This window comes from Blastomyces gilchristii, assembly GCF_000003855.2.
Source record: "Blastomyces gilchristii SLH14081 genomic scaffold supercont1.3, whole genome shotgun sequence".
Taxonomy (NCBI): Eukaryota; Fungi; Ascomycota; class Eurotiomycetes; order Onygenales; family Ajellomycetaceae; genus Blastomyces; species Blastomyces gilchristii.
The window spans coordinates 6,199,488-6,330,369 of NW_003101680.1; the positions used below are offsets into that span (position 1 = coordinate 6,199,488).

The following is a 130,882-nucleotide window of genomic DNA, read 5'->3' on the forward strand; positions in this document are numbered from 1 at the left end:
TTCTCAAGTTCAGTTAAAACTGCTGCAGAGCCTGATTCAATTAATCACTTGATTATTCAAAATATATACTTCTACTTAAAGAATGAATATTTTGAGCTCTTTTTCAATCTCTTGAAAAATAGATATTATTCTGAATGCTGAAGAGAAGCTACTGAAGTGATTCTTATAAAATCTAATAGAAAAACTTCAATTCTCAAGTTATATAGAGTAATATCTCTATTGAACTGTCTAGAAAAGGTTTTAGAAAAGATAATAGCTACTCAACTATCTTTTATAAGCTCTATCAGTAATTCTCTGTTATTCAGTGAATAAATGAGAGATAGAAAACAGTGTTCTGCAATTGACACTGTTCTCTCAGTTGTTCATAATATTCAGATAACAAAGCATGAAGATCTGATTTCAACTGCAGTTTTTATTAATATAAAAGAAGTATTTGATTATGTTTCAAAGTCAAAGTTAATTCAGACTTTGAAGATGTTAAAACTGTCACTTTCTCTAATAAAATGAATTAACTGTTTTATATCTAAAAGAATTATACAACTTTTCTTTGATGAAATGAAATAAGACAAGACTGAGATAAAAATAGAAGTACTGTAAGAATCTTCAATCTCACTCATTTTATTTACAATATACAGTGTATATCTATTCAAAAATAGAAATATGAGAATAGTGCAATCTCTGAGTTATGTGAATGATATTGATCTAGTCTACAGCTTAAAAACTATTAAAGAGAATTTGAAAGTGATTAAAGAAGCTGTAAAGAAAATCTTTGTTAAAGCAGATATTAATTAAATTTAATTTGATATAAATAAAACTGAGTTAATTCATTTCTTTTCTAGATTCAATGAGACAGAACTATCTCTAACTCTTTTAAATAGAGAGATTAAACCCAGTGTTAATATCAAATAATTAGAAGTATGATTAAACTCTAAGTTGAATTTTAAATATCACATTCAACAAAGAACTGTTAAGACAGAAAGACTATTGAATAACATAATCAGACTATCAAATACAGAGAGAGGTCTATTCTTCCAGGCTGTGAGACAGTTATATATAGCCTGTATTACATCAGTAGCTGATTATGAAGTTTAAGTTTAATAAAATAATCAAGGGAATTTCACTGAACTCTTTCAAAGTCTGTAAAACAGAGTCTTGAGAAGAATTCTGAGAGTATTCAAATTATCTTCTATTAAAGCAATGAAAATTGAAGCTTCAATTCCTTCTTCTACTATTAGACTTGAAAAGGCCTGTATGAACTATGCTCTGAGAGTTATAAAGATGAGCTTAAATTATATAATCAGAGAAAGAGTCTCTTCTTCATTTTCATTAATTAACTCTGAAAATGAACTGAATTGAAATAGATTTCTTGATTGAAATGAAAATAATTCTTTAAAGAAGATGTCTTCTCAACTATACAGATTATACTCTCTGATTAAAAATCAATTTTCTTCTTTAAATGTTGAAAAAGTTAATTATGAGAAGTTATCTCTCTGAAGAGAAAAGCTTGAATCTCTTATAGACTTACAAATAAGTGAACTATCTAAAGAGAAAGAATATGAACAGCATTTGAAGAGAATTTTTACAATTAATATAAAAGACTCTATTCTGATTTATTCAGATGACTCAAAAAATGAGAATTTAAATAGATTAGATGCAGATGTTGCTTATACTGAAGATAATATCAATTTTATCTCAGATTTCTGAAATTTAGGCTGTGAATCTGAAGTCTTTGATACTGAACTATTTGTAATAGTGAAAGCTTTCAAACTTATTGAAATAAAATCTTATAAAAGAGGAAATAGTTTGAAAGAGATATAAATATTCTCTGATAGTCAAGCTGCTTTAAAAAGACTTAGAAATAGTCAGATTTATAATAATCAAATGAATCTTGAACTGATCTTAAACTCTGTTTTGAAAATTCAAAAGAGAAGAATATTAAAGCTGATAATTCATCTGCACTGAGTTTCTGCTCATATGAATATTCATAGCAATGAATTGACTGATTTAGCTGTAAAAAAGAGTGCAGAATTAAGCAGATCTATTCAAAAAATTATGTTCTGATCTTTTATAAAGAGAAAAATAAAAGAATCTTGTTTAGACAAGTGAAATGAAAGCTGGTAGAAACAAAAGAAGAGTATACATTATTCAAGATTTGAAACAAAACCCAAGTGAAAATCTTGTTCAATTAAATGTAAAAAGAAAATATTCTCATCTATAATACAGCTGAAACTAGGATATGACTATTTTAAATCTTATATACAAAGATTTGATGATAGATTTGACTCAATAGAATGCTTATTCTGCAATACAAATGAGAATTCTGAGTATATTGTAATACACTGTGCATTATACAATAGTCTCAGAGTCAGATTGAAAGAGAAGTATGATTTAAATCAATTAAATATGAGATTCTTATTCTCAACTGAGACAGGAATTAAATACTTAATAGACTTTCTATCAGAAACTCAAGCAGCTACAAGAAAATGGCTATATTCAGAAATATCTGAATATGAAGAGAAGGAAATCAATCAGATATAGTCTGTTAAAACAGCTATATACTATCTTTTAATAATTTGTTTTGTTACAGTCTCTCTTTACTTTATCTTTTTCTTTCAATTCCTTTCTATCTATCTATTTAATATGTCTATCTTTAAGACTGTGTTCTCTTTTCCTTTGTCATGAGATTGTCAAATGATTTCAAAGTATCAGAAGATGTTAAAACACTGCAATTTGTAAACAGTTTTTGTATTCTGAGCTGGAATTTTCTGATTTTGCATATCTGAAATTGATGAATGTATAATAGTTAACTTTACAGATATAGGAAAAACCCTGAGAACTAAAAGTTCTCAGGTAGATGTCATAGTCTCTGACTGCATACATCTATAATTGAAGAATAATAATAATAATAATAAGAGATTAGAAAGTGTTCATATCTTTAACAGTTTGAACACTGTGTTTAAGCTTTGAGATTCATTCTTGAGTCTTTATATTCATGAACTCTCATTTTCAAATCTGCTACTCTTACTTCAGAGATCTTTGACTATTTAAGTATTTTTATATATACTAGAACAGTGACATTTCTTCTACTTTGTATAAACTCAATTGAATTTAGTTATATAGACTCTTTTCTCAGTTGAATAGAGTTATATTCTTCTAATTCATTTTTGAGAAGTAGCATTTCTTCTTCACAGTCAAAAATTTCAACTGAAATATTATAAAGAATGAATTTGTCTCACTTTTTATCTCTTTTAGATAGAATTATTGTATTTAACAAAGATTCTACTGCTAATTTTCAGAGATTCTCATTCTGAATAAGGAATTTCTCACTGAATTCAGACATTGTAGTCAGAATAATAAAGTTTTTAAAGAAGAATGACTCAATTAAAGCTATAACTGATTTTTAAACTTTAAAATCAGTTATTAACTGAGAAAAGAACTGCTGATTAATTTCATTTCTAATTCTGAAAATGAGATTTAAGTTTAGCTTGTTTCTTTGTAAGATATTCTGATTTAAGACTTTAAGAATAAGTCTTCTATTTCTGAAGATTTAGAAGTTTTTCTCTTTTTACATTTTTTTCTTTACTTTTCTATGAATAGAAGTATGAGCAGTATTCTTCTCAGTTTTCTCAGGATTTTGAGTAGATTTTGAGATAGCAGATTTAGAGATAACAGATTCAGCTACTTAAGCATATATTTTCTTCTGATTCAAAGAAGAAGAAGAAGTAGAAAAAAAAGATAAAGAGTAAGATAAAGAGTCAGTGATTATACTAGAAATTTTCAATATTTTTTGAACTGTGTTTGAAATTCCAAGTTTAAACTTGATCATCTTCTGTAGTTATCTAGTCTGAGTATAAAGAATTAACAGAACTTCTTCATTCATCTCACTCAGATACTACTTTTCAAGAATCTTGCTTACTTTTTCAAGTTTCTGTATTTTAAGAACTTGTTATTTCTCTACTTCTTCTTTCTTTCTTCTCTTCAGAATTTCAATCTTAGAAATAGCATTTGAGAAAGCATCTTTTTTCATATTAACTGAGTATATTTTTAAACTCATTATTCTCACTTAATGAAAAGTTGATCAGACTATTTCAATTGAGATATTTATTAAACTCTTTTAAAAAGTTGAGCAGACTGTTTCAATTGAGATATTTCTAAGTCTATTTTCAATTGAAAAGTTGATCAGACTGTTTCAAAAGAAGAATAAAAGACTTTTATGTATAAAATATCTGATTTTTTTCACATCAGTTCAGTAACTAGTTTAGATTTTTGAAGAGAATCTAATAAACTAAAATTAATTTTTAAGATAAATAAATAAAATCTTTATAATCTCTTTCTTGAGATACAGTGAGAAAAAGTATGATATCAATTAATAATAAATCAGATAATATAACAGCTTTTGAGAGAAAAACTGACAAAAAATAAATTATTTTTTTCAGAGAAATTGATTAAAATTATTCAATTTTATTCTAAATTATTCAATTCTTCTCATACAACAAGTGTGCAACTCAAATCAGTTAATAAAGAGTGTAAAAAAGAATTAAGTATTAATAAAAGCTCTTCAGTTACTGAAAAAGTAATTCTTACTTAAAAGAATATAAAATTATAATAGAAAACAGCTCTGTTTTTAATTCTTTATAAGAATATTATATAAAACTCAGAGAAAAACATCTTACTTTTTCAAGAGAAGTAAAAAACTATTTCTAAGATTTTTTTTTTTTTGCATTAACTGCTACAGAAGAATGAGATAGAAACTGCTAAGATATACACTACTGTATATCTTCTATCAAGACTTTTTCTCTTCAGAGTCTTGATATTATAGAGAATATAAGTCTGTTTCTATATAATAATATAAATATTATCAGCAGAATGTAGAGAAACTGGTTATTTATATCTTAAAATAGAAGACTTTATCAATGATTATATCAATATAGAGTTAATTCTCAAATTCAATAGAAATCTAGTATTGCTGTTCTTACTTCCTTGCAGAATCTATTGAATATTGAGATATTAATACTAGATTTAATATATCTCACTGTGCAGAGATCAAAGACTCAGTCAGACCTTGAGATATACTGATTTTATAGTTGTTATATCTGCTAATTATGTATTGAATACAGTTGTCAAGGTATCTTTTTATATTTTTCTGCTGAATGTGAGCCAGATTGAAAAGAGCAGTATGTAAGTGAGACTTAGTGTTGATGTTTTGAAACATCAAAGATAGACAGAGTTTTCATAGAAGTTGCTTCTCAGATATCTTCATAATTACAGATTGAGAATCTTTCAAAATCAAGAAGATTGATGTATATGACTAGGTCTCTTCACCTTACAATTTGTATGACAATTTGACCTGGGGTTGTGGTGTGATAGGGGTGAACAGAGGATAATCCCACACAGAAGTTTTGAACAATGTCTGGTTCATGTTTGGCTGAATAACTTCACCATCACACTGGGTATGCAGTTGGCGATGGGGTCAAAATGCTTGTATGATCGAGGGCTTTTCAATGAATCTATCAGCGGGTTTTTATTTGAAAAATTAAGCGAGTTCGTGGTGAAGCGCTGAGATTGTTTTTATAACTCATAAGATTGATTATCTGCTTCTAAGATCTGAGTGTCAAAGTCAGAAATGAATGTTATAAGAGAAGTGTTTCTCTGTCAGACACTCTATAATTAATCTAACACTTTCTGTTATATAGCAGTGTCTTGAAACAGAATATCAAGATATTTAATGATATTGTCAGATATTCACAATACTGATTTATATACTTTTATTCATGAATGAAACTTCTGTTTCATATAATTCTTCAATTATTCATTAATATATTAATCTTGATTAATTAATGAACTGATGATATCTTCATCTACACTTAGTTTTATAAGCATTTTCATTCTTCATGATGAGTAGAGAGTGAGATTAAAAGTATTGAAATATATAAGAGTATCTAAGTATTCTTTCAGTGCTTTTATATTCAATTCTGTAGATGCTGAAGTTGCATGAGTTCTCTATTAAGTTAATTATTGAATTTTCTCATATTAAAGTTATTAAGTTATATATATATCAGCTATCTGTTACTGTTATAATTTTAACATTACTTAGAGTCACTGTGATATTACTTCTATATTTATATTTAAGAGTTCTCTTATATTATTGTTAGACATGATTATATCATTTATTAGATATATAATATCTATGAAATCTGAAGAAGTATAATTATATAAATATCTCATATGTCTGAGATGTTAGAACTCTCAGATCTTTTACTAATATTCTCTTATAAGATCTTATTACATAGTCAGAGTGACTAATAAGCAAGCTTCTATCTGAGAACTCAGTGTCTGCTTTAACTGATTGTTTCTCTTTTTTACATATTATTACATGTTTGAATATCTTTCTGATAAATAATCATTTCTAATAAGAAGATAATGAATGTTTTTCAAGTGTAAGAGACCTACACTGAATAGATCAGTATAATATATAGGTCTTATATAACAAAGTAAAAAATGTTAAAGAAGAAAAAGAAAGAGAAGATGTGAGAATCAGCAATTGAGATGAATATTTATATGTGTACACAGTGTGTACGCGGTGAAGCTTTGAAGCGGAAGAATAGGAATTCTGTGAGTTTTTCAGCTGAGAATCAGTGATTGAGAATGACCGAGAATCGGAGCTTTCGGCGGAATCTATGGAGTGTAAAGGAATAGTCTATATGATGATCGGGCGCAGCCCGTCACAGTGAGTAATCATTTCTAATAAGAAGATGATGAATATTTTCCAAGTATAAGAGGTCTACACTGAATAGATCAGTATAATATATAGATCTTATATAACAAAAGTGAAAAACATTAGAGAAGAAAAAAAAAAAGAGAAAGTGCAGGCATCAGTGATCAGTGTGAATATTTATATGTGTATACAGTGAAGCTTCGGGGCGGAAGAATAGGAATTCCGTGGGTTCTTCAGCCGAGGATCGGCGACCGAGAATCGGAGCTTTCGGCAGGAATCTATGGAGTGTAAATAGTCTATATGATTTATCGGGCGCAGCCCGCCACAAGAAGAAAGTATGGAGTAAAGAAATGAGAAAATGAAAACTCTCATTTCTCTCAAATATTTCTAAAGCTTGTCTTAGAAAGCATGCAGGCAGACTCAGCAACATGAGAAGAATAATACTCACTCTGAATCAACTGAGATGAGACATAGATTTCCTACATGCATCATCTCAGTGGTCACAGCCTTGTATGAGTTGTACTATGTTGCTAATACTGTCAAGCGTAAATATGCGCTTCTATTTGCAATAACATATAAATATGAGAGTAGACAGTATTCCAAATGGTTCTCTCTACCCACTCTTTTCCGCGACTGATATATGAATATTCCTTGGAATCGCCATATCACTCCCCTATGAGATGAGATAGATTGCTGTCAAGCGCATACATGCATACAGTGTGGTTACATCCTTCCATACATGTCACTCTTATTATGAAATACCGTACACGATACAGATACATACACACCATACGTACGATACATACTGCTAGATATTCCAGAAGCTCTTCCCATCTAGCTTCTGTGCTAGTTCATTAAACTACCGTTCAATGTTTCCCTTCTCCCAGTTCTCAATCTGTTGAGATAAAAATGTAACTTGCAACTCTAACCACGCAATGTATTCCAGAACCCAGTCAAAATGAAAACAAAAAATAAAATTATAAAGAAAATATGATACAACAATAAGTCATCACCAACCAACGCTTTCTTCCAGAACACAAATAATTACACACTCCCCAAGGCTGATGTAACTTCCACCAAGGTTCCCCTGTTGTGAGACTTTCCACTCACGCCCCGTGTTTCTAGAACCCTTCTAGAAGGATCGTGACACGCTTGGAGTTGAAGTCTCCGAAGAAATACGTGCTAGAATGAATGGAGATCAAACATGCGAAGATTATTAGAACAAGTCTGTAAACACCCGTCTGTCAGGCTCTTTCTAAATCATATCAATTGCCGTTCACTGTATTTCAATATTTTAACTTTGTATTTTGCTTTTTTTTTTCTGTTTTTCCCAGGTGGCACATTTCCTTGTCACTGATATCAGCTATGGCGAGAATGAATAAGTTGATGATTTGAGCAGAAGAGGAATGGGGAAAATATGGAAAGAAAAAAAGAAAAAAAAGTCTCTTCTTTTCTTTCCTGTTTCCTTCAAGGTTTTTATGGTTATTTTGATTTTTATTTTTATTATTATTTTTTTTTTCTTTTTGTCGAAAAGTTTGCCCTCATCCCCGTTCACCCACTCTGTGCAAATTCTACTATCTCGCTCTTCTTCCGGGCCCAGTTGATATTGATTAGACATGCATAACTAATACAAAGGAATCCCGCCCCCCAAGAACAGTTCAGGAGGAGTAAAAAACAGCCGACTCAAAAATGAAAAAACTTTCACAAAACTTTGATGCCAGCTTCATATCTTCATCCAGCTGCAAATACAGAACAGCACAGCACAGGCTTCTTCATGACTCATGTCATCAGAGGGGAATAAAATGAGCCGGTTCAACCCTGAAAGGTGGAAGTTGTCCTTTGCCCAGATTACTATGGGAAAAGCCTATGTGCAAGAGACAGTGCTTTGATTGAGTTCTCTCACAGTACAGAGTACAGTTCTCTGTAAGATGAACAACTAAGCAGGGAGGGGAGGCAAATTGGCACAGCTTTTTTTGTGCCTCTAGTGCAATGGCTGCAGAGCCGCGATGTTGATAAGGTCGAAGAATGAATTAATTTCATCTTGTTGAAATCAAAAGGTTCACATGGTCTTGGTGGATTTCTGTCAGGCACGCGGGGCGATGGAAGTGTTGAGGTGAAGGTACATGTACATACATGTACATTTATATGCGTGTCCGGACAAACGGGGTTCTCGGTCTATGTACATACATGTCCATCTACGGAGGCACTTTTGCTTGCCGCGATCCTTTCCCGCCCTTGGATTGTGGCTTTGTTGCCTTTGGGGAAGGGTGGATGGGGAAATAGGCGCACCGATACCGGGAACCTTTTGTTCATTATTTCCCTATTTGTCAGGGATTCTGCTGGCGTTGAACTTACAAATTCAAAGGGAGGGGGCATTTTCCCTTTCAATTTGGTTTTCATTCATGTCTCCTCATCACTGACATGAGAATCAAAAACATGGAACCGGGAACAAGAATCGGGATATTTGATTATATCTCTTACTAAAAGAGGTGGCGGCAAATTTTATTGAGAGAGACAGAAAGAGAGAGAGAGAGAGAGAGAGAGAGAGAGAGAGAGAGATGCCATGAATGCTGCTTGAGTTATATACAGGCCTGTGCAGGTATGATCATGGTACTCTTGAGTGATGTGATGTATGTGAATCTATATGTCTATCTATCTTTGTTAGCAAGCTATTTGCTTGCTCTGCAAGGAAAAACTTTGCACAGAGTCAGCTTAGAGCACTAACAGGCACAGGTTTGACTTTTGATCCATGAAGACATGAGCATGAGTATAAGATTATATTGTCTCCTCATCAGGGTAGCAGGCACTGTTAGAAGACATCCCTGATGTTGAAGGCATGCAAGTCATTGTTTCACTCAGAGAAGAAATTGAAGTGCTAATGAAATATAGTCATATTTTTGAAATCAATCATTTTGCACTCATGTCATTGAGAGCAACCACTTCTGCCTTTGTCACTGTCATGTTAACAGGAAGCTAACTGATGTATATATCCATCATATAAATGTATTCTTTCAATATTCACTTAACTAATAAATACCATTCTAGTTTATAGCTCACAGAGAATGTGCATGAGAATTATCACATTATGCATTACCATTTATATTAGCTTATTAAAGCAGAGTAACCTCAAAGGTTGATGAACTCATAGCAGAAGTCATATCTTAATCCCTTCATATCTCCTGGAACAATGTTACCCATTGAAGTTTCCATCACAATGATAACCACCTTCTGCCGTATCCTGGATAGGCGTCCGATGCATCCGAGGGAACCTGAAATCCTAATATGAGGCATATATAGAACCTCCGATACCTGGCAGAATCCCAATGACACATTATATCGTGAGAATATAGGCAGTATAAACTTCAATGGCTCTTGGAAAACATGTATTGAGTGCAGAATAGTTCGATGAAGTTCTTCAGTATGAGGAACTGACTGGTGTCTCATCATGTACATGTCCATGTACATGTACAATCAAGCTCATCAAACCCTTTTCAGGAAGAAATGGCAGAGGCCTTCCTACGTTCACAGCAAACATTTCTTTCCCCCATCCATTGATTTGGGATGCTTCGTTATGTCTGTCCCCAATGTGTGCTCTACTACCCTAATTCCATTATCCTGTAGGATGCCTATAGGATAAGTACATTGTCGTACCTCTGTCAAATACCCAACATTAGACCCATCATCGGGAGAAGACGCAAAAGCAGCCGAAAGATGGATCTTGTGAATCTTGCACCTACTAGCAACAAACATTGTTTCATATGAGGCTTCATCAGCAATCAATCAGAACGCACCAAGCAGCGTAAATTAGTGGCGCGAAAGGTCTTGGATAGTCTTTCACAATATCTGTCAGTTCAACTTCAGGCCGAAATGAAGTCAATATATGATAAGCCTGTGTGCTAGGGCAGGCGAAAGCTCTCTCCGATTTAGTAATAACTATCACACTCGACTCAATTTATAAAAACTGCGAGTTCGTCTCTAACTTGAGGTGATTCCTGTTCATTGCTTTTTTCCAGCCTATGCCCTGAACACTTTGAGTGGTTAAAATATGCTTAAACGTCAGGTGGAGACGCCCCGCGCTGATAGGTTGGATAAACTTACCATCCGTGGGGACTAATTATAATTAGTGATGAGACGAAGGATGAGATATTTAATCTAACAATACAGCTTGGCCAGCATGAGTTGTTTCCTACTTTTGAAGTCCTCGCTGCAGTCCACGAGCCAAGAGAGGTTGCCACAGCTCTCCTAAAAACTCCTCAGCTGCTGGAAAAGCCCGTTTGGCTTCGAAGAGCAACGATGCAACCTCAAAGTTCGTCTCCAACATAACAACTTTCCTGTGGACCACCTGGATATCAGATTGATAGTCGCCCTGACACTTCACGCACAGGTATATATATATATAGTATTGACAACGACTCCGCCCGTTGTGGGAGAGTAGTTGATGCCCAAGTGCGTGGTCTACCCTTTCCTACCCCCTATTCGGGCACGCCTTTTGCTCAGTCTTTCGACGGGCTGTGTATGCTTAAACACCTGTGATGAAGCTAACAGTTGTAAAGCATTTGAATTGACATACGCCACCAAAGGAACGGGATATTAGGAGAATATTCAATCCTCATCAGTGTGCCAGGAGGCGAGTACATGACGCTTGATAGCAAGACACAGAGGCCCTCATCCCTTCCTTGAGGCGGAACCCCCATCCGCTTGCTACTATCCTTTAGAGGCCGGAAGGATAGGCATGAAGCCCAACGGCTATAGCTCAGTGTTCCCATCAATCGCAAAACCACAGCCACAGCTGCGGAAACTCTTTGCGCATCAGGGAGCGTTGGGAGAGGATGTTCTAGTGCTCTAGACCGTAACTACAGGAGACAGATAGGAACAGGAATTTGCTCCATCAAACATAACGATGGGTCGGTGGACCTCCGCGGAATATATAAGGCAGAAATAAAACCTTATAAACATCGAACTTTGGCCGCTACGGTGGGATTTTTGTGTGTACTGCAGAGTTGCAATCCTGCTCCTGCAATTGCGTGCTGCTCGCTCAGCTGATATCTGATAGCACTTCCTGTGGTTTTGGTCAGTCGATGGTTTGAACCCGCCTGGAGCTCATGTTGCCTATTTCTAGCTAATATAAGAAAGAATGCATGCAACATATACCTAGGAAGCTCAGTAATATGCAAGAGTGCGAGGTTTGTTCCAGCAAGTCACTCTGGCTTCGTTTCTGTTGTCCTTTGAGACGTTCAGATTAGATCCTGCATAGTACCTTCAGTTCAGCAAGCTTACTGATTGCAAAACGTCCCTCGCAGAAAACCTTTTTTTGATAAGCCGTGTGATGCGGGCTTGAACCCGTCTGTTATTCCTCCAAATCGTTTTGCGTGGAATGAATGAATGGAATCATTAAGATTTTAAACTTTGGAATTCCATATTTCGCCATTGCCGAAGTTGGCTATCTTTTTTCTGACTACTATATATAGGTTTCGGCGCCCCTCCGCATCTATTCCACACCCGTTGTTCGATTGACTATCGCCTCATGGCCGAACGGGCATTCAAGCTTTTGTTCGAATGGTCTGGATACCTGGGTAGGTATCTACCTGTTTAGGTTTATCTAGCCAAGCTACATTAGGTAGTTATTCCACGGATTGTTGCGGAAACTCAGAAGCTATCTACTCCCTTTATGCTGAAAGCTTGATGAAATTTCAAAGTAATAATGATGTTTCTTATTTGGCTTCTTTTTGAGGATCAGTAAGGACAAGGCCAATATTCCATTACAACAGCTTCGACATCAAGCACTCCGGCAGGCTTTTGCACGAGTCTCCTCATTCATAACTACACCCAGACACTGTATCTAATAGGAAAAAACACACTTAATTTCATTCATATATTTCAAAACTCCTCGCCACAATGGGGTATGCCAACTGGATTAACTTGCATTTAACAAACGGTCTTGAAGGGCCACTCGCAGTTCAGAATTCTCAGCTGTTGCAGTATGTAATATCCTACATTTCCTTGCAGCACAATACAATCGCTTGAAGGGAAAAGCCGTATATATATATAGAACCCCCTCCCCAGAGGAAGCTAGAGGGAGCAAGATATGCGTCGAACCGAGCTAACTCAATGGCTCTTCCCCATTTCCCCCTTCTCGCACCATACAGCGGGAAATTCTACACCAACGACAACAAGGACGAAGAAATCACGCCCGACCAAGTCGACGAGATCGTGATCCCCGAGTCCGGCTCGGGCGATATATACAGCTGCGGCAGACAAGGTGCGCCAGCCGGCACGCAGGGTTCCGTCGACCTGATCGATAAAGACACCCTGCAGAAAATCTGCACCATCAATTGGTCCAGCCCCTTTGGCGGCGGTAGCAATTATATCAGTGCCTCGGACGTCGATAGGCACTATATGGTCGGGGTCCCTGCCGTCAGCGCGAATCGGCCTGTTGGCTTTGTTGATATCAGCGTCGCGGAGTTGTAGAGGTAGGTGATTGTGGGTCTGATTGGGTTGGATGTAGTTATTCCGAAAGGAAGAAAGGGGTGCTTGACCTTCGCTCTTTGAAAAAGAAAGAAATGAATGTATTAATATTCGGGGAAAGGAATGTGGTCGAAGAAAGTATTCATAGCACTCTTCTTGGGCGCATCGTCGCGGGAAGTTTTGGACGGTTATCAGTGAATAATCCCTGTACGTATGTAAATCAGCCAAGCGAGAGCTAAAAGTAAATTAATTTCGTCACTTTATGAAGTTATCCTTGCATTATCTTCTCTACTTCCACCGTCGAGTTATGAGCGCAGTAGCTGTCATTCCGAGCAGCGAAGCTGTATATTACAAGAGACAAAAGAGGTGCGAACATCTTGAATCCACAAAAAGAATAATTAATATTTTATTTCGTCGAATTAGTTACATTAAATCATCCCATTCCCATAACATAAAAATAAGCATCACATGTATAACTTGCTCCTATCCGCCACGTTTCTCCTCGTAACCAGCCCAATATGTCCCACCTGCTCGCCGGGGAGCGAATCACCAATCAGCCCAGGGATTTCCTTCAACCCCTCACTTTCATCCAAGTCTTTATTACAACCGACGAGGTCAGGGCGTCCACGAATATCCTCCACGCGGTCCGCGCCAAACCGGAAGAAACTGTATCCATCCAGTGTCTCTGCCCAGCGCCGCCTAAACCCATATGTGACACCAAGCACCAGACAACCCAAAGCCCAAATGCAGAAAAGGACAATGGGGATGAGAGCTGGGACAGTACTAGGACCAAGAATCTTGCCCGGTTTCGAAGCCTTCAGGGTTTCATGCTCGTATGCCCCGTCAAGATTCTGCAGGCCATCGTACATCAGCTGCAAGGCTTCAACACTAAATGCACGAATGACAGCCTCCAGTATCTTCTGCGCTTGGAGGAAGTATGTATAGCGAGAGTCGTTGGAGTATGATTCCGGTGGAGGTGAGTTCGTGGATTTAAATAGCTGGTCGTATATCTCGCCATCGGGGACAAGGGTAACTAGCAGGTTCGACACTTCGGTACCGAAGGGATTGGAACTGTAAAGACTTGCTGTGCCATTGTTGGGTACGGCGGGAACGGGGACGAAGGAGTGGAAGGAAGAATAAGCCGGATCGAGGACGGCAGTGCCCGCTTCGGAGAAAAAACTGCATCGGACGCCGACTGGGGGGGCTTGTTCGATGACATCGCTAATATTGTTACCATGTATGTCGAAATGTTCTATTGGGTTCTTTGATCCGCGTGGTCTCGCGTCAAAGAAAGCATTGTTACACTGATAGGTCCCGTTCTCTGCTTTAACCAACGGGCTGCCCAATCCCGAAACTGGTGAAGTGATCGTGTTATTGAAATTGATTGGAGCACTTTCCTCGTAGGTAGCTTTGTACCGTACCTGCCACATGGCATATTCGAAAATATTAGTATTCTGGGGATCTTCGTGGTGCTCCCTGGTTGTGTTCCACGCTGTGGCAGTCTCCAGGTATGATAACAGATTGAAAGTATCTGAACTATACGCCAACACTCTACTAGAATTCCTGCCCACAAGGGCAAAATCAGACGCAGACTCTACCACAGAGCAATTGTACCCTAATCGGAGCCCCCACGCACTTCCACGAACTGGATACTGTCCTTGAGGGGCAAGGAAAAGCTCCGGAGCAAATTCGTTGACTGGGAGGGTGTTAGGCAAAGTCTCCAGATAAGAGTATTCGCTGCGATCCAGGTATCGTGGGGTGTAGATCACTCCAGCCCCTGGCAGGGTTGGAGGAGCGCTGGCTTGTAGGAGGGGACGACCACGCCGGTATACCTGGCCTGGGCCCCGGATGTCAAAGTTCTCCATTGTGTACCCAATTACCTTCGCAGGATTGTCTGTCCGAACAAATCCATCAAACAGTTCCATGCTCAGACCCGAAATTGGCAGTGCGATTGTCACCATGAGGCTTATGAAACTCAGCAGGTACCATAACCGTTGCACGACACTTCTCCTCTGGCGAATTGACATCTGTAAGCATTCCATCCATCCCGAAAAGCCGGACCAGGACTGCCCACTATGCACGAGAAGGACCATGGCATCCTTGACCTGCCAATGCCGGTCCTGAAGCATGGTAGCCTCAACGCCAGCCAGTCCGTACTTGGAGATACCCAGGCCAAAGACACCGAGAATAAACCACGAATAGTAGACCCAGAGAGCATTGCGGTGACCATATCGATTGGATGCCGCATTTTTTGATATTAAAAACCACTCTATCAAGCAGAAGTAGGCCGTGATTCCTAGTGGCACAATCACTAGCAGGAGAGACCTTCGCCAGTATCTTTGGAGAGGGTACCCAGACGGAGACTCTTTAGATTCTCCCACCCCATCGCTGCTATCGTTCTTGTGTTCGGTACTCGCGTCAAGGAGTATGTCCGTCTCCGAAACAACGGGGCCGTCTTTCCACCCTGGCCCACGTTGATTGTGAACGGGCTCGGAAGTTTCGCCAGGGGAACTAGATCCTGGCGTGATGGTTGTAGCCATCGAGATTGGTCGAGGCCAGTAAACGGAGGCTCAGCACGGAGTACGGAGAAGGCAGGACTAGACTTGACAGACACATAGGTAGAGATAAGAATGGCTTTTTGGTTAGCGGAACGCATTCACCTCCCATCCCGACGCTGGGAGTGAGGGAGAGACCCGTATATAAAAATTAAAATTTAAAAAAAAAAAAAAAAGAAAAGAAAGAAACTTAGAAACAACCCCTTCCAGCAGCTCGATGCAGCCCCCACCCCCCCATCTCCTTTTTCATGGACGTGTTGGTCATCTTCCCAAGCTACTGCAGCCCAGACCTGAAGGAGGGGGAAACGAAGCGCCGCTATCTAGCGTATTTCTTTTCTGGCCCCCAGCTCTGAGCAAGCACACCTCTGCTGGACAAGATTCCTCGTGCAGCAATTGGCCAAGCCAAGGGTGTAAGGCGGAGACACCGAGAGCGCTCTGTGGTGCTTCGCTGAGAAAGTTGAGGCCAGCCTTGCCGAACTGGTTGCAGGAGAGGAGCTCCCTCAGCCTCAAGCGTCAGGACCGTCCCGCCCGGCCAAACTTTAACCTTAGGGTTATTTTTGGAGAACCTCCGTGTTTGTTTTTCATTTTTTCCCCCGCCAGGATGGAAGTCATCGAGGGCAGAGAGGGGGGGTTGTTCATGGCTGGCAGGTTTCCATCCAAGTGCTCATCTCCCCCTGAGAGCCGCAAAATCCCTCGAAAAAGGAGACAAAGGAGAGGATCAGACTTTTAGCGCGACGTGGCTTTTGGAGCCAAAACAGGCCCAAGCACCATACCTTCTCCATCTTGGCAAAAACATATCGGGATTCGTGGGCCAACGGGGGGGAAAGGGGGAAAAAAAAGGTAAAGGAAAATGTAAATGACCAAAAATAGAAGACAGTTAATGTAGTTCCTCTCTCCCCTCCTAGAGGTCGGTCGACTGGTTGGGATACCAAGATGGCAAGTAGTAGAATAATAAATAGCACATTGAAATCCATGGGGCGGATGAACATAATAAAAAATAGAAATAGAAGAAATAAAAAAACTAAACCAACAAGAAGTGATTATGATATGTGTAGATATTTTTTATTTCTTATTTACTCAAGTCACTAAAAGAAAATATTAATATGATAATTAGATTTCTTTACCCTATTATACTTTATACTATACTTCTTCAAGAGTTCTTCTCCTCCCATCTTTCAATTCTTCTTTGCTGCACAGCAAATCTTTTTTTAGATGTGTGTGAATGTGTGAATGTGTACTCCTCATGTCAGCTGTAGCTCTCTCTCTCTTCTCTATCAAAAAAAAAAAAAAAAAAAAAAAAAAAAAAAAAAAACCGACACTAGGAATGGAAATGGAAACTCGACCATAGCACCTAAACTAAAAGCAAATAATATAATAACGGAGAAATGGGGGAAAAATGCAAACGAAGAACGGCAGGTAAAGAAACAGCGAGACGGGAGGGAATTGGAGACAAGAAGACTCGGAAGATGAAACAAGGGGGAAAAATATAATTGAATAACAGCATAGGAGATAAAGGAGACAATGGGGAAAAAAACCAAAAAGAAAAACTTCCGACGAGGAAAGGAAAGGGAAAGGAAAGTGATAATATTTCCACTTCCACACAACAGTTATTCCCATCAACGGCACTTCACGATGATGGTGATGTTAAATGAAACCCATTAAGTTAGCTAGCCAGTCCAGAGCTTTGGCCCCCTCCCTATTGTTCACGTTCATATATATATACAAAGGAAAACGTGTTCTCGTGTTTAAGCAAAAATCGACGACCGGGAAGGATGTTTGTTTGGTTGTGGTGGTAATTGGTGAGCTTCTCCAAATGAACTAACTATTCTTCGTTCGAGATAAGCTGGCAGTAAGGGGAGGGGGGATTTGGATTCGGCTTGGTCTAACTGACAATTACCCATGGTCCCTATAATCGACACATAGGTATAGATGGTAGAGGTAGCAGCAAAATGCCTGCATCCTATAAACCCGACAGAGTTCGTTGATGCTGGCGCGTTGCAGAGCATGAAACATAACGCCTCCAGTAGAAGAGCAGAGCGAATTGCCGCGGCCAAAGACCGGTGGGAAAACAGGATTGTGGTATGGAAATGGGAGAAAGAACACAGATCTATTATTAAGCAGGAAAAAAAAGTAAAAATATGGTTGCAAAAAAGTCGGTTTTGGGGGATTTCACAAAAGGAGACATTTCGCGTTCGCTTAGTGAGGACGGAATTGTGTACGTGGTTAGGACAAGGGAGGGCCGTAAACACGCAGGAACAGGAGAGGGTAGACATTTTGAGAGAGCCGAAGGAGGGTCAGATAGCTAGGAGAGCAAAAGCGGACAAAAATTATATTAAGAACCAAAAAAGAGAAAGAAAAAATGATATTTGATACGAAACTCCGGAAATCAATCGATCAAAGAGCTTAACGTGGAAAATATAAGAGTGTGGTTGTAGCAGAGTTTAAAAGGGAAAAAGAGGAAAAAGGAAAAATGAGGATTGAAAAATTAGTACAAACGAAATGAAAAAACTCCATCGTGGCCCATTGTCGTAAGTGGGCGTAGCTATGCAATTAATCAATCCAGCAGGAGCCGAGAAAAGCTGTAGATACAGACAGGTGGAATACCAATGGCATTTAAAATGACTCCATCGGCTAGAAATGGAAGGGGTGAGATTAATTAAATGAGACCGCGGGCAAGGTTGAGGTAGAGGAGCCCGAGGGCAGCGGATGTCGATGTTATGTGGTGTGTGCATTTCAACCTATGAACGAGTTAATAATAAACACAAAAGGAAGTAGGGTAGACGGTTTAAACATACCACAGCATAAAGCTTTCATGACCTTCTGTACAAAGGTTGGTTCCGGGTCTTGCGCGGGTCGCATTTGTGTCGAGTGCTGAGTATTCATGCCATGGGTACCGGGAGTGGGAATGCGGCCCGGGAGATGGGCATTGGAGTGTTGAAATTGAGCCTGAGTCGACGCAGCCGGTGTTGTCTCAAGACCCCCCGCCACTCCGTTTTGACGTTTGACTTGCGGCCCGCCGGAGGCGCTTTGCCGCTCGCGCGCTTTCCCCACTCCCTGTTTCGCGGGAGATGGGGGCGGGGGTTGCGCGGCGTTTAAACGGTCAGCTGTTACACCTGGTCTATGTGGGCCCCTAGGCGCTGGTACTCCATGAAGGTCACGGGCTGATGTGTTTGGAGCGTTGGTCGCATGGAGGTGATGTTGGGGAGGATACTGCTTGGCTGCTTCCCAGCCCCTTCCGCCATTTAATTTCATCCAGTCATACTCGCCGTCTTCTACCTCTCCGGTGTTCTTCAATGCCTGGGTGAAGAGGTCGCGCAGGTAATCATAATCAGGGGTATCTTCGAATCCCAGATTTCGGACGTAGGTCAAATATTTATTAAATTCCTCTGTTGAAGCTGTTGTCAGCATTGGCCACTTCCCACCAAAGAACACAATGTTAAGATGGTATATATATATTACGTACCAGGGTATCCATCACACAGATCTTTCACTGCGGTAGTCTGTTTCTTCTCGCCAATCTTTTCGTATTTTTGTTTGTTGGTAGCGGCTTTTAGGCCCTGCCACGGCAAACCACCCCTTAGGAAGTACATGAAAACATGGCCTAGGGCTTCAAGATCATCACGTCGTGACTGCTCTCGGCCGAGATGGGTGTTGATACTCATGTATCTTGCAGTACCCGAGAGTGACTTGCGTTCCCGGTAAGGAATATGTTGCTTGGTCTTGGGGTCTCTATATTGCTTCGCCATTCCGAAATCAACAACGTGGATGACGTTTGCCGCTTTGGAATTTGGTCTACCAATGAGGAAGTTGTCTGGTTTTATGTCTCTATAGATCAAGTTCTTTTCGTGTATCGTCTGCACCCTTGAAAGCTAAACGAGACGGGAAGAGTCAGTAGACGCCTCAGTGGTAAAGTAATGCAGTACGTACCATTTGTTTGGCCACCATAACCACTGTCTTTATCGAAAACCTTCGATTGCAGTGATCGAAGAGATCCTCTAAGCTCGGTCCTAGGAGGTCGATAACAAGGATATTGTGAAGGCCCTCCTGGCCAAAGTAGTAGACATTAGGTATGCCAGCTATTCAGGTGATAGATAGAATCAGTAAAAGACGGCCATTTCCGAAACTGTGTATTCAATTTTGATCCACTTACGGCACCCAACAAGGACTTTGTACGTTCTATACTCATCTCGAAGCTGTGGAGCATCGCTTTTCCGAGGTTCCTGCAACCAAAATTCATTAGCACATGCTTCGGTTGAATATTGCATCCCACAAAACAATGGCGAGTATAATGATAATAGTTCAATCAAAAAAAAAAAAAAAAAAAAAAAAAAAAAAAAAATCTCACATACAAACTTGATAGCAACCTGTTGGCTGTTCAGCAGGTTGGTGCCTTCGAAGATCACACCGAACGAGCCCTCGCCGATTTTTTTGCCCACACGGTAGTGGACACCGACGACATTTGACGAAGAGGTCATCACGACTTGCTGTGACGACCGACAGGGCCTTGGGGCACAAATCGAGAAGGGGTTGTGTGTGAAGACAATATGGCGGTGGGAAAGGTTGGGTTGGGGATTGTTGAAAGGGCGGCTGCGGAGAGGTGGACGTTAATGGGCGCTAGACCGTGACGGGCTTGGCATGGGTGCTGAGGGTCAGTAGCAGGCGTTAGTCTACTAGGCCAAAAAATGAAATTGGACAGAAAATTTCGGAAACCACACGCCCAGAATAAGAAGAATTATAATTATTCAAGGGGACATATATTGCTTACACAGTCTCGTCAATAATAGGTCTTCGTAGGAGCAGTGATAGTTGTAGCAGTAGTAGTGGTAGTAGCAGTACGCTGTAGTAGCTGTAAGCAGCAGCGGAGGGCTCTCCCGAGGCTGGGTAACAGGACCAACACGCCCCTAAAGCGGATGGCGCCTCGACTCGATCAAACTCAACACCCTTCTAGTAGGACGGAATAAAAGAGAGCACAGAAGCTTAAATCGGATAAGCCCCTTGTTTGGTGATATATGCCCGCTTGTTGTGTGGTTGGCGGCGGGAGGGAAAGAAGGAGGTAGGAGGTAGAGCCGAAGGATCTGGGTCGAACAAGGACGACAGCAGGATTATGGGAAGGGCGAATTAAGGAGAGAGACAAAGGAGAGGCAAGGTGCACAGGAAGGGCGATAGAACGCACTTCTGCTGAGAATCGAAGTTGAATCTCGAAAACGAGGGAGGGAAGAGAGGGAGGTAGGAAAACGGGGAGAGGGAGACAAGAAAAGAGATGAAGAAGAGCGCTGGGGGAGGGAGTCGGGAGCGGGTTGCAGCGGCCAGAACGGGTCTAGCGGTAAATACTCGTACCGCGGACGAAAGCCGGTATCAATACCACCCTGTTGACCCGTGTGGTTGGCTGGCGCTGCTCTTGGCGTGTGGCTCAGTGACCACCCAGGACGCCTGATTACACAGCGTGACCGTCCAGCGCTGTCTCGGCCATTTCATGCCTATTATTATTTTACGGAGTATAAGCATAGTACGGATTAGCAGCTTATATTTTCCTACTCCGTAAATGATAACCACAATACCACAGGGATGGGATTTCCTCTCTCTGTCTCTCTCTAGGTTGAACGGGCGTCATGATGGGACTAGACGCGGTGCCAGTGCAGGGGAGACAACACCTCATATGCACTCTGCTCTCCTCAGCACCAGCTCAGCGCCCACCCAAGTGCATTGGAACTGATTGCCAGTGATTGGGGAGAACTCCTCCTACCTAGGTATTCTATCCTATCCTATCCCGGTCATGCCATGTCTTGAAGCAGCATCCGGGACTTTTTAAGATTGCTGTTTAATTCCTGCCCTGAAAACAGCCTGCCTAGGTGCGAACTACGAACTATGGATCCCACAATCAATCCATCACGTCACCACTCTCAGATCCCTTAGTTCTTGACTGACTGTATCTAACAACTCAGCGATTGGATATGAGTGACCCCAGAGAGCAGAGTAGCAAACTCTGAAATGTCAAGAAATCTCCATATGGAGTATATCATAGATCCATCCATACCCACGATCATCTCTCCACCCACACAGATCTCCATGACGTTCCCGGTTTTTCCTCTTTACCTTATCATTATTATTATGTTTATTACTATTTACCCCCATCTCCATTCTCCCCTCTTGGCAGCTTCTGATTGGCAGCGACCTCATCGAATCACGGGGACTTGCTACTACTGTGCTATCTAAATCGATGAACTGTGTTCTGCACTACTTGTGATAGGCAGCCCCAACCTGCTTTTGCTGTGACGGACTAGACAAGTTTGAATGTGTGTAAAGAACATGTGCATTATACACGGAGCCACATCAGCTCAACGACTCAACTGGAATGAAGTCAAGAGATATGCGATCGGGGTTTCGTCATGAAACTCCAGCCATTGCTCTTTTTTCCTGTCAATGTATCTATAAATCCACCCGTACCTGGATTTGGAGGTTGGTTTGACAATGGGGTGTGAAAACAAACTATCAAATATTCTGACCATTCACCATCAGTGGACGGAGTACTCCGTACAGTATTTCCATTTCCTCTCTTAACCAGAGTTTTTTAAGAGGCTAATGCCTGTTGCATCTGAACAAACCAGCTACAGTTTATAAAGCTAGAGCCTACTGCGTAAGTCTCAGGCTGCTCTGGAATCAAAGATCCTTGAATGGTAACAGTATTACAGCTCAAACATGATACATAGAGTTATTACAACGGGAACCTAACCACTCCCCGCTGTCAATGCCTTTGGTCCTTCAGACTCGGGTACGGTACGGGAGGACATAATAGGGACCATCACACATACCTCCGCCCCCCACCAAAAAAAAAAAAAAAAAAAAAACACCAACTACCATTTCCCTCTCCGAATTGTGATGGTTGGTTTAAACTTTCGTGCTTCCTGTGCCTGGTTCCTAGAACACAGATAAGTATGTAATCTGGTAATTTGGCTTTTGGGGAAAATTCTTTGGAAGTGGGCTTTGTTTTGGAACATTCACATATTAGAGAGGCTTGTCATTTTGACTCTTCAGTATGGAGAGTGTGTTGGGGGGGAGTTATGTTGATTTTAGGGGCTAGTACTATATAGCTCCTTTGTTATTTACTATGAGGATATGCATATAGGGTGGTGATGAAGAGGTCAGAAAATAAATCAGCGTCATCGAGTAGATGTAAATAGCTATATGAAGTTGGAGATTTAGATGTACAGAGCGATTACGATCAGGGCAACAACAGTGGTCTAGCAGAAGTAGGGACTAATCTGAGAAGCAAATAGAATGAGGGTATATATATCTGCACACACACAACACACACAGGTTGTCATGTGATATTTGTAAAGGTAAATGGTGTGAGAAAGCCAGATATATATATCTATATCCATGGATAGGTGATAGAGATGAATGAAGGGGTGAATGAATCAGAAACTCAGGATATCGTACAGCGTCTGCGTCTCAAGAAAGACAACCACATCATAATCATGATCGTAAGGAAGGAAATCCGTCGTCCGCCATTACCCTAAATAGCACAAGTCACGTTGGACATGAAGACCAGCTCAAAGTGCATCAAGAGTGGAATATGGCTAGCCTGTACTCTGTAGAATGCATGAACTTAAAATTGACAAGGGATGATGAACCCCTCAAAAAATAGCATACTTGACAAGAGAAGACCAAAAGAAAAAAAAAATTCTACACACCCCCTCCCTTCCCAACACCGCCAAAGTTCCTGAATAGTCCTCACTCAAATCTCCTCAGCTTCACTCCCTAACTCCTCCCTGACAAGATCTCTACCCTCCTCAGGATCATAAGCACCCTGCCCGTCAGCATCCTCATCCTCCTCGTCACTACTAGACCCGCTCCCCTCACTTTCACCCTCGCTACCAGGATCATAGTCCTCCTCCTCCTCCTCTTCTCGATCCTCCATCTCCCTCTGCGCCTTCATCAATTCAGACTCCTCCTCCTCCTCGCCCTGCCCAGCATAATTACCAGCTCCAGCACCCACAGCACCATCAGCGCCGTCATCCCCGCTCTTCACGCCGTTGATGTTAAGTCTCTTAGCCCGACGCGCCTCAGCCAAGCTGGCATCTTGCAGCCCGTGCTTTTTGATATAGGCGTCAATGCCCGGGTGGTTCGACTGGTCGATCATGGAGAGCTCGAACTCCTGCACCTCGTCTGGATTTAAGGGGGAGCGGGCGGCGATGTTGAGGTTGAAGGTCCGCTGGAGCACAGAGGTGTAGGATATGGAGTCAATGTTTTCGAGGGAGAAGAAGATGAGGGGCTTTTTGAAGCCGAAGAAGATGCCCGTCGAGAGGAAGAAGAGGAATCCTGTTGGGAGTGAAAACACAGTTGTTAGTATAATATTAGCATTCGTAAAGGCGCCCCCTTTATTCAAGGTTTACATTGTGTATATAGGCATATCGCAGTGAGGGAGTGAGTAGGTTGAACAAATGAAGCATATATTTGACTCACCTTCCTTGCTCCCCCGGAACGCTTTGACATGATACGCCTTATCCCCTTTCCGATGGGCTTCAGGGGTCGGGCTCACAAATTCTTTCTCACTCGGGCAAATCACTTTCGTATGCCGTAGATTATCATCAAGCATTCGCTTCAGATAGCTTTCATATGTCTCCGCAAGATTTGCGCTCTCCATGGCTGGTGTGCCTGAGCCTAGGAATGCGGTTCGTGGCGGGCCATCCGGAATGGTCCAGACAATTGGCTCGAATGCAATTTGGTCATCGGGGACAGTCGTGATGCCATCCCCGTACTCGGGAAGTATACAGAAATTAAACTGCCGTTGAGTTTTCTCTGGGACAGGTAGGCAGAGGATATGCTCTATGCAAGGAGTTGTTCCGACGGCGTTAGTCAAAGGACCTTGGAGTTGTACGAAAGGGAGAAAAAAGAAATTAAAGATAGAACAAATAAAACAAGCCAAACTCACGAATCTTCGACATCGGAATCCCAAACTCCACCTCATTCGACGCCTGATTCCGCGCCCTCAGATATCCATCCTTCCCACCAGCAACAGAGGGCGCCAACCGCGTCAATTCCAACCGCAACTTCTTGCGCTGCGGAATAGCAAACGATAGGTCCTGTAAATAGAACTGTAGCTCAGTATCAGCCGTTAGGCCCGCTAACAGCGCTGCATCGTTCGTAGAACCAGCTCCCGCTCCCGCCCCTACTCCTACACCTCCATCGATGAGTTTGCGTTTCTTTGCCGCCGGGCCTTCTCCCGCTGCAACTCGTAGTTGGGAAGATGCGGATGACCCGCCACCTAGTCCGCTGCGGAGCGTGGAGGTATATTTTGCGATGTCTTCGAAGAGGCTGGTGTATTCGGGGGTGGAGGCTGGAGGTTTAATTTTATAGTGTTAGTTTATTGTATAGCCAAAAGAAAAAGGCAATTGAAGTGACTGGTAAGGAAGGGATTTGATCAATTTTTCCCCTATTTTTTCTTTCTTTTTCTGGTTTTTGACTGATGTGCAATTTTTTTGAAATGTTTAGATGGATCGGAGGTGTGACTTTACCAATCGCGGAATAGACGCGTTTGCGGAGCGGTGCGTTATCCTCGAAGGCCTTGTCGATGACAGCGTTATTGATGGTACTCGAGGACATGTCTATGTTGTGGTAAGTAAGTATTTCGAGAAATTAAGCGGGTGGGTGGTTGTTGTTTGACCTCCAGGGCTTATTGAGCGTGGAGGATGGCAGAGGGGCGGTTAAAAAGTCCGAGTGGGAAGGTGACGGGAAATCGTAAGCCAGGATGGGGAACAATAGAGGGAAAGGCTGGGCAGTTTCTTCTCCACGGTGTTAATACCCCGTGTTACTAAGAACAATGTATATATTCGTAAGGACTTCTATTTCTTAAACGGCTCACCAAGAGATACAATTAACAGATAAAGTGAACTAGATTTATCCTAATAATATCATACAACAGAGAGTCTTGTATTTTACAGGCGGGTTAAAACAGGTGCATCCAGAACAATGACAAGTGTGACCCTTCCTTTAGAAAACGCCCTTTCAACCTCCCCACAAGCTACGGAACTAAGAAAATTATAAAACCCGGCCCTCTCCGCGCCCCTAAGCGGGCACCTTTGACGCAGGCTTGCCCTGGCTCTGCTTCTTGGCAAGGAACTGCTCGATATATGAAGCGGTATCCTGAGGAACAACATAGTTTCCATTCTCATCTTTCTGCTGCTCCCGTTCCATTGCTCTCTTCTGGGCCTTCTGGGCCATAAATGCCGTCTTCGGCGTGACCCAGGGCGTGTTCCGCCGCTTCTCCATTTTCCTATCCTCCTCCTCCTTCGCCGCAACCCACTCGGGATCGTGCCGAGTGCGGAACTTCGAGAACTTATTCCTCAGCTCATCGATGATGGTGGCAGGGAATGGGTAGGCGTTGAGGGAAGGTATATGTGTGCGATCCTCGACCTCGATTCGCAGGGTATCGGCCGGTTCGTCGACGTGGGTTGGGGCGGCTGGCTGGGGCCAGGGGATTTCTACATCAAGGTCCGAGATGTATCGAGTGTGCTTGGGTGTATCTACGCCGTAAGGATGGTCCATGTAAGGTTCTCCGCCATACATGTGTTTAACCACGACGTCTTCCACCTTGCCCGTTTCCGAGTTGTGGAGGGGAACTACGAGCCGGACGTCTTCGAAGGGAACAGGTAGAGGGATTGGCCGGTATGGACGTTTGTCGGGCTCATTTGCTAAGATAAAATCGGGATAGCGTACGTCAACCTGATTTTATATTTTCGGTCAATGAGCATGTGCGTCCCTTTTCGTTTTCTCACGCCCGCAACCTGCACTGCACACACGCCGTCCGGGTTAGGATTTAACTCACGCTGTTGACACCGCTGACGCTGAGTGTTCCAGATTCAGCATCCACACTGAAGACCTTGCCAATCTTCCCCCGATCCGGCCCCTTTAACACGACCACCCGATCTCCCGCCGCGAAATTGACAAGCTTCGTCCTATCCTCCCGGGGAAGCGCCGGGGGCCGAGTGCGCTCTGGTGTTAAGGTACCATATGCCCCCTCAAGATCCGCCGCATCTCGCTTCGGCGCCAACGGGCCCTTTAGCCAGTCTTCCCGTCGGGTTTTTCGCTCTGCTTTGATCTGGTCGATAATGATCCGCTCGTACCGTTGTCGCTCTTGGAAATATTTTCTGATTTCGTCGCGCCTGTCTCGCTCTGCTTGGATCCTGGCCCTTCGTTTAGCCTGGTTGGCGGCAAGGGCTGCCCGCCTGATGACTTTCTGCATAGCTGTTAAAAAACAATGGCAATCAATGAAGGATCTAGGGCGGGTGCTGTTCGAGAGCGCACGACGACTGGTAGGTTCCCTCACGTTGGTTTCGAGGCGTTACTTGATAGGAATTTTAAATATATTACATAAGCACCAAATGTCTTGGCGATAGGATAGTTATCTCTGCATCGAAGATTTTCGGCGCCATGAATAAGTATGTATTCAACAATCATAAATATTCACACTGATGAAGAAGCGCTCCACTTATGCTCAGGCAGTAACCTTGAATAAATCATTATATGTGCATTGTGTGTGTGTGTGTTTTATTAACCTTCCCAGCATCTACAGGCCTTTTAACTTGCTTGTCAATAGCACACAAGCTACAGAACTCATTAGAAGCAGCTGCAAGGTAAGTCATTCATAAGAATGAGCAATAAATGAATTCAACCGTAATTGTACGGAGTAGGTATGGATGTATCTTTAAATTATATTGAAGATGCTTTCTTGAGCTCAGCACTGTTTCCGTACTTAGAAGACAGCATGAAAGAAATCTTTAGGTGATATCTATGTCAGCAATTCACGAGTGTCAAAATCTAAACGTTCTGGTTCTCGTCCCCGGTGGCCTTGGTGGCATTGTTTATTGGCATTGGTAGGTGGAGCATTATATCTTTGCAAAGATCAAGGGAGTCATCTTCGCGTTCTTAGGCTTGATTTCGCCGTCTTTGGCTGGTTATAGGGGTTTCTTCACGGTTGGTATTTGATTCTTTTGCTGACGGGAATCTGGTTCTTTTCTGGAGGATATCAGGTTTTGAGGTATTTGAATGAATGATGAAAAGAAGAGGTCTTTAATGAAAGATTATTACATGATATAACCCTTTTCAGATATGCAAGGGCTTCCTAACCTGTAAGAGAGGTTGTAGGGGTTCGTTGTTATGATCGAACTAACTAGCTAGCGGTAGCTAATGTAATGTACGTGTACATAGCCTGGCGGGTTGATTCACTGAACCACAGGTACTCCGAACAGTGCTAATAACTACGGAGTAGAGGAAATAACAACAGACATATCTCCCAACGGGCCTGGAGCGCGATATGAAAGAATAAGTTCTCAGAGCTGGAGAATTAAAAGTGGATAGCAAGCCGGCTCTCGTTCCAAGGTTCAGCCGGGCAGCACCCTTTTAATAATATGGAAAGTTCAAGTTTGAATATGACTGGGTGAAGAACAGAGCAAGATCTGAGACAGCGGATGGCTACAGCAGGGTGATGGCAGCTGGCCCAGGGGTGCACGGCTGTATCAGGAGAAAAATGCCAGATTCTTCCCCCCCAATCCTCATGTTGTACAGAGTAAATAGCCCGTCTTTCCTCTGAATAGACAGAGCTTGATCATCCCTGCAAAATGTCATCCATGGAAGGATGGTAGTTAATTCGAGCTTCACTTGTGAGGTACCTTGCATGCTCAGTAGTGGCCACTGGCCAGTGACCAGGGAGACGACGAAGGCGAGGGAAGGATACTGAGGATTGAATGAAGACCAAAGTTCGGCGGGAGAAAAAAGCTTTGGGGTGGTGTGGAGTAACTAGAGCAGGTCCACCGTAGCTGTTTCAAATGCAACATCTTGGAAATCATCGTGGGAAAAACTGCCTTGTCAACGACGGTTGTGACTCAAAGGGGAATGGCGGCGGAATTTCGCTTGTCAAGCCCCGCCTGATCTGTCGTGGTGTGGCGCGTGGACGTGTGGCTGTGCCGACACGGAGTTATTCAAGTCTGCCTTGATGCTGTAAAGTAAATTCTTGTACTCCGTAGAGTAAAGATACCGAGGTCCTGTACATGTACTGTACATGATATTGATGTATTTTTGATTTTTGATAGATTATATGTCTGAACGAACATCATGGGGTCCCGGGAGAGAGCTCCGTAGCCAACAGAGTTTGGACAGAATAATGAACTGCCTTTTGGTCACTGGGCCTAGGTCCTCGGGCAGCCCCAACCCTTTTTTAGGTGCTGTATGTACTGTACGTGGAAGAAAGAGGCCTTCCGCGGACATGGATATATTTGAAACGCACCGCCACAGATGGCCATCCGGTTTGAACGAGACACACTCTCTCTGGATATTTTATGCGACGGGGACGGTTTACCTGAATGGGTAGAAGTTTGGACCTGCCATACGTTGTCAATGAAATATTAATAAGAAAACCATCGACGTGAAGAATCAGATATCTGGCTCTTGGGCAGGAAGATAAAAGTGAAGGTCAAATGCAGATAAGCAAAGCTCAAAACCAAGCAAATGGTTTGGTAGGAATCAACGGAGCTAGGTAATAGCAAAATATGCGCTTCCACCGGCGAGCTGCAGATCTTGATGCAAGAACTCGCCAACTTGATAGTCGTGGTTGGGCCATGATAGGATTGAGCTACCAGTGGCGGATGCGCACAAGGACGGGGCACGTCGAAACAGCTCACTTAGACATCACAGGACAGCAACTAAGGAGCAGCAAATGCAAGCATTTCTCCTCATTTTCCCCCCCTCTTTCTGTATTTTCATTTTATTTTATTTTTCTTGCTGCTGGGCTTTTGCCTAGGCAAATGCTCGTTCCATGTCAATCACCAACATTTAGACAAGGCAGCGAATTCGAAGATGCACGTTTCTATACTGCATTTAGGACTGGTGGACTGTCGGGGGTGGAATGAGGGCTTTGCGTGTGAACAATAGTCAAAACTAATGTGCTTTAGATTTATTATACATCTTTTCTGCTTTGCTGGAGGCTCCATATTTTGGGTTTTGTTCTGACAACCTTGGATTGGGCCCGAGAGGGAAGGAGTTAATTCTCCGAGGTAGCGGCATTCACGCGCTGACTTGCAACAAAGCGCTGACTGGAGCAGTCTGATGGCATTTTATGTACATGTACATACACAGCACAGTGCAATAATAAAGGTAGCTATTGTGATGCTTGATGATGAGTATTATTTATCAAAACATGAGTGTGTATGTAGTAAGCATGCCAGCGATTATCTGTATCGAACGAGACCTGTGTATATATTACGGGTATGGTAACCTATTGTATGTTACTACGCCCAAGGGTGGTCCGGCGGTGACACCCGCTGAGTCAGCGGGGTCTTGGCAGTGCCAAGCCCCAGCCCAAGCCGCCAGCGCCGCCAAACGAGATAAACCGCTTGTGCTTCCGCCTGCTGCTCGTCTCCAACCTCCAACCTCATCCCCATCCTCGTCTTCATCCCCCCATCCCATCCCCCATCATCCACACCCTTTCTCCACGCATCTTGCTTTCCCTCTGCCCATCGTCCATCTTTCTTTATTCATCTCTCCATCCCTTAAGCGGCTATCTCGTTTGCTGCTAGGCTTGTCTCTGGCTTCTTGTCTGCTACTCTCACTTCTTCCTCCTTTTGTTTGAGGCTCCCTGCTCGCCTCTCCGACTCTCATCTTGTTAGGTATGGTCTTTCGTTCTTTTCTCCAACCTCCAAACAACATCATGAACTCCAGAAACTGCAATGACGACGGCAGCAACACTAGGAGCAAGAGCAGTAGCAGCAGTAACTCCCCTTCTAGCAGCCACTACCAGTCTGCCACCTCTACAAACCTTTTCATATATTCCTTGCTTTCTTACGCTGCTGGTGGTATTGCTGTCGCCAAATTATTGCTACTCTGGCTGTCTGTTACTTTTTCTTGAGTTTGATGACTGATCTATCCCTAGTGTGCTACCAAAATGGCTGAGATCCGCCGCAAACTTGTCATCGTTGGTGATGGTGCATGTGGAAAGACATGTCTACTGATGTAAGGCTCTTCTTTAACTGGTCTATGGGACTGATTCTGTTTGTCTTTCTATCTGAAAAGTACTAATATATGACTTGATTTTTTACAGTGTTTTCTCCAAGGGCACCTTCCCTGAGGTACATACTTGCAATGCACAGCATTTTATGCTAGACTCGGAGTAATCCCTGGCCGTGTGATGAAATTTATATATTTATAGATATTCACAGATCAAAGACATGAATAGTCAAGCTGATGTTTCTCTCACTCAAGGTCTATGTCCCAACTGTTTTCGAGAACTACGTGGCCGATGTTGAGGTCGACGGAAAACATGTCGAGTTGGCACTTTGGGATACGGCTGGCCAGGAAGATTATGACCGCCTCAGACCCCTCTCGTACCCTGATTCCCACGTTATCCTGATTTGCTTCGCTATTGATTCCCCTGATTCGCTTGACAACGTCCAAGAAAAGGTAGAGGACCTAAAAACGTGTTGACTTCGATTTTCGAACGTATGTTAACCATGTCTACAGTGGATTTCTGAGGTTCTGCACTTCTGCCAAGGCCACCCAATTATCCTCGTTGGCTGCAAGAAGGATCTGCGTCACGACCCCAGAACCATTGCGGAGCTGACCAAGACGTCCCAGAAACCCGTCACCCCAGAACAGGTATGGCACAACGACCGCCTCCTTCGTTAGCTGAAGTTGTTGAAATCACTGGTGCTAATATCTTACAGGGTGAGGAGGTCCGCAAGAAAATTGGCGCTTACAAGTACCTGGAATGCTCTGCCCGGACAAACGATGGTGTTCGTGAGGTGTTCGAGTCCGCTACCCGTGCAGCACTTTTGGCAAAGAAGGAGAAAAGATCGAAATGCAGAATCTTGTAAATTTCTTTCTTATGTTTCCAGCCCAGCCATATCGATCTGGGGTCTCAACGGCTAAGCCTTCTGGTAACTGGGACAACGATATCTGGACAGATTCTTTCCATGGCTCGCGGTGTCTGTCGTTGTGTTGAGATGGTGTGGATTGTCTGAACCATCTGCATGGGTACTCTTAATATGGATCATCTGGCTATGCAATTGGTCGGCTTGATATTTTCATTTCCGGAGTCTATCTAGGGAGCCCTTTTTAATAGCCTCAAAGAGGCTAGTCCCAACTCTCGAATTTGGCCAATCGATGCATATATCGCTTGTTCACCTATTTCCTGTGAGATTTTGAGCAACCTCCTTTCAGAAGAAAATCCGAGAAAGGTCGACAACAATAAACAAGAAAAAAAAAAAGACAAAATTTCCTTCAACTCTATTTCTACTTCTTTCTCCGGCCATCCACGAGTGCCTTATCCCATGTCCCACTCTGTTTTATATCGATCGAAACCAACCGAGAGAATGAAGCACTGGGGGAATCTAATATCTAGTGTACCAGATCATATTCCCCTTTTTGGCTGTGGGCTATGCGTTGTTTTCAGCTTGACTCTTTCGTTTTAAATTTTCCTTGACTAAGATCTTATTTTACTTTACTGGCTTACCTGATTTTTTATCTTTATTTTTTTTATTTTTTATTTTTATTTTTTTTGCGTTTGCGTTTTTTTTCGTCAAAATAAGAGCGTTGTGATCGTTACCAAATATTCTGGGCCTCTGTATTCCTCTCCTTGCTCGGCTAACTATTCACACAAATATACCGCACCGCCCAAGAGCTAACGTCCCCCTTCGAACCATATACAATACTTAGTTTTAGAGAGGAAACGGTAGTCCCCAGCCCCCGTGCTCCGCTTGAACGACCCCAACATTTCCATATATTTTTGTTTTCCGTTTCCCCCATTTATTTTTATCCCCTGAATTCGGTTTATTTCTTACACCCTTTCCTAAATCCCCGGATTTTTGCTTGCCTACTATATCTTTATTGCTCTAGCCCCCTTTTTATATTATTTGATTTGACTAAACTTCCCTTGGTGCCTATTTTTTGCTCTATGGGTTTTCCCTGTTGTCCTTTCTCCCCTCAAGTTTTGTTTCGATTGCTTGTTCTCTGTTGTCAGTCACTCTTGCTTCAAGTCTCAAATCTCGGAGAAGCCCTTATCCTGCCTGTCCCAGTGCCAACCCTCGTTGCGGTGCCCATGCCTCCTCCACCCCGTCGTCTCCATGTCTAGCCTGGCGGTATAATAATCTCTTGAAATTCAGGCGTATACAATCAGAAATATTTCGTTTTGCTCAATTAGAGAACCTTTTCCTGCTTCTTCTTAATCTCTCTCTCCATGTCTTGTCGGGATGCAGCTTCCCCCTATTTCTTCGGGCTATCGCGTTTGCATGCATCGGATCCATATAACTACATGGTGTAGAGTAGATGGCGTAGCAAGCAGGTCGAATACCTCCTGTTCGTAATATACATACAAACATGCGAGCTCGTCGGTTATTGTAGTGTAATTTCTTTCAAATATTTTAGTTTCCCTTTCCCTTCACCCTAAATCTGATGTGGACCTGAAAGACGCCGCGAGACATTCGGTTTATTTTGAATGAAGGATGAAGCTTTGCGATTATTTGTTGTTTACCCTGCTATGGTGTCCATCCTTGTCCGGGACAGTGGTCGGGCTTGTCGGGGTTATCGGGGTTCATCTGTGCTAATAATCGCTAGTAAGGAGGCGTGGGTGGAATCTATGTTTGTTTGTTTGTTTGGAGTTTATTTTTTGTTTCCATTTTTATTTTTACTTATTTTTACTTATTCCCCTTTGCTTTTTATTCTCTGGTGCTTATTTAGCCCACCCATTTCCAGTTTGCTGTTGAATCAGGGGGGAGAAGAAATATCTATTCAGTACCTAGTACATGAACATACATCACAGGCATGCGCAGTAACGCAGCACCAAATAATAATAATAAAAAGCCAGAATAAAAAGCCAGCCGATATTCATCAGCGTCGTCGTCACCCGTCTATCGACGGTACGCCCCTAGAACATGCCGCAGTAACTAATAAGTAGTTACCGTTGGTGTTGATGTATCTATGTGTACGTAGGATTTACACAGCAGCTTACTATAACTAACTACATACTAACAACTCTTTTCTTCAGTTTTTCCTGCGTTAAGTAAGACATTGCATGCATGCAGAAGAATGGTTGGGCTGGACTGGTGGAGACGGAACGACCTGACTTACGAATGCGCCCTATTCGACGCGGCGTACGTACTCCCCTGAAATCCTCCGATGGTTAGACACTATTCTTCGTAAGGGTGGATCTGGATGTTGCTGTTTACACAGTAGGCTTGGAAGTGGAAGCGGATCGGGAGAGGAATGCGACCTGATGAGTACCTGTTATTCATCATTGGCGGATTACGTACAGTCTAACTCCCTACACCGCTGTACTCAAGGTACCTGACGTACTACTACTGTACGAACGTGGACATACGGCTGAATGTCTAGATCTACGCGTAGCGTGCGTCTTTTTAAATTCGTGGGACAGGCTGCCCGGCCGATGCGTGCTATGTAGATACCTACCTATAGTAGGTTGATAGACATGGGGGAACAGTGCGAACGGTATTGTTAAACTAGAATGATGCTTTCACGCCAATGATTCAACTACATATTTTGATTTCATGAGCCTCTCGACTACCTAAGGGCCCCTGGCAGAAGCTCTCAGACGCAATACACTCAGCAGTCGCTTTCCCCCCTCCCCTTTCGCGATGCAAAACTGATTCAGCCTTGGGCTCTTCGCCATATGTTGCACTTGCCTTCCTCTACTAGTCCGCTACCGGTTCAAATTCAACAAGGCCTGGATATACCTCCGCGCATCCAGCCCCACGCCTTCAGCCAGTTTTCCGGGGCCCAACCAGCTTCCTCGTCCATTCCCGGTACTGGACTGCGAGGCGGCTGAGGCACCGCTAATGTCGCGGAAGAATCTCGCTCCGCTGGAATGGCGGGTATGTCCTGACACAGCGCAATCGCTGGCTTTCCGGACAAGAAACGCTTCTTTTGGCGCCTTCGGAGCGGGGGTTTGCTGAAGGGTTGACGGAGTTCGTGACTGCTGTTCCCCTTCGTCTGCTTCACCTTCACCTTCTTCTCCTTCTACTTGTTTGCTAGAATGAGAGCCTACACTGGTGTCCTTAAGCCGCATCCACAATACCCACCAGCCCCGGCTTGTCCTGCACGTCCGCTCAATTTCAGACGCGCGATTACGGGTTTCGATATATGTATTTATGATTTGAGTATGGACATTGATCGTATCCTGGCGGGTCCATGGTGGTTCCGAAGATCCCGGGGATGATAACTTTATCGTTTGCACTGGCATTCCTGGCTCTGGAATGTCGGGAAGTGAAGTGTGAATAAATCGCGCTTCAGGGTCATAGATAAAATCGTAGAGAGGAGACTGTCCACTGGGCTTTTCCTTCGAATTTCGATACTGATCCCAGAGGGGAGCTCGCTGGGGTATTTTGTCCAATGACGTTGACAGTAATAGAGGCTTTTGGAGAGGGCCAATCTGGTGATGGATACTCCGGTAAAACGATGGAGATGAGAGTGAGGATGTTTTAGATTCGAAGAGGAATGTGAACATGAATGGTTGGTTCTGGATTTCCTAATTAGCTCTCGCTGATATGGGGCAAGTTTTTAGTACGAGGTTCTTACGAGATATACTACCACTTGCAGATCCTGGTATTTATCGATGGACGCCGTATCTGTGTATTTTTTTGAGTGGTTAATGTTTGAGGTTAGGCCGCCTGCAACCAAATAGTAACATACCCTCAAAATCCCCATTCGATGCGGACTCCTCCATCATTAGGGTCAATGTTCGTAAGACGGTTCTCTCTTTCTGAGATCCTTTTGCTTGCGGATTCCGTAGTTCGGTAGCCTGCGGGTCATCTTCCTCATCACTATCCTCTATCTCTGGGTCATCACGAAGTCCTATTATAAACCTCCCATTATTGTCTGTCCGTGGGAGCGGCGTGCTTTCTGGTTCAGTAGAGCTTGCCACTGACAAAGAATCGGCCTCTCCTGCAGCTGGTTGAGGGCTGCCACCGAATCTCAAAAAGTTCACTCTAGGATGAGATAGAGAAAAATTGGATGGATCAGCCCAAGACGTCCCGTATCCTAGAGTCAATAATTTCATGAATTTCTCCGTACCAAATCCGGACGGATCGGCGGAGTTTTCTGTAGAGGATTTCGTGCTATCTTGTGCATTAAGGTTACTTTCTCTAGATTTCGACATTTCAGTGGCTTGTTTGATTGTTGAGTTTGGCCCTGCTAGTATGGGAGGAGGAATTCCAGGAGACAAGCTGCGTTTTGGAGTACGGCTCGGGGACTTTGGATTGGGGGCTTTGCTTTCGCCGTTTGAGGTTCCGCCCTCTGGACCTTTTCGTCGCTTGCGTCGATGGATAGATTTCGGATCACGTCTGACCCCAAATGTATCTTCACCATATCGGTATATCCACTCCATCCAGTGAGAGACTCGAGTAAGAGACTGCTTCGAAATAGCCCCGACACCTGAGAATACCACGCCATCGAATGAATGCGGAGGTGTATTACACCCTATCCACGGGTGACTTTCTGCAGCGGACCCTGCGTTTGTTGACTGCTGGCCGGGGGAATTATCTCTCTGGCCGTTGGGAGATGTGTCCCCAAAACGTGATACTACCAGGTCGACTAGGCCGTCTGTTCTTGAAACAAAATCTTCCAAAACTTCGCGTTCTCCGCTTCCCCATTCCTCTTCCCCAACACCAATTCCAAGTTCCCCTGTCGCTGCGAGTTTGATGCCATTGTAGATCTCAACCGCCGGGTTTCCATTCAAAAGAGGATTCCAATTCCATACGAATCTTAACCAAAAATATTCCAGTGCACTGCAAAATGCTGTTCTCTGCAGGCGACTGTAGAGAACACCGAGAGACGGCCCATGATGGAGGAGAAAGATGGAGTGCGCTCTCAGCAATTGCTGAAGGATGAGACGTGCAGGGGCAACTTCGCGGGACGAATATTCAACTAGCGGTTCTGGCGCATTATCTGGTCGTGATTCAGGCGATGTCAGGGGCTCTGAGGATATACGAGTATAGTCGATAGACTGCAAATTTATTAGCGACGAACAACGTCTGGGGGCGAAGGTGTACCATACCGCTAGAATCCACCAACCGGTTTCCAGCTCATGCAACACGATCCTGGACTTTTCAGTTTCGACTGTATCTACCGCTTCACCATTGGAGAAGTTCCTAGAGCGAGCTCAGTTGGTGCTGTACATTTGAATACGGGCGAGATTCGGAGGCGATACCTACTTGGCGAAGCTCACCATGCCTTGCGCCAGACCTATCTGGCGCAACTTCTCATTGTTATCGATTTTAGCACAATCGGTAGCGCCCCTCTGCGCAGCTCTCTGTTGCGTGCTTCTAGCTAGCTTTTCGTTTTCCTTTCTCGAATAGTAGAAAACAATTTGATCTCTGAGAGTTTCATCTGTAGATCCTAGGGATGGGTTGTATATCGCAAGGAAAGAGAGTTGTGCGGGGACAACCGAACTTGGCTGCTTCGGGGGCATTGACCTTCTCATCACACGCCCTCTAGCAATAACATGGCTGTATTGGCCTAGCAGTATACGCCCCGTGTTTAAAACAACGAAGCTGCTTGAATGCTGTCCTGGAGGTTAGAGGTTGCTTCTCAGGCAGATAAGGCTGGGCAACGAGTTATCATCACGTGACATGGATAGGGCTCTCCGCCGAACTAGTTAACCTCAATCTTTACATTCAGTTTCCAAACACCAGATCAACTTCCTTCATGGCCTAATGAATTATATGGTGACCTCGGGGCTATTTATTCTGCGTCGGCCATTTCTGGTTCGTACGACTCATGTTAAAGTTCGATATGCCTCCACCAAGTCATGCGACCCTCTGAGGATCCTCTTCTGCGGGTCAGATAGCTTCAGCATAGCTTCGTTGAAGGCGCTGTGCAAGGAACGCGGAAATAATCCGGAATCGATCGCCTCAATTGATGTTGTCTGCAGGCCTGGGAAGAGGGTTGGACGGGGGCTGAAAAACATTCAGGAAGGTGCTCATATGTTCCTCTCCAATAAATAGAGGAATGTTTCATTTAGCTAACTTTATATATAAAGTCCCAATTAAAGCTTCTGCGACGCACCTGTCTCTCCCTATCCACGAAATTGATACATTTACCGGCTGGAAAGTGAGGATTCCTTACTGTCTCAAAATCTATGATATTCCGATTCCCTAACCACCTTACCCGAGTAGCCTCCGCAACCACAGGGGCATCCCATAAATCTCATCGTTGCTGTATCGTTTGGTCTTTTTATACCTCCTCGAATCTTGAGCTCCGCAAAATATGGAGGTCTTAACGTCCATCCTTCTCTACTCCCAGAGTAAGTCTTAACTTTTCCATTGGCTGAGAAGATAATCTAACGGGATAAATTAGCTTTCGAGGACCGGCACCCTTACACCACACATTGTTAGCCGGAGAAACGAAAACGGGAGTTACACTGCAAACACTTGATCCAAGGGAATTCGACCATGGAGTAATTCTTGATCAAACCCCACCTCCAGGTTTTAGCATACCAGATCCAGATACATGCGATGTTCCGCGGCTGCTGGATTTGGTCTCGGACAAAGGCGCCCAAATGCTTGTAGCAGGTATTCGAAACCGAGTCTTTGTTCCCCCATTGAAAAGTGTGGGATGGTACAAACCAGATAATGAAGCTGCTCTGCGACATGCTGGGAAGATCAAGCCGGAAGATCGACATATAAATTGGAGTTCCTGGACCGCGCAAGAGATAAGTCGACGCCAACGAGTGCTCGGCCCTCTGTGGAATAATGCCGTCACTGAGGCTGGCTCTCCAGGTTCTGGAATCTACGAGACAAAGAGAATAATATTTACCAAGATGGCACTTGATGAGTCTATTGCGGGTGTTCTCGATTCCGTCAAACTGGACCCTGGCGTGATATTCGCATCGGATTCTCGGACGAATGCCAGTGAGCTGGACCGTCCCCTATACGTAACAACGTGCGACCGGAAGATTTTCCGGATAGACGAAATTAAAGTCCAAGGCCAACAATCCGCACCGGCTTATCGAGCCGCTAAGAAGGGAAAATTGTTGGATATTCAGCCTATGTCTTCTCCGTTGCCCGCTAAATTCTTTGCGGGCCTTGTATGATACTGACCTCTGTTAAGGGGTATGGAAAGGCACACAACACAACTAGGAATCATTTATTCGTTGGAATCTATGCATTGAATTCCTTCGAGTTACGCAGGGGTTGGGTGTACAATAGGTGTATGTATACTTTATATTATTGTACTACGATCTGTCTATCTGTTTGCCTACCATAAACATGGCGGCTTACGCAGTTATATTTAAACCATCTCCCATTTCATTTGCCCTCCTTTTAGTGCAATCGACATGGATCACCCAGGTATTTCTTCCCAGCAGCACATGAATTACCGGAAATAGTACCCGGAATCTATATCACAGTCAGTGGCTTTAATAAGCCAAAGACTTCGAAGATGTGGTTTAACTTACCAACTTGAATCTGTTGCCCAGTCATAGAGGTGTTTTTGGCAATTGTGATGAATATATCAGCGCAGTCATCAAGCTCAGGCTATGATATGTGGTTAGCATGTCTCCCATTAACAACTATGAAAGGTCGGCTTGTTACTTACAACGTGCTTTAAAGCAACCTTATCTATATAGTCCTGGATGGCTTCCTTGGGGAATCTCTCGCCCTGTGTCCACATTGTTAATCGAAATAGCCTAGAACTGGCATATCTCATCTAGGTTACACTCACCATTCGGTGAGGAGAAGCCCTGGGAGGACAGCATTAGTTCGGATCTTGGGCCCCTGAGATGAAGCGAGCGCTTTCATCAAATGCAACCCTATAGTCGAGATGGTTAGAACACTGGCAGCCATGTTTGGAGTGTCCATATCCGCTCACCTGCTGCCTTGGAGACGGAGTATGCCATGCTACTCCCTCCTGGAGTAATGCCCTATAACACATATCTTCAGCAGAAGTTTTTCCCTCAAACGGAAATCAACAATAATATCTAACCGCTGTGGAAGAAGTTATGATAAACACCCCGCCTTCGGGGTTAGCGCTAAACGTCGGTTCCGCCTCTCGGAAGATGTGAAGATTTGCTTTGACATTAGTTGCCCAGCACTGCCAATATCAACAAGAGTGAACAGTGAACATGGAAGATTAGCTCTTGCGTCTTTCTAACTTTCTCTCTCTCTCTCTCTCTCGTGCTTAATGTGGATAGTATGTTAGGGCCTTCAAACCATACCTTGTCCCATTCATCTTCATTCAATGCATTCAGATCGTCGAATTGGGACATTTTCGTCCACCCCTAAAAATGTCATTATTGAAGGAAAATGTTTTTACATATGGTGACGAGGAAAAGTATGTGAGAGGACGGGGGAGCCATACAGCGTTAGAGATCACGATATCTAGGCCTCCCAACTGCTCAATCGTTTGCTTGACGAGCTTGATGCAATCTGCCTGTATACCAACATCCTATATTTGGTTAGATATTTCATTCTCTGAAGTTAACACCGCTCTCATTTTCTCTCATCTTTGCAATACCTGTAAGCCCAATATAAAAAGAAAAGAAAAGAGACTTGTACATACTGCTTGGACGAGAATGACTTTGGCATTGAATTCTTTCTCCAGCTTCTCAGCAGTTTCCTTCGCGCGAGCTTCGTTTGATACATAATTCAGGGCGATATTGGAGCCTTCCGCTGCGAATTTCTCTGCCACCAGAGCTCCCAGGCCTCTATATAAAATGGAGAAAAGACAGAAAGTTAGATTTCAGTTCAATTGTTCTTTTCCCTTTCTACCATTCTTTTGGATTTCCCACCCCCTTCCCTGCAGAGTCCTGAGGAGGGGTGGGGGTGGGGGTGGGTTTGATAGCATATCACAAAACAACACTTCAAGGAGGGTAAATATATCGGACCTTGAGCCTCCAGTAATAAGGACATTTCTTCCCTTGAGAGAATATGGCATGGTTGTGTTGGATTGCATTGGATTGGATTATATAGTTGTGGTTTGATTCAAGAGGAAAAATCTTGGGAGTGCTGGGCCGCAGGGGTTAAAGACATCCAGAGCATATATATATAGTACTCTATCTTATTATTTCAGCCAAGAGAAACATCCATGTGCCCCCTCTTGGTGGTTCATAGCAAGCATCTGCTACATGTAGCAAGCAAGTATCAGGAGCCTTCATAGCATACTGAGGGGAAGCATCCTATGGAGTGGAAATTGCCCCTTGTTACTTGTCAATAGCCTCGGCCTAGCGGGAGTTTCGGAGAATGTCAGCCACCGAAAGTATACTGCAGAACTCTGAACTCCTACGTTACCTGATTTCATTTAATATTTTTGCAGGTTTTGCGCCTATACAGGTACACTATTTAGTATGGACATCTGATACACTGTTATCAGCTCACTCCTTTTCTTTGTTTTCTTTGCTTTTCTTTTTTTTTTTCAGAGATTGGCCCCTCCGGCAATATCATACTCACCCTCCGTTTCATTTCATTATTCATCCGCTACTACACCTGGGGATCATGGCTCTGAAGTCATATATCTCCTGCAGTAAATGAGCACTGTTGTTTCCATTGTCACTCCTTTTGATCCTTCGAGGTTTCCTTTCGACGCTGATGGTGGCGGCGCCATCACGAAGTAATTTCCTTACTCATTGCTGCTAGATAGAGGGCATATAGAATGAGATATCTCTTATACTGCTAAAGAGAAGAAGAACCAATCTGCCTCCCTTTTATCCACTGCTGGACCTGCGTAAAGGGCACGTTAGGCCGTAAGGAGCCATGTCCAGGAGACGAGAATATCAGATCAGGGGCTTGCATTGCATTTACTCTGGCCCGCTCTTATTCGAACTTGGTTCTGCTCTTAGTCTGAATATCTTCTTGCTGGGCGCCCGAAGCTGTAAAGCCTGTGTCTGAGTAGGCTGCGTTAGAATTAAATATAATGGAGATGTCATTTTGAAGTAGCTTGTCTGATGCTACTTGCAGTCAGTCAATCAAGAACCGCATGAGAAGCTGTGGCCATTTGTGAAATGAGCGTCCATGTCAGATTTGCTTGCTCCTGTTTACATCTCAACTTCTCAGCCCCTCAAGACTTGCTGTCATTGTTAAAAGGTGTTCATTTCACAACAAAGCTCTGAGACATCACTCACTACTTATCAATCCTTTGAACTGCACCTTAGCTGCCTTCTGGTGTCTTCTTTGACACAAAACACCAGGCGGGAGGTGGGAGGCGATGGGTTCACCTCTGCCTGAGAATAACAATGAAAGTACCCAAACTTCTCACACTGAAAGGGTCAATGCAGGAGACGAAGGTAATAATAAAAAAGATAGCTCCCAAGCTACTATCCCGTTTCAACAGCTCTTTAAGTGGAGTTGCAGATAGCTAACTTGGATCGGCAATCAAACAGCAGCAGATGAAGTACCTGGCAGTAGTAGGGATGCGAACGCTCGTCGTCGACTTCCGTTCGGGCTGCTTGGTAGACTTTTTGGCCGTCGGGAGAGACATCAGGGAAACGGTAAGCCAGGTTTGAGAGAAGTGGTACTTTGGAGGCCATATGTCGATCTTTGTTTGTTGCCCGTAATAAGAGTAAGCTAATATATGATTATCAAGGCGTCCCATCTGCTGAGCGACGCGCTGCAGAACAACTCAACCTCCAGCTGACAAAGGTTGCGAGCTTGACAGGGGTTGCTTCTTTCCAGCGCCCTATCGCAGATAGCGATGCCAACATACCTAGACGTTTTCAAGCACCCCAAGCTTCGAGAGACTACACTCGTTGCATTCGGCATTTGTCTTTATGTACCGACTCTGAAAGCGAGTACCAGGACGCCCCGCCAGAAGTAGTTGACACTGCCAACGATGAGCCAGATATTCACCCCCTGCGCATGCATCCTGTGGACAACAATGGGCAACAGAGCAGACCAGCCAGTGTTAACGACGTCGTAACCGTCGCTGAAGTGGTAGAAGAGTCTCCTGGAGAACCAGAAACTGCCTCTGTAGCCGAAGCCTCGTCGGAGCCGACCACGGACGACAACAACAACACTGGCGTTGCTGAAGGCAGCGCAAGTAATAACGGAGATACCCCACCACCCCCTGACCAAGAAGATGTAGCTGCTGATGTCTCGTCGTACTCTCACTCTGATACGTGCTCTGTTTCTGTCTATGCAGAGGACTGGTTCCCATTCCGCGAGCTGGCGCAGATATCCTGGCGCTTGGCTGACCAAACACCTGAAGATGAATCGCTGCCACCAACTCCAAAGTCCCCCTATCGCATGGGACGAGCACGCCGTTATGGATGGGTTGAGGGCCAGCCATTCTGAATGGGAGAAGGAAACTCCATTGTCTTCGATTTGTAAACCCCGAGACAGCTAGGGAGTGTTTCGAGCTATCTGAGGCCATTGCCGGGGTTGCCTGAATATGTATTTTCCCTCCTTTCTTTGTGACATTATTGTTTCTGTTCTTCCTTTTCTTCCATCCTTCCTTTCTTTCTTTTTGCCCCTCTCTTCATGTTTGCCCCTTGGCTCGAAGGATTTCGCAATGGAGGATCTCAATTCGAGAATTTCTCTCTTCACCAGTACCTCGAATTGTTAACTGGTTCCCCATAGCTTGGTCCAAGTTCGGTTCCTGAGCTTGTTCTCTGTATTCACTTACCTTTATTCCTTGTTCGTGGACAACGTAATGGCGCTTTCGGATGCAAATTTGTTAGGTAGCCGGACGCACGTTTCTTCTTTAAGGTCTGTTGGCGGATAAATTTGTGTCGTCTCTGTTTCTTTCTGCGGATTTCAGCTATCGGGTTAAATATGAATGTATCTACCTAGGTAGTCAAGTGCTTTGTAGTTGAGGGGGGATGGTTCTAAGTTGGACTGTATGTACCGCGGCAGCTATTAGGTACCCTTAGCACACGTATCAGTTCAGAACGAAATGTAATGTACTTTCTCTTTGAATTCTTATACGTATCTGGCTTCGAGGAAGGCGGGCGATGTACTTACATGGCCAGAGCTGATCCAAGTCTTAAAATTAAAATGGGAGTAAAATTATGTTGACTTGGAAGGGGTGAGGAAGAGAATTTCGAGAAAAAAACATATAGATTATGGTAAATCGCCAGAAATAATATTCACGCAGATTTTACCTTTAAACATCACAGGGGGTGATAAATTGACATAGTCATGAATAAGCCCATAATATACCCATACACATTTCAATTCACAAAAGGAAAGAAACTCTTAAAAGGAAAAAGTCGAAGCGCTCAACGATGCGTACCTCACCCCATCAATTCAGGACTGTACGAGTTTCCGAACGAACAACTCCTGTCTAATCCCATAGGGTCCTCACGCGCCTCATTGGCAGGCTAAAAAAACAAAAAAGCAATGAAGTCTCCCTCCGAATAGGATTTCAAAGACCCGTGGGCATCAGGAGATCGTATTAAAAAAGAAATACTCCAAATTATGTAAGCTTCTGCTTAATGAAGAACGATCGGAGGTGGGAAAGCTGCCAAGCGCAAGTTAATGAGAGGAGGACAAGTTGGATTAAAGTCCAGCGGACGACACGCGCGTTGGTGGCTTCGGATTGGTCGCGGAATAGGGCCTCTCGTTCCTAAGACGAGATTCAAGTCAGTATATATTGGCATCATACAGCGAATGATATAGTAGCTAGGTCACCTACCCGTTGGAAAACCTGTTCTCGGCGGATGTCCTGTAGTCTGCTATTCAGACTCTTGACTCTGTGAGCCATATCCTCCATCTTGGATTTATCTTCGCTTTCGATTTTGCTCGTTTCTCCAATGGCGATGTCAAGGGCCAATTTTACTGCAGCGGAGCCTGAGAGCCATCCTCCATTAGCGGTCTCTGGGGTGAAACAGAGCTTGTGTTGACCGGCGTCTGCGGCGGAGAAAGTGAAGCGTCCAGCATCCTTTCCGCGCTGGGATACGACGCGGTGATCATTGTCGAATGTTTCGTCGACTGTGATGGTAAGGGTGAGGCTAGGATCCGAGACGTAGGAGCCGGTTTCTGGCTGGTAGACTTCCGCTTTGTAGGTACCTGGTGAGAGAGAACGGTTAGTACACAAAGGTCCAATGACGTCCACCATCGCATCTGATGGGATACGGTATAGTTGCCACAGGGTGGAAATAAGAAAAAAACCTACCAACTACTAGAGTTCCTTGCGGCATGTCCTCGTAGAAGCATTTTTGCTGGCGTGGCTGGACAAAGAAGTAAAGCGAGTGGACGGGTGTTGATAGGGTGAGGATCGTTACAATTGCGAAAAATGACGACAACCAGGACTGCGAGCGGGAGGACGCCATGATGGAGAGTTAAGCCAAACCACAGCTAGGATTGAAGAGTCTCCCTGAGCTTTATGCGTGCGGGTTGACTTGGGTATGGCTAAGGGGGCTCTTGTTGCTTGAGGAGAACAGTTGAAGTGTCCACTTCAAGATGTCACAAGAGATGCAAACACTACAAACACAATTCCTTCATACTTCCGCTGCTAGATTCCATACATCAAGTCATCGCGCAAACCATCATCAACAACTACTACACTTCCATCGCGAATCCTCATTTTACTGCAGTGCTTCTACATAGAAGGACTTTAAGGATTTATTAGTCTCGCTTCTAAATTGCCCCTGCGCGCGACAGTTCCCTCTAGGTCGCCACCATGGCCGCCGCAGACATCCGTGATATGCTGGATCTGCCTGCAGACGGCGGCCAACCCAGACCTCATAAGAAACAGAAAGTCGTCGAAAAACGACCGGGTACGTGAGCCTTTAGCCCAGATTTGGAATGCGCTGCTAATGTCTCTCTATAGAGGGTATTACTCGAGAGCTCTTTGCTCTTTTAGGCGAACGTGCTCCTCCTATTGCCTTAAACGAGAATAAATATAAGGGACGGCGGAAATGGGTGAGCAAGCTGAAAGTGAGGCCATGGTAAGGCATATCATGATCCGGAAGTGTTTGAATAACACCGTTGCTAACGTGCGTACGTCGTATAGGGAGATGGCCCCTTTTGAAAACTCCGCTCGATCAGATGGTCTTGTTCTCCGACACTGGCAGAGAAAACGAGCCGTCGTTAATGAAGCGACTCCTGTTGAAACAGCAGGAGCGGGAGATGGGGAAGTTAAAAACGAAACTGAAGCTGCGGAAAATAAACTGGAGGATGTCTATGCATTTGCGAAGTATAATGTGAAAGCTCAAGTCCCGAAAAGATATACAGATGATCAGTACAATCGGTACCTGAAAAGCCATATCTGGAGTCGTGAGGAGACGGACTATCTTATGGATCTCGTCGAGGAATACGATTTGCGATGGATCGTCATTGCCGACAGATACGAATACCCCCCAAGCCCACCCTCGACAAACGGCGAATCCACGGCTCTTGTTAAAACAACCCGACGTCGAACGATGGAAGAGATGAAATCGCGTTACTACACTATTGCTGCAAATATGTTGGCACTTGAACATCCTCCATCTGAGATGTCTGAGGCGGAGTTCAACCTCCATGAGAAAATGATGAAGTATGACCCTGAACAAGAAAAGGCCCGTAAAGATCTGGCCACATTACAATTGAACCGATCAAAGGACGAAGTTAATGAAGAGACTTTGCTCCTTGAGGAACTCAAACGGATCGTGGCCAACGAGAAGAATTTTATCGAAGAGCGAAGAGAGCTCTACGCCAGACTTGAGGCACCTATCAGCACGAGCAATACTACGATGTACCAGTCGAGCCAAGGCCTATCGCAACTTCTCCATACGCTCCTACAAGCCGATAAGTCCAAGAAACGTCGTTCACTTATGGCGCTGGAAACTGGCACATCCAGCCCAGCAAGCCAGCCGAGTACCCAACAGAATCCCCCACAGAGTGCTCGCGAGAGTCGACCTCAGACGCCTGCTGCTCCGGCGCCAACACCGGCAACTACCAAGAAAGCAGCCAGCGCAGCAGCTCAGCAGCCAAACGTCAAATCACTCACTCCTGCCGAAGAAGCCAAATATGGCGTTACACGTCACGAGCGTCTTACGTCAGGCGTCCAGTTCCGAAACGATAGGGCACAGAAGCTCACACAGGCGAAATCTAACATCCAGTCTCAGAAACTTGCTGCAGCGCTTACTGAGCTTTCTATCCCACCCCGACTCGTCATGCCGACGGAGAAGGTGTGCAAGGAGTTTGAAAAGCTGATACATTCGGTCAATCTTCTGCTCGACGTGCGCAAGTTCGCAGAAAAAGTCGAGGGCGAGATCCGTGTGCTAGAGGCGGCCAAACAGGAACGGGAAAGGAAGGAGAAGGAGAGGCTGGAAGCGGAAGAAGCTAGCAAGACTGGTGGAGACACTGCGGGAGCAGGGCAGGGGAATGAAGGAGACAAGGAGGCCGACAAGGAGAAGCAAGGAGCAGCGGGAGGCGATGAGGGTGTCGGAGAAGATAAGAAGGCTGTTGCTGCCGCTGCCGATACTGCTGCTATCAATGGCGCCGATGCGCCAGCAACGAAAAGACACGATGAAGCTAGCGCGATCAAGAGTGAAGCAGATGACGAGTCGAAAGAAGCTGGAGCTGAGGGAGCGGCGACAGCTGGCTCGGGAAGGACACATAAACGAAGCGCGAGCGTTTTAAGCGCAGTTAGCGACAAGAGCACGAAGAGGCAAAAGAAGTAGCCTGGCGGGGAGCTATATTTTGTGTTTAACTTGGTTTTCGCGGAGTGTTTTAGGGAATTTGAAGGGGTTAGGATTACCATTAGCTAGGTGCTGTGCTATCTGGGTTTAGGTTTATATTAATTTTAGCCCTTATATTCTTCTTTAACTACATTACTTAGCTATGCTTTTCGGTGTATATTTGTCGTGAATTGACATATTCGGCACAATTAGTATAAGATTCATGCTCCATTGTCAGTGTGTTCTTCACAATGGGCGTGAAGTGGAATTGAAAAATAGTATACGCCAAGAATAAAAGTTAGGTACAAACACGCTAATCAGATTTCTCCTTAAACAAAATCTATCGATGGATGAATGGATGAAAGGTGCGATATAGGAGGGGCCAAAAATAGGGGCATACATTCCAACTCGTGTATTTATAGAAGGGCTGATATAAAAAGGAACGATACTAGAGAGGACTGAGTGTTTCTAAACCCGACATCGAACTAAAGACGCTTCCAAACACCCTAGCAAACCTCCATACCCGAATCGAATCACGAAAACTCTCGGATGTTTAGGTCTTACACAGAATAGTCATCGATGATAACTATTTCCCTCCCCATGCCTGCTCAACTAGCTTTAATAGACCATCCTTCGAGCCAACTTCATTCAAAAGTTGCTCCTCTTTGAACTCCGCAGTTGAGCTGCGGAGATCTATGCTAGTTGACGCCTGATCGTGCCTTTGTTTATCAATCGGGGCCTTCTCAGGACTTTTCTCCGATCCAGGCTCAAACGTAACCTCGCCGTCATCGGAGAATGCCCCTATACAATCCTCGTACAAACGTGACCAGATGTCTGCAGACCATGGCTCCATCGACGCGTCCATACCGCTCCCATCGAAAGTAGAGAAACCCAGCTGACCTGGTGGATGAGATCCCAGAGGGGAGGGATGCTCGACCTTGCTCCAGGGAGTCTGTTGTTCACTTACTCTCTCACTCGATTCCCGAGCGTTTAGACGCAGCTTTTGCCGCTTAGTTTCGTCTCTGAAGTCTCCAATTTGCTCAAGAACAAGTCGACCAGTTGGTCCTCCAGGGATAATTTCCAGATCTGGGTCCTTCAAATCGTCGCTTCTAGAGGTTTCTTTCCTATGTCCTGCTCGGTATCGTCTGCGGTCAAGGCTATCGGAACGATGTAACCAGTGGAACAACCCTGTACCTCTTTTAATGGCAGGCAGTGAATCAGTTTTATCGTGTGCAATCTTCGGTAACGGGAAGGGGTTTATGTTTTGGCTTGCCTTGGGCGTATCCGTGGGTACAAAGTCACGAGCCACAACATTATCGGAACGCCCAGCAGATTCGTTTCTTGCAGCCTTAGAGTGGCTTGGAAACCTAGCCCACTGAGAGAAAAGCCCTTTGTTACTCCCATTGCAATCTGATGGGATCTTTTGAGACTCTTTTGAGTTCATTTGGGATTCAAATTTCTCACAACCGAGAATGCCCCGGGCTCCCTTATCGTCCGACTTCTCGCCTCCATGTTGTCTGCCGACGGCGGTTGATTCACTGGAAGCTCGTGAAGAACATTCTAGATTTCTTTCGCTCCTTGAGAGCTTGACTAGATCACGCAGATCAGAATTGAGGGTGGGTTCTTGTTTAGTTTCCGATGATGGATTGTTTGTTTCTGAACTTGGAGATTTGCCATCATCCTCCGCGACAAAATGGAAGCCATAACCCTGGCGCTTGCCATCAGAAATCCATCCATCACTAACACTTCTCGTTCTCATGTATTGTTGGCCAGAATTGCAGTTCTGAATGACAGGATCACTAGCACTACTAGAACGTATACCATCGAAACTCTCGATGAATCTGCTCTGAGCGCGATATTTGTTGTTAGCCTGCCAACCAGAGGAGCTTTGTCTGTCAGCGCTTGACGTTCTTTGTGGGCTCGTTTTGTGAAGCAGAGGAAAGGACCCACTATGAGCTGATGCCATTCTACTAGGCACATCAGCTTCGTAGTGGGCTTTCAGTTGGGATAGCTCGACCTGGAGCACGGGTATGGGACTAAGGTCGTTTGTGCGAGCTGGATCGGACTCCCATGAGAATCTGGACAAGGATGATTCAAAAAGAGGTGCACTATCGATATTTTTACCGCTTACAGGTTTCCCTATATCTGCTGGAAAGTTTGACGAACCAGGAATAAACGGCCGTGTTAGCCTCCGGGATACGGCTTGGAGATGTGACTTGAAACCGCTCTCGAATGTGTCGAATTTACCAAATCCTGCACTATCTGCCAGTTCAAGATCTAAATTGCTGGCGGGAACATTTTTTCCAAAGCCGGGCGCGTCATCCGAAGTTGTGGACGTGGTTCCATCAAAACCTTTTGGAAGTATATCATGGCTGAGTTCTAAGGAACCTTCGGCGCTGTCAACACTTGATAAGACTCTCATAGGACTGCTGGCTACACCGGTTATACCACATGTGACACGCTCGGTAATTTGAGGGGTTTGAATGCAGTGCGCATCGCTGTCATACTCAGCATCGCTGGTAGCCGCGATATCGATGCCAGCAGCGGGATTTACATTTTGGTCACCATTTTGGAGCGTATGTCCACGTTCCTTGAATTTTGTGGAAGATTTTTTCGGCATCGTCGATTCCCTAGAGAGTTTCCTTCGAATCTTATGAGATAGCTGAATTAAACTAATCCGGCTGGCCTTGGGGTAGACTTGTTTCGTTCGATTGGCCGCGGTCCGTGGATGGTGATGGGCTTCAGGAATAATATCTGCCTCAGCGTTCCCCGCTTGGGGTGTGGAAGAACGGAAAATTGCCTCAAGGGCAAGTCTTTCCTCACTTAGATTACCCATAGCGGTGGAACTTGGTCGGGTGGGAAGATCTTGGGCTCGATCATCAGGAGGCGAGGTGCCTTGAGCAGTAGATGCTGGCCCCTTCGATCGCTGACTGCGAGGACATGGACTGAAAACCATTGTAACACGCAATATAGAGAAACTATAGCTCTTTCAAATCTAAATAGTAGTCTAAGTCAAATAAGGAGAAAGAAATGTGAGAGCCTGTCTGACTCGGACCAAACTAGGGGAGCAAAGAGTGAGCTGGGTCTGTTCAAACACTTCAGTACGAAATAAATAGCATTCCCCTTGAGTTGACACAAGGAGACTTAAAATGGCAGATAGAACAAAATAACCGCGTAAATAGCATCTGTTTAGCAGAGCATGACAGGGGAAGGAACCCAAGCATCCTCGCATATAATGGTAGGGCAGTTTCTCTTTCCAAAATAAGGAAAACTTTTGCAATAAACATTGCAAAGGAAATCAGCCGAGAAAGAACATATCGTTCTTGTCATGCTTGTCCTGATAGTGGCCAGTCCAGACTGGCACTTTCTATATCACAACTGTATATAGGTTGAGACGTGGTTAAATGTAGGAAGAGGCATTCAGCGCTGCGTGACGTCTACATGTCATCTGTCATGTATATCACCCATAGTCAACTCGATACTTGATGATATCAGGAGAGGCCTGTAATAGGTGCAAGCAAGTAGCAGTAGTATATAGTATTGATAGGATGGATGACCAGGCAAAACAAGCAGCTCGAGCTCCTTCGAAGCATGATTGTGCATGCGTTCAGGCGAAAATCTCTAGATCCGCAGGTGATTAAAGTTTGGATATATATTCAAGAGCCAAAACAATGCCTTCTGTTGCACTGTTTCCCTTGCATTAGGGGGTGTTGTTGAGATTGATGCTGGACAGGATAGATACGATACTGGAGGGTATGAATATCACATGACAGAATGCCCCGCCATGCCCGATTTCGCTCATCACGTGAGCCTACTCGATGGCGTGACCAGCTACGGATCTCAGCCAATCAGAATGCCGCGATGCCTCCACCGCCCGCCAATTGAGTTTGACTAAGCAGCGTCACCCCTCCTTTTTCGCTGCTCTTAACTGCTTTTTTTTTTCCCTTAGTTTTTCTCCCCTCCATCCTCAACCTCCCATCTCTTCACCTTCACAAACCTCTCTCCTTTTCTATCTATCTTCTCCCATCAATCCACTCTACAATTACCCTACTGTGCGTCAGGGTAACATAGACAATACTCTGTTCTGTTTCATATCCACCTCATATCTTTTTTAGGAACCAATTGCTAGAGAAACATAGTGAAAATGGTTCAATCGTAAGCACACTTTACCCTCGTCAATTGCTCACTGTATACACTTAAGTACTAACCAGAGTCTCAGCTCTGTTCTCGGTTTCCCCCGTATGGGACGTCTTCGAGACCTGAAAAAGGCCACTGAAGCATACTGGGGAGGCAAGCTCTCGCGCGAGGATCTCCTCAACGAGGGCAAGAGACTCCGTCTTGAGCACTGGCAAATCCAGAAGGCTGCCGGTGTTGATCTCATCCCCAGCAATGACTTTGCTCTCTACGACCAAGTTCTCGACCACATCCAACTCTTTGGTGTATGTTTACTTCGTCAATTCCCTTGACTTCCAGTTCCTTGAGATCGCTGACACAGAATATTCAAACAGGTAATTCCTGAGAGATACTCTAAATATGGCCTCCACCCTGTTGACGAATACTTCGCCATGGGACGAGGCTTGCAGAGACCTGCCAAGGATGGCGAACCTGCTGTCGACGTTCCCAGTTTGGTAAGACTCCATTACCCGAGCATCTCCTTCTATTCCTGGTTACTGACAAAATTCATTCCAGGAAATGGTGAAATGGTTCGACTCGAACTACCACTATGTTAAGCCTACTCTACAGGACACCCAGACTTTCACTCTTTCAAGCAATCCCAAACCGGTTGTTGAATTCCAAGAAGCTAAGGAGGCTGGGATTACGACCCGTCCAGTTCTTCTGGGTCCTGTTTCGTTCCTTGCTCTCGCCAAGGCCGACCGTGACCAGACCATCGACCCCATCTCCGTCATTGATAAACTCGTCCCTCTCTACGTTGAACTGCTGGCCCAGCTTAAGGCTGCTGGAGCTGAGGATGTTCAGATTGATGAACCTGTATTGGTGTTTGATTTGCCAGAGAAGACCAAGGCCGCTTTCAAAACCAGTTATGAGAAGTTGGGCTCCCTTGGTGACAAGGCACCTCGCTTGGTCCTTGCCACGTACTTTGGTGACATCGTCCACAACATTGACGTCCTCCCATCCCTCCAAAGCCTCCATGGAATTCATATCGACCTAGTCCGCAACCCAGAGCAACTCGACACCGTGATCAGTGCCCTCGGACCCAAGCAGATTCTATCTGCTGGTGTTGTCGATGGACGCAACATCTGGAAGACCAACTTCAAGCGAGCAATTGAGATCGTTGAGACTGCTATCCAAAAGCTTGGCAAGGAGAGAGTTCTTGTTGCCACTTCGAGCTCGCTTCTGCACACCCCCCATACCCTCGAAAGCGAGAAGAACCTTGATCCAGAGGTTCGGGATTGGTTCAGCTTCGCTGTTGAGAAGGCTACCGAGGTTGTTATTATTGCCAAGGCTGTCACTGAAGGCCCTGCTGCTGTGCGCGAGCAGCTTGAGGCTAACGCCAAATCCATCCAAGCCCGTGCTTCGTCCAAGCGGACCAATGACTCCAAGGTCAAGGAGAGACAGGATGCTGTTACTCCCGAGATGCACGACCGCAAGTCCCCATTCCCAACAAGAATTAGCCAACAACAGACAAAGCTCAACTTGCCCCTGTTCCCCACCACGACCATCGGATCTTTCCCTCAGACCAAGGACATCCGGATCCAGCGGAACAAATTCACCAAGGGCGAGATTACGGCTGCGGATTACGAAAAGTTCATCGAGCAGGAAATCCAGGACGTCGTTAAGATCCAGGAGGAGCTTGATCTGGATGTCTTTGTCCATGGAGAGCCGGAACGTAATGATATGGTCCAATACTTCGGTGAGAGGTTGACTGGATATGTCTTTACCACCCATGCCTGGGTCCAGAGCTACGGTTCCCGCTGTGTCCGCCCTCCCATCATTGTTGGAGATATCTCGCGCCCTGCGCCTATGACCGTCAAGGAGTCTAAGTATGCTGCTTCTATCTCCAAGAAGCCAATGAAGGGCATGCTCACTGGTCCGATCACCTGTCTGCGGTGGTCTTTCCCCCGCGATGATGTTCACCAGTCTGTGCAAGCTCAGCAGCTCGCCCTTGCTCTCCGTGATGAGGTCATTGACTTGGAAGCTGCTGGTATCTTTGTAATCCAAGTCGATGAGCCCGCTCTTCGTGAAGGTCTCCCACTCCGATCCGGAAAGGAGCGTGAAGCCTACCTCGACTGGGCTGTCAAGGCTTTCCGCCTTGCCACATCCGGAGTCGAGGACAGCACCCAGATTCACTCTCACTTCTGCTATTCCGAGTTCCAAGACTTCTTCCATGCCATTGCTGCCCTTGATGCCGATGTTCTCAGTATCGAGAATAGCAAGAGCGATGCCAAGCTTCTCAAGGTCTTCGTCGACGAGGCTTACCCACGACACATTGGCCCTGGAGTGTATGATATCCACTCCCCTCGTGTCCCAAGCGAGCAGGAAATCAAGGATCGTATCGAGGAGGAGCTTCAGTATCTCCGACCAGATCAACTCTGGATCGACCCCGACTGTGGTTTGAAGACAAGACAATGGCCAGAAACCAAGGCAGCCCTCACCAACATGGTCAATGCTGCCAAGTACTTCCGCCAAAAGTATGCTAAATAAAGGCAACAGCCAGGCAGGATTTAACCGTCGCAATTACGCTCAACACGTGCGACTAGGATATGACGGAGATTAATGATTATGAGTTATAGAGACGACTTATTTCACCAAACAATGAGGAATGTTTTAACATGCATGCATTCATTCGGTGTTCCAGGCGAGCTGGGACTCAACCCTAGGGGGACAATGTGGTAGGAGAGCTAGAAAAGTTCACAAACATACCCACGATCTCAACATCGGCGTTTTTGTAATCTTTATTGTGTTTTTATTAGCCTTTCTTAATTTAACTGTGGATTCTTTCTCTTTCTCTAGTGAATTCGCTGACACGAGCAATCTTATCCTCCCCTCAATTCTTTTTTGATAATTTCACAGTTATGCGGGATTTATGATCAAAAGGGATATATGTCTGCTTGATAAATATAACAAAAGCAAGTTTACATATTCTAGATACAGCGTAAAGGTTTCATTCGACAGCACCAGTGAAATCCCGTAGGTATTCCACAGCAATTTCCCTAACTCTTCTTCATTAGACCTACTTCAGTCTAGAAGAAACTAAAGCGGCTGGATTATTTTCATATGGTTTCGTGAATCATCCTTTGTTTATTTTTTCTTAATACAGATGAAAATTTTAACTGAAAAAAAAAAAAAAAAAAAAAAAAAAAAAATCAATAATTATTTCTCAGTCTTTATAATAGATATATTTCTTATTTCTTACAGTGAGAGTAACACAGCTATGATGAGCTTATTATTATTTTAACATTATCTATGAATACTTAAAAAATATATCATCAATTATTCTTATTTTGAGACTGAGCTTTACTTTCATTTTAATTATTATTTATTCAATTGTCACTGTTCATTTCATTATCTGCTTGCCTGTTTATAAGAAACCAGATGAGTCTCTGCTCTTAATATTCTTTTCCTTTTCTTCCTTATCTGTGTTTTTGTCTATTTCAGTGTAACTTAGTCTATAGAATTAATATATTGTTTCTCTCATCAGCCCAATGAGTATTCCTTCCGCCGAACCTACTCCATAACATCTTCCTGCCAGAATATTATGCAGTAATGTAAATAAAACATAGACAAAGTACTTTCCGTCCCATTAGCTCAAAATACATGTAAATATAATTAAATGAATAAATAGATAATTAAGGTGTCATCACAGCCACTTAAAATAAGGCACAAACGCACCGCGTCTCCCCACCGCCTCCGCCCCAAAGCGGTCTACATACCACTTCCGGCCCCAGCTCGCGCGCACCGACGTCGTCGCTACTGTGTTTACGAGGAATGCGATTGCGGGGAGGGGGAATGGCAGGCCCAATTTATCTAGCAGGAGGTTTGCGAGAGGTGCATAGTAAGGCGCCAGGACGAGGGCGGGGGTGGCGGCAGTTGCTTCGGAGGCGGGAGCTGGAGTAATGGAGACGCCTATCAGGAGAAAACCGAGCCATTCAATCCATTCGAAGACGTAGTGGGGGAAGAGAATTGTGCGGAACAAGCCGGTGGCAGGGGGGAGGACGTAGACTTTGTCGTATTTGTTTTTGGGGGTTTGGGCGGTTTTGGGGTTGTTGCTGTTATTGTTACTGTTCTTATCGGCTTCCTCTCTCCGTAGGCGGAATAAGGTTCCCTCCGCTTTGATGTTGCCGTACATTCCTATTAGGAATAGGCATAGTCCAATATAGGGTATGTATTCCGCTGGGAAGTATGTGGTGGAGAAACTTGAGGTCCGTGAGAGGTGTGCTTGCTGTGGTCGCGGCGCAGTTGACCCCAGGACTGGAGTCCCGTAACCCAACAACCAGCCTGCTATACAGCTCGAGTTGAGGTAATTAAATGCCATAGCCGAAAGGATAATGATCAGGTGAATTGGCGACATGCTGGGCGCGAGGAAAAGGGGTGTTATTACGGCCCGGTTTAGGTAATGGAGGACATAGATGCATGCGACGAGTTTATGCCAGCTGGGGAACTGGCCGTCGGGGAACATGGAAATACCCGTGTAGAGGGTGTAAAGGAGATTAAGGGCACCGACGCTCTCCATGCAGAGCCATGCGTATCGGCCGGGGAAGTTTAGGCGTGAGGAAGGGAGGGACGTTTTCCCCTGCGGATAAAAAGGAGTTGCGAGTTGGATAAGGGCGACCTTTTGAAGGGGAAGGTTAGCACTTCTTTTTGATTTGACACAGAAGAGCTACGTCGAGCTTGGGAGTCCGGATGAGGCGTTGTGTAGCAGTCTTACCATAGGGAAGTATTGGAATATTGAGAGGAGGACGATGTACGCTTCTGGAGACACAGGAGGGAGGAACTCCTGGAGCGGTGGGAGGGAAGTACTCCAGTTTATAAGAGTGTCCATAGCTTGGGTGACAGGTAATGAGTGCAATTTACCTGGAGTGGAATGTTGTTAGTGTAGGAGGAGATATAAATACAGCAATTAAATAATCTGGAACGAGCGGAGGAGGTTTTGAACTGGCGAAAGTGATATCATGGCCAAGCCGCAATGCTTCAATAGCTTGCATAAATAACTAGCTCAATATTAATATAAAAAATTCCGGGATTGCAACGGGCATTGAATAGTTACATGATAAGGAACTTAAATAACTAATTTTTGCTCTTTATTTTTTTGGTTTGGTTACCTATATATATATATATATCAACAACGAATATCTCCACCTAATTAGTCACTCAACCGTGAGCACTTAGATCTAAACGTTATTGCTTTATTCCGTTCACTTCAGAGCTACGGACCAAGTGCAGGGATGATTCATATAAACTATACAGCGTAAACATAAAACGACTGAATTAAAATAAAATTAAAAGGAAACCCTCTGTCCCAGACCTAACTGGAGTAGACTAAGCAGGGACATCTAATGTCAAAATCATCAAGGCTGGATGGAGTATTCATGCAGACTCCCATTCCCGATGGAAAGCAAAGACAAAAGATAATATTCCCCACGCAATATATGCCTAGTAAACTTAAGCAACTCGCATAAAAAGCCAAATTAGACGTTCTCGGCGTGCCTCAGAAACAGCAAGAGAAGAAGGGGAAAAAATAATATTGGGGGAATAATTATATGGCACGCAAATTTCTAATCATGAAGTCATGGCATTGAAGACTTGTGCATAACAGGGAGTTCTAGAACCGCTGTATAAAATAACGGAGGCAGCTTCGGGTGAGGTAAAAGAAGTAAATCAACAGACAAAAAACCAAAAACTTGAAGTTAGGGTAAGGCCTCCCGATTAACCATCAGTCGTATCCATGCGCTCCAAAGAGGAAGAAGTCACTGCTGCCACTTTCGCAGCCTTTCTCTCGGCTTTAAAGGCTTCTATTTTAGCCTTCATTTCCGTATCTAAAATTCGCAGAAAGAAGCTGGTGTGTCAGCCCCAGCATTACAGAATATGCAAGAGTGTTCTAGAGATTAGAAATTGGCAATCTGTAAAATACTCACCTGGAATAACATCCTCAATGCTCAACGGAGATCGGTTGAATGGATCGTTCGGGTCACTGAGCAGGTGGGATCGAATGGTGGAACGATCAATGGAAACTTTGGAGCTGGGCAAAATAACAGGATCCTCCATGAGAGTATACACCAAGGGGTCTGTTTTCAAAGGGTATTTTATGTCAGTCAGCTGTGGCAGCAAAGGAAAATGGTTAACGTTAAACAAACCTAGGAATTCATCAGGAATTTCTCCAAGATCCTCCTCAGCCTGCTCATCCGCCTCCTTGGCAATCCTGAACTTGGTCTGTAACCGTTCCCACTTGGCGAGGTCTTCCTGTGGCTTCAAAGCCCATTTACGCAGAATTTCACCTGCTTTCTCAAAGTTTGATGGTTTATAGGACCGGCCATCACGGGCAACGGCTATGATGAAGTTTTCCTTGTCCATAAGATTCAGGTACACATCGACAATTTCGCTTAGAAGCACGCGTGGATTGAAGCCGTACTCTGCCAGGTTGGCTACTCGAAGGTTTGCACTCTTAGGGCCAACCATAGCGTCCAAATTGTAATCCAACATGTCAGCCAGGCGCTGTACGATCTCAGGCATTGTGAAAGACTCTGCCAATGCCTCTGTGAAAAGTTTAAGCATGGCTACCGTTTCATTTGTGAGCTGCATGTAAGATTTTGCTCGGCCTTGTGCCGCAGAAAGTTGCTCTTCTTTTTGTTGCCGAACGTTCTGCTCCATACTTGATCCTTCACGGGCAAGCTCGACTTGAAGATCATGAATCGTCAAGAACGCCGAAAACGATTCATCGAGTACAAACGTAACATCATTCAAGAGGAGGTTAACAAAGCGAACGAAGAAATCTAGGTTTCGATTGGCTTCATTATGAAGCTTGTCTCGGTAGGCCGTGTTCGGCCAGATACATTGGATAATCTGGAATATCTCGTACCGAATATTAAACTTATCAAAGAATTGCGTGTGTGTCCCCGTGAATTCTGCTTCTATGTAAAATTTCATCAGAGCGTGAAGAAGATGCTCTGTGGCGAAAGGTAAGGAGTTGAGAAGGTCAACAAGAACGCCCCTGGAACCATTACGCCGTGGCCAGGTCCCTCTGAAAAGTATTGTAACCAATCCAGCTTTAAGATATGGGTTTTTGATATACTCTGAACACTGTAGAAACGTGATGCATAGCATAATCAACTCATCCCCCTGTGTGGAGGTTACCACATGGGGCATACTCCACATGATAAATTTGAAACTGCTGACAACATCGTCCACGAAGTATTCAGGGAGGCATTTGAAATTCTCCGGTTGGTTTTCGGGAAGCGGTAGCTTCAGAGTTTCGGTCGGGAGATTACGTCCTGATGCAATTCGCAATAGCCAAACAATAACGTATCGCATAAATTGCATGGACCGGGCTTGCCATGTCTCATCCAGTAAGATGCCCTGCAGGGTGTACTTGAACGAAAGACCAAGATCAAGTCTGTCTTTGTACTTCTTCAGCGCATCTTCGAACATTCTGAGTTGCACTGGATTAGACCTCCATTTATGTCTCTCGAGTTCAAATTTATCGATTTGGGCCTCCATATGGCGAAGGTCCTTCTCGAGTTGTTCCAGCTTGGTCGTTAAAGATTCGCTTCCATAGTGGTGTGCAGCAGCAGTTAAGAAAAATATTTCGGTAATAAAATTTGATGTTCCTTCCTCGACTTGGTCATAAAATGCATCTGAGGCGTGCTGATCAGCATTAATCTTAGTTTCGTCTCTCATGTGAACTCGCGGATTCCGTTTCAGATAGCCGATATCAATGCGATCAATCTACCAAGGTCAGCAAAACGTGCATTATAACCAACTAGTGATAGCATGAAGGGTGGGGGGATGGGCACCTTGGTGAACGCTGCATCCATAAAAGGTTCACAGAGTTGGTCAAGGCATGTGGTGATATTGAACATAAAACCATCCGAAGAGATAGTCTTAGGGTCAACTTGAAGCGCCCTTCTCTTGTGGTTGAGATTAACTGACGCGGCAAACCAGTCGAGGACACGTTCCCTTGCGGGCTTCGAAGCTCGGACAAGCTGGTTGATGATATCCAACAGATCTGAATTAAGTAATTGTTGCATCATGCGCACGGCTCTTTGCGAATTGAGAATAGACCCCTGATCCAGAGTTTTAGGGCTTGCAAAATAATTCAATGGAACATCACGGTGTAGAGGAGACAGTCGAAACCAGGGGCCCAGAAGTGTTGCAGTTTCGAACTTTTCAACATCGACAGGAGCGTTAAACAACTCTGACTCAGTTATGGCGATAGCCAAAGGAGGGAACCGAACAAGGTTTCGCAGTGCCTATCATCATACTGAGCATAAAAATTGAGTTACAAAGCAATTGTTCAACATACCATCACATAGGGCTTGTAGTCCATATTTATGTTTAACTTGGAAAGGTCGTGGCTCATTTCCTCGACAGCGCCAACAAAAGCTGGAAGAACTGTTTCATCTTCATTCGATCTCTTAATAGCTTCTGTAATAAAGTCATGACATAACCCCAAGTCATCCTCTGGATCTTTAAGGAGGTGAGACTTTAGCGCAGAAGAGGGAGCAGTATCAAGACTAACAATTTCATTAGAAATTTGCGAGTTTATCGAAATACTTCTGAAAGGCACATACCCAAACATTTCTGGCATGGTCACCGCAAAAATACAGTAGCTCATACACAGCCGCCTTGCCTCCGAAACTATGACATACTTGCGGTCATCCGCATTCTGCTTTCGGAACCCTTTATATAGCCTCGTTACCCTCTTCCAACACGGGAGCAAGTATCCCATTGGATTTCCATTGTGGGTATTAGATGCGGCTTCTAGAAGTGCCTGGTCTAGAACGTCAATACTGATACGGAGCGCCTGACCTTGCTCCTGCAGCTCTTGGCTCAGCCCAGCAAGATAACTAAGTGTCTGCCCGTGAACATCGACACGTCGACCTTCATCCAGCGTAACTCGAAATACAGCTCTTAAAGTTTTGTCCTCGAAGTCTTCGATTGTCTCACTAGGTCGTGGCGGTATCCGAGATGTGCTGGTGCTCGGAGCGCCAGAAGACTCTGTCTTGCTTTGTGACGGTGGAGGTCTGATTCGTATTCGGGGTGCCCCCTCGTTGGGCTGTTGCATATCTGGCTGCGGTGGTGTTGGGGGATGTGATGATGACGGAGCTAGCCCGCTCGAAATATTAATCTGTGGGCTTTGAGGTTCCGGTTCCTGCAAAGTAGGAGATGAGGTTCCGGTTTCTGAATCTTTGTCACCCGACTGCTGAGAGTTTGATTGAGCTGTACTTGACGCTTGAGATCCAAGCTTGGCTAGTCGTTTGTTGCGGATCTGGTAGTCATAGTGGTCAGTGGCGAATGCTAAATGAAGTGGGAATATTGAGAGAAACGACGAGCGCGATATCGATATTATGGGTACGGGGATGTATGGGGAGTACTACCTTGTCCGCATCAACAGAGTCCGCCATGATTAGATTCCGGGTTCGCTTGCGTAAGTTATATCTAATAAATCTAGCTTATGTCGAATGTTTCAGCACATTCGCAGCTGCAACAAACAGGAGACTAAGGATATTTGTTACTCCCTTCGTGGAGCATACCATCGCTGCGGCGGCCGAATAATGCTTTGAAGCCTGATGATACTTGACTAAGCTGCGATTATCTCATTGCCCCGCGGGTAAAGTTTATCCGGTAGTCTAGCCTAAAGTAGAAGGTTCCGCCGACGCCTACGTTCGCTTTTTTGATGATCGATACGGCTTTGATTATCAGAGTAGCAATTAGATATAAAAAAAGTCTCAATATAATACTATAATGTTAGAAAATCAAGTAGGAAGTATGTTCAAATGATTTACGCAATTCAAAAGGCTTATCAAATAATGCCATGAGATACAAGGCAAAACGAATTAGCAAAAAAGTAAGAGAAAAATGAGACAAGAAATGAGAAGAGCAAAAATTAGTATATATCCCTGGGTAATGATGCTAGTCGCGGAACGCCCAACCCCGATCATACACAAAATAAAACAGAATGTTATTGTCTATTCATATCATCAGTGCAACAACGAGCGTGAATGGGGAAATGCTCGCTTATCAAATCCCCATTCAAAGCTTTAGGGAATTCAACTTCTTGCAACTCCGAAGCTCCAACGAGCGTGCCTCCTTGAGTTTCTCAACGTCCGGGAAGAACCAACCTTGGGCATCTTGTATCATCTGGTCGCGCGCTTGAACTTCTCTTTCGCAGTCATAGCGTAGGTTTGATACATAATCCACTTCAACTTTCTGGTCAAGTTGGTAGAACTTGCGCGCACTGTAATCTTCCACCTCAGCGGGATTTACGAAATAGTCGAGTTTGAGTTTGGGTGTTGTTCGGTGCATCGTGTGGGGTGGTACAGCCCTGTCGAATCGGAGAGAAGGTCCAGACGATGTCGCACCGGAGAAGAGAGAGGTTAGGAGTGGGAGGAGGAATATGAGAAGGATTGGAATAAACTGTGCAAATGATGCCATGCTGGCAGGGGGATCCTGGCCACCAGAATGATTATCCGCCTCACGCGGTCTTCGTCGAGGTCGTGAGCCGCCAAATTGATGCACTCGGATGTTGGGGCCTCCACCCATATTAAAAACAAATTGCGGGCCGCTGTTAAACATTCCTCCGCCTATTTACTTTAATTAGCAGTTGCATACAACCACAACGATGTTGATATAGGATAAGGCTTATTTACCGAAAGGCCCGAAACCGCCGCCTCCAAAAAATCTGTTAAATAGCTCCTCTGGTGATATTTCCTCGTCAAACATAGGCCCTCTACCTCCCCCTTGCGGGAACCCGCTGAACCCGCTGAACGGTGAAGATGACGAGGAAGCTCCTGGTGAAAATCTGTTATCTGGATCTCCGCCAAACTTGTCGTATTTTGATTTTTTCTCCGAGTCAGATAGTATTTGAAACGCTCGGGATACCACTAAAATAGACCGTAAGAACATATTAGTGGGGCTCACCGAATTGTTAAGAAAATGTGCCTCCATATTTAATACATAGGCCAACCTATAAGATAGAATATTTGCGGAGATCGAGATATGAATATAAACTAAACATACTCTTAAACGCCTCATCTGCTCCGTCGTAACCATTCTTGTCGGGGTGTGTTAGTAAACTGAGTCTCCGATAGGCCTTCTTAATCTCTCCATCAGTCGCAGTTTTCTCTAGACCTAGAATCTCATAGAACGCTGTTGGTGGACATTTCCGAACACGTAGTACGGCCGCTTTCTGTTCGGGTGTGAATTTCCGGTCTTGGTTACCCTGGTTATGCTCTCTGGATTTCGCTGAGCCGTTGGGCTTTGCATCCGCACCGGATGCCGTCGCAGATGACATCTTATTTCTAGGATCGTGGTTGAGGCCCGCCGTGGAATATATGGGGTGTAAACGTCTGAAGCTGAATGAAGGGGACGGTGGAGACCTCAAAGCCCAGGAGAGAGGACGTAAAAAGATCGAAAGGGCAGGATCGCGCTAGATCTCCGCCACAGCGAGTGGGAGAGGCGGTTGCTACCGTATCCTATGTAGCGAGGGAGGATTCTGCGGGGGGTATATATTCGAGACCCGGAGATGTTGTTGCGTTACAAATCTCCCGCAAGATATTTAAAGAGTTCATGGTTGATGTCTGATGTCGCTCACAACGGATTTGGGACCATCGTGGCTTGAGATCACGTGATTTAACTATTCGTTTTGTAACATGTTTTCAAAGCAAGCTTGAGTCCATGGTTAAAAAGGAAAAATCGATGGGTTGCTCAAAAGTCAAGGGTTTGGATTTTAGATAGCTATGAATATTGCTAAATTGGTTATGTTGCTTAGCCGGGCCGTTGTGTGCATGCTCAGCTGTTTATCGAATATATATGCTTTCCAGTTTGCAATCTTCACTCTTACCTGGCAATAACATTGACACAATCATCAACTACGGCAATCCTTGTACACCATTGCTGTTGATGGTCTATAGTTACAAATTGCGTCGTTGTCTGGGTTTGTCTGGAAACGATGTATCAAGTCGCGGCTAACATTCATCGCGGCTGTTAAGCGCGGGCCGCTTTCATTAATTTTAAGCTTTTGGTTGTCGATTGGCAGCCTCAAGCTCCTATTTATCGATGAAAGTTGTTGTTCCACCTCCTGCTAAAATACCCCAGATCAGAGAGTCCTAAATTTAAATACCCTTACCCCTCCGACGATATTTTAAGCAGAGAAATTTTTCCCGCAAAATACCTGCTTTTGACGACGCAGAACATAACTTGAAGCCTACCCATATTTCCTGAAGTGTTGACTGGCCACAATGACGCAAGAAGGGAGTAACCCACCCCCAAAAAATCAATCGCTCATGCAATATGCACGCGCATGGGGAGGTAAGCGAAACGACCCTCAATAATACCGTCCACACTCATTGATGAGGTCCCTTGTTGAAAATCCGCTGGTAAATCTTCAGCGCTAACTGAGCATCATGTTTTAGAAAACTCTTTCCCACCCACTCTCCTCGCGACGCTCATCGCGGCCCAACATATGCGTCCCTTCCAGCCTCTACCAATGATCTTCCCACCAGCTCTCCTATTCACCACATACCTCAATCTACTTGACTACAAGGTCGATGCGGCGGGCGTGAGTGCCGCATGGTCGGGTTTATATTTGCTCCTGGCCGCGAAGAGGAAGCAACCATTCATGAAAAAGTGGAACGCTAGAGGGATTGTGAGGGGTGCTGCTATGGGGTTGGGGTTTACCAATATGGTTAGTGGTGGGTTGGTTTATATGCTTGGGAAGAGGAGGGATGAAGATGGAGAGGGGTTAAGTGTTTGAGCAACCAGAAGTCAGAAGCATTTGTGGAGGCATTTTGGACCCCCTTTTTTTAAGTATGGATTAACTTCATAGCTATGGCATTGATGGTGTTATGGGCATGTTTTCGGGCTGGGTTCTGGTTTTCTGCAACGTGTGGTTCATGTATATATTGGATGGCTTTAAGCTGGTATTCACATCGGTTGTAGAATCCACGAGCTTTTAATACCTTGGCCGACCAGTGTGTCATTGTGCAGGCTCGACCAGTGTTTGTTATCGGGATTGCATGAGCAGTCTTACGGGTCATTGAACCATTATCGTAACGTCAATGTCTAGATATCACCGTTATTCCTCCTTCATCCAGAAGAGGGATGCAACCGCCCGTTACTCTTAATGCCCTGCGGAAAAGAGCCGGCCTAAAGGAAGTACGTAGACGAGTAGACGAGAGGATGCGTAGATAGAGTAAATCGCGTCATTCAAAACCATCACATTCATGAACTAACATACAAGCGCTGGGATATTACCCAGTCGCAAACATCGGGCGTGACAAATCTTTCTAGGGCATCGACATCGTTATTCATCGCCGCATTTCTAGCTTTCGTTGAGCTCACAGCTTCTTCCCCAGGTTTCGCCCCCTCAACCAGTTCGATACGCTCAGCCCATTCTCGCTTACCTCCATCGTGTTCCCGGGCCCCTTGGGCTAGAGTTTGTAAAAATAATTCCTGATCCTCTCGCCGGCCCCACTCCGAATCTTCCCGGAACGTCACTCTTAATCTATGCTGGCCGAAGAACTTGCCTAGGGGCTGAAGAGTATGTTCGGGGGGATAGTATTTGGTATCAAGGATTCGAACTAGTGTATCGTATCCCGTAAGGAGAATCTGTTCAGGCGAACCTGGATAGAAATCCGATGTGGAAATAGCCGCCGCTTTGTCTATAAAGTATGGTAACTTGGTTACTCCGATATCGACAGTTGGTGCGCTCTGTTGGCCTCCCTGAGCATTATCACGGCTGACGATGGCTTGGGTGACGGCGGCCTGAATGTTTTCGGCAAATATCCGCATCATGACGAGTCGATCCTCAAATGAAGCCGGCTTGGAAGGCTTGTCGGCATTCTGTGTAGCAAGAAGAAGCAGGAGTCTGACAGCTGGTATGTACTCATGCTGGCGCAGGGCTGATTTGGCGATGCTGAGGTGGGCTTTTGTTGGAGGGTTGAAAGATGAGTCCAACACATAGAGCTTGGTTGGCCGTCCTGCCTGGAGTTTGTTTGCGGGCACTGTATCCAGGACCCGGAAACCATCTGAAGATGAAATGAAATCATGGAGAGAGGTATGATATGTCTGCCGCAGGTGATGTAGAGATCGAACTTCAAGCTTAGGCGCCATGGGTAAGAAGTGGGTGTTCAAGGCTGTGCCAATAACAATAGGAAAGCCGTGGGAATTGTTCAGGACGGGAAATTATTATTATTCTGGAATATTCTACTACCAGAGTTATTTTCGTTTTGCCAGGCGTTGTTATTTCTATCCAGGAAAGCTAAATATTCGAGTGGGTTTAACTGATCTGAATAGATACATACATTCTGTGCTAGCGAGGTTCCTTGGCTGATATACACGCCAAAAGCTTAAATAGTGATATAAAAATAACTTCACCCACTGTACATATTTTAGCTGAAAATAATGAAATATGTTAGTATCATATAGCGTCCTCAGAATAATTCAAAAAAAAAAAAAAGAGCACATTTTTTGAGCCTTTCCAAAGCTTAACGATAGAGCCAAGCGCGGTCGTCAATGCTTACGCCGCCGTGCTTCCTTTTTTTCTAGCAGCATCCCTCATTCATTCCGTTCAAACTAGTTTCAATTTAATTTAATTTTAATTTAATTTTTTTTGAATGTTCTATTCATACATTGAAGTGGCTCTTGGATGAACTCATTCACTCGGAAATGCACTCTGTATTGTCGTCTTGTTTCTGCTTCGCAGTGCAGTCACGCATAAACCAATCAAAAAATTATAGACAGCTACGATCAGGATATCTCCAGCTCTATACTAGGAATTCCCGCGCAATCCGTTTGGATGAACATCGAGTAGTGGAGGAAGGATGTAATGTTCTCGAACGTGATATTATGAACTTCATTGCTGTCAACGCAATCACTCCTGTGTCAAAGACCTACAAGATCAAGCTTGTCGAGGTGCGGAAAACCTTCTATATTGTCATAGACTATATGCACGGCGAGCCGCTGGACAAAGCTTGGATGTATTTAACCCAGGGCCGTCGAGCGTACACCTGCCGCCAGATTGCTGGCTACCTTGAGGAGCTTCGGCAATTAACAGGCAAATAAATTGAGGCAATTAATTATTCCCGCTGGAGTGGGCCGTTTGAGAGCGAGAATGATTTCAACCGCTTTATGGCGTCAGATGCTTAGGAATATCCCTGCCACAATCATACTATCCATTTTGCTCACGACGACTTCAGTCCCAGGAATATGCTGGTCGATGAGGCCGGTCAAGTGACAGCGGTTTTTGGCTGGGAGTGGGCAGGACGGTTTCCGGAGTACTGGGATGCTGTGCGGATATTCATAGACATGCTATCTACGAAGCAGATGCCCGAATATGCGAATCTCCTCCTTTCCGTTCTCCCGAACCAATGTGAGGAGTATCTTGCAATGGTATACATTGTAAGGCTTGAAGCGCCTGACCAAGTTGGCAGACCATTCATCCACCAGCTTTGTCTGAATGAGGGCTTTGCTTCTTCCTCCCGTTTTTTGCGCAGCTATCTAGGCAGTTTGTACTTCATCGTTAGAGAACTTTTTTGAGTTTGCTGGTACCATATATTTGCTTGAGCCTGTGCATTTGATAATTGATATCAAGTGTGTTTCTTGCGTGAAATTGATACCTCGGGACATAGGCTGCGCTCCTGGACGCCGTTGCAATAAGCCTCAGTATGGGCCAAATAATTTAAACTGGACCCTCACATCGTAGATCCAACATCCCGCTTGATGCTTCACAGCATGCTAGCATCATGCCACCTGCTATCCATGAATGGCTTCATTATCATTTCCCGAGCCGTAGATCTTGGCATCTCAAGTCTTGGCGAGGTAAAGTGATTCTGCAAGTACGGAACAGAGTTGCAGTGTTTCTGTGTATGATCTCATCACCTTCGCCGTTGCCTTGAATCGTCACCCTGGAACAACGATTAGAGTAGACTGGCCCATGATGCATCACCAATTGATACGTTTGGTATTGCAACTTGGAGGTGAGAATGGCATCTAACAACACGCGCAACTGGATGCTATAGTTTGGTTGCAGGTCCGGATTCCCGGCCTGTCCGCTGCAGCTCCTCGTCACTTGTATTGTCCAAGGCTTGCTGCTCATTGGGACTGCTCTACCTGGGACATTTCTTGAATTGCAGTTGAATTCGAATGTCGGCTTGGAGCGAATTTGGCCTATCCGGCATCCATACTATCTGCATCGTTGTGGCCTCCCAAGCCATTAAATGTAGCTCCTTCCCCCGCCGAAGATAACCCCCTTCTGCGTTGCTTGTCCATATCATCTGGTCTATTCTTCACTGTTGAGTGATTGAATACTTTGCGTATGTGTTCACGCTTACCTTCATTACGCCGATTGGCCCGATCCCGGGCTAGCCTTGCCAGCGATGGATGAGACTTATATCCGCATCCTGGTCTGGAGCAGGCGGGTCTTGGAGGACACCATACCTAACTGCCACGCTGCCGTCTTCTTCAGCCTACCAGGCGACACAAATGGTAATATTCTTCACGCCTTAGCCGCCCCCCAAAAATCTCTCCATTCACCAGCTGCAAGGCTATGACCCTTTGAATAGCGATAACATGACCGGTTCTGTGCACATTGCCATAATAAACCGAAGTATCGACGTGGCTGGTGCTATCGCCGCCCGAGTCCCAGCCAACACGACTCGAATAGATGGAATGGATAGAATTGCCAGAACTGGATTGGGGACGTCCTGCAGAAACTAGGAGATGAGGGCCTGATGACCCAACATGAGAGACTCGATGGTATTGGCGGAATGGCCGACATTCTCATTCAAGGTGCGGGAGATAACTAGGCGGCAGTTAGCACTCCAGCAATCAAGCTGTATGCGAATTGTCGGTGAAAGAACTTCAGTAGTGGTTTTCAACAGTAGGAGATTGTTCGAGAAAAAGGCGGATTAAATAGCGGAATACTAGTTATTTTCATCGGCCAACATTTGGTTTCGTTTTGCTCATGGATGAGCTAGGATGCAATGTGGTAGTAGAATCGGTGGTTTCGACCTGCTCATGGATGTGTACAATGTTTTTGACTGGTCAAATGTCCCTTCACCCCATTTTGCACTCGAAAAATGTTGACTGCACCCATTGAAAGCAGGCAATAATAAGCAGGAAGTAAGAATATTTAGTGTTGAAGTTAAGTTAAACTTCCGGAGCCTTAGGAGCATTTTCCCGGACACCACCTGTAGTGGATAACTACTCGTAGTTAGTTATGAGGGAAATTGAAAGTACGCAGAGTAAAACGATAACAATCTTAAAGAGAGCACACTGCTCAACATGTGAGGTATGGACATACAAATTGTTCGTCGTTCCGTGATAACCCACTGAATAACCACAAGCTTAAATGCCTGGCAGCGTGCATCTGAATCGGAAGAGTTCCATTATTCCACGGATTTCGGTTTCGGTAGCAGCATTAAATAAATGCCCGAAATTCGGTTGAAACAATTAACGGACCCATTTCCCGCGCCGTGACGCCTGCCGATGCAACGGGTGGGCGAGGTTGGTTCATCACAAACAAACATTGATGTCGCTGAGTGGTGACACGCTAATTGATGAATGTGGTAAAATGGGGATACCAAGCAGCCGCCGCTCATCTGAACTCCGTACTTCCCGCGTCTGACATGGATAGCTTGATTTGACGAGCATTGGCTTGGAGTGACTAACATTATGCGATAATAACATCCCCTGCCCCACGCGAAACGCCGGAGTTCCAGCCCGCGCATTTTGTGTTTTCCGTCCAAACATCAGCAACGAAACATTCCATGTTGAAGTGGCGACCCCCCAATAAATCATACCTCACAGATGCATGTGCCGCTTGGTCATTATTACCAGTAATAAATCTACATCCTAGAAGTATGAAGGAAAACAAACTCTTCTCCCGAACGCCTGATGGGAATGCTGGACTTGACGGCAATTGCAATGATGTCAGAGACGCGTTGAGCCACTGTGATTTGCTCGAGCAAGCCTCGATATTTGATTGGCGACGTTAGCTACTGGCCAGGGGTATGGTATGTACGCAGCAGTTATACGGAGTATATGCTTGGCCATTATCCCACGACGTCGAGCCAACCCTCTGTGGATTGTTTCATCGATCGCGCCAATCGTCATGCACATTAACTGGTCTGGTGAGACCTTCTCAGCTCTGTCATCATACCATTCGTGCGGTTTTCAAGTTTGCGTTTTAGATATTCGGACTCTTCGGACTCTGGGAGGCTGCCCTGCCTTGGTTGGATATGATGCTGGCCAAGATATAAAGATCTACCCTGCCAATTTGATTGAGAGCGCTTCTCCCCGGTTATTCAGCACAATTCTCTGCGAGCTCCATTCCAGAACATGGAATTTTGAGTTGTGAGATCCGAGTTCTTCGCTATGGCAGCTTCGTTGTCAAACAAAGCCACTCCAAAAGCCCAGGTCCAACGGGACTCACTTGGCGCTGGTCCCTGCAATCAAAGTTAACGCTGAGAGACGACGCTAATTGGAGGTTCACTCAACCCCTTGCTAGCGCATATATTCTCCGTGTGTCAGGTCAGGTCCCCGCCTATACTGCCCGATACCATACCGACCACTTCAACCCCGAGGTTGAGGTGGTTGGGCAAGTCTCTATCATCACACTTCTGTTGGAATTCATGCAAATGAGCATTCAGAATTAGTTTCACAACCCTGCTATTAATTCTCTGCAACAAATCATAGGCCTTTGTCAACTACGGCTATTCGTTTGGAACTAGGAAAACAGCTATGTATCCCGATTGTACGGAGTATCTCGCCTAAACCGGCCAGGAAATGAGCTTATGTCTCATCCGCCATGGACTTCAGTTGGGGTTTGGCCCCTGGGCGAATAACGTCGATGAGAACGAATTGCAGGGACTATGGGGCTTGCTGGGAATGCTCCACTTGTTAGCATGATGGTCTGCCAAAGCGGCAGAAAGAGTGTCCCACTCTCAGAAACGGGACGAAATCCGAATGCCCTTTTGTATCTCACCTCTCCTCTGAGTTTCTATATTTTCTTCTCTCTCTCTTTTTGTCCTTTTTCACCTTCTCAGTGTTTTGTTTTCACACTCTTTTGTTCGTTCAGATTTTTCTGTTCTACATTCCTTTAGAACTCTAGCGACAGGGTCGTTATTTCTCCCCAATTCAGTCGTTCTTTACGGACTACCCTTCGCGAATTGATTTCGCAGTCATTACTTGACGACATTTGCGGTACTGATTTTGTTCTTTTATTGATAAAAAGAACATCAAACAAATTCTTCTGTTTTACGATTGCTTCTTTGAGTTTATTTTAAGTGGCATTGATTGCCATTTCGTCTCCACAATGCATTTCATCAGCAAGCTATCCATTGCTGCCACCGTAACGGCGGCAGCTCTTACCCAGGCTCAACCTCTCAAGAGATTTGGCTACCGTGATGATTCGATTCGATCCAACGACGGAAACGCAAACGCTGCCGGTCAATATCCATCAGGCCCACCACCAGCCATGTCGATTCTGCCCGTTTCAAGCGACGTTGATCCCATTGATACCCCCTACAGCTCACCCACCAGCACCAGTGAAGTGACTCCAAGTTACGGCCCTCCTACAGTCTCAGTTGGATACTCAGCCAGCCTTCCATCCGATTACTCGATTCCCACCAGCCTTGCTACTCCAACGTACGGACCACCCTCGGTCACAGATGCATTCCCAACTGGTAATCCAACTGACGACTCGGTTCCCACCGACGTGACTCCAACCTACGGACCACCCTCGGTCACAGGAGCATTCCCAACTGGTAACCCGACTGACGACTCGGTTCCCACCGACGTGACTCCAACCTACGGACCGCCCTCGGTCACAGCTGAATTCCCAACCAGCATTCCAGCTGACTATTCGCCCCCGGCCAGCTCAGACTCCGGCCCAATCACCGTGACGGTTCGACCTCTGCCTGTGTCCTCAGCCTCTGGTGTTAATCCCATCCAGACCAGCTCCACCAGTGATAGCCAAGCAACCCCAACTTACGGACCTCCTTCGGTTACCAGTGGATTCCCAACCATTCCAGCTGATAACCCAGGCCCCATCAGCTCGAAAACAGCAACTGTGACTTACACACTCGGAACTGGAACCGAGACAGTCGTGGTCACTCGAACTGTCACCATTGGCGTTCCTCCTCAACACCAGAAGCCCACCCCAGTATGTCCATGAATCTCAAAGAGAAAGAAATCACTCTTGCTGACTTGGATGTTCTAGCCCCCTGACGCTGGTGTAGATCCTATCTCTGATTCCACCACTACGTTGTCAACAACCTCGACGACAACTACTACTATTACCCTAGAACCGTCACCCACTCCTGGCAACAGTAAACCCAGCAAGCCTAATCGGCCGGGCAGACCTGGTGGCTCCCCATGCAAACCTGTTGTTATTGTAACTGTTACTGAGGAAGCAGTCACAGTGGTATGATTTGTCATAGACCTCTGCTGCTGCACTTTTTCTGACAATAGTTAAATAGACCGCTACTCCAACGGCTGTTGATCCAACGTTTGACAACCCAAAACCGACAGAGGTGGTCACACCACACCCATATCCGACTACACCAAGTGATGACGACGACGACGTGACTTCTGCACTGCCATCAACTTCTTCAGTTAGTGTTCCCGTCAAAGTCCCGCTGCCTCCTTACCCTACCGGGACCACTGTTCGCGCCAAACCTACGACTTCCTCAGGGTTCCTCACCAGAGTGCATCCGATCCCCACCGGAGGCTATTACTATTAAGAAATGCACTATAGCATCGTGGTTCCTGGAGGGTACCTCAAAAAGTTACCCGTAATGCCTTGCTCAAATTTTTACAACAGTCCTTAAAGCCTCCAACCCTAGGTAGGGCTACCAGTATGACTATGGACTGTTTTAGTGCTACGGGGGATTAAAAAGCGATTCATTCACTAGTGCACCATTCCGAAGCGTCGAATAGTTCGAGACGGGGATATGACTTGCTTTTCAACCTCGATTTTTCTTCTCTATTCTTCTTGCGCAAGATATCTGGTTTTCCGGAGGTATGGGACTTGAGGGAGTTTGGATATAGGGGTACGGGCCAAGGAAAACTACCTAGACGTTCAGTTTTCAGTTCTCGGAATATTATTCCTCGCCCAATCAACTTTTCCGAAATCCCCTGAATTCCATTTTCGGCCATTTCTTGTCTCAGTCTCTTGGCTGCCTTATTCTGCCTTTATTTATCTTTCTCTTCTTTTCTTTGATAGATTACTTTAGCCAACAAGGTTTATATATTGATGGTGCCATTATATGTACTGTACATTTGTTTATTGTTTATCTTTTTTATTTATTTTTTTATTTATTTTTTATTTATTTATTTTAAATCGTCCCAGTCTGATGAGCGCAGCTGGGGGTTTGAATATCGTAGAGAGTTGTATTCCACATATGCAAATTTGGAGCCTGCCAACCCCGGCTCTGAGTTGAATGGTTTAGTTTTTTGTCCTGTTATGCCCTCAGGCCGGCGTATTTGTCTTCCCTTATTTACTATTTCGTTGGCCCATGCATAAATTATGCAAGGCATATCAAGGTTAGAGGCGCAATAATTGACTGTACGTTGGTAAACTTATCATCCATTTAGCCCTTTAAAATGTCTGTTCTTCTTGTTGCCCCATAATGATTTCCGTTTGTAAAACATTTTTCCAGAATTGGTCGGATACGACATGGTTTATATTTATTAGTATTATCCAATGGCCCGCCCAGGGGTTCTTCGCACTAAGTATTAAATATGTGACATTTGCTGCACACTGGCGCTCAGTCCTCGGGACTGGTTTGTTTCTATTTGAACTTCTAGCTGAATTTTTCTCCACCAGGCTTGTTTCACGTTTCAGATTTCCCGTTTGGCCTTTGGTCCTTGGATGGTCGAGACCCTGGCAACGGTTTTCCTCAAACAATGATTTGTCGATAGCTGTCGCGCGGCCACATGCCTGGACAACAACCTCGAAAGGAAAGTACGGTAATGGGGCATGCTCGTTAAAATCTAATCATGTTGAAAGATTAAATAAAAACAGAAGGTGGGTATTATTCAAACAGGGGTATATAAGAAACATAATGTCTACCGTTCAAATCCATTTAAATTTAAATTTTTTGTTTTTTTTTTTGGATCCTGCCAATTATTCAGATTGTCGTAGGAGGTTAACGACACTTCAATACGTGGGTGATATGTTAATTGCAAATCATTATCAGGAAAGTGTTGTATTCAGTTGCCGTCGTTGTCAAATCAAAGCGAATCAATTGCCTATCTTCGATGAAACCGCCTCAAGTCCACAACGAGCGATTTTTTGCCGCGTATTCTGCCATTCTAACCATGTCATAGCTTGTAACAGGCAATCAGCGAGGTCATCAAGTTTCTCGATTTCCAGTGCTTGTAAATCATCCATTGCGAAATGAGAAACCTTATTCGAAGAAGTGGTTGAAGAAGCGGTGGGCTTGGTAGAGCCTCCTTTTGTCTTTGCGTTGGTTCTTTTCAGCTTCTTTTCCCATTTCTTTAAGTAGGCTTTAACTACCTCATGCATCCGACGGTCGTCGCCGAACTGTATGCCGATATGACCACCTAAGTCTGCTGGTCCTATGCCACCAGCGTCTGATCCAGTACATGACGAGAGGAGTTTGCCAATTCGATCTATTTTGATTTGCTTGCGTCTATTCGGAGTCATTGATTGGGATATCTTCTTCGTTGACGAGACCTCTGTCTTCTTGCCTTTCGGATGCAGATCGAGTTCTTCTTCATCCATCCAGTATTTCATTACTCGTTGAGGCTCCACACCTTCGACGACAATGTTGGCTAAGTCGCCTTTCCGCTCCAGTTGTATGGAACGAAGAACCGCGTAGAGCATTCCTTCAAAGACGCCGACGCGAATGGTCCATTCCTGGACAGAGCTACCTCCGCCAGATCGAAATCGTTGCCTTTCAATAAGAATGTGTGTCGGTTTATATGTTGCGAGGAGAGATGACATGAGGGTGTATGCGTGTGTAGCATATAGTTTGGGCGCAAAGGACTCCTTTTCCTTTTCCTTTTCCTTCTCCTTCTCCTTCTCCTTCTCCTTCACCTTTCCATCACACTGACTAGCCTCAAGTGTGTCGAGAGCATTCGATCTGCTCGCCTTCGATGTCTTATTTTGCGGCTTCATTTCCTCACCCAAGTGCAAATCCAAAACTTGCTTGTCTGACGCCAAATTGGCCACAAAAGTAGGAACAGATAAGCGATACCACGCACTCAAAAAAGGAGGTTTTAACTCGCCGGCTTGGCCCGGCGGAACCACCAGGTGGGCAAATGCCAAGTTTCGGATGCCCATGTCAATACTTAGAATGCTTGCCGGTTTTTTGTGGTTTATTAATGATTCTTCTTGGCTAGCATTTTGGGCTGCACATCGTGGTTCACCGTTGAGTACTTGGCCCAAACGTTCTATGAGAACCGGTTTGGTACCCGAAGACAATATTCCCGTCAGAGAAGCAAGGCGTTGAAGCTGGCGTACTTTAAGAGCAGGTAGCCATTTCGCCATTTCGTAGGGCATGTAGGAGGGGTCATATGCCCTCAGATCCTCTGTGCACACAAGGCGCGGAGGAAGTAACAAATACTAATATTTTCGGAATCTTTTGCGAGTGTACTTATTTGTTGGATGAATGGGAAAAATATATGAAGTCCGGGTTTGTGGCTAAAAGTGTGAGAATCAGATGGGTTAAGCTCTTCAGCTAAATAGAGTAGCTACTGCCTTGGGTCAGCAATTGTCACCTAGTTAAGGGTCATTATTTTACTAACCATTTAATTTCTTCACTTTCAATTATTATAAAGGTCACACGCTTCTATCTCCGTGTTAGACACGACACGGCATGCAATTTCGCTAAAATAAACGGTGTTTAAGTTCGACTAAGCGCGTCTCCCGCGCGGCTAAATAGCTAGTTCCTCCACCACTAACTACTCTGTATGGTTATGTCAACATGAACTTGCGGACTTTAGCACGATTCTTACCTGGTTGTAACAAGGCTGGAGGTTCATTAAGGCCCCTGAGATTTCCCCTAGCGGCATCAGGACAGCTTCTGCGATTTCTCATCCAGTACAGCTTGTTTCGGGTTTAAGGTGTTTCAATCTCGAGATTTTATGATTTACAACATGAGTCTCGGTTTGACTGGTTGCTAATGTCGTGATAGATACGAAGTAGGACTGATCCAGTACACCTCCGTCTCCTATGGTTCCTTACCCTTCTATACCATACCACTCCTCCTGGATGCTGAAGGGGCTAGCTGGGGGGCTAGTTAGGCCGATTGTAAAGTTATCTAACCATCTCTGCAGCCTGGCGCGGCTATGGAGAGATCTTTGGGTCTAACCCCAGTTTTCACGCATACCCCCTCTACATATGGACACACAAGCCTCCTTGAATTAATTTCATCTTCACGATTATTGCAAATTTGCTAACGCTACATCCATAGGGAGGGCTTCGCCTGAGTGATTGCGCTTCATGCTTTGTACGAAGAGATAAAGGTAAAAAAGAAAGAAAAAATCTTCGGCCAAAACCGCTTGATTCACACGAAAGGTTCGTGTGCTGCCCTGCACACTTGGGACACCTATATGAGCTGCGTCGACAGCACGTAAAGCAGACATTATCGAGATGGCAGTTACGCTCAAAAAGGTCATCCTCTGAAGCGGAAGGCTTCCTGAATTGTGCGCCGTTAATACAAAACAAGTTCCAGTCAGCTTTTGACTAGGTGCCTTCGGGGAGCAATATAACATCTCTTAATTCAAAACGTTGGCTTTAGCAGATTCGCTTTCCGTCAAGCACACCTTTCGTTTGATTCGACCATCAAATCGACCCCGTGCATAGTTTCTCAATTACCAATAGCTTGGGCGGGTCAAAATTACATGCGAGGAGATTGGCCGGCTCCTGGAATCGAGAGTTCAGCTGCTTGCCCTAATTCCCGCGCCATTTATTGTGCGCTTTTCACGGACAAGATCCAGAGCCCAACAGAGGTTCCGCCCGCAAAAAGGCAAGTGCAGAGAGCAGCATGAGCCGCCTTTGTTAATAATATATAGTTAACGTCGAATTTAACGGTATTTAAGTTGTGAGCAAGAAATGGTCATGGTAATTTCGAAGAAGCACAGGCTGAAACCCTCACAAACTGCAATGCTTCATTCATGCCTGGAGGACGAAGTTTGGGCCCTTTGTCTGTAGTGACTTGCCGCGCTAGGAAATCCTTCATACGAAATACCCCGCGGCGCACAGCCCCAGCATTGACAGTTATTCTGCCCTCAAACTGCTAGATTTATGTGATATTATTTCACCCATTCCTGAGAAACTAACATCACCCATTCCTTGTTGCATGTTTCTTTTTCAGTTTTATTTATTTTATTTTTCTTCGTCGTGAATCTCCACACCCAAGAGTTTCGCTCGGTTGGAGTGGCCGAAAGCTTGTTCCGTAAGCCGAACCAGAGCTATTGAATCAAGCAAAATGAATGAGGGCACGCCGTTGATTGTTCCCCGTGGTTTCAGCCATGCAGTCCACGAACTGAGAAAGTCCTCATCCATTGTAAGTAACAACACTTCCGGCGCGGCGGCGTTGGGGAAAAGGAAAAGGAGGGGTAGAGGGGCTTTTTTTCGATCCCTCGAGATATTCAAAGACAGATCGACGGGACTCATTTTGTCCATTGAGAGTTCAAAGTTATGGTTCTAAATACCCTTAATAGATATCATGCCTTAGTCTTTGATCTTTATTTTCTTTTCTTTTAGAACTGTAGTGGCTAATACTCCGAGCAGCCAGCACTCCCAAAGAAAATCCTGGTGCCGCGAACACGTCGAGGAAGCCACGGTATTTAGTTTGCTGTTGTCACCGTACTCCTTTCCTCTGCAGCATAATCTAACTGATACCATAGATGAAGGTTCGCTGCCTCCCGTTTTCAAGGTGTGGATTGATGATGCTATGAAGAGCCTGCTTGACCAAGAAGATACGGACAAGAATTTGCAGATTACCATCCTTGATAATGGGCCAAAGGTAGGAGAGATGACTATATACCTGGCACATATCTTTAAGGAAATGAAATTTTTTGTTGAAGGTCAATCTTAGGTGATTTCGTTGGGAACCTTGCTCTCTGACGGCGGTCGGACGCGGGAAATCCGAGGCACATATCTGCTTGCAAATCTACTCGAGGAACTACATTTGACGAAGGGGAAGCATGCATCAAAGCTGATCCACTTCAGCGATGTCTCCGAAGACCCGGTTAGCCGTATCAACCGAAAAATTAAGGACGAGTACTGGAACAACTTGACTAGACGGCTAGACGAGTCTATGATCGAGGCTGCTGCGCCGGACCCCAAGGACTGGAACGAGAACCCGCGCCCACGGATTTTTGTTCCATATGGCGAGGGGCGACTGTACGATTATTACTGCCAAGTTTCAAAGAACAAACCCGAATTAAAACTGGAGGTGCAGTACCTCCCCCAGGGTGAGGTTACCGCTGAATTCGTTCATGGCCTTCGAGATCGACCTGGTTTGCTCGCGCTCGAAATGGATTATTCGAACCCAGATAAATTGCGGGGACTGCAGTTTATTGTACCTGGTGGTCGATTCAATGAATGCTACTATTGGGATAGCTATTTTGCCTGTCTTGGTCTCCTGGAAATCGGAAGGATTGATCTTGTGAGGGACATTCTTAATAATTTCATATTCCAAGTGAAACATTATGGCAAGATTCCGAATGCAAATCGGTCATATTATCTCTGCAGGTCGCAACCGCCGTTTCTCTCGGATCTCGCCGTGCGAACTTTCCAAGGCATGAACAACAAGGAAGAGGCAGCTGAAGTTTTGCGATCCGGGATTCTGGCAGCAATCAAAGAGTACTTCACCGTTTGGATGTCGGAACCGCGATATGATCCGACAACTGGACTCTCGCGGTTTAAGCCGCCTGGTAAGGGTATCCCCTTGGAAGTCGAAGAAGGTCATTTCGACGCGGTTCTCTACAGCTACGCAGAAAAGTACACTTGTACAATTCCCGAGTTTATTAACCAGTATAACTCTGGGAATGTAAATGAACCTGAACTAGATGAATATTTCATGCATGATAGGGGAGTGCGGGAATCGGGACATGACACGTCGTAAGTCTGCTACTTTGACTTTAGGGATCGACCTAGTTTATTTGCTCCCGCAACAATGCTAATTCATAAGCAGCTATCGGTTCGACCAAGGCTGTGCAGACCTTGCCACTGTGGACCTGAATTGCCTTCTATACAAGTACGAAACCGATATAACTTGGGCCATCAAGACGGTTTTCAACGACAAGCTCCCCATACCAGCCGAATGGCGCACGACAGACATGGGGGATGACCATGTCGAAACATCAGCGTCCTGGCTCCAGCGTGCCAATCAGCGCCAGGAGCGTGCAAACAAATACCTCTGGGACCCTGAACAGGGAATGTACTTTGATTACAACACAAGAACCCATAAGCGCACCACCTATGAATACGTGACAACCCTATATCCGCTCTGGTGCGGCATCGCCAGCCGCGAACAAGCCGAATCCCTCCTTGCAAGAGCACTACCAAAATTCGAATGTGTCGGCGGCCTCAGCACCAGCACGGAGCAGTCCCGGGGCCCAGTCAGCATGCCTCACCGTCCCCCGAAGCAATGGGATTTCCCCTTTGGATGGGCGCCACATCAGATGCTTGCCTGGGATGGGCTGAAGCGATACGGTTACTTGCATGAAATGGAAAGGCTCGTATACCGTTGGCTGCAACTTATGGTTAGGGTCGCGGTGAATTACCACGGAGCGATCGTGGAGAAGTATGATGTGACTCAACTGGATAACCCCAGCCAGGTCGATGCGGAGTACGGGAATCAGGGGTTGGATTTTAAATACGCGAATATTGAGGGGTAAGCTTTGCCAGGCTTGTTTCTTCTTTTTCTTTTTCTTTATATTTCTTATTTTTTATTCATTTCATTTTTTTTTTTTTTTTTTTTTTTTTTTTTTTTTTTAAGGGTTTTCGGTCTTATATCATTGCTGACTGACACCTTTCGCGACTATAGATTCGGCTGGAGTAATGCTAGCTTTTCGTATGGGCTATCCTTGATCAAGCATCAGAAACTAATGGTGAAAGCTCTGGGACTCTGTGTCCCATACGATGATTTACGTATGGAGAGAGTTCATCGTTGACATATTCATATCGGCGGGCATTTATATTCCCTGCGGAATATCATGAATTTCCAACTTCTACTCTCCACACCGCGAGTACATGAATGTTAATGACGATGCGACGGATAGATAGGCTTAGATAGGGGCTTTTGGATACGACGATATCATGACATCCATTTTTTTTTTTAAATATATATATATAATATCTTGTGAGAACCTGTGCTTAGATTACCTGTGTTTAGAACCCTCTATTGTTATGCCAAGCCGATATGAAGTCCGCTTGTTCTGCATACATTTAACATTACGAGGTGACAGCTATAGAAAGGTGGGTTGTCCAAAAAGTAGGATCGCATTGGTCATATCAATTTAGTGGTTTGCCCACTATGAGATAGAATGGAACGTTTTGGGCGATGTATGGCCGCAGGATATGTGACAAAATGAGCCCAAATTGACAGGAATACAGATATATGAGTGCGCGGGCTAAGTGAAAATATCAATGGATGTAGAACCGGCTTTTCCAAACAAAACCATTGTTAGGTAGAAGAATTCGATCGTTTAGTCGTAAGAGTCGTGTTTACACGGAGAAATAAATACCTGGATGGAAAGCAGAAAGTTAACCAGGAGAATAAGAAGCATTTAGCAAAGTACATTAGATAGATAGGATGCACCAAAGTATAAATTTAGTTCTGATAGAGTAGGTCGTCCTCGTGAGGCTCATACTGAGATGAGGGTGGCACAAGAGATTTGCAAACCACCAACCGGCATATATCATTCCATGGCTGAATGAGATTTGCCAGGGAATCCTTCTGCGATTCATCCAAGACTACCGTATATTCCATATGAGCAACACCATCTTCCTTGTTGCCATAAATTATTTGTTTCAGTTGTTTTCGAGGTTCGGTGACATAAATCAACTCCCAAGGGCTGACTGCAATTGAGCCATTGGTGTTTCTGTAGAAACGAAGTCTGCTGCTGGCTGGTTGAGTTTTTGAGAATCGATCGCCTGCAATGCGCCAGTCAACGATCGATTGAAAAAATCCGGTCACCTCGGGAGCTGCACGGTTTGAAGGTGGGGGAGCGGGGCCGCTGTCATCATCTAGGTTCTGGTTCTCCGGTTGAATGGCGGAGCTGTTGAACTCGGCGAGCAATAGTGCGATGGTTAACTGGAGCTTTTGACTTAAATCTGCAAGTAGGAAATTTGCTTCCTGGTCGCTCCTCTCTTCCCTACCAATTACCAGTACTCGGTGCCCCGGTATCTTGGTGGCCGTGATACTTCCATCTGTCACTGGCGCTGCCGCGCCTGGTAATGCTTGCGATTGTTGCCGCATATTAAAACTCATCCCGCCAGGTACCCGCTCCATCTCCCACGTTCCACCTACCCGGGCCGAGAGGTTACCATTCACCAACGCCCTAAACTGACGGTAGAGCCGCTCCCCAGGCTCTCCCTCCGTCACGTATAGGTGAGACCAGTTTCTATCAGAAAGCGCGAGTATAGATAAGTCGACAATGCATGATGGAATGGCACGAGCAGGGCGGACGAGAGTGTCGTAGCTAAAACCTTGGTCGTAGCCTAGAAGAATAATGCGAGCATCCACATTCTTGAAATTGGGTGTGCCTGGCGAGGGCGTATTTACGGAGGACTCCGCTTTCTGTTTTTGCTCGTTACATATTGAGTAGATGAGAGTATATGTGTTCAACAGGAGGTCCTGAACGTCGTGAAGGAGTTTCTCTTCGCATCCAGAGAATGTGTGTTGGGCTTGTCCTAGGGTATAGCCTGGGTATGGAAGGGCAATGTCGCACGAGACTTGCGCTGAATAGCGGACCGACAGGCGCTGGAGTCTTTGCAATGCGGCGCGAAGTGGAGGGCGATAGGCGGCGCTGAGTGCAGCGGCGGACAGAGGTTGCGGAGGCGGGGGAAGCAGGAGAAGCGCTAGCGGTGGATGATGGCCAGCCATGATTAATTAATTATATTAGCAGTTTGTTGCGCTGTGCTGCTTTTTTTTTCCAGAAGGTGAGTGTATGGCAGAAATATTTAACTATCGCAGTAAGAAAGAAATCCAAACGAAGCGATCTAACAAGGATTGTCCATTAAATAAATAACTATCCTAGGAGGGGTTTCTTTGTCACTCTCCAAGCGCTCCGTTGCAACCAACTCCCTGCTCCAGTTAAATATTTAGCGCCCACCGCCTGAGGCATTTGTTCGCAGACACACTTGAACAAAACAACATGGTATGGTATTGGTAACTTATCCTTACCTAAATCATAGGCTTGTGCGCGCTCATGTTCAGCCCGCATCTGCCCTTGGATTTCAAGCCTACAGAGTAAATGAAGTCCAGTGGACCTCTGGCTGGGTCTTCATTATTATTATTATTATTGCCCATCCATCCATCTCACACTCTCGTCTTGATCAGCGGCTCTCACATGTCAAGGCCGCGTTCCTCCCAGTGAGTGGAGTGGTTGGGTTGTGTTGGGCACAAAAGCAACGGAACAGCTAGTTAGCTGGTGGCTTTCTGATCATTAAATAACTAGCTCTTCGCTCGACAGGCCATTGCATTATTGCATTGCATTGGCCCAATGGTGCTATTCCAGCCTTTCGGACCCCCGCGAACACTAACTAGCTCAAGCATTAGCTTGAAGTAACTTAACTAGTTATTTAAACAAGCTAGTTGCAATTTCAACGCCAGCTGCTGCCGTTTTACCCAACCAACCGTCATGGCAACTACCATTCTTTGCCTACCAACCAACCACTATTATTATTATTATTATTACCAGCGAGTCTCGATCTTCTGATCCATGCTGACCCTTGGGGGCTGTGAGGGCATGAAGGAACCAGGGTGGGTTGTCAAACATGGAGAACATCGGCTCTGACAGGCCGCAGAGCCTCCTAGGCCCGCATATAAAATATTCAATGCGTTGACAAGTTGACGCTTTATGTATCTTCCCCCTTAAATCACACTCCAGCCTGTAACGGATGAAAACACTCGCAAGATGTCTCGCGTGGATGTGGTTGAGATCACGGATACAATGACTGACACCGTCATGGTCCATGAAAGAACACCGTCTGTTGCCTCTGAACTTCGACCAGCGGGCTGAGAATGGCAATTTTGCTAACACTATTTTGCACAGTGGTGATGAAGAAAAGGTCACAGTGACAACAGATGCTATGCTCCATCGCTTTGACAGGGACAGGGCAGCCCAGGCTGCCGCAGCCGAGATCGTACCAAAAGCACGAGCTAAACGACATGCTGCAACGCTTGCTGCCATGCGAAGGCTATACGAGGAGCGGAATAGTAACGGCATGAAGAACCTTCTTTTCTCCACCATTTTCAATGGTTATACACATTTACCTTCCGACCATGATCTTCACGACCTGGCTCGGTATCAATTCCCTCCCAGGGCATTACTCGAGGCTCAGGTTTGCGATTTCTATCCCGACCACGCGGAAGTTAAAGGGGTCCCTCTTGGAGATATTGAATCCCGTATGCTAGTTTCCCCCTACAATTGCTTCTTCCATGATCCTCCGATATATACTCCCATTTTGTATTGACAAAAGCAGACATGCTGACTCTTCTCAAGAGTGGCAAGACAAGCCTCACGGCGTTCAAGTTCGGTGGATGTAAGAGAAACTTATCATGCCGGGCTCTGTAATGATCATACACTGATTAATAATGAAATAGACATGTCCCAGTTGGTAGAGGAATTTATCACTCTGTGGGTTAAATGCTCCACGGCTCTAGCCTGTTGGGCTGGAACGAGTGCTGATTCCAAATTTCGATTTAGTCTATTGAGGACTTGTTTCGACACGCGAGCAATGAGCACCCTCGCCCATTTAACAACGCTGGCCATGTTGGCTTTGCGTATGTTGAGCTCGACAATTTAAATTTTCGGCATCGTGAAGAGGTCGAAGATCTGCGAGACACTTACTGCTTGCTCTCAAGGCTAGAGCATTTGTCTACTTCTGCGCCTGATTATAAAGGAGATGGTTTATCTCCCCAGACCACCGAAACATCGGTTGGACCTGAGCCACTGGACTGGGAGTGTCACCGAGGTGATAGAAATGCGAAGCTGCGAGCTGATCTAGAGTGGCGAGCAGATCATCTCAACACGGAGCTCACTTTCTGGGAGTTAGTTGCGTCCGATATACCTTGGCAAATCTCTGATGGTCTCCCGATCTGCGCAAGCGGGCCCTTGGGACGAATCAAGCCAGTCATCAACAGCTATGATTTTCGAGTTCTCTCCAGTCACCCAGCGTTTCTTGATGCCCAACTCGTTCGAAATGAGTTTCGGTTTTTCCATAGGAATGATGGTTCGCTCTAATATCCACCCTGTCGTAACCAAGACGAGACGGTGTACTCAAGCTGATAATTTTATGCAGGTTTTCTCTTGACCCTGTCTGCTGCGAAAGGCATTAATTATCTCGATGCTCGACTTCAAGAGTATCTCCGACAATCTCCTGACGACATCTTGCGAAACCCAGGGGCTTCGGCCGTGGGTCAAACCCTAAAGGAGTTTGCATCAACAGGAACGAGCACTTGGGAAAAACCCACTGCTGAATGGCTTGTCGTCCACCTCGCAACCGAAATCGGCGCATGCCCACACAATGACACTCTGGGCCATAATCAGATTTCTATAGTGGAAGCATACCAGGATATTCTTCGTGATCTTGTTTGTAGCCGAGAATCTAGCTCCTCATTCTAGGATTCGGCCATACTAACAAGAATCTATCAGAAACTACGTACCTATGAACCGTGGAGGCGCGACGAGACCGTTCGGTTGACAAGGACTTTTCTGCAGTGCATGGAGGAAATCAGGTTCATCAGCAAGATGCTAGAGTCGAGGCAGAGCCTGTTCACGCGGTTGAAGGAAGATGTTCGAACACATGATGAAGAGGATCGCAACAATGACATACCACACAACCCTGGCGGCGAGTCTTGCATGCATAGGGTGGACTGGGCTTTGGGCAAAATCCGACAACAGCGTGATGATATTGAGAATATTGCCCACGAAATTAAAAATTCCATGGATGATGTAGGCTGGCCCCATCTTCTGATTATAATACCCCTGAGGGGGCTCCCCCCCCCCCACACACACACACCCAAAAAAAAAAAAAAAAAAAAAAAAAAAAAAAAAAAAAAAAACCCAGTCGCTCAAAGCATTCCGTCCAAACAAGAACCAGTCCATCCGGCAACTCATATACTTACCTCCATTCTCATGCAGCTCCTCCATCTCCGCACCATCGAACAAAATGAACTCACCATCGTTCGTGACAGCCAGCAGCGTGCGATCATGCTCTTCACCGCAGTGACGGTAATATTCCTCCCGCTCTCCTTTTGCACCTCCTACTTCGGCATGAACCTACAAGGTATCTCAGACACTGCCCGTTCGGAACGGTACTTCTGGTACGTCTGCGGCACGGCCGGATTTTCCATAGTAAGCGTGATTTCCATTTACGCCTTTTGGCACCCGGCTAAGGATCATCTGATGACCCTGCGGGAGCACCGGAAGTCGAAGCGCTTGGCAAGGGAAGAGAGGAAGCGGAGACTAAAAAGGAGGATCTCGAGTGAAAATGTGTAGAATTTGGAAGTTAGTAAGGCATATATACTGTTTTTACGTTTTAGTGCGTTTTGTTGATTACATTTTGGTCATTGATATTACCCCTTTAATTTTATCCAGTTTTCCGTTTCTTTTTTCTTAAATATACCAGCTCCGTCTACCTTTATTGTACAGCTTTGAATTTTTGTTTGTTTTCTCCCCATTTTGAGGTAATCCCGAAATTATATTTAATTTCTCGTAGTTTTTATTCGCCCTAAATTTATATATTCATCTTTCAGCCAGTGGCTGCTGTTTGTCCACATCGAATATTACTTTACACCTTCCACATTATTTTTGTCGTAAGTTGCTGGATGGAGAGTTGTGGCAATTACAGCAGGAAGCAGAAAACTTGACCTCGCTAAGTGCGCCACTTGACCTCGTTATGTAAGCTGACCTCACAAATGTGGCCCGTGCCACTACCTGACCTCACTCAATACATCTTTTCTTGTAATTTGAAACCACTCTTTCTTTCTTAATTATTTATCATCAATTCTATAATCAATTCAAAATCAATTTAAAATCAATTTAATACTGAAATTATTCTTGAATTTAATAATAAAGTAAGTATTTATATAATTTACACTGAATTAATTATTAACTGATTTTCAATCAATTATTAATTACTTAAATATACAGATTGAATTTATTTTATTACTATAATTAATTAACAATTAATTCAGAATCAATTCAAAATCAATTCAAAATTAATTTAATACTGAAATTATTCCTGAATTTAATAATAATACTGAATTGATTATCAACTGATTTTCAATCAATTATTAATTACTTAAATATATAGATTAAATCTATTTTTATTACTATAAGAGCCTGTTCAGTGCGTCCGTACTTTTTGAACACAATAGTGAATCTCATTAAAAATAGTGTATTTATCAATTATTTAGTAGCAAGCCAGTGTTACATCATCATACTATTTCATAATTGAGATCACTTTATACTGGCTTTTTTTTTAATTTCATATTTATCAATGTGTCTGTGTTGAAATTATATTCTCTCAAATCTATAGTTGATTTGTCTATATTTAACTGTCTTTATTAGCTAGAATTTATGAAAGCAGTGAATAAGAATGTTATAGTATGATATCTCAATACAATATCTGAATGTGAAGAATGATAATACTTAAATCTCTACAATTTCAACCTCACTGAGTCAATGATCAGATTCTCAATTATTATTATTCTCTCAAACACTCTCTCAAACACACTCTGAAACACTCTCTTATCAAACACCTACTATCTCTCAAAAGTGAACACTTGCTTCTCAAACCAGATATCTCAGAATATCATGAAGTCTTATGATGAAAAAGACCCTGCTTACTGAACTCTTGAAGATGAAAAAGAAAGAATTGAATACTGATAATAACAACTTCAAACCTGTGAATTGAAACCTTGCTACACAGACTGTCAAGCAGTCAACAGGTCAGACAATAATCAAAGAAGTATATAATAATCAGTGAAGAAAGATTAAATGAATTTAAATACTTTGAATAAGATATAAAAATCAGATATTCAGCTGAATATATAATCACAGATATAAAATCTATATCAATGATAAAGAGATTATAAATAAGTATTTCTTTAAACATTCTGATCTTGAAATCTTTCAAGAATATGACTCTGAATTTCAAGAACTTACTGAAGAATTACTTAATAACAGACTTATCACTGACTGATTTGTAATTAAATATTATATAATAATATCTGAAATGAGAGAATCTTCTGTAATGAATTCAGAAACTAAAGAAAGTTCATTATCTTCTACAATAAATCTGTCAGTCTTCAGAAGTATCAATTATGTAAAAAAACACTCAAAACTAGAGAATATTAATGAGAATATTTAAAATCTGACTGCAGCTGTAAACAGTCTCAGTCAGATTAATATGCAGATTGAAGTTGAAAGAGAAACTGAGCAAGTCATTAAGCTATTTATAAGTGAGATACAGAATCTACTATCAGAAGATTGAAAGATTGACAGTGAGATTTCTTATTAATGATATGCTATAATTTCATATTATTTTCTCAATATTCAAGAAGCTCAGCTGTATCTAGGTTTGAAATATAGCTCAATCAGTGTTCAGTGAGATCATATTATGCAGATGTTAAATAAGATGTCACAGTCATAGTGAGAGTAGTAGAAGAAATGATGAGAAAAGTAGTAATAAGAGTAGTAATGAGAGTAGTAATGAGAGCAGTAGTAATAATACTTTTGAATCATTCTTTTTATATCTTATTTCTTTCAAAATAATCAAGAACATGACTGAATTTTGCTCAATATTATAATAATAATGAATTATACTTACAAACATGTGTTTTAAAACATCACAACTTTTTATGTGAGATGATTAGATGATTTAGAGTATTTTATTAACTCATAAATTATAATATGATATTATATACAATGAATACATCAATATATTATCATTTTGTATTTTTAAAAGTGAAATTATGTGTAGAATTCAACTATTTTTGTTAAGATATATGTAAGCAATCTTGATTCATGCATCAATTGCATGTGACTTACTGATTAATCTTTTATATTTTTAATATATCTCTTATAGAACTCTCACATTTTCTCTGCAATCTGATCTCTTCTTCTAATCATCTCATCACTATTCTCTCTTTTATTCATTATATTCAACTATTCTGACTTCATTTCATCATTCAAATTCTTCAGATTAATATTATCTAGATCTTCATACTTATTTATAAAGTTATGAAATGCTGTCAATATGAAAACAAGATTAATTTAAGTGATAATGAAGAATTCATCTCTTTCTTAATTGTATATTTGAAATCACTGTTTAAATACTCTGGAAACTTGCTTAATTACACTCTGCAAACTAACATATGAAAAATTGAATAATTCTTTCTTATTAGCAGATCATTTATCTATCTTTTCAAACTTCTTAAGATGATATCACACATCAGAATAAGAAATCAATATTATAAAGACTCTTTTTAAATAATCAGCATTCACAAGAAAATAGCAGAACTTCTTCACTAAAAAGTTATTATACTCTTGAGCCAGATTAAAAACATATATATCATGAGCAGAACCTTTCATTCCTGAGTATATATACATAAAGTTCATCTCAAAATCACATGCTGTCAGAATGTTCTGTGAGATTCATTCTTTTCAATTTTATCAGTCAGATTACTGATTAGAAGAAATGAATATTGAAAGATAAGTATCATCTAATACTTTAATACAATCTCTAAAGAATGATCACTGCTTAGAATTACTGCTGAGCAAGTCTTTGCTATATTTCATAGAAGATTTTAACAATTGTACAAGCTGACTGTAAAGCACACAGAGTGCTTTCAACATCTCATGAAATACTTTATATAAAATGAGTAAGTATTTTTAAAACAACAAAAGTTATATTATAATTATATGAGAAGCTAATTCTTACTTTGAAACTGTATTAAGTGAATGCTCAAACCTTTTCACAGTATCTTGATATGAAGATTCTTGTATAATAATATAGAGAAATATCATTACTTTCTCTTCCTTCTTCATCACATCTATAACACTGAATTCAGAGATAGTTGTATGCTTTTTGAGAAGAATAATGAATTGAATGAATGTTTCTCAATGAAGATATGTGACATTCTTAATACAATTAGAATGAGTATTTGAATTCAGTAGCTGAGCAGTATACAGAGCACTGTTGAAAGATCTTTCATATAATATTATAATGTGATGAAACTGAAGCAGTGACTAGTCAGTGATATTATGTAGAGATAGTTGTTTAAAAAGCTGTATAAGTGAGCTTGACTATCTTGCTTGAATAGTGAGCTCATAGACTACAGAGTTATTATGAGAATATCACAGATATAATACTTAGTATACTAAGAAGATTGTATAAGATACACAGTAACTTCTATATATATTTCAGTAGAAGAAAAGAAATGAATCACTGACTTCTTTGATAAGAAGTCAGCATCTAGCTATTCTATATAAATAATGAGTGAATATTCTTCTCTCATTTCATAAGCAAGAATAGCTGAAGTGATATCTCAGCAGTATCTTATTATCAAGAAAGAGTAATCTGCTGATCTTATATAGAAGCAGAGTTCTCTTATTCATTAATCAGATCTTTCTATAATATATCTGAATAATGTTATAGAGTAGTTGAAAACTGATTCAGATGAGATGAAATTATCTACATGAAAGTAATAAGCTGTGTGAAATCACAGCAGAATCTTGATACTGCTGAAAGTATGATAATACTCTTCTCTTTAAAAGTATAGTCTCTATATTCTTAAGATTACTGAATTAGAAGTTATCTTTGTTGTATAACAATGATTATCAACTGATTGACAGTGTATATACTGTATATAATACAAAGAAATAGATGAGTTTTTCTGCTGACTGTGTAGATCTTTCTTTTCCTATCTTCATTCAAATTAAATATATGATAAGTGAGTTCCTTATATATCAATTTAAAATGTGAAAAACATAGTTAATAAGTAACTTACAGATCTCTTATTATATTCTATTCTATGTATGAAATTCTCTGCAAAAGTAGTGTGTTTTAGAGACAAAGCTAACAGTAGTAGTAGGATTTTTCAAAAAGATCTCTTCTCTTTATAACACATTTTTCTTCTCTCTCTCTCATCTGTAATAGTGAGTGCATGAAAGCATCATTCTTAGAAGACAATAAGAGACTTATTCTGACATTTTCTAGTGAATAAACATCTTCATGATGCAGCTGCAGTCTTCATGACTATCAAGAAAGCCAGGTTGAAGACAGCAGTATCAATGAGCTGTGAAAGTATCACTTTCATTGCTACATCTCCTCCTGCTTCTCTTACAGCCACAGTGATAGTTGCTATGCCTTATAGTGAGATGTCATTTCTTCTGCTGATTAGTGTGTCTGTATCTGATCTGTTCTCTACTCTTTCTACCGCTGTTGCAACACTGCTCTCTCTCTCAGTCAATACAGTGATATATGACCCTGTGTGATCATTTGAAGAGAAATCTGAGAAGAGCTTGATTCTGAGAACAGTGACTCTGAGAAGCTTAATCTGTAGTTCCTCTTTCACAGCATGTCTGAGCCCTGCTCAGAATGCTGCTGAATTGAATCTGCAGAATTCTGCAGTTTCTTTATCTTCTCTCTGTGAGAAGGCTCTGATACAGTCTCTGATCAGTATTACTACTTGTCTGCACTGTATTAAGCAGCTGAAGAAGAAGGGAATTTTATACATCTATCTCTTCTCTTACTCTCATTATTTTCATTATATTTATAACAATGACTTCTGTCTCTCTGTAAGTATTACTTCACAGAAAGACATTGTATCAGCTCTGATAAGAAGTCTAGATACTCAAGCAGTACAGAGTGAGAATCTCAGAGCTTCAAGTGTTAATAAATTCTATCAAGACTGAAGAGGTTCTTCTTACTTGTCTGTAAAAGAAGATGAAAGTGTGAATCTCTGAGATAAAAAAACATCTCAGAATGACTGATCTTAAGAAGAGATCAGCTGATATCATTATTAAAAGTACTGTGAAGATTAATCACTGATTAAAGAGAATCTCACTTCAATTAAAGCAGATAACTGAGATGCTTTGTAAGTTAATAAGTTGATATTTTTATATATTTCTCATACTCTTCTGCAGTGCTGCAGCACTAACTTCTCAGCAGATAAAGATACTGATATCAGAGACTTCAACAGTGAAGAATAAGTTTGATAAAGATATAATTATTAATAAGTAGACTCTGATCTCTCTTTTTACTTTTTCAGTAAGCTGCAGCTCTATTAGAATAGCAGCAGTCTGTAGATTAATAATATTAATCTTTTTATTAATTTTCAATATTTCTTTTCTCTAATCACTTCAGGAATTTTACACTTGTATAGTCTCATTAAACTTCTAAAAAACTCTTTGAAAGAAAATAGAAGAAGAGTATTACAGAGTCTATAAGATATCAGCTTATTACTATAAGATTATCTCTAAAAAACTCTTTAAGAAAAATAAGAAGTCTTAAGCAGTATATCTTACTCAATGTCTCTAATATATAACAGAGTGATCTCTACTAGCTATCTTATAGCTTATAATCTCTTTCTCAGTATTTTTCAAATACTTAAGCAATTCTCATAAATTCTCTGATAATAAATAATCTTCTTATTTAATAAGATATTAAAGCTTACTGTAATATATTCACTTATTCAATATTTTCTTCATAAGATATTCAGTATTACTCTCAATCTTGATATTATCTGACTAAGACAGCTTCACTCTGAGATATTACTTATAGAGCTTTAAATAGAAAATATGAAAAACAGAATAAATTGATTTCAATTCTGTAAGTAATTTCAACTTATATATCTGCTTATTCATTACTCTTATTACTGAGAAAGATTCTAGCTATTACTTACTAAGCTTCTTACATAGTCTTATTATCTTGATATTCTTTGCTAAAAGTAGTACTTGATTCTCTATCAAGAACTTCATTGAAAGATGTTTTCAATTATAGTATTTTATCTATCACTTCTGAATATAATGAATACTTTTTATCATCTTCTTATAAATTTTATTTAAAAGTTTCAATCTTGCTTTTACTTCTGATACTGAGAGATACTCTGTTCTCTGTATCTGTTCAACATTCTGACTGTCTATTTCTCTCTTTAAAACATTATTTATAACATCACTGAGTAATGAAGAATTATATTTATAATAAGTATAGAAAGAAGATATCTTTAAGATTGTATTCTTTGTATTATTATATATAAATTCAGTGATTAGAAGATGTTTGAGTCAATTATTCTGATAATATAAATAAAACACTTAAAGATGCTGTTCTAGTATCTGATTCTGATGTTTAGTCTGATCATCTGTCTGCAGATGAAATACAGTACTGAGAAGATATCTTATTATAAGATGATAGTAAAAAGCTAATCAGTATTTGCTGATAAAGAGAGATTCTCAATCTGTTATTAATAATTTTAGAGTATTATAATTATGAATAATAATATTTAAAAACAGGTCAGTCAATTCAGAGGCTTTAATCTTTTTATAAATAGAGATATATCTAACTATCTTCATAAAGCAGTTAACAATGACTAAAATTAAGTTATATTCTTTGACTCTTGTTGACTTCAGCAGATTAACTATGAAATTCATTGATAAATTCTGTTATAAGTTCTTTGAAATAGATAGTAATATTAACTTACTGTATTACTTATACTGCAGGATCTTTATTCTTTGATAGATATTATAAGTCTTAATATACTCTTTGACATCTGTCTGAAGCTTGTCTTAAATATATTTATATTTTAGAAGCTTCTCAGTCTTCTCTAATCTGAAGTGTTCTGTATAAAAATTATTATAATAAATTCTCAATAACTTCTGACACACTGCTCTGCTATAAGAAATGAAGACTGAATTATTCAGCAGTAGAAGTTCACATTCTTCTAGTTATCAGTGACTTGATTTCTTAGCAGCACTGCCCTGCTCAGAGTCTGTCTCTTTCAAGTTTAAACTGAATTCTTTCTTCTTCAACTTCTGAATTCAAGCTGTAGTAGAGATATCTCTCTTCTGTAACTTATCAATGAATTTCAAAAGTAGTCAGATTGAAAGATTGTAGACTGTTTCATTCTTTATCAATTCAATAATTGTAAGATATAATACAAGAAGCTTATAATCTTCAGTGTTAGTTCTCTGTGAGAATTCAGGTTTTCTTTCACCTTCTATACTGAGTCATGCAGCTGTCTTATCAGTGCTGTTTCTGAGCTTCAGAGAATCTCAATCTTCTGCAGCCAGCTTCTTCTACAGTGATAATAGAGATTCTTTTATAGAATTCTTCTTCATATTAATAATATTATAATTAAGCTGTTTAGATAGTATATCAGCAGAGTTAAGCTGATCTGAACAGTATCAGATATAGAAATCATACTCTGAAAGCAGCTCTGCTCACCTGGCTTGACATTCTGTCAAGCTCTTTATTATCAAGAAGTAATACAGATTTGTATAATCAGTGAGAACTTACACTGAGTACTTACTACTCTAAAGATAATGTTGTCAGATCTTAAAGAATTTAACAATTACTAACATCTTCTAATCATAGATATTATATCTTCTCTATATAAGTAATAACTTCTTAAAGAAGAAGATCACTGATCTTTATTCACAGTATTTTATAGACTCTGTGAAAAAGTCTTCTCTCACAGATAATTCATTATCTGTTTTCTCAGAAATAATTATTCTCTGATTCTTTCAACATTGAAAGATTTCTGATATTAACTGTGAAAAGATTTCACAGATCTCATTCTCAGATATATCAGTCTCACACTGACTGAGTAAGTTGAGATTAAAGTGATTCAGTATTGTGATATCTGTGAAAGCTTATTTCAATTCTGTAAATATCTGTATGATATCTTGAGTGAGAATAAACAGTTCTGTTTTTCTGTCTTTCACACTTCTCTTTAACAGATCTGTAAGAGAGATAGTAATCTGTGAATATGTATAAATGAATTATCTGTAGAAATTTACAAATTCTAGAAATATCTGCATCTCACAGTATATCTGCAGTGCTGATCAGTTCTCAATGATAAAGACTCAGCTTCTGTTCATTGAAATGTCATTTATCTCAATAATATAATCTAAGAAATCAATCTCCTGCATGTAGAATAAGCATTTTTCAGTATTTATATAGAGTTAATACTGTCTCAAGTGACTCAATACTTCTCAAACATGAGTATTGTGTTCTTTCTCTGTTTTTGAGAAGATTAGAATATCATTCAAGTATACTATACAGAAGATGTTGACAAGGCCCTGCAGTGTCTCATTTATATAGATCTGAAAGATGACTGAAGTGTTATAAAGATTAAAAGATAAAACAAGATATTCAAAATTGTTATACTTGATATGAAAAGCTGTTTTTCAAATATCATCTTTGTTAACTCTGATTCTATAATAGATATCTTATATATCAATCTTTGAGAACATCTTTGCTTCAGATAATTAATCAATCATCTTATCAATTAATAATAATGAATAGTAATTCTTAATCATCATCTTATTAAGGTCTCTGTAGTCTATGCATAGACATAGTCTATCATTCTTCTTGAATATAAAGAGTATAGATGCTTTTACTAAACTCTTTGATAAATATATTCAGTTCTTTAATTATACTTCTTCAAGATATTTGCACAGAACATTCAATTTCTTTACAGACAAGTTATAAAGAGACCTGTACAGTGCTGTTACACTGTCTTCAAGATGAATCTTATATTATATCTTGATATCAGAAAACTTCACTGCTTTTCTTTCTGAAAAGAGATTCTTAAAATCTGTAAAGAGATATCATATATATCTGTCTTTAATAATGAATACTGCTGCTAATCTTGTAGTGAGAATGATGACTTCTTCACCTGTTTTCAAGTCTCAGTCATCTGCTACATAGTATATTAACTTAATCTTTTTCTCAAGATTCTTTCAATGAAACTCTTCAGATTTCTCTATCACTGTCTCTTTATTAGTGAGACAGTACTGTCATATCTAAGTGACTCAGTCAATGAGAGAATTGTTTTCTCTTAATTATGAAAGATCTAGAATGATGTTCTGTAAGAAATCCCGCTCCTCGCGGATCCTTTACCTCTATTCCTATCTCTCGCGTAATCAATAGGGCTAGCGGCCCTTGGCTACACACAACTATATAGACTGAAGTTCATGAATACTATTTACAACTCAGCTTGAATACTATTATACACTTGACTTCTACATTTATCTTTCTACTGTGAACACTTCTAGTAGTTAACAGTATATATCATGCCAAGCTGTAAACACCTGAATAATCACCTATGAGCACTTATTCTTACATTTCAAGCTCAGTCAGTCAGCAACCACCTGTTATGACTGAAAGAACTAGAAACTCACATGCTTCAATCTCTGCAAACCCTACTGCAGGCACTCAGAAGCAGCCACTTGAACTATGAATAACCCTCATGAAAGAAGTTTCAGAGGACTTATCAATCACTCATAGAACATCATTCTCTGCATCTGTGACAGAGAAACCCTCTGAATCCATGAATGAACTAATCTCAGTGAAGAACATTCTTGAGCATCTCTCACAGAATCAAGCTATTTTTCTACAAGAAATGCTTACTGTCTGCAAACACTCTCAAACTGAGTCTCTAGACATGATCTTCAGAGATACTCACAAACTGAAAAGAAACTTTCTCAAGTCACAATCACTTAAGATCACCTATTGAATCACAATCTATAAAAGCTTTTATAAGTTTGTATTTGAAATTGACTTACAAGCCCAGCTGTGTGATATGAAAGATGAAGAAGCTGTCATCTACATAATGACAGACCTCTATTACACTGAAGTCAAGAACTGGCTGAATCATCTAGAGAATGATTATGAGAGATTTCAATGATCTGTTCTCAAGACCTATCTAGAGAATAAGTTGAGAGACTCTGTGAGCTGGACAGAGAATACCTGAGCTGTGATTATCAATATTAGAAAAAGAGATGAGAAATCTGATGAAGACTACTCACAGCACTTCATAAAATTATGATGTGAATTGAGATCTGTGAAAACAGGGCTCTGAAACAAGATCTGAATGATGATATTCATAAAGAGACTGAATAAAGACATGCAGAACAAGCTCATTGAGTAAGACTCTAAGCTCTTGACTCTGAAGAAACTGATGACTCTTATTCATCACTTACAGATCACTGTGAGAGTCACAGACCTGTGAAGAGTGAATCATTGATCAGTCTCATAAGAGTCAGAACAACAGAGGACAGATTTGTTAGGAAAAGATGATAAGATACAGAGAGATTTATATCTGACTGCTGAGCAGAGAGAGAGAGCTTCACAAGCTTCTGTGAATAGAGTGTATAACAGAGAGATTAAGAAAAAGAGACTCTGCTTCATCTGTTCTAAATCAGAATATCTCTGTGCAAACTGTTCAGATAAATCAAAATAGAAATTTGAGAAGTCATGAACAGAGTCAGCAACAGCCTTCTTAAGAGCCTTGAAGCTGACACCTGAATCTGTTGCTCTCTCAATGAAAATGCTTACTCATGAAGAGAGACTGTGCTGCAGTGCTGCTGTCTCATAAGTATGAAAAGCATTGATGAACTCAGAATCTCAGATCACTGTGATGTTTCTAAAGCTCATGAAGTGAATGAGTTGAAAGATGAAGACTGAAAACCTGCTCTTATAACAAGCAGAGTGTGAGAACTCAGATCTGAGAACTGAGAGACTTGTGAGAGTCATCTTTGAATTGTAAGATCTCTCTGAAATCTGAAGAAGATTTGTAAAAACTGTGATTATCACAGATATCACAGATGACATGTATTTGAGACTTACATGACTTTAAAGACACAATCTGCACATAGCTGTTCATGAGTCAGGTTTATACTTTCAATCAGTATTGACAGACTCACTCACAGAGATAGAAGCAGTTGATGCTGCAGAGTTAATTAGAGGAGACAAGCTTATCTATATAATAACTTTGTGAGTGTCTGAGAATCTTGTGATCATGAAAACTGAGCTTCAGATATCAGAGAAATACTGAGATCTCACAGAGGTGTTTAGCTCAGCTAAGACAGCTGAGCTTTCTTCTCATCATAAGAAGAATCTGATAATAGATTTGATAGAAGAGTAGAAACTCTTCTGAGAATTAATCTATAAGCTCTCTCATCACAAGACAGAGATCTTGCAGATCTATGTGAAGAAGAATCTGAAGAATGATTTCATCTGACCTTCACAGACCTCCGCGGGAGCCTCTGTGATATTTATAAAGAAGAAGAATGAAGATCTCAGATTGTGTGTAGACTACTGTGACCTGAACTTCAAGATAATAAAGAGCTGCTATTCTCTGTCTCTGATTAAGAATGTGATCAACTGTCTCATGAGAGCTGTCATATTCATACAACTGAATGTAATCAATGCATATACACAGCTGCAAATACAGTCTGAGAATGAATGAAAGACTGTCTTTAGAACTGCACTGAGATTGTTTAAATATCTAGTGATGTCTTTTGATCTGACTAATACTTCTGCAGCATTTCAGTCTTTCATCAATAAAATACTTTATACATATCTGAATATCTTTATGATAATATATCTGAATGATGTGATGATGTACTTCATAAAGAAGGAAGAACACACTGAGCATGTGCAAAGTGTGTTAAAGGTCTTAGATGAGACAGAACTGTATATTAAGCTTATAAAGTGCAACTTCAGTGCTTACTAGATTAATTTTCTAGAATATGTAATTATCATGAATAATATTCAGATGAAATCTTCATAAGTTGAGACTATTCTATCATGACTGAAGTTAACTAGTATTCATGAGATTCAGATCTTTCTGAGCTTTGTGAATTTCTATAGATGATTTATCTTTGTATTCACAAGAATCTTCTTAGCTCTTACAGATATGCTGAAGAATAAAAATAAGAAGAAGTCATTCTGTGAACAGAGAATGAAAAGATTGTTAAGAAGAGAGAACTGTGAGAACTTTCTTATCTCAGAAGCTTGCAGAGTCTTTACAAGATTAAAACAGGCATTTATGAATATAGTGATACTGTTTCACTTTGATCTCTTACTCTTAACTAGATTGAAGACAGATGTCTTCTTCTTTGTGATTTCAGAAATAGTCTTATAACTACAGCTAAATGAGAACTGAGTTTCAGTGATCTTTTTCTTATAGAAGATGCAATCTGCAGAGATTAACTATGACATTCATAATCAGAAGCTTCTTACAATAGTGAAATTCTTTCATCACTGATGTTACTACTTTGAGAGCCTCATGATAGTGATTACTGTTAGAACTGATCATGATAGCTTATAACAGTTTGCTTCAATCAAGAAACTCTTACAGTGACAGGTTCACTGAGCTCAGAGACTGAGTGAGTTCTGATTCAAGATAGAATATATCAAGGGAACTAAGAACTCAGTGAACAGATTCTCTCACAGGTCAGACTATGTTAAGAAGACCAGGGTGACAGACACAGAGAGACTAGAGAAGACAGAAAAGCTTCATAAGATACTCAGACTGAGTGTTATGAAGAGATTGACTGAAGAGTCTCTCAATCCTCTATGAGAGAAGAAGAAAAAGAGAGAGAAGAAGCCTGTATAACTACTCTCTACAACACTGAGAGTCAACACTCTGAGAATCTCTGTGAGAATTCTTGAAGAGAGTATCTATAATCTGAAGAATTTGTAGACTTTGAGAAGCACTGTGAAAGACCTGATGTAAGAAGAAATAGAGTATAAGTCTTTGTAAGATCTTCTATTCAGATTGTCTGAACTGCAACTGAAGAATGAATATGCTCAGTATATTTGAAAACTGCTCATAGCAGGAACTAATCCTGCAGAAACAAAGAGTTGAAGAGACTTAAATAATCTTCTGCAAAGAGAGGGCTGAATTTATGTGCCTGTGAATAAGTTTCTATATATAGAACTCATTAAAAGGTATCATGACTCTTCTCTAACAGGTCATTTTACAGACACTAGAACTCATGAGCTGCTTGTAAGAAAATACTTCTGACTGAAGATGCAAGAACTTATGAAGAAGATAGTGAATTCTTATACTGTTTGTCAGGATTCGCGGGTAGTATGATTCAGATTATATGAAGAACTTACTTCTCTACCCATTCTGTAGAAACCTTGAAAACAGCTAGAAATGAATACTCTTATAAGCCTCTCTGAAAGCAAGAACATATATGATGCCTGCTTTGACAGTGTGCTGATAATAGTGAATCACTTTATCAAGATAACATACTTTATATTCACCTGCAAGAACTTGAAGTCAAAGAATTTAACTCATATCTTTATCTGTGATGTGATTCAGTTGCATGAGTTGTCTGTGAATATTATCTCAGACAGAGAATCAATCTTTATAGAAGAGTTCTGATCTGATCTGATAACTATACTGAAGATCTTGTGAGATCTAAGTATGACTTTTCATCAACAGACAGATGATCAGATAGAATGTCTGATAAGTATATTGAAACAGTATCTGCAGTGCTTTGTCAATTATAATCAGAATGACTGAGTGCATTGATTATCACTTACAGAGTTTATATACAATAACTCAAAGTATGTCAGCACAGGTAAAATCCTCTTTAAGATGCTCACTGAGACTCATTCACAGATGATCTTGATGAACCTGTGAGAGTACACTATAGAGTGTGATGATGCCTGTAAATGAGCTGAGAGAATTCAGAAGATCTGAGAGAAAGCTCATAAATTCTTGAGAAAGATTTAAGAGTATCAGAAGAGATACTATGACTTCAAGTATATTATAAAGAGTTTCAAGAAAGATGATAGAGTCTGACTGAGTTTAGAAAATATCATTATATGAAGATCTAGTAAGAAGCTGAATCTCTTACAGACAGAGTCTTGTAAGATTGTGAAGAAAGTTAGCTTGTAATTCTATAGATTGAAACTGTTATCTGAGTTGCAGATATATAATATTTTTCATATCTCTTTACTTCATGAATATAAGGAATTCTTAGAAGAGAATTCTGTGACTCATCACTCTATTTATAAAGCACTAGAGAGTGAAAGAGAATATCAGGTCAAAGAGATTATTGACTCAGAGAAGTGAGATTATAAGCTCTGATTCAAGATTCAGTGACAAGAGTATTCTGATAAGATGAATGAGTTCACTTGAGAATCATTCAGGCAGATAAGACATCTGCAGAAGCTGAGACATGACTTTCATATTACAAATTCTGACAAGCCAGAATGATACAGTCTTCACTAAGAACCTGATTATAATAAAGACATTAACACTGTCATTTATGAATCCTAGTCTACAAGATGATGAGTTTCTACTGAGATGAACAGTCTGCAGTGTACATAAGAGAAGAAGAAAACATGTTCTTATTAAAGTTAAAAAACAAGAAAATAAACAGAACTGTGAATACAATTTAGAGATTAATAAAGAAAAAATAAAGAAAATTCACACTCACATTATTAACACTTACAACACTTAATTCTCTCATAACTATCAATTTCTCTCTTCAAAGAAGCAGAGAGTATCATATTCATAATACAGACAATTATTGCATTTAGCATGAAGACTGTCAGAAATGCACAGACTTCAGAGAAGCTGAATATCAGAACATACACAGTTGCAGCAGAATCTTGAAGACTGGTCATCTGTGTGTGTAATCAGATATCTCTCATAAAGCTGTGTTCACTCTCTCAGTTGTGCTGAAGTATTCAGCCTGAAAATAATAAAGATACAGAGAGAGAGCTCATCTGCTCAGATCAACTCTTATTATAAATTCATGACATTTGCATTGCCTTGACTATCTGGATTTTACAGGTACTCAGAGACTCATCTTTCATTGACAATGAGATTGCAGAAATGCACTGCAGTGTAAGAACCATTGATAGAGAATCTAGACATATTCACATATACCTGGTCAGAGATTGTGCAGACAGGAAGAGAGTGGTTGTAGGCCTGTGAGACTGCAGAAGACACTGACAACATCAGAAGCTTTGCAAGAACTGTCAGCTAGAGTCTGTAAGAAATTACTTATGAGAAGACTTACAGTAAAGAAAAGGACTGCACTGCTTGAAGCCAGAAGCTGATCTGGAAGAGGGATGAAATGAGCTGCTGGTCTGAAGATTGGGTGCAGTGGCAGGGCTGAGAAGAATGAAGGCACAGTCATGAATAATGATGTCCCTGCTTCACCAGCCAGCAAAAAGTGACTGAAGAAGTCACAGAGACATCTACAAGAAGCTCAGTGATAGCCAGACATTGTTTGTGAAGATGTTGAAATTGAAAAAATTTTTATTCTTGAGAAGTTCTTGAATTAATACACAGATATTATCAGAAACACTCTCTCTCTATCATCTGAATGAAAACACTTCATGAATAAATGAGAATACTCACAGTTTATGAGAATGAGAGCTGTTACAGAAAAAGAGAAAAGAAGATGAGATTTCACAGACAGATCTGAGATATTTATACTACTCTAGAGAGATTTACTTACACTGTGAGTGATTCTGTGAAACAGTCAGATCACTCTAGTAAACAAGAGTGATTATGAATCACAGGCCTGAATCTTTCTATATGATTATAAAGAGTGATTGCAGACTGCAGATATCTTGATTCTACAATTCTATAAAGTTGATGAAAGAATGAAAAATTCCTCACAATTCTACAGTGTCAAAGAACAATGATTTGTAAGAATGAATAAAAGATCAACTTACAAATGTTTCTCTTTGATGAGAATAATCTTACAGAGAGTGATTCATCTGCAAGATGAATCTGTGTAATAATCATACAAGAATCTTGTGAAAATGATTGAGAGTCAATCAGAATCCTTCTGTATGAAAGATGTGAGATGAATCTGTATAATAGTCAGAGAAGAATCTGTAGACTATAAAGAATCTCACAGAATAAGAAACTGAGTGACAGACTCTTTTCTCTTTATAATAACAAGGGATTTTTTCTCACTGAGGTTTTTTACAGATATAAAGGATTTTTAGTGAGTATCACTGCAGTGCTGAGCTGACTATGAAGTCACTCAGTGAAAGGCTTCACAGACAAAGCCTTAGAGAGAGAGAGATATGTAAGAAATCCTGCTTCTCATGGATTTTTTACCCCTATTTCTATCTCTCATGTAATCAATAGGGCTAGTGGCCCTTGGCTACACACAACTATATAGACTGGAGTTTGTGAATACTATTCACAACTCAGCTTGAATGCTATTATACACTTGACCTCTACATTTATCTTCCTACTGTAAACACTTCTAGTAGTTAACAGTACATATCACACCAAGCTGCAAACACCTGAATAATCGCCTGCGAGCACTTATTCTTACATGTTCTCATCTATAATATTAACTGTGTGAAGAAGCAGACTGCTCTTTTTAAAGATTTCTTCTAAGTCTGTGATCATACACTGTGCTTGAATTATGCTAAAATAGTGATATTTTATTTCATCAGTAAATTTTGTATAATCTGACAGATCTATCTTCTTTCAATTCTTCATCAAAGAAAAGAAATAGAATATGAAGTTAACATTTATTCTGAAGTTGAGTAGATATCTCACTGATATCTCTTCATTCAGAGTATACATTGTGATTATAACATGAACTTGAAAATGTAAGAATTATCAATTCTTCAATTCTTTCTCTTCTTTATCTTCTGCAGATATGTTTGTCAGAAGAGAAGTTAACTTTGAGAAGATATCTTCTCAGTTTCTTTTCTTCTTCAGCTTCTTATAATCACTGATATAGTGATTATCAGCTCTGCAGTTAAAACAGAGATCTTTATTAAATCTTTTTTAATATTTCTTCATAGTGAGTGAAGAATCAGAATACTTGAAATTCTTCTTTACTTTCTCTACACTGAAGCTGTCACAGTGCTGTTTAGATTCTATCATGAGTTACTTAGAAGAGATCTTGTTAATCTTTTTTTCAGAGAATTAATTATTCAAATAGATTCAGAAAGTCAGATTGACAAGCTTAGTATAATTAATTAATAAACTCTGATACTGTGATATTATTGTTCACATCTTATGAGTCAGCTTTATATGATAAAGCTGTGTTTTTAATTGATTCAAATTATCAGTCAATTTCTCTCAATATTCTTCAAATCTTGTGTTAAAATTGAAAGAATTCTCATTATCTTATTAATATAATGTATTAAACTACTATGCTGCTGTGAAGCTGCAGTTGCAGTAATCTTTAATTTAATTCAGTAGAAAGTTCTTGAATTCTTCTCAAGTCATAATAGTATTGATACACTCAAGCTCTCTCTTCTTAATAGCTCAAGTAGTCACAGAGATGTCTTCAAGAAGATTGACAGTATAGATTACTTATATCTCATGAGTATTATACTAGCTCAGATTAAGATGGAATTTTCATTCAAGAATATAGATAAAGCTGTGAAATTCAGATAAGATGTTTCTCTTATATCTTAGAGAATCTCTGATCTTAATCTCTCTATCTCTATAATAGATGTAGGTGTGTAGAGACTGTGATAGTGACAGAGCAATTGAAGAGTCTATGTTAAAATATGCAGTGAGTTCAGAAATCTTGAATTTCTGTCAGAGTAGAGATGTACACACTCAGAGAATAATGTAGTGTTTTTCTCAGAGAGTGAGATCAGATCAGTCTCAGCATAGATGCATAAGATTATATCAGTCTGTTAGAGCTCAACTGATTCAAATATATAATCAGATTAAGTGATTTAAATTGTAACATAACAGAACTGAAGTGATAACTAGTTAGCAGTGTTATATAGAAGTAGTTATTTAAGAAGCTATATAAGTAAGCTTGACTATCTTGCTTAAATAGTGAGCTCATAGACTACAGAGTTATTGTGAGAATATCACAGATATAATACTTAGTATACTAAGAAGATTGTATAAGACACACAGTAACTTCTGTATATATTTCAGTAGAAGAAAAGAAATAAATCACTGACTTCTTTAATAAGAAATCAGTATCTAGCTATTCTATATAGACAATGAGTGAATACTCTTCTCTTATTTCATAAGTGAGAATAGCTGAAGTAATATCTCAGCAGTGTCTCATTACTAAGAAAGAGTAATCTGCTGACCTTGTATAGAAGTGAGATTCTCTTATTTATCAATCAGATCTTTCTATAATATATCTGAATAATGTTATAGAGTGGTTGAAAACCAGTTCAGACAGGATGAAATTATCCGCATGAAAGTAATGAGCTGTGTGAAACTGCAGCAGAGCCTTGCCGCTGCTGAAAGCATGATAAATATTCTTTTCTGTGACATTAAAGAGATTCTCATTATCAGATTCATTATGACTATTTTAGCAAGCAGTTGTTAATAAGAACTGATATACTGTTAAATTATAATTTGTAGAATCTGCTTATTCATCTTATTATCATTCTACTGTTGACTATTTTTCATGCTGATAATCTTTGCTGACAATATTCTTCTGTAGAATGAAGAAAGAAGAAGCTTATAAAATGCATTCTTTTTAAACAGAGTTCAGAGTCTGTTTAAAAAGAACATGTTTTTATAAGCTTCTTTCTAATCAATATTAGTTAACTGTCTTCACTATAAACACTATTCTACACTATATTATCTCGAAAAGTGCTATTCTACATCATCACATGCTGTTGAAGTTAAATATGACTTATTCATAAGATCTTGATAAAAGATATAAGTACAGTCACTTAATTCACTGAACACCTGATCTTTTTCATCTGTACTTTGTAAAAAGCAGCTGTACTATTAGTACAGACACTCTGCTCACTGAACAGTCATAATATTAAGACTGTACTTTTTAAAAAAAGTGAAGATCTGTATAAAAAGAATAAGTACACACAGACACACTGAACAGGCTCTAATTAATTCAGAATCAATTCAGAATCAATTTAAAATCAATTTAAAATCAATTATTAACTATTTTTATCTTGATATATTTCAAAATTCTGTAAAACATCTCTTTATATTCTATATGAATTTATCTGTTTATTTAATTGATTATAAATCAGCTATACATGCTTTGATTGATTGATGAGCTGAATGAATGAGTGAATTGAAAGATTGAAAGTCAATTATCAACTGATTATTACTGTATTATGTGAGGTCAGAGTCATGATTATGTAATGAGGTCAAGTGGCGCACTTAGCGAGGTCAAGTTTTCTGTATACACCAATTACAGCGTAATATTATATGGTGGAAGGATTAGTAAGCCAGATCATGTGACCTGACACCCCCACTCACCAGAGTAACTATACACGATGCTATATACAAAATTCGCCTTCAAATCAAGTACAGGTACAAAAAATGACTGGAAAATGTGTAGCAATGAAAAACCAGCCATGAGATACATCATTTTTTATCCCCCTATCCCTTCATCTTCATATTCTCCTTCCAACGCGTATATTTCAAACAGTTGACCTCTTTAACACAGGCCTTGTAATAATATTTCCATTCCATGGAAGCTTTGGCGCGCGTGAGGTTTTTCGGGATCAGAAGTGCAGCGATCTCAGGATCGATGAGTAGGTCTTCAAGACTGTCCCCCACTGAAGCTTCCCCCACTGTAGTGATATCCCTTGTAGATGTCGGAGGGTCATCAGATTCAACTGTGGGTTCTGGGGAGTTCAGTGTATTCTGCACTAAAAGGGTAGGTATTCTCGCGGAGATATCATAGTCAATCCACTAATTATTAGTGAGTACAAGAAATAATGGACACTCAGGTTGGATTTCCTCATCAATGAACAGATCATCAATTGATGGATCAGGAATCGCTGCAGTCTCTTGACGGGCCGCAGTGGGTAGGCCTGGTGTCGCCGAAGGAATCGCCGCAGCCCCTTTACAGGCCGCATTGGGTAGGACCTTCGGGTTGTGCATTGTCGGTATCGATGGATCGGCAAGATGGAGGTCCTCCTGGAAGATGACGTCCTTTGATATGTATAAACGCCCGTTGGAGGGATCCTTGTGGGGTTCCACGAAACAGGCTGGCACATTGATAACCTCTGCGAGGTTTGCCATCTGATAGGTCTCTGATCCATCTGTAATGGATAGTTGAGTTCTACCCCCATTATTGTCCTCCTTTTCTTTGAATTCCTTTATCCTTGCAGCGTTGTAGATCCTCCAATTATCCGGAGCACTGTCAGGATTGGCCAACCAACAGGTGCCAAAGTGAGATCTCTCACATTCAGGACATGTAGATGGATTGCCCGATCCCCGATGGTTTCGGGAGCCCCCTTGAGTATTACCATGACCACGTCCATTACGGCCTCCACGGGCCGAATTCGATGTATTGTTGTTGGAATTGGTAGGTGTTGTGGTCGTTGTAGCTGTTGTAGCTGTCGTAGCTGTTGTAGCGGTGTTGGCCGCAGAATCTGTATTCTGTAGATTCTTTTTATCTTTTGGAGGATCAAGCCGCGAGCGGATCTCCTCCATGAGAAGATCAACATCCAATACCACAGCTGTGGATTTGGAATCCTGTATCTCCTCAATCTTCTTCTGAACATAATTCCTCCAATTTTTGGGTAGGACTGAGTAGAAGGTATCAAATATCCACACATCTGGTGGGGAAGCATCCATCATCTCCAACTTCGTGATGGCGGACCAGAACTTATCAAAGAATGTGTGTAGATTGGTGACCTGTGTGCCACCAAGTGACATGAATTCCAGAACTGCCTCACAGTGTAACTGTGTTTTTGGGACAGAGTATTCCTGTTTGATCGCATTCCAGAGGGTATAAGTGATCCGATTTTCATCATATTTGGAGAAACATGGTCTGACACCTGCACCCAAGGAGTTTGAGATGAATGTGTAGAGCCACCAGTTTCTGGCGTCCCAGAATGGTGCCCATTCATCATCTCTTTGTAGAGGGTTCTGAGTCTGTCATTTCTCTATCATATATCAACACTGTGCATCAACCAGTTTTGATTTCATGAAGATGCTCCATGTGGTGTAATTGAATGTGCCAGTTAGACTGTTTGGCCTCACAGTATTCTTGACATCTTCCTTGAATTGAGAGATTGCCTTGCCAACACGGCTATCCGGTTCATAAAGATTGAATTCCAACCTTTCACCGAGATTAGGATCCCATGTGGCTGTACAGGCTGTTGAGGTGATGGCAGGATGATTGTTGACATCCTGTGATCAATCTGTGAAGGTTGAGGATCTCTTTTGACAGAGTTTTTCCAGTTGTAGTTCGAGTTCTAGGACTCTACGCCTCTCCTTCTCCATCTTGAATGTCATCTTGAGATGTTCCATCTGTTGGTCTGATATTGCCTCGCCTGAACAGTTGACTTCATGAGAACCAGCATCAAGCTGTTGAGTAGATCGGGGGGCCGGCCTGACCGTGTCAGGAGCTGTATTCAAACCAGCTTCGAATCGAGAGGGTGTTTCGGGGTGTTCATCAATGGAGCTTTCAAATGCTCCAGGAGGATGTCCACTGGCAGATTGTGAGTGTGAAGAATCATCATCATCTGCAACTGACCCAGTGGAAAGGACGCGAGATCGCGAACATGTATGTGGGTGAGATTGTATTGAATCCGCCATCTTGATGTTCGTTTTATTGAATCCTTGCCAATATCATTCTCTTTTTCTTGCTTTTTTGCAATGTGGTGTGTTTTCTGCAAGCCTCTTTTTTAAGCAAGCAGTAGTATTTTTGATCAACAAGATCTCAAACGCATCAATACTGATAGAATAAGACAATTTTAACTCCTGATGAGCGTATCGAATGAAGCAGTAGTTAAAATAATGATTATCAACAAGGAATCCCGAATTGGCAGTGATTTTGTGCAAAACAGGTCTCATAACCTGTGGAAGGTGTAAAGCTTGTGTGATTGAAAGGTTGCTAGCTTGTGGAAAGTTATATGGTGGAAGGATTAGTAAGCCAGATCATGTGACCTGACAAATAAAGCCACGAAAAAAATACATAAAATAAAAATAAAAATAAAAAAGACTAACTTATGACGGGTTATCTATTTTCAGCTTGAGAGCCGGGAAAAATAATTACAATAACGGTAAAGTAGATGTACATGTACATGTATGTACAGTACTACATAAATGTCATTATATTTGGGGTACTTAATGCTTTTTTGGGTCTGCCGATTAAGGTGGACCGGCCCGAACCTTAAAAGTTATCCTATGTGGATCGGGCCGATTAACTCGGGGCCGGTTTTGTGCGTCACTTGTCACATCGATAAGCCCCCCTTCCCCCCCCCGCGGGGCGTTTACCAAAACATAGGAATGCCTCGTTAATAATGAAAACGAGGCTCACCGACCAAACGGTTGTCCCAGGTACGAAGATAATCATTGGATGAAAAAAGAAGGCGGCTACCTAGCACCTCCCGAGCTGAGTTACCTAGAAAATTGTGTGCGCTCGGCCTCTTTAAAATGGAATTTGACGGAAGTTGCACAGAGAGAGAGAGAGAGAGTCTGCGACAAGTTGTCGAAGCAGCCTCATTCTCACAATTCGTCTATGGACAAAAAGGGTGAGAGGGTCACCGAAACTGGAGGGACGGAACCTCTCTGGAAACTACCGCCCAGACATCGCGAAAATCTAATAATTATGAAGACGGATAAAATTATTGACCCCGGCAGACCAGAGAGCAGCAAACTACAGCGTACAGCACAGTGAGTTAAATGGTTTCTCCCTAGCGCTCCTTTGATGTAACTATCTCTGTTAATAGGGAGTGGAGGATTAAATAGCGAATGGCTATTCCCTAGTGTGTACTCTGCCGCTTGTCTGTGATTATCGCAATCAAGCGAAGTCAAGGACAACTTTTGATTTCCGTTCATCTGTTAGAAAGCCTTGTCAATCCTACCTGATCTGTCGCCTCATTTCACAGGCGTTTTATGAGGAAAATCCCAAATACGGAATTATTCGCCCGAATGGGCAAATAATCCAAATTGCTTACAGGTGGAGAGTGAAGCGTAGCTTTGCATCTATGAATAAGCGGTAGGTTGGGTAGATCGCTACTTTTGGATCAAGTTTCTCGGAGATATTCCGTTCGTGACTTTCCAACAAGAATTCTAACTTAACAGGGAATGATTAGATAATTGAGGAGTTCAGTGAAGCTGGGCTGGGAAGAGATGAAAAGTAAATTTCTGCAAATAATCTGTTTAATTAGACATTATAAGTTGTATGTTTCTCCAACTCCTCCAATTCCAATCCCGAAACAAAATAAGATCACTGTCGAGCTTTTCAACCTTTGCTCTCCTGAGGAAGTAGATTGTGGTTCACCTAAGTCTACATTCGAGGACGAGACGGATTGTGAGATGAAATAGGAAGATTAGAAATTTGTGAATGTTTCTAGAAGAAGTTTTGTTAAAAACAAGAGAAAGAAAAAATGAAGAAAAAATGAAAATGAAAAAAAATGAAAAAAGAAAGAAAAGAAAAGGGTAAACAGACTTGAACTCAAGAAGTCGTAGGGTCCTCTGGTTTCCCCTTCATACCTCCCAAATGATTTCGGCTCCTCTGTGAAAAAGACTATTATTTTAAAACAAAGCAGAACATTCTATACCTAGCCTCTCCAACTTCCCGCATCTGTTGGCTCTGGTGTAAACGTGGTATCTTCATAAGTGCCAAAACTCCCAATGTGCATATAACTGTTGACGAGATAAAAGGAATAAGAAGCAAAAAATGAAACAGAAAGAGGGGATTTTATGGGGATAATGGGAAGGGAAAAGTGAATGAAAAAAAAGCTGGCTAATGACAAGATAATACTTAAAGTACCTAGAGAAAATGTCAACGCAAAGAGGGATAGATAAAAGTAAGGAGCAAAATATATGTACAAATAGGCAAAGGCAATGATTGCTTCCATTCACGAGGCATCTGGTCTAGTTACCTGTATTACGTGGCTAAACCCTTGGAGGATCAGGAATACTCAGAGCCTTTCATCACATCTCATCGACAACTCCAGGAGCGACGAAACGTGATCCACTCAACCCCCCCTCTCCCGGGTAATAAAGAAGCGGCGCCCAAATCCTCCAATGTAACACTCCGATATGAGCCAGGCGTTTTCCGAGGCATTGGATATCGGGTACCTGCGGCCACGACACGTAGTCGGATCGTTGCTCGAATTGTTGGGAGTCGGCAATGTCAAGCGCGGTCATATGCCAGTACTGACTCGCGAAGTTAACTGCAATATTTTTTAACTCGCGTTGAACGCATTGACGGACGGCCTCGAAAGGGCGGTTTCTGGGAGAAAGCTGATCTGATATGAAGTGGATGACGCGTGTGTCCGGACACGTAACCAAACTGCTTCCTTCTTTCATCATATGAGCCATCCGTGCAATTTCTAATGCAATACTAGGCGTGTTGGCTTCGAACCGGGCGATCAGGGAGTGTCCGGATACATCATTTTCGTGAGGGGTGTGTTCATCATACTGGAGGATTGACAGTATGCGAGACTGAAGAGAGTAATATAGCGCTGCGGAAACGTCGCCGTTAACAACCATGGTGAACGCCTGACAACATAGTCGAAGCAAAGTGAATGTCTCGATATTGGTTCGAATATTACATAGTCGGTCGAAGTCGAGCGCGAAGGAATCAGGAAACGGGGGTTGGCAAAAGGAGCAGAGATTTAAAGATAAAGCTTCGAATAAGATCTTCGCAGATTCGAAATCGTTGTGGACTGGTTCTGAATCGGTGTGGAACTCTCGCCAGTGCACAAAATACCAGATTTTTGAATTTTGAGCTTCGCTAGAAGACTTCATGGATTTCTTTATAAAGAAATCGTAGTGTTTTCGAAGATACTCAACAGAGTCCTCGATCAAATATAATCTGAATGCACGTATCTGATGATTTGCGACATCCTATATTCGAACATGTTAACAGTTGCTCCGTCAGATCTAGCTGATACGAGGCTTCTACTTACCAGTTTCATTGACTCAAGTATCGCAAAAAGCTGATGGAGGCCTTTCGATACTTCATTCATATCTTGAAATTGGCATCCATTTCGAATATGTTCGACCATATCATCCGACATATGATCCCTCATTGGCGCACAATGTGTTTTCAACAGGATGGCAAGCCATTCGGCAAGTCTGACCAGATTTAGGACCCCTTTTTCAACCTGCGTCATGAGGAACTTGGTATCTAAGTGTTCTTTAATATACACACGGTCGCGATCGGGAACAAGAGTCAACAGTATTTCTCTCAGTGCATCAAGCATATTTGGTAGTCTTGCCTGGAAAACCTGGCAAGAAGAAGACCTGCGTGCACCAAAAAACAAGTTGATGCTGTTGGAGGCGCCGAAGTTAAATATCGAAATTTCGATGGCTATGGCTTGCCAGTAGTCATTGGCCATTTTGGCCTTCGCAGGGCCACCAACAGGTCGAAAATGAAGATCCTTATCAAAATTGACATCCATGCGAAGCTGGGTGTTCTTCATAATGGCATCTAGGCCAAGTTCAGAGAGCGAATCTGCCGTCACCGGCGGGAACCTGCTGGCGCGATGCAATAATAACACCTCTTCCGGGCTAAGACTCAGCTGAGGCGGAATCAGCATTGCCTTGCTGTTTATGTCGGCGACTGAGGAGTGTGGTGATGGATAGTCGCCATCAGCAGTCGGTGATGATGCTCTGGGAGGACTTTCATTCATGAGAGCAGGTGAATGATCTCCACGCGGAGACTGTGAGTTTTGACCCAATTTCCCCAAAGCATTTTGAGATTCATCATTTGAATCATTTGTGACGTAGTATGATTTGTTAGACACATCTTCACTCTCCCCATGCGCTCTTCTCTCTTCGTTTTGCAAACCCGTCTCCATATGGAAGAGAACGTTATGTTCAAGCTTCTTCTGGAAGGAAAAGGGTAGAAAGTGTTCTACTATCCACAATGCCTTCTTCCCCTTTACAGTGGCCCGCTTTGATAAAGAAGACGTTTGTTTTGGCTGCAAACGGTAGATTGGTATCTCCTGGAAAGCCAGCGAAGCAGTCTCAGCGACAGTCCTGATAATATCTCATAAGAAAGGAATGATCTTTGAAAAGGCAACAAAAACGCCTTTCGAGAGAGAAAAGAAAGGGTTACCGTACAAGATAGCATGCAAATTGTTCGGCAAGTTTGGGTCAGGGCGGCCCGCGCTGAATGGTTCGTGGTGAGTGATGTGAGGCACTGTAGAAAAGTATTTACTGACAAGCGGAAGCACTTCAATAATCAATTAAATATTAGAGCGAAGAGATCGATAATTAAATTCTGTGGCATTTGGAGCGTTTAGTAGTCAACCTTAATTTATTTTAACGACGGGTCTAAGCGTACTTTAGGAACTTGGACAAAGTGTAGCGAGGTAGCCGAGTCCAGGATAAGAAGAAGAAAGCAATGGTCAAGAGTTGCCACATTGTTTCAGTTTGCTTGGATATTGTAAAAGTGAGGCTGTCAGCCACTAGCTATGCTGACTACCTCGCATTACCCAATCTGCGAACAGTTCAATTGGAGAATTCGGCATGGACAGTTTTTCTCTCCATTATTAAAGCCGGGCATTATGCACGGGGGTATCTTGATACTGTGGCTCGCCCATATTGGTGGTGAATCTGGTAAACACATGCCGGAACTGGCATATCTCAATCTACTACAATATTTTGTATGTTCTTCCTCGACCAGGACGCTGCTGGTGGGCTTAGGAATTCCTATTCATTTCGTACTTGCCAAATTCAAGGCGTTGGAGGGTATTCCAAAAATGCTAGGACAAGTCGCAATCAAGGATGCAGAATCGAATATCCCATTGATACTAGATATGCTGGTACCCGTCAGTAATACGCGAAGACCAGCCTTTTATTGAGGGTAGTGGGCGGCCGTGACTTGGGGCTTGTTGCAGGTGGTCGTGGTCAAGAGCGTTGCTGTGCGTTACAACTTTTCTGTCAACAGAAAGGTCGATTGTCAAGAGGTAGTTCCCTGCACTTAAAGCCACCAGCCATCCTACCTGAGTCCCTTCCTTCTTCCCATGGATCGGATATTTCCGAAATTGAAATTCATGACATTTTCCAATCCGTTGGCCCTTCTTTTAAGGATGAACTGGCTAGACAATCATGGTTGTTAGGCCAATGCGGTCCGTCATAGAATGCATCATCAGCCCTCTGCCGATTGGAAATCTGGTATGGAATGTACGTGTATTTCCAAGTCACACTGGCCGTATCGAGACATAGTTGTCTTTGGCGCCCCCTTCCTCACAGAATCATGGAGCAAGATTAAAATGTTGCAATACTTCTTCTGCTTCCCATAGGTCAAATTAAAGGCAAATTCCTTGAGATTACTCTCTCTCCCCACAGATAGTTTGTGTAAAATGATTCCTTGGCCGGTACTACAGTTGGTTATCTTATCGGAGAGGGCAACAAGTAGGTTGTGCGATTAGACAGAAAACCATGCCGGAGTTTTAGTTGCCGATTTCAAGTGTGACCGGGTGGTCACTGATTGGATTTAGTGAGTCAGGAGTCGAGACTGCGTTGTTGGTGGAGGATCTGCCATTTCCTTTCTTTCTTTCTTCCCTGGTTGTATTTTTTGCTTTTTCTGTTTCGTTTCCTTGCTCTTTCTCCCCGTCGTGGGGTTAACCTAACAATCGTCCTTCGTTTGTCTGTCATAATGGACAAAGAGAGGGCATAGAAAACGAAAGTCCTCTCAAAGCCCTTGATGATAAAGAATTTTCCGCCATTGTTTCACTTATCTCATGTAGCTTTGTCAGATCAATTATCGCCGTCCCTTGCTCTCATTATGATGGATAGAGCAAAAATCAATGGAGTAAGTGGGACAACTAGGAATGAAAAGAACTAAAACAAGGGATTATAATGCAGCCAAATATGGAGCAGTAGCGAGTGGCGCATTGGGAGCAGGTAGACGAAGGAGGGATCCAAATGCTGGGGATAATTATGTGGGATGGTCCCGACACACGGCTAATCCTCAAATAAGAGTAGGAAAACGACTCGCCTCACTTTTTCCGCTCCAGTCCAGTCCTGTATTTTTCGAAAGTAACCCCCGCCATCCTTTACTTCGCGGGCCCTGGACCCGGGGCAACGTCGTCAACATGAATAGCAGCATCCATAGCGTCCCAACAACAAAGTAGCGGTGGAGTCGGTGAGAGTCTTCGTTGAGGAACAAGTCTACAGAAGCCGGGAGCCGCGAGATGGCCGGGACAAGACGTAGGGTTAGGGCCAAGGCTGTCACGTGGGTTTGTTAACTACCCAGGTACCTTCCCTACTACGGGTTCTCATCTGGAAGCCTCCTTTCTACTTACTACATCTGTTCTTGTTTGAACGGTATTTGAAGTATCCTATCATGAACTTCTCCTACAAGACTAGTCTCTGGTCTTTGGTTGGATGGATCTACGCAGCCACGGAGTCGGAGATGCCTTCTGCGGTGGCACTTCATGCAATGGATTCCGCTGAAGGTGTTTACCACAGATTGGCCTGAGCTCTGCAACACGGTTGATGAGTTCGATAGAATATGGCCGTTGCATCAGCCTTGTTATTTTCGGATTGCATCCCAATCTCGTCCTATATCGCTCGTTGATCATGTCTGGCAAGCGCATCTTGCACGCTCTCGAGGGGAAGCCACGGAATTTCCAGGTTTTAGATGCGGGCTGCCGCGCTGGAGAACGTTGTTGAAAGCGACCTGATCTAATACGACTGTCATACTATATGGCACAGAATCTCGTACAACAAACTCACCAATCTTTCTGTTCAACCTTTTAGTTCTGTGGGCGAGGTCATTCCGAATTGCCAGGTGACATTTTGCTTCGGAAAAGGCGTTTCGAATGACATTGGCGATTCCAAGAATCGTCCCATACTATGGTCTGTACATCGAGCTTCGTTCATGTAGGACAATATTATGCACCCCACTTGATGTAGCAAATTCTACACGCTTCAATCTAGCAGAACGAATACGGCATTCCCCTGATTTGTTGCCAAGTTGATTGCCACCATATAACCTGTGACCAGTCCATAGAGGGCGGGGTGCAGAATGGATTTCCCCAATAACCTCGCTGATTATCTATACGGATATGAATTGCTCCGGGACCTAGGTTTTCGGGTTCAAGGGCTTCTTTTATCAACAGTACGTGATTTCGAGAGCAGCATGGAGATAGCCTCTAGTTATTCAACCTCCAAATTTATTGCGAGCGTTAGGTGATTGCTACTCATAAGGCACTTCTATCAACTACCGTTATTATGGGAAGAGAACCCCGACGTTATTGCTGGAACCATCACACAAATGTTGTTATCCGCTTGCTATACAATGATGATGTGGCATTTCCAAGCTGTTGTTTACTGCTAAACGATGACCGTGGTCTATTCCCGTTAACCTGCGATTTCCTGTTGTCCGTTTGTCTGTATATATAACCCACCCCTGTCTATTTGATATGGCAGTAAACCAGCTACAGTGTCTTTTGATCGGCAGGCTAACGGGTGAAAGTCAACTTCATAGTGCGGTCCCCCGTTCATTTCTACTTCTTTTCATTCTCACACTCGTTAACCCATTGCTCATGCAGTCTGGGCATGCAAACCCGCCACGGAAAAGTCATTCTCATGCTGCTTCCCGAATAGCAGAAATATCTAGATCACGTGATCTGTCATCATCCACCGTGGACCTGTCTCGACCCCCATGTCCTCCTCTGTACCAACAATCGAGTAGCATATTTGGAGGCAAACAACGACGGGATGGAGATATGCTCACAAGGGATCTACCACCACCGTCGAAAACTATGCCTTCACCTTAATCTATTCAGAGTCACTTTTGAATCACGGCAAAAGGCGGGCTGCGCCCCATAACAATCACTGCTTATTGAGACCAATATGCGGCGACGAGGTGTTCCAATGCATGAAATATCTGCTGTTTATTTTTATACTGGGAATCCCCAGTTATTTAACCTATTAATTGATGAAATCAACGTCACTGAAACCGTAGTGATGGCCTTGAAGGGTTATTTCAACATGTACTGGCTTTAATATCCAAAATATCTGCCCGATTCGCCCTCAACTCCAGGATTTCATCCAAGAATCTCAAGTTGTCTAAGAGTTCGAATCAACTTGTTGAGTTGCCTTCGCCTTTTAGAGCGTATAGCGATATTGGTGGCTTGCTTGAACCTTCTACATTTCCCAAAATCAGGCACGATGAACTGGGCTGATATACTTTCATTCCTATCATTTATCTGGGCGGTTCCAAATTTGTCCCCCAGTGGATCCTACAACCGTTCTGGGACGAACACAGCGCGATTCAGGGTTGAGTCACTCCCAGGGAATCCCATTATTCCTTCTAGCTATTCTGGATTAATTCCAATACCGGGAAGGGAAGAAGGGAGCGCCTTGTTCTTTTGGCTTTTTGAAGCTGAAAACTACGAAGACGATGAAAATCTCATCAGTAAGTCTCTCATGCTGTAAAAGTTGCTACGCAAGACTTCTTACCGCCGCGATAATTTGTTGACGAGTTGATAAATTAGTTTTTTTCAAGGGCGGCCCTGGTTGCAGCTCCGTCATCAGCGCCCTCTCCGAAAATGGGCCTCTCGCGTTCGTCCACAATGATTCAATACCAACTCCAAACCCTCACTCGTGGACGAAATTGGGGAATGTTTTATATATCGATCAGCCGGTCGGCACTGGATTTTCCACATCCAGCAGTCTGGAACCTATTGCGACAAACGAAGAAGTCACGTCGAACCTTTATACCTGGTTAACAGAGTTCTATCGCGAATTTCCTTATCTGCTGGAAAAGAAGACACACCTAATGGGAGAGTCGTACGCGGGGATTTTCGTCCCCTATTTCGCCTCCAAGATCGTCGAACATCAAGATTCACTCCCAATTAATCTACAGTCAATCTCTATAGGGAATGGGATAATCGGGAACAACGCTGTTATGGCTGACGTTACAGTGGGGGCGTACCTGGAAATGCATGCGCACAGCCTTAATATCCCCCAAGATATCATAGATAGCTTTTCCTTAGCTGATCATATCTGCAAATTTGATACTATTTTGGACGAGGCAAACGAGCACCCACCAATTGGCCCGATAAGTGTTCCAGGAAACCCAGAGAACCTGAACTTTAGGCGTGACGAACCTTGCAGGGCGCCATCGGACAGTGATGCCGGGCCAATGGCTGAATGCAACATATACCCGACGGCACCTAGCGCCGTGATGGAATCAATTTTGAATTCAACTTGTCACGGGCCATGTGCGACTTTCTCTACTGCGGCAGACTACTTTGAGACGCGTTCCAATTTAACGCACGACTGCTTTAATCTATACAACATCAAATATGATTGCAACACCTTCAGCCCCCTGGATGCCCTAACTGCCTATTTAAACCGGGCAGACGTCCAAAATTCCCTGCATATTCCGCAATCTCACCCCAAGGATAAGAGCACGAAGAGTGAGAACAAACCATATCCGTTTCAAGGATGCAATAGCGCGATTATCCGGTCTCTTCTGGGCCCGATCAACCGCCCACCACCGCCGGCATATTCCATCATACCAGAACTGATCTCGACACACAATATCTCTACGCACATATACCATGGCAAGTTGGACATGCTCGTCAACCACATAGCTGCCGAGGTTGTCTTACAAAACATGACCTGGAACGGACTTCAGGGTTTCCAGCGACGTCCCGGGACTCCTTTTGGTTTTCGCAACCGCAGCAGTGGTGCTGGATCCATAAAATCGTCTCCAAATGATGGGACCAACACCTCTAGTGCAGGCATATGGGCTGCAGAGCGCGGTTTGACATATCATCTTTTTAATGAAGCGGGACATGTTGTGCCATCTGATCAGCCGGAGGAGATGTTTTGGTATGTGAAGGAAGTTGTTCTAGGAGGAGGCGAGTGAGGGAGTTGGGCTATGTATGTTTTCTTCTTTTCTCCATGTAATACTCTCGATTGTATCAGAGGCTTGGTGGAAACGGCGCTGAGTTTTACACAATACTACTTTTGCTATTCTAGGGAACTTGTAGCTTCTAGTACCAAAATAGTAGGATTTTAGATAGCTATTTTCTGTTAAAGGCAAAGTCTGAAGTAAGATATGTAAAACGGTTGTTGAAAATAAATTTTGGGCGCTACCAGTCAATGGTCTCAGGGCGCCTCTCCCTGAACTTACGGCAAAAACAAGGAAGGAAAGAAAACAGTAGAATAAATAAGACAACCAGGTATCTTAGCCATATCTTTGCCCCTTCATCTTCTCCAGTGTTCTCCCCAGGCGGTCTTCCCCATATATATTGTTTGTAGCAAAAATAAATAGGAAAGGAAATTGAAGTAGAAAAACCTTCTCCGACGCAATGCAATTTTCCGTAAAAAGTAGTAGCAAATAGCAAATAGACATATGTATTTATAAAGGCATGAGTGAGGGACCCCGAGGAACGTAATCACACGCAGTATTTCCCCCCCGCTTTAACACCAAGAAACGATTTTGAAGTTTTACCAACTTTGGCAATATATGAAAGTAGCACTAATATAACATGAGAGCATAGATGTCGGGATATTCATAGAAAGATAAATGTTTTCGCATGGCAGCATTATAACATGAGTCACGAAGGAGAATGTGCCTGCACAGTTGTACAGCGATAAATCAGGGATGAGGGTACTGAGCAGGAGGATGTTGTATGATGGCATCATCGACGCGCAAATATCGGTGCCGGATTCGCCGTGTTGAGCAGAGAGTCTGCTCTTTGGAACACGTCACCCGCGAAGAATCGATCACTATACGCGCTCGCAGGTGTTGATGGTACCGTTGCTTGAGCTGCTGGACCAAGCGCAGCGCTTAATGGTGTTGCAGGTAGCGGTACGGACTGTGATGATCCGTTGGTTAGCGTCGAGCCCACACTCAACATTGTCGACGTCGAAGAATTGGTGAAGTGTTGGAAATGATGGGTTTGGCTGTGAGGTGGATAGAATGGCGTGGGATTAGAAGTGTTCAGTTCGGCAAGGTAGGACCAAGGCGAAGCATCAATCAGACGGCCAGCTTCCCTGCATGCTTTCTGCACAGGACGAAGTGTAATGACCACTTCTGGGTTGAGCAAGTGAAAATTCCTCGCCTCCCGCATGTCTGTTACTAGCTCGATGAATGCCTGTATGAAAGTTTTGCAAAGTTGCCAAAAGTCGCGCTGGTTCCGTGTTCCATCACCAGGTTCTTTCAATTTCATGTTTGAAAGGCGGTTATGGAGGGATTCGGAGACATCATGGCAGACACGGCACCGGTGAATTAGCCTGCGCCAGAGCATTTGTAGTTCTTCCGGAGCTCCGGTCTCTTCGGCTAATTCAAGGTACTGGGTGAATTGCCGTGCAACTAAGGGTAGGGCATGCAGCGCCGCTGTGCAGGCGGATGAGAGCTGAATGAATATCTTCTCGAATATTCGATCTACCTCAACCTCATCTAGACCTACGAATGTGTTGACGCGACCAGAGGATGAGGTATTGATTGCGCCGAACGTTTCGACGGACCGGGGAGTGTTCGCTAATGATGATGGCCCCGAAGCTAAACGGGTATTGGATCTGCTGCGTGACCTACTTCGGGCCCCATAGTTCAAGGGCGACATCGGTACCGATGGTACTGTGTATGGAGCGTTGAATTGCGCGGGAGTGGTGCTTTGATTTGAACGCTGGTAGGTCATATCGTTTGAGTTCGGAACGACAATGGGATGCACAATGGTAGTATCGCTGCGTAATCGCCTGGTTGGTGGGTGTCTGTCTCTAGTGGGGGTTGCAATTGACTCGCCTGCGTCAACAGGGTCCTCTCCGTTCGCTATTGATGAAGAGGCTCGGTTCATTTTCCCAGAGAGAGTTGATTGCTCAGAATGAAAGCTAATACCAAGGAGGGAACAAGCATTTCGAAGTTCAGTCAGGCTCCCAAATATCATGAGCAATAGCGAACGGAGGAACTTGGGATCCCCGAGCGAGACAGCCCTGCTGACCACGAGTCGAAGTTGAGTGCCAACATGTATGTAGGCCATGATACAAGTTTCGCACTCGCGTTTAACCACCTCGCAAGCTCTTATTGCCCCCTCAGCGTCTTGCAGGTCGCCTTGTTCTGCACTTGTTAACGCGTCATCTAGCTGCTCCAGATGAGTTGCGGCATTGTAGAAAACGATCTCAAGACTATTCCTCCTTGCATCCTCACCCTTGAGCACATGTATCAACAAGGAAACATGGGGATGGAGCTGGTATAGGGCATATAGTATTCCTTTTGCAACCTCGATGATAGGATCCTGTGCTCTCACTTTGACTCGATGTTCTGGAAGACTCGACATCCGGCGAACAAAACCGTCCTTTAACTTTCTCCGGTCTCTCGGGCTGCCGGGGCTGGATGAGCTGCTACCGCCTCCGGGCATACCACCAGGCTTAGATCGCAAGATAGATCCATGACTCAAACCACGTAGGTGGCTGTTACGATATGGTCGTCCCTCGTCTAGCGTTCCTAGGTCTGTGTTTTTCCTGGTAATTAAGCCCATACGTCTATTTCGAGATGCACCTGGCCCTGCGATCAAGCCTTCGCTGTTGCTTCGATTTCGCTCATTTGTTCCCGAAAATGGCGCAAACCCTGAGCGTGAGTTTACCCCGAGGTGTAAAACACCGTTCTGCCCAGACGCCATTCGATGATGAGAGCGGATCGGGATGGGGGGTGGTCGTGACAGCGAAGGAGATCTGGATGAGTGTGCAGACTCGGACCCGTTTGTTCTTGGAATCACGGGGAACCGGTTCCCACGTTTTAAAGGTTTCGGGGTGTCGACCAAGGTTTCACTGTTGAAGGCGTCAGCGGTTAGACTTCTACGCTCCTAGAAAAAGAGCTACACACCTGCTCTCGCTGCCAACATCAAATTCGATATGTGTTACAGGTTGTCTATTTTTCAGGAATATTTTTAGTTCCGCTGTGATCGCAGTTTCTTTCTCGTTGTCTGTCATCTCAGACGCCGAAACGTCCGTTTCTTTGAGTTCGAGAACTCGTTTTAGAGGATACTTTAGTGCGTTGCCTGAGACCTTCAAGACTTGCAACTTGGTCATATCTGCCAATTCCGTCGGTAAATCATCAAGGAGGTTCTGCATGATAGAAAGGACCCGTAATGACGTAAGATTCCGGATGTCTTCTGGAATTTTGGTGATTTTGTTCCGGCTAAGGTCCAGGATTTCGAGAAGATTTAAATTAAACACCTGTTCGGGCATAAGTGTCTGAACAGCCAAAAGAATAGGTTTTATGGACGTACCCCTTTGGGGAACTGGGTGAAGTTATTCGCCCGAATATTGAGATACCGGAGGTGGGTACATTCTGAAAACCGGAGTGGGATATGGTCAATATGGTTGTTGGACAGGGATAATCTATGGAATAGGCAAGTTAGATAGATGTTATATAGACATATAAAGAGGATCATGGGTAGAGGAACCAAGGAAATGGTTTACCTCGCGACTTCATCTTTGATAATATCGACCATCGATTCCGGAATCCACCCAATATTAGAATGGCCCAAGTCAATCGTCAGCTTGGGTCTGACCACATCATCGACCGCCTCACTCCCAGCCAACGACCGCTTCGTTTCCTGCAAACCATTTTCCACAGCCCGCTTGATGAGTTCAAGTGTCTCCTCTTGGCCGAGTATCTTTCTGTGGGATTGAGAGCGGGTGTCCCCACGGATGGATGGTTCAAAGGAAGCAGGAAGTACCGGGGGATAGGTAAACTCCTTCGTGTCCTCGTTTGTGTCACTACGATATGATCGAAGCGGCCGGGTAGTATCCTCGGTGCGGGTCATGATGCCGAGCATTGCAACTCAATCCACGAAGGGAGTGATGAGGACATCAAGGAGGGGAAAGAACTATCAAAAGCTCTGGCCGTCGCCAACTCCTTCACGAGCTAGGAATGGGCCCCTAAAAGCGGCATAATAGGGGTGTTATATCCTAGCAACTGAGGGTGCCATTAAGTTGACATCGACATCGGGTTTTGTAGTTGGGAAAGGATAGCACTTGGGCAGAGTCAGGAGTTCTGCTGGGCAAATAGCCCTTTGTAGAGGGAGCAAAGGGGCCAGTGAAGAAGCAGAACCACCGGGCGTCGGGGCAAGAAAGCTGCTTGAGGAGGAGAAGGGTGTGTGTCGCTGGTGGATAGGACAACCACCAGCGAGGTACACGCCAATCTGAAACAGTCAAGGGTTTGGAATGACAAATGGGCTTCGTGCAACGGATAATCGGCTGTCCATCCAATCAATTGCAACAAAAACAATTGCTATTATGGTCGTTCTTAAGCCGCGATCACCAGATAATCCGCTGGCCCCAGGGAATTTATTGCTGTCGTCTTTGTGTCTATGTCTTTGACACTGGCCTCATCGCGTTGAGATGGACCGGAGGCTGGACCTTTGAATCACGTGATTTAGGCTTATTCTTGGCGCGAGCCGGGAACGTTGGAGTCTTGGCAGGGCCGGGGTCTGGAACAAAGCAAGGATGATATTTCTGTAATCTGTATATCTTTTTTTTTTTTTTTTTTTTTTTTTTTTTTCCTCAGGCGCTGGTTTTGGCCTGATACCGAGAAACAGTGATGTCAAGGAATCGATTATTGGAGACATATTATACCCGTGCTGCAGAGAGACCAGAAATCTCCAGATTGGCATGCAATACATCAATGAGTATCACAGGGAAATCTCTAGCTACTGAGTGACAGTTTGTGGTATTTTCAGCTAAAAATACAAAGTGGAAATATACGGCTTGGTATACCAGAGTTTGTTTAATACTACTCAGTGCATGGCTCCCCGGAATGACCTCTAACAATGAATAACCCCACAATGTTACTAGATGGGAGACCGTGATGGCACTTCGGCTTCTGCTACTTCAGGCGCTGCTATCACATCTTCCTCATCTATCAGAGGGGCCTCCTCGTCGGGTTCGCCGCTCTCTTCCCTAGCACCAGTAGAGCCGGTGAAAGCAGCCAGACGCTGCTCCATCGCTTGGTTTTCACTCTCGGCCCATACCTTCCATTTCTCATATTCTTGATTCTCCAGTTCCATTCCAACAGTGTGCATATCTGGCCCGAAATATGCGCCTGTCGCCAGGGCCTCCTCCTGGGCAACCCTTCGCTCGACATCCTCCTGTAGACGCAGCTGATAGAATTCGCGTCGGGCAATATCATATGCAGCGCCTTTAGTCATATCCGGGACATTGTTGAGGAGGTATAGTTGCCGTTGTACGACACTGTATAAAAAGTACAAGTGGAAGATTATCAAGTTAGCCAATTTGTATATCCCATTTCACAATTGCCTGGAACCTTGGGGGTGGGCCAAGGTAGAATGAATTATCTCAACAGGGGAATCCAACCTTTCTCCATCAAGTTTCTTTCCCGGCTGTTGGATATTCTGCCAGTTGTATCTTCGATGGTCATTTCCGTCATTCTCAAGAACTACTCGTGGCCGAGCAAGCTCCCATGGATGATCACGAAAGAATTCCTTTCGTAGCTGGTCTTCCTCGTACCGTATTTCCTTCGGCTGGAAGACGCGGCTCGGTTTCTTCGAGGTCTGCTTCCGGCCGGCGGACGTTCTGATTTCAAGTTGTGGTTTTGACTTTCCCGGAACGGTCCTCATTCGTTGTTTGATGATAGGATGTGACGGGGCTTGATTGCGAACAAGAATTGACGCTGGCGGGATATCTGTCATGACATCCAGCCAAGGCTGTCGCGTCCCTGGCTTACCACATTGTGTAGTAGCTAGGGCGGTCCGCCTTACACGAAGTGCAGTTAAGTTATATCGTCCCATTGTGCAAGATAACCGGTATGGTTTCCCTCAGGAACTCGCACGCGCGATGTTTCTTCACCAATTGCGGTCCCCGGCGTAGAAGGATTGCCGTTAGCTGCCCACTTGTGCTCTTCGTCCTGGGCACAGTTAGAGACAATAAAGATCCAAAAGCCAGAGAGGAATAACAGGAATAACTAACAAAAGCTGTAGGGTGTAAGCTGCGGATTGCGGATTGCGGGATTCCTGCCAGCGACATGCGGTGTTCAAGATGTTCGGAGCAAGGAAATTGAAAATGTCCAGGTCTTGGCGTTTTTGCCCGATCCCGCCAATCACAAGCTGCCAAACACAATCGCCGTCGTCTCCAGAAAATTTCCCAACCATCGATGTCGTCGATGCCAAATAAACAGCCAAACCTCCATCAATTTCACCCAGTTTCTGCAGCAGACTTAATAAAACCCCCCACACGGAGACTCTTGTTATTTCACTACAACCATTTGTACTTCCATGACGACAACTGCAAGCTGCGACTTGTCCCTAACCTCACCGAGCTAAAGAAATGCCCTGTTGACTAGGACTAGGATTGCACGATGTCAGGCGTCTCATGTCACTCTTTAATAGCTTGGAAAGGACGGCAGGCTTTCGACTCGTCTCTCAAGTAGGGCTCTTCTACTCTCCTTCCCCCACACCCCGCTCATTTCGCTCAGTCCAATTGCCTCCCTCTTCATACATCCCGCGAACCATGCGACTCCAGTCATACCTTACAAACCGCACTCGAATTAACGACTTGTTTACCAATTCGCTTGTCATGGCCGGACTATGCAGAGAACACTCACCACGGAAAAGAAAATTCGCGAGAATGGCGAGACACTCGTCTCACACTGCGATACAGCCGTCTCAGAATATACAAACGGAAGAGAAGGTTGCTAACGGGAGCAGCATCAATTCACAAACAGCCGACCCGCAGGAAGGACATGCCCTTGTGTCGCAGAAAGCAACAAAAGCATCTTCGATAACCGTTAACCAGAAATCACACCCCCCTACCCTACCTCCAGACTTTACGATTGACCACGCCGCATTCAAACGAGCGGCAGCTTCGAAACTCGACAATACCAAACACCTTTTCCAGCTTTACCTCGAGACATTGGGCAAGAAGGAAGGGCTAAAATCCCTCCAGGTTGTATTATCAAATCCAGCAAGAGAGATATGCATGCCCCAGAGAAAACAGACAGAACCTTACCTGCCCGATGCAGTGGAAATCCATGGGGTTCAACGACTAGTGGATTTATTGAACGAAGAGCGCAGCTCAAACCAACAGATTTTCAGAGCATATAAAGACCTCCCATCGCCCGGTGTATTATACCTTTCTGCCCGAAGTCGAAGACTCCTATTGCATCGCTTTGCGAGCCCCCCTCGTCGCCTACGTGTACATGCCGAACGATATCTGAAATTGATAGACGATATGGCCGAAGCGTCGTTTTATATATCGCCATCGTTATGGACCGCAGCAATTCATTTGGCAGGGAAGTCCTATACGTCAGTAAAGAGGCCCGATCTGAGATCGTCACTGGGAATGTGGAGGCGGATGGAGCATGAAGGCTCAGTACCGAGCTCCAGCATAGCATTCAATATATTATATGACGTTGCTATTAAAGCCAGGCAGTGGAAAGTTGCCGACAAGGTTATTGAGGAGATGAAAGCTCGTGGACTGGAGCTCTCTCGATTCGGAAGGGTGGCTCACATATTTTCCTATGGGCTACGCGGAGATGCTGAAGGCGTTCGGAAAGCCTACCATGAATTTATTCAACTGGGCGAGGTGGTTGATACCGTTGTTCTAAACTGCGTCATGGTTTCGCTCCTCCGGTGTGGGGAGCAACATGTTGCAGAAAAAATCTACGAGCGGATGAAGGACATGTACCTTACCCTAAAAGCGCAACGACCCGAACTCCTAAATTCGAGTGTATATCCTTCACCATCCGATAATTACGCCGCCTATAGGAAGGCAACTAAGAGACTCGGTCGCGTTCTCGGGATGACAACGTTTCTCCGTGATAAGCTTCCGGAACACCACCGTGCATTACAAAGAGCTATGCCATTGACTCCGGATGGCAAGACATTCCATATATTTCTGTGGCACCATGCAAACGTCACAGGTGATTTACAGCGTATAATCGCACTCCTTGAGGACATGAAAGTCACATTCGCTATTCCCCCGCAGGGGATGATCTACATATTTTTATTTCACGGCTTCGCTGCCCATGGGGGAAAAGAGGGCACACAGTGGACATATAAACGCCTCAAAGGTGTATGGAAGCATTTTCTTCGAGCCTTGTACCATTCAAAGTCGGAACTTAGTGCCAAACGAGGTACCAAATGTCGAAGGGAGAAGTTTGTGTGGGAGAGCCCATTATCCGATGAACCAGACTCATCTTCCCGCGGATCCGACAGCGTTGAAGAAGCGCGCGAAGAATCATCGGACTCGATGCTACACGATAATGACAGGGGAGTACACCAAGTATCTTCGTCGAACGCTTCGCGCGAGGATGGACCCCCTAATCCCTTCGAGGAAGACGAAACCGATGATGACTGGCGGTATGAGAATACTGTGTACCTGGGTCGGAAGCTAATAGTTTCCTGTCTAAGGGCGCACGCTGCTTGCGGTGGGCCCGAAGCTGTGCTGGATGTCTGGGAACGAATTGAACGTCTTTGGAAGCCCGAGTCACAGAAAAAAGCGGACATCCTTGCTGTTAAAACAGTTCTTGAACAGCTCGTTCCTTTCGACTTTTCACAGCTTAAATAATGTGTGCCCAGAAATTACCGTAATGTATTTATAGATGTGTCTTTTCACTGTGCGGGTTTTCGGTTCTGGGCATGTGCCTTGTTAGTTTACCGTGCTGTGCAATGCAACAACATCCGGGAATCTTTTATTATCTAAGCTGAGGTTGAGATTTATTCACCTCAAGGCTACCCATATACTGAAATTAAAACTTTTATTTATTGAATTGATCGCTACCGATGCACCTGTTGACAGCCCACCTCAATACCGTTCAAAGTGAAATCACGTGATATCGCGTTCTACCCGACCTACCCTTGGAACACGACGCGATCATTTGGACAGAATGAACCGCAACTGATAGCGGTGGACCTTGTAGAGCACAAAACTATCTGCTAGGGAAACGATATAAAACCTATTCCCAACACAAAAACATGATATTATCTTAAGTTGAAAGGCAGCAGAGATGTCTCTGCGACAAAATAAACGACGTCCTGTAGACATTGACTTCACGCTGCGACGCGTCTTTGGGAAAAAGGCATTTAGGTGCGTGGGGCTATTTTATCTGTGGATTAGGGACGCCTTGAGCTTTAACCGCTTCGAGGAACTAACTGCTGCTCATCATGTAGGCCTCTGCAGCGGGAAGTCATTGAGGCTGCCATCGCGGGTCATGATGTGTTCCTTCAGGCTGCTACGTCTTTCGGGAAGAGCTTATGTTTTCAGTTACCGGCAATCGTTGGCCATGGAGGTGAGTGTCATCAAGATCTTTGTTATGGGCATGGGGAAATCAGATTGCTAATCGAACTGTCAATGACAGTCACGGTTGTTGTTTCGCCCCTTCTCGCGTTGATGGTACGTTTGTTTGCACTGGAAAGGTTATATTATATTTATATACCACTTCATCGTACCTAACCAATACTTTGCCCATACTAGGTGGATCAAGTTGCTGCCCTGGAGGCTAATGGTATACCAGTTGCAACGATCAATTCTACAACCCCCCTCACTAAACGGCGGGAGATTGTGAAAGATCTTCTTTCAGGACATCCCATTACCCGACTTCTATACGTAACCCCAGAATACTGTCAGACTGATGCCTTTCGACGGAATCTTCAAACAGTCCATCTACAAGGCGAGCTTGCTCGGATCGCAATTGATGAGGCGCACTGTGTCAGTGAATGGGGACATGATTTCCGCCCAGCCTACAAGGAGTTATCATGGTTTAGGCGAGAATTACGTATGCCATTTGTTCCAATCACCGCCCTTACAGCGACTGCGACGGCCCGTGTGCGATCAGATATCATATCACTGCTAGGATTAGATCCTATGACTCTAAAGAAATTTAGCACAGGATCAGCACGGCCTAATATTCATTATGAAGTCCGCTATCTTCAAGATTGCTCGATGGACCCCACAATCCCGGACACAGATCAATTAAATGATCTTTTCTGCTGGCTGAGTTCGATTCACAGTCGACGCATTGCGCGGTTTTCATCCCCTTCTGCAAATGTAAGCTCCGACGAAGAGCTTACATCAGCCACAACGCCGCCTCTCCCGCCAATGACGGGAATTATATACGTCCCCCTAAGGGCTATCTGCAGCGAACTTGCCAACAGCCTATCTGCTTCACCCCTCAACATTAAAGCAGTCGCCTACCACGCTGGACTGTCAGCCTCCGAGCGGTCTAGAATTCAATCACTATGGAGCTCGCCAAGTAAAATATCTACATCAACCAAGGACAAATCAGGAGAGAATTCCAAGCCGCCATCGTTTTACATCGTTGTCGCCACCAACGCTTTCGGGATGGGGATCGATAACCCTCACGTCCGTTTCGTCATACATTGGACCCCACCCCGCAGTTTTGAAGGATTTGTCCAAGAATCCGGCCGGGCAGGGCGTGATGGCCGGGCAGCCGTGTCTCTCATATACTACAGCCCCCAGGAACGTGATCGCGTATTGGATCGTATCAACCGAGATCAAGAATGGCACTTCGATGCTGCGCTGCAGGGAAACAACAATCCAGCAAGTAAAAAGCGCAGCCACTCGGCATCAAACATCGCAGCCAAGGTACGCAATCAGCAAGCACTCTTCGAGAGTTTTAAAAGAGTGGTCAAGTACTGCGAGACAACCACGCGGTGCAGACATGAAGTGATTCGCGAATTTTTCGACGAGCGCGACCCACAAGCCGATTCAGGGATCGGGCAACCGACGCAGGTTTATACTAACACATCCATCACGTCAACGTGTGATTTTGCTTGTGATTTCTGCAAGGAAGGTCGTGAAGTGTTGACGCGCCGGAAAAAACTGAGCGGTGCGTCTGAAACTTCACTGGAAGATTATGAGAATTTCTCGCCAGCGCCTATACCGATGGATGATTTCATGGGATTTCGTACGGCTAGTCTGATAGATAGAAACGGTAATAGGTGAGAACGGGACTGTCTGTTGGTGTTTATTGGTTTCTTCTGGGTATGGTGGATTACGGCATCGGTTTATGCTGGCAGGCGTTATTGAAGAGGCGGACGTTTCTCTTTTTGGAGAAGTTTTGCTCTAGCTCAATTTCGATGATGTTATGATGTAGTTTGTATATATTACCACTAAATTATCTATGGTGTTGGAATACTTTGGAGAAGGCGTTGGGCAAACCACAAAAGCGGAAACGCTAGCTTTGATCAATTTATCCAAGGGCGTGGAGCACGGGACTCGGAAGTACTTTGCGGAATAACATGTGTCAAAAAGAAAGAGAGGAAGTAATTGAAGAAAGTATGTGCTCATTCTTGCTCATTTTAAAGGAAACGGTTAGAGAGGAAGAAAATATTTGAGATTATACAGGAGACCCAATTCAAAAAGTAATCCCAACACACATATGGAAACCCACAGAGCAGAAATGGCGCATTGTAAACCATTCAGAAGTATCAGAAACGGGTAGACAGTACGGAGTACGAGAAGATCCGGGGTACTCATAAGAACTCTCCGTCCCACCGCTCCCCCCGATAGCTACCTTGAGTATGAAGGGGGAAGACGTATTTATTTACTATTATAGTAGGTAGATAGAATAACTCGACAGGGAATTGTGCTATTTGGAGAATATGCTATGAAATAGAAGGAGGAAACCTTTCAACGCAAAATATTGCAAAACATTTAAAACTAAGGCAATGTTGGGGAAACAACAGGGTGAAAAAGGGACAAAATAGACAACTGATTGAAACTAGTACGGTGCGACGAGTATGTAGTAAATTTTGGAAAGAGGAACGGGGCTAAAGCTGACTGTGTAACGAAGGGCAGTCTTTGCCTGAAAACGAATGGTTAGGAATTTGGATTACACTAGGGAGGGAAAATTGCATCATGTCCAGATATCACTATGACACAAAGCGTAGTCTGCGAATTTCCAGCAAAAGTGGACATTTATAGGCCGGGAGGAGGGGGGACCTATCAAAATAATGAGTTAGAGTGATGATTTGAATATGATGGGAAACGCGGGGAACGATTCATACAGCATTGTATCCCCCAGATGATGATGGTGGCGGCGGTGGAGGTGGTGAACCAGCTCCTGGAGGTGGTGGCGGTGGAGGAGCCTCAGAAGCTGGTGGAGGCGGTGGAGAGCTTTGTGGAGGTGGCGGTGGCGGCGCTTGCTGCTGCTGCTGTTGCTGATAATACTGCTGGTAGTACGCGACATAATTTTGATAGCCTCCCCACGCTGCGTATGGATCTTGGCCAGACATATATTGGGAGTACATGCGGCTGTAGTCGGCTAGAGACTGACCAGCCGCCGGTGCGGCTTGAGCTGTCGCGCCGGCATCAGCGCCAGGTGTGGCATTGGCAGAAGGGCTCATGGGTGTCTGGGGAGACGAGTAGCTTCCATAATTGCCACCGCCTCCCCCATAACTCCCACCGCCATAATGGGAACGGTCGCGCTGTCCATACCCGCCACCATGGTGACCACCTCCACTATATGACCGTTGTGGGGGTGGTGGCTGTTCCTTAAACCTCTCATATTGCTCCCTCACGTTAGCGAGGAGGTCCTCGCAAAGCGCTTTGGCGTTTTGGACTTCCTTCGGATCCGGGCCACTGTGATGGATTAACATGTGCTATGACTTCATATTTCCTACCACGGAATAGAAGACGATACTTACGCTACATGTAAATACATAGGTTCATCACTTTCTCTTCCTGTGCTATGTTCTGTAAAACCAGAGCCACGCCCCTTGATCTGAACACGGCAACGCGTCTCCTGCTGGATGTGTTTAACATATGCACCGCCTTGGCCAACTACCTGAGCACGAAGATTAAAACCTGGGATAGGCTCTAGATCCACAGGGATCCGTTCCTCCGGCCATTTGCGCTGTACGATTTTTTGTTAGCCATCGCATTAGTGCTGTATTGCTCTCTCAAATACATACTCGACCGTATTCATCCCGCTCCACTTGCTGCTCTGGCTCTCTGCGGCGGAACCTCCGCTCGTCAACGAGGTTGGGCAGTTCTTGCTTCATCAATTCCTCTATTTTGGCAACTGCCTTGTCAAGGCCTTCTTTGGTGGTGCTCGTTACATGAAGATAAAGCGGGGGATTCTGTAAAATGTCAGTCACCGTTCATTTGATCTTCCCGCATCATTCAGATACTGATGGAGCTTACCGCAGCCGTAGCCATGCTTTTATCAGGGAAATAGCTTCCTCGGGTTGTGACATCTTTAAACCTTTACATGAGCTTCTGTTATCTAAAATAGAGTAGCATATGATAATATAGTGATGGAGAA

The 130,882-nt window shown here is 43.2% G+C and overlaps 36 protein-coding genes across 51 annotated transcripts in view; 16 read left to right on the forward strand and 20 right to left on the reverse strand.

The window, feature by feature from the left end:
* Positions 1-9,786: 9,786 nt before the first annotated feature.
* On the reverse strand, positions 9,787-10,863 carry BDBG_02591 (uncharacterized protein). The gene is made up of 3 exons (XM_002627874.2): positions 10,814-10,863; positions 10,453-10,736; positions 9,787-10,368 (listed from the first exon to the last, which is right to left on the reverse strand). The coding sequence occupies exon 3, from the start codon at positions 10,178-10,180 to the stop codon at positions 9,842-9,844; it is 339 nt and encodes a 112-aa protein (XP_002627920.1). The 5' UTR covers positions 10,181-10,368; positions 10,453-10,736; positions 10,814-10,863; the 3' UTR covers positions 9,787-9,841.
* A 1,747-nt stretch (positions 10,864-12,610) lies between these two features.
* BDBG_02592 (aegerolysin family protein) lies at positions 12,611-13,438 on the forward strand (the record flags this gene model as incomplete). The annotated part of the gene is made up of 2 exons (XM_002627875.2): positions 12,611-12,693; positions 12,862-13,438. 2 exons carry the CDS (start codon positions 12,611-12,613, stop codon positions 13,181-13,183), a joined length of 405 nt encoding a protein of 134 aa, XP_002627921.1. The 3' UTR covers positions 13,184-13,438.
* A 124-nt stretch (positions 13,439-13,562) lies between these two features.
* BDBG_02593 (uncharacterized protein) lies at positions 13,563-16,704 on the reverse strand. The gene has a single exon (XM_002627876.2). The coding sequence runs from the start codon at positions 15,718-15,720 to the stop codon at positions 13,645-13,647; it is 2,076 nt and encodes a 691-aa protein (XP_002627922.1). The 5' UTR covers positions 15,721-16,704; the 3' UTR covers positions 13,563-13,644.
* Positions 16,705-17,039: 335 nt separating this feature from the next.
* On the reverse strand, positions 17,040-21,497 carry BDBG_02594 (CK1/CK1/CK1-G protein kinase). Its single transcript, XM_031720854.1, has 7 exons — positions 20,501-21,497; positions 20,085-20,377; positions 19,886-19,955; positions 19,663-19,811; positions 19,199-19,604; positions 18,531-19,121; positions 17,040-18,473 (listed from the first exon to the last, which is right to left on the reverse strand). Exons 2-7 carry the CDS (start codon positions 20,208-20,210, stop codon positions 18,469-18,471), a joined length of 1,347 nt encoding a protein of 448 aa, XP_031577189.1. The 5' UTR covers positions 20,211-20,377; positions 20,501-21,497; the 3' UTR covers positions 17,040-18,468.
* A 1,973-nt stretch (positions 21,498-23,470) lies between these two features.
* Positions 23,471-25,338, reverse strand: BDBG_02595 (histone chaperone RTT106; the record flags this gene model as incomplete). The annotated part of the gene is made up of 4 exons (XM_031720855.1): positions 23,471-24,054; positions 24,199-24,561; positions 24,668-25,072; positions 25,251-25,338. 4 exons carry the CDS (start codon positions 25,336-25,338, stop codon positions 23,471-23,473), a joined length of 1,440 nt encoding a protein of 479 aa, XP_031577190.1.
* A 462-nt stretch (positions 25,339-25,800) lies between these two features.
* BDBG_02596 (KOW domain-containing protein domain-containing protein) lies at positions 25,801-26,977 on the reverse strand (the record flags this gene model as incomplete). The annotated part of the gene is made up of 2 exons (XM_002627879.2): positions 25,801-26,457; positions 26,561-26,977. The coding sequence occupies 2 exons, from the start codon at positions 26,975-26,977 to the stop codon at positions 25,801-25,803; spliced, it is 1,074 nt and encodes a 357-aa protein (XP_002627925.1).
* Positions 26,978-28,978: 2,001 nt separating this feature from the next.
* BDBG_16629 (uncharacterized protein) lies at positions 28,979-29,889 on the forward strand. Its single transcript, XM_031724544.1, has one exon. The coding sequence runs from the start codon at positions 29,280-29,282 to the stop codon at positions 29,637-29,639; it is 360 nt and encodes a 119-aa protein (XP_031577191.1). The 5' UTR covers positions 28,979-29,279; the 3' UTR covers positions 29,640-29,889.
* Positions 29,890-30,105: 216 nt separating this feature from the next.
* On the forward strand, positions 30,106-37,115 carry BDBG_02597 (GTP-binding protein rhoA). The gene is made up of 7 exons (XM_002627880.2): positions 30,106-30,395; positions 30,659-30,738; positions 30,827-30,854; positions 30,988-31,185; positions 31,246-31,380; positions 31,449-33,703; positions 33,767-37,115. The coding sequence occupies exons 2-6, from the start codon at positions 30,671-30,673 to the stop codon at positions 31,596-31,598; spliced, it is 579 nt and encodes a 192-aa protein (XP_002627926.1). The 5' UTR covers positions 30,106-30,395; positions 30,659-30,670; the 3' UTR covers positions 31,599-33,703; positions 33,767-37,115.
* On the reverse strand, positions 33,434-37,300 carry BDBG_02598 (uncharacterized protein). The gene is made up of 5 exons (XM_031720856.1): positions 36,948-37,300; positions 36,791-36,884; positions 35,428-36,739; positions 35,314-35,363; positions 33,434-35,254 (listed from the first exon to the last, which is right to left on the reverse strand). Exons 1-5 carry the CDS (start codon positions 37,214-37,216, stop codon positions 34,439-34,441), a joined length of 2,541 nt encoding a protein of 846 aa, XP_031577192.1. The 5' UTR covers positions 37,217-37,300; the 3' UTR covers positions 33,434-34,438.
* Positions 37,301-37,381: 81 nt separating this feature from the next.
* Positions 37,382-40,790, forward strand: BDBG_02599 (methionyl-tRNA formyltransferase). The gene is made up of 4 exons (XM_002627882.2): positions 37,382-37,710; positions 37,775-37,845; positions 37,911-38,038; positions 38,092-40,790. The coding sequence occupies exons 1-4, from the start codon at positions 37,449-37,451 to the stop codon at positions 38,825-38,827; spliced, it is 1,197 nt and encodes a 398-aa protein (XP_002627928.1). The 5' UTR covers positions 37,382-37,448; the 3' UTR covers positions 38,828-40,790.
* Positions 39,109-40,668, reverse strand: BDBG_02600 (alcohol dehydrogenase; the record flags this gene model as incomplete). Its single annotated transcript, XM_002627883.1, has 10 exons — positions 39,109-39,131; positions 39,191-39,269; positions 39,331-39,421; positions 39,457-39,544; positions 39,604-39,655; positions 39,718-39,825; positions 39,950-40,012; positions 40,093-40,179; positions 40,294-40,438; positions 40,619-40,668. 10 exons carry the CDS (start codon positions 40,666-40,668, stop codon positions 39,109-39,111), a joined length of 786 nt encoding a protein of 261 aa, XP_002627929.1.
* Positions 40,791-41,046: 256 nt separating the features above from the next.
* Positions 41,047-43,622, forward strand: BDBG_02601 (uncharacterized protein). Its single transcript, XM_031720857.1, has 3 exons — positions 41,047-42,013; positions 42,110-42,217; positions 42,313-43,622. Exons 1-3 carry the CDS (start codon positions 41,935-41,937, stop codon positions 43,017-43,019), a joined length of 894 nt encoding a protein of 297 aa, XP_031577193.1. The 5' UTR covers positions 41,047-41,934; the 3' UTR covers positions 43,020-43,622.
* On the reverse strand, positions 43,162-45,120 carry BDBG_02602 (endosomal cargo receptor). Its single transcript, XM_002627885.2, has 3 exons — positions 44,842-45,120; positions 44,362-44,735; positions 43,162-44,292 (listed from the first exon to the last, which is right to left on the reverse strand). Exons 1-3 carry the CDS (start codon positions 44,996-44,998, stop codon positions 44,143-44,145), a joined length of 681 nt encoding a protein of 226 aa, XP_002627931.1. The 5' UTR covers positions 44,999-45,120; the 3' UTR covers positions 43,162-44,142.
* An 84-nt stretch (positions 45,121-45,204) lies between these two features.
* On the forward strand, positions 45,205-48,023 carry BDBG_02603 (DNA methyltransferase 1-associated protein 1). The gene is made up of 3 exons (XM_031720858.1): positions 45,205-45,445; positions 45,499-45,616; positions 45,682-48,023. The coding sequence occupies exons 1-3, from the start codon at positions 45,349-45,351 to the stop codon at positions 47,330-47,332; spliced, it is 1,866 nt and encodes a 621-aa protein (XP_031577194.1). The 5' UTR covers positions 45,205-45,348; the 3' UTR covers positions 47,333-48,023.
* BDBG_02604 (uncharacterized protein) lies at positions 47,461-51,043 on the reverse strand. The gene has a single exon (XM_002627887.2). It carries the CDS (start codon positions 50,283-50,285, stop codon positions 47,916-47,918), a length of 2,370 nt encoding a protein of 789 aa, XP_002627933.1. The 5' UTR covers positions 50,286-51,043; the 3' UTR covers positions 47,461-47,915.
* A 221-nt stretch (positions 51,044-51,264) lies between these two features.
* BDBG_02605 (5-methyltetrahydropteroyltriglutamate-homocysteine methyltransferase) lies at positions 51,265-54,975 on the forward strand. The gene is made up of 4 exons (XM_002627888.2): positions 51,265-51,484; positions 51,549-51,768; positions 51,838-51,957; positions 52,019-54,975. The coding sequence occupies exons 1-4, from the start codon at positions 51,474-51,476 to the stop codon at positions 53,990-53,992; spliced, it is 2,325 nt and encodes a 774-aa protein (XP_002627934.1). The 5' UTR covers positions 51,265-51,473; the 3' UTR covers positions 53,993-54,975.
* A 173-nt stretch (positions 54,976-55,148) lies between these two features.
* BDBG_02606 (uncharacterized protein) lies at positions 55,149-56,330 on the reverse strand (the record flags this gene model as incomplete). The annotated part of the gene is made up of 2 exons (XM_002627889.2): positions 55,149-56,120; positions 56,217-56,330. 2 exons carry the CDS (start codon positions 56,328-56,330, stop codon positions 55,149-55,151), a joined length of 1,086 nt encoding a protein of 361 aa, XP_002627935.1.
* A 249-nt stretch (positions 56,331-56,579) lies between these two features.
* On the reverse strand, positions 56,580-61,065 carry BDBG_02607 (ubiquitin conjugation factor E4 B). Its single transcript, XM_031720859.1, has 7 exons — positions 60,883-61,065; positions 60,076-60,773; positions 59,808-60,018; positions 59,299-59,754; positions 57,643-59,230; positions 57,424-57,573; positions 56,580-57,324 (listed from the first exon to the last, which is right to left on the reverse strand). Exons 1-7 carry the CDS (start codon positions 60,907-60,909, stop codon positions 57,215-57,217), a joined length of 3,240 nt encoding a protein of 1,079 aa, XP_031577195.1. The 5' UTR covers positions 60,910-61,065; the 3' UTR covers positions 56,580-57,214.
* Positions 61,066-61,082: 17 nt separating this feature from the next.
* BDBG_02608 (DnaJ like subfamily B member 12) lies at positions 61,083-63,865 on the reverse strand. The gene is made up of 3 exons (XM_002627891.2): positions 62,525-63,865; positions 62,155-62,388; positions 61,083-62,088 (listed from the first exon to the last, which is right to left on the reverse strand). Exons 1-3 carry the CDS (start codon positions 62,796-62,798, stop codon positions 61,538-61,540), a joined length of 1,059 nt encoding a protein of 352 aa, XP_002627937.1. The 5' UTR covers positions 62,799-63,865; the 3' UTR covers positions 61,083-61,537.
* On the forward strand, positions 63,233-64,750 carry BDBG_02609 (uncharacterized protein). The gene is made up of 2 exons (XM_002627892.2): positions 63,233-63,814; positions 63,919-64,750. Exons 1-2 carry the CDS (start codon positions 63,745-63,747, stop codon positions 64,257-64,259), a joined length of 411 nt encoding a protein of 136 aa, XP_002627938.1. The 5' UTR covers positions 63,233-63,744; the 3' UTR covers positions 64,260-64,750.
* On the reverse strand, positions 64,064-65,863 carry BDBG_02610 (cytidylyltransferase). Its single transcript, XM_031720860.1, has one exon. It carries the CDS (start codon positions 65,615-65,617, stop codon positions 64,727-64,729), a length of 891 nt encoding a protein of 296 aa, XP_031577196.1. The 5' UTR covers positions 65,618-65,863; the 3' UTR covers positions 64,064-64,726.
* Positions 65,864-66,134: 271 nt separating this feature from the next.
* Positions 66,135-67,068, forward strand: BDBG_02611 (uncharacterized protein). Its single transcript, XM_031720861.1, has one exon. The coding sequence runs from the start codon at positions 66,173-66,175 to the stop codon at positions 66,566-66,568; it is 396 nt and encodes a 131-aa protein (XP_031577197.1). The 5' UTR covers positions 66,135-66,172; the 3' UTR covers positions 66,569-67,068.
* A 1,659-nt stretch (positions 67,069-68,727) lies between these two features.
* Positions 68,728-73,253, forward strand: BDBG_02612. Of its 2 annotated transcripts, XM_031720862.1 has the most exons (4): positions 68,728-68,795; positions 68,867-71,669; positions 71,727-71,930; positions 71,986-73,235. In XM_031720862.1, exons 2-4 carry the CDS (start codon positions 70,821-70,823, stop codon positions 72,247-72,249), a joined length of 1,317 nt encoding a protein of 438 aa, XP_031577198.1. In that variant the 5' UTR covers positions 68,728-68,795; positions 68,867-70,820; the 3' UTR covers positions 72,250-73,235. The 2 variants fall into 2 exon arrangements, with proteins under 2 accessions (XP_031577198.1, XP_002627941.1); XM_002627895.2 differs by having other exon boundaries at positions 68,728-71,669; positions 71,986-73,253.
* A 498-nt stretch (positions 73,254-73,751) lies between these two features.
* On the reverse strand, positions 73,752-75,364 carry BDBG_02613 (uncharacterized protein; the record flags this gene model as incomplete). Its single annotated transcript, XM_002627896.2, has 2 exons — positions 75,281-75,364; positions 73,752-75,229 (listed from the first exon to the last, which is right to left on the reverse strand). The coding sequence occupies exon 2, from the start codon at positions 75,033-75,035 to the stop codon at positions 73,752-73,754; it is 1,284 nt and encodes a 427-aa protein (XP_002627942.2). The 5' UTR covers positions 75,036-75,229; positions 75,281-75,364.
* A 76-nt stretch (positions 75,365-75,440) lies between these two features.
* On the forward strand, positions 75,441-79,840 carry BDBG_02614 (alpha,alpha-trehalase; the record flags this gene model as incomplete). 6 transcript variants are annotated; one of them, XM_031720864.1, is made up of 8 exons in its annotated part: positions 75,441-75,598; positions 75,670-76,503; positions 76,577-77,043; positions 77,271-77,322; positions 77,387-77,505; positions 77,578-78,605; positions 78,679-79,380; positions 79,534-79,815. In XM_031720864.1, exons 3-8 carry the CDS (start codon positions 76,966-76,968, stop codon positions 79,658-79,660), a joined length of 2,106 nt encoding a protein of 701 aa, XP_031577200.1. In that variant the 5' UTR covers positions 75,441-75,598; positions 75,670-76,503; positions 76,577-76,965. The 6 variants fall into 6 exon arrangements, with proteins under 6 accessions (XP_031577200.1, XP_031577199.1, XP_031577201.1 ...); XM_031720863.1 differs by having other exon boundaries at positions 75,448-75,598; positions 75,670-77,043; positions 79,534-79,840; XM_031720865.1 differs by having other exon boundaries at positions 75,459-75,598; positions 75,670-77,322; positions 79,534-79,826.
* Positions 79,816-81,853, reverse strand: BDBG_02615. Of its 2 annotated transcripts, XM_031720869.1 has the most exons (2): positions 80,308-81,816; positions 79,816-80,233 (listed from the first exon to the last, which is right to left on the reverse strand). In XM_031720869.1, the coding sequence occupies exon 1, from the start codon at positions 81,592-81,594 to the stop codon at positions 80,320-80,322; it is 1,275 nt and encodes a 424-aa protein (XP_031577205.1). In that variant the 5' UTR covers positions 81,595-81,816; the 3' UTR covers positions 79,816-80,233; positions 80,308-80,319. The 2 variants fall into 2 exon arrangements, with proteins under 2 accessions (XP_031577205.1, XP_002627944.1); XM_002627898.2 differs by having other exon boundaries at positions 79,816-81,853.
* A 596-nt stretch (positions 81,854-82,449) lies between these two features.
* BDBG_02616 (uncharacterized protein) lies at positions 82,450-85,213 on the forward strand (the record flags this gene model as incomplete). Its single annotated transcript, XM_031720870.1, has 8 exons — positions 82,450-82,473; positions 82,766-83,118; positions 83,216-83,255; positions 83,317-83,350; positions 83,420-83,945; positions 84,015-84,304; positions 84,368-84,667; positions 84,857-85,213. The coding sequence occupies exons 1-8, from the start codon at positions 82,460-82,462 to the stop codon at positions 85,211-85,213; spliced, it is 1,914 nt and encodes a 637-aa protein (XP_031577206.1). The 5' UTR covers positions 82,450-82,459.
* A 19,859-nt stretch (positions 85,214-105,072) lies between these two features.
* On the reverse strand, positions 105,073-107,244 carry BDBG_02618 (uncharacterized protein; the record flags this gene model as incomplete). The annotated part of the gene is made up of 4 exons (XM_031720871.1): positions 105,073-105,344; positions 105,420-106,578; positions 106,687-106,836; positions 106,909-107,244. 4 exons carry the CDS (start codon positions 107,242-107,244, stop codon positions 105,073-105,075), a joined length of 1,917 nt encoding a protein of 638 aa, XP_031577207.1.
* Positions 107,245-108,762: 1,518 nt separating this feature from the next.
* Positions 108,763-113,785, reverse strand: BDBG_02620 (cAMP-mediated signaling protein Sok1). 4 transcript variants are annotated; one of them, XM_031720873.1, is made up of 4 exons: positions 111,953-113,785; positions 111,730-111,889; positions 110,571-111,611; positions 108,763-110,508 (listed from the first exon to the last, which is right to left on the reverse strand). In XM_031720873.1, the coding sequence occupies exons 3-4, from the start codon at positions 111,462-111,464 to the stop codon at positions 109,591-109,593; spliced, it is 1,812 nt and encodes a 603-aa protein (XP_031577209.1). In that variant the 5' UTR covers positions 111,465-111,611; positions 111,730-111,889; positions 111,953-113,785; the 3' UTR covers positions 108,763-109,590. The 4 variants fall into 4 exon arrangements, with proteins under 4 accessions (XP_031577209.1, XP_002627949.1, XP_031577210.1 ...); XM_031720874.1 differs by having other exon boundaries at positions 108,778-110,508; positions 111,730-113,346; positions 113,617-113,776; XM_031720872.1 differs by having other exon boundaries at positions 108,780-110,508; positions 110,571-111,645; positions 111,953-113,776.
* Positions 112,176-112,472, forward strand: BDBG_02621 (uncharacterized protein; the record flags this gene model as incomplete). Its single annotated transcript, XM_002627904.2, has 1 exon — positions 112,176-112,472. The coding sequence occupies one exon, from the start codon at positions 112,176-112,178 to the stop codon at positions 112,470-112,472; it is 297 nt and encodes a 98-aa protein (XP_002627950.1).
* BDBG_02623 (serine carboxypeptidase) lies at positions 113,167-117,927 on the forward strand. Of its 6 annotated transcripts, none has more exons than XM_031720875.1 (4): positions 113,167-113,425; positions 113,594-114,736; positions 115,106-116,038; positions 116,118-117,879. In XM_031720875.1, exons 3-4 carry the CDS (start codon positions 115,792-115,794, stop codon positions 117,497-117,499), a joined length of 1,629 nt encoding a protein of 542 aa, XP_031577211.1. In that variant the 5' UTR covers positions 113,167-113,425; positions 113,594-114,736; positions 115,106-115,791; the 3' UTR covers positions 117,500-117,879. The 6 variants fall into 6 exon arrangements, with proteins under 6 accessions (XP_031577211.1, XP_002627952.1, XP_031577212.1 ...); XM_031720879.1 differs by lacking the exons at positions 113,167-113,425; positions 113,594-114,736 and adding exons at positions 114,987-115,010; positions 115,094-115,104 and having other exon boundaries at positions 115,170-116,038; positions 116,118-117,834; XM_031720876.1 differs by lacking the exon at positions 113,167-113,425 and having other exon boundaries at positions 113,843-114,998; positions 116,118-117,834.
* BDBG_02624 (RAM signalling pathway protein domain-containing protein) lies at positions 116,681-122,011 on the reverse strand. Its single transcript, XM_002627907.2, has 4 exons — positions 121,057-122,011; positions 120,864-120,975; positions 120,458-120,810; positions 116,681-120,402 (listed from the first exon to the last, which is right to left on the reverse strand). Exons 1-4 carry the CDS (start codon positions 121,413-121,415, stop codon positions 118,278-118,280), a joined length of 2,949 nt encoding a protein of 982 aa, XP_002627953.2. The 5' UTR covers positions 121,416-122,011; the 3' UTR covers positions 116,681-118,277.
* Positions 122,012-122,115: 104 nt separating this feature from the next.
* BDBG_02625 (mitochondrial 37S ribosomal protein RSM25) lies at positions 122,116-123,640 on the reverse strand. The gene is made up of 3 exons (XM_002627908.2): positions 123,565-123,640; positions 122,953-123,502; positions 122,116-122,829 (listed from the first exon to the last, which is right to left on the reverse strand). The coding sequence occupies exons 2-3, from the start codon at positions 123,384-123,386 to the stop codon at positions 122,430-122,432; spliced, it is 834 nt and encodes a 277-aa protein (XP_002627954.1). The 5' UTR covers positions 123,387-123,502; positions 123,565-123,640; the 3' UTR covers positions 122,116-122,429.
* Positions 123,641-124,104: 464 nt separating this feature from the next.
* BDBG_02626 (pentatricopeptide repeat protein) lies at positions 124,105-126,162 on the forward strand (the record flags this gene model as incomplete). The annotated part of the gene is made up of 1 exon (XM_002627909.2): positions 124,105-126,162. The coding sequence occupies one exon, from the start codon at positions 124,105-124,107 to the stop codon at positions 126,160-126,162; it is 2,058 nt and encodes a 685-aa protein (XP_002627955.2).
* Positions 126,163-126,601: 439 nt separating this feature from the next.
* Positions 126,602-128,559, forward strand: BDBG_02627 (RecQ family helicase RecQ; the record flags this gene model as incomplete). The annotated part of the gene is made up of 4 exons (XM_002627910.1): positions 126,602-126,681; positions 126,765-126,883; positions 126,953-126,987; positions 127,069-128,559. The coding sequence occupies 4 exons, from the start codon at positions 126,602-126,604 to the stop codon at positions 128,557-128,559; spliced, it is 1,725 nt and encodes a 574-aa protein (XP_002627956.1).
* The window catches only part of BDBG_02628 (KH domain-containing protein), a 3,427-nt gene continuing 1,054 nt past the window's right edge, over positions 128,510-130,882 (reverse strand). Inside the window, exons 5-9 of the mRNA XM_002627911.2 lie at positions 130,762-130,814; positions 130,530-130,697; positions 130,263-130,471; positions 129,624-130,197; positions 128,510-129,558 (exon numbers count right to left, since the gene is read on the reverse strand). Of these exons, the coding sequence (XP_002627957.1) occupies positions 129,535-129,558; positions 129,624-130,197; positions 130,263-130,471; positions 130,530-130,697; positions 130,762-130,814 (1,028 nt within the window). The 3' untranslated portion in view covers positions 128,510-129,534. The remainder of the gene's footprint in view (positions 129,559-129,623; positions 130,198-130,262; positions 130,472-130,529; positions 130,698-130,761; positions 130,815-130,882) is intronic.

Coding starts and splice junctions, on each gene's coding strand:
- BDBG_02591 (XM_002627874.2), bottom strand. CDS start 10,180: ATGTACATGGACATGTACATGATGAGACACCAGTCAGTTCCTCATACT.
- BDBG_02593 (XM_002627876.2), bottom strand. CDS start 15,720: ATGGCTACAACCATCACGCCAGGATCTAGTTCCCCTGGCGAAACTTCC.
- BDBG_02594 (XM_031720854.1), bottom strand. CDS start 20,210: ATGACCTCTTCGTCAAATGTCGTCGGTGTCCACTACCGTGTGGGCAAA. Junction 19,812..19,885: donor CAAAGTCCTTGTTGGGTGCC/GTAAGTGGATCA, acceptor TCACCTGAATAG/CTGGCATACCTAATGTCTAC. Junction 19,605..19,662: donor TTATGGTGGCCAAACAAATG/GTACGTACTGCA, acceptor CGTCTCGTTTAG/CTTTCAAGGGTGCAGACGAT.
- BDBG_16629 (XM_031724544.1), top strand. CDS start 29,280: ATGCGCTTCCACCGGCGAGCTGCAGATCTTGATGCAAGAACTCGCCAA.
- BDBG_02597 (XM_002627880.2), top strand. CDS start 30,671: ATGGCTGAGATCCGCCGCAAACTTGTCATCGTTGGTGATGGTGCATGT. Junction 30,855..30,987: donor CCAAGGGCACCTTCCCTGAG/GTACATACTTGC, acceptor CTCTCACTCAAG/GTCTATGTCCCAACTGTTTT. Junction 31,381..31,448: donor AACCCGTCACCCCAGAACAG/GTATGGCACAAC, acceptor AATATCTTACAG/GGTGAGGAGGTCCGCAAGAA.
- BDBG_02598 (XM_031720856.1), bottom strand. CDS start 37,216: ATGAGAAGGTCAATGCCCCCGAAGCAGCCAAGTTCGGTTGTCCCCGCA. Junction 36,740..36,790: donor CCGGTTGGTGGATTCTAGCG/GTATGGTACACC, acceptor ATAAATTTGCAG/TCTATCGACTATACTCGTAT. Junction 35,364..35,427: donor ATCGAATGGGGATTTTGAGG/GTATGTTACTAT, acceptor AAAAATACACAG/ATACGGCGTCCATCGATAAA.
- BDBG_02599 (XM_002627882.2), top strand. CDS start 37,449: ATGAATTATATGGTGACCTCGGGGCTATTTATTCTGCGTCGGCCATTT. Junction 37,711..37,774: donor GCTGAAAAACATTCAGGAAG/GTGCTCATATGT, acceptor TTATATATAAAG/TCCCAATTAAAGCTTCTGCG. Junction 38,039..38,091: donor CATCCTTCTCTACTCCCAGA/GTAAGTCTTAAC, acceptor GGGATAAATTAG/CTTTCGAGGACCGGCACCCT.
- BDBG_02601 (XM_031720857.1), top strand. CDS start 41,935: ATGGGTTCACCTCTGCCTGAGAATAACAATGAAAGTACCCAAACTTCT. Junction 42,014..42,109: donor GGTCAATGCAGGAGACGAAG/GTAATAATAAAA, acceptor GCAATCAAACAG/CAGCAGATGAAGTACCTGGC. Junction 42,218..42,312: donor GGAGAGACATCAGGGAAACG/GTAAGCCAGGTT, acceptor ATGATTATCAAG/GCGTCCCATCTGCTGAGCGA.
- BDBG_02602 (XM_002627885.2), bottom strand. CDS start 44,998: ATGGCGTCCTCCCGCTCGCAGTCCTGGTTGTCGTCATTTTTCGCAATT. Junction 44,736..44,841: donor GCAAGGAACTCTAGTAGTTG/GTAGGTTTTTTT, acceptor CTCTCTCACCAG/GTACCTACAAAGCGGAAGTC. Junction 44,293..44,361: donor GAGAACAGGTTTTCCAACGG/GTAGGTGACCTA, acceptor ATCTCGTCTTAG/GAACGAGAGGCCCTATTCCG.
- BDBG_02603 (XM_031720858.1), top strand. CDS start 45,349: ATGGCCGCCGCAGACATCCGTGATATGCTGGATCTGCCTGCAGACGGC. Junction 45,446..45,498: donor AGTCGTCGAAAAACGACCGG/GTACGTGAGCCT, acceptor GTCTCTCTATAG/AGGGTATTACTCGAGAGCTC. Junction 45,617..45,681: donor AAGCTGAAAGTGAGGCCATG/GTAAGGCATATC, acceptor TACGTCGTATAG/GGAGATGGCCCCTTTTGAAA.
- BDBG_02604 (XM_002627887.2), bottom strand. CDS start 50,285: ATGGTTTTCAGTCCATGTCCTCGCAGTCAGCGATCGAAGGGGCCAGCA.
- BDBG_02605 (XM_002627888.2), top strand. Junction 51,769..51,837: donor ACCACATCCAACTCTTTGGT/GTATGTTTACTT, acceptor ATATTCAAACAG/GTAATTCCTGAGAGATACTC. Junction 51,958..52,018: donor CTGTCGACGTTCCCAGTTTG/GTAAGACTCCAT, acceptor AATTCATTCCAG/GAAATGGTGAAATGGTTCGA.
- BDBG_02607 (XM_031720859.1), bottom strand. CDS start 60,909: ATGGCGGACTCTGTTGATGCGGACAAG. Junction 60,774..60,882: donor ACTCTGTTGATGCGGACAAG/GTAGTACTCCCC, acceptor TATGACTACCAG/ATCCGCAACAAACGACTAGC. Junction 59,231..59,298: donor TGGATGCAGCGTTCACCAAG/GTGCCCATCCCC, acceptor TGACCTTGGTAG/ATTGATCGCATTGATATCGG.
- BDBG_02608 (XM_002627891.2), bottom strand. CDS start 62,798: ATGTCATCTGCGACGGCATCCGGTGCGGATGCAAAGCCCAACGGCTCA. Junction 62,389..62,524: donor AGCAGATGAGGCGTTTAAGA/GTATGTTTAGTT, acceptor GGTCTATTTTAG/TGGTATCCCGAGCGTTTCAA. Junction 62,089..62,154: donor CGGCGGTTTCGGGCCTTTCG/GTAAATAAGCCT, acceptor TAAAGTAAATAG/GCGGAGGAATGTTTAACAGC.
- BDBG_02609 (XM_002627892.2), top strand. CDS start 63,745: ATGACGCAAGAAGGGAGTAACCCACCCCCAAAAAATCAATCGCTCATG. Junction 63,815..63,918: donor ATATGCACGCGCATGGGGAG/GTAAGCGAAACG, acceptor ATCATGTTTTAG/AAAACTCTTTCCCACCCACT.
- BDBG_02610 (XM_031720860.1), bottom strand. CDS start 65,617: ATGGCGCCTAAGCTTGAAGTTCGATCTCTACATCACCTGCGGCAGACA.
- BDBG_02611 (XM_031720861.1), top strand. CDS start 66,173: ATGCACTCTGTATTGTCGTCTTGTTTCTGCTTCGCAGTGCAGTCACGC.
- BDBG_02612 (XM_002627895.2), top strand. CDS start 70,821: ATGCATTTCATCAGCAAGCTATCCATTGCTGCCACCGTAACGGCGGCA. Junction 71,670..71,726: donor AACACCAGAAGCCCACCCCA/GTATGTCCATGA, acceptor TGGATGTTCTAG/CCCCCTGACGCTGGTGTAGA. Junction 71,931..71,985: donor CTGAGGAAGCAGTCACAGTG/GTATGATTTGTC, acceptor ATAGTTAAATAG/ACCGCTACTCCAACGGCTGT.
- BDBG_02615 (XM_002627898.2), bottom strand. CDS start 81,594: ATGGCTGGCCATCATCCACCGCTAGCGCTTCTCCTGCTTCCCCCGCCT.
- BDBG_02620 (XM_031720873.1), bottom strand. CDS start 111,464: ATGGAGACGGGTTTGCAAAACGAAGAGAGAAGAGCGCATGGGGAGAGT. Junction 110,509..110,570: donor TACTTGAGTCAATGAAACTG/GTAAGTAGAAGC, acceptor GTTCGAATATAG/GATGTCGCAAATCATCAGAT.
- BDBG_02623 (XM_031720875.1), top strand. CDS start 115,792: ATGAACTGGGCTGATATACTTTCATTCCTATCATTTATCTGGGCGGTT. Junction 116,039..116,117: donor AGACGATGAAAATCTCATCA/GTAAGTCTCTCA, acceptor TTGATAAATTAG/TTTTTTTCAAGGGCGGCCCT.
- BDBG_02624 (XM_002627907.2), bottom strand. CDS start 121,415: ATGCTCGGCATCATGACCCGCACCGAGGATACTACCCGGCCGCTTCGA. Junction 120,976..121,056: donor ATCAAAGATGAAGTCGCGAG/GTAAACCATTTC, acceptor CCTATTCCATAG/ATTATCCCTGTCCAACAACC. Junction 120,403..120,457: donor GATGTTGGCAGCGAGAGCAG/GTGTGTAGCTCT, acceptor CGCCTTCAACAG/TGAAACCTTGGTCGACACCC.
- BDBG_02625 (XM_002627908.2), bottom strand. CDS start 123,386: ATGGGACGATATAACTTAACTGCACTTCGTGTAAGGCGGACCGCCCTA. Junction 122,830..122,952: donor AAGAAACTTGATGGAGAAAG/GTTGGATTCCCC, acceptor CTTTTTATACAG/TGTCGTACAACGGCAACTAT.